Source organism: Nelusetta ayraudi, unplaced genomic scaffold (genome assembly GCF_046127955.1).
Source record: "Nelusetta ayraudi isolate G7.1 ecotype Tasmania unplaced genomic scaffold, CSIRO-AGI_Nayr_v1 ptg000011l, whole genome shotgun sequence".
Classification (NCBI taxonomy): domain Eukaryota; kingdom Metazoa; phylum Chordata; class Actinopteri; order Tetraodontiformes; family Monacanthidae; genus Nelusetta; species Nelusetta ayraudi.
Window position 1 is genome coordinate 7,639,926 of NW_027466061.1, and position 111,536 is coordinate 7,751,461.

At 44.8% G+C, this 111,536-nt stretch overlaps 4 protein-coding genes across 9 annotated transcripts; 3 read left to right on the forward strand and 1 right to left on the reverse strand.

The window, feature by feature from the left end:
• The first annotated feature begins 3,507 nt into the window (after positions 1-3,507).
• epd (ependymin) lies at positions 3,508-5,089 on the forward strand. The gene is made up of 6 exons (XM_076020403.1): positions 3,508-3,650; positions 3,817-3,848; positions 3,960-4,097; positions 4,198-4,384; positions 4,467-4,548; positions 4,655-5,089. Exons 1-6 carry the CDS (start codon positions 3,515-3,517, stop codon positions 4,779-4,781), a joined length of 702 nt encoding a protein of 233 aa, XP_075876518.1. The 5' UTR covers positions 3,508-3,514; the 3' UTR covers positions 4,782-5,089.
• A 513-nt stretch (positions 5,090-5,602) lies between these two features.
• On the forward strand, positions 5,603-20,175 carry LOC142884631 (cohesin subunit SA-2-like). Of its 2 annotated transcripts, XM_076020411.1 has the most exons (34): positions 6,088-6,308; positions 7,665-7,786; positions 7,944-8,022; positions 8,272-8,430; positions 8,513-8,609; positions 8,706-8,782; positions 8,932-9,136; positions 9,250-9,401; positions 9,774-9,847; positions 10,106-10,229; positions 10,798-10,896; positions 11,474-11,553; positions 13,239-13,346; positions 13,491-13,599; positions 13,764-13,881; positions 13,972-14,075; positions 14,247-14,339; positions 14,442-14,531; positions 14,616-14,819; positions 14,920-14,990; positions 15,185-15,272; positions 15,500-15,580; positions 15,832-15,924; positions 16,023-16,197; positions 16,279-16,418; positions 16,510-16,611; positions 16,723-16,871; positions 16,976-17,104; positions 17,205-17,413; positions 17,520-17,790; positions 17,887-17,997; positions 18,133-18,250; positions 18,402-18,479; positions 18,745-20,175. In XM_076020411.1, the coding sequence occupies exons 1-34, from the start codon at positions 6,171-6,173 to the stop codon at positions 18,766-18,768; spliced, it is 4,071 nt and encodes a 1,356-aa protein (XP_075876526.1). In that variant the 5' UTR covers positions 6,088-6,170; the 3' UTR covers positions 18,769-20,175. The 2 variants fall into 2 exon arrangements, with proteins under 2 accessions (XP_075876525.1, XP_075876526.1); XM_076020410.1 differs by lacking the exons at positions 6,088-6,308; positions 18,133-18,250; positions 18,402-18,479; positions 18,745-20,175 and adding an exon at positions 5,603-5,800 and having other exon boundaries at positions 17,887-18,083.
• A 1,123-nt stretch (positions 20,176-21,298) lies between these two features.
• thoc2 (THO complex 2) lies at positions 21,299-40,397 on the forward strand. Of its 2 annotated transcripts, none has more exons than XM_076020404.1 (38): positions 21,299-21,444; positions 23,109-23,164; positions 24,239-24,330; positions 24,438-24,489; positions 24,616-24,686; positions 24,773-24,894; positions 24,982-25,115; positions 25,639-25,799; positions 25,988-26,080; positions 26,374-26,529; positions 26,657-26,829; positions 27,024-27,219; positions 27,357-27,395; positions 27,502-27,632; positions 28,169-28,270; positions 28,411-28,495; positions 28,741-28,834; positions 28,955-29,035; positions 29,147-29,243; positions 29,346-29,463; positions 29,584-29,763; positions 29,857-30,021; positions 30,143-30,418; positions 30,500-30,641; positions 30,782-30,939; positions 31,279-31,407; positions 31,495-31,626; positions 31,731-31,915; positions 32,321-32,496; positions 32,590-32,692; positions 32,803-33,188; positions 33,684-33,739; positions 35,363-35,398; positions 37,675-37,806; positions 37,905-37,971; positions 38,049-38,194; positions 38,570-38,637; positions 39,379-40,397. In XM_076020404.1, the coding sequence occupies exons 1-38, from the start codon at positions 21,380-21,382 to the stop codon at positions 39,404-39,406; spliced, it is 4,683 nt and encodes a 1,560-aa protein (XP_075876519.1). In that variant the 5' UTR covers positions 21,299-21,379; the 3' UTR covers positions 39,407-40,397. The 2 variants fall into 2 exon arrangements, with proteins under 2 accessions (XP_075876519.1, XP_075876521.1); XM_076020406.1 differs by having other exon boundaries at positions 27,360-27,395.
• A 1,616-nt stretch (positions 40,398-42,013) lies between these two features.
• LOC142884630 (glutamate receptor 3-like) lies at positions 42,014-110,904 on the reverse strand. 4 transcript variants are annotated; one of them, XM_076020407.1, is made up of 16 exons: positions 110,445-110,899; positions 109,952-110,110; positions 95,984-96,223; positions 78,548-78,735; positions 69,325-69,378; positions 68,884-69,045; positions 68,311-68,478; positions 67,201-67,305; positions 65,159-65,266; positions 62,961-63,167; positions 60,475-60,848; positions 58,143-58,341; positions 50,703-50,950; positions 49,829-49,943; positions 43,364-43,612; positions 42,014-42,410 (listed from the first exon to the last, which is right to left on the reverse strand). In XM_076020407.1, exons 1-15 carry the CDS (start codon positions 110,533-110,535, stop codon positions 43,367-43,369), a joined length of 2,664 nt encoding a protein of 887 aa, XP_075876522.1. In that variant the 5' UTR covers positions 110,536-110,899; the 3' UTR covers positions 42,014-42,410; positions 43,364-43,366. The 4 variants fall into 4 exon arrangements, 3 of the variants coding, with proteins under 3 accessions (XP_075876522.1, XP_075876523.1, XP_075876524.1); XM_076020408.1 differs by lacking the exon at positions 49,829-49,943 and adding an exon at positions 44,748-44,862 and having other exon boundaries at positions 110,445-110,897; XR_012926188.1 differs by lacking the exon at positions 42,014-42,410 and adding an exon at positions 44,748-44,862 and having other exon boundaries at positions 43,474-43,612; positions 110,445-110,903.
• Positions 110,905-111,536: the final 632 nt, after the last annotated feature.

The window sequence follows — 111,536 nt, forward strand, 5'->3', positions numbered from 1 at the left end:
TAGTTGGAACCTTTAGTTGTCTTCACCCAAAACATAATTGTGACATAAAATATGGTGCTGAGCTTTTACTGAGAGACATTTTTACATGCGTTTCCAAAAAATCAATTTTCAGAGTTTTTTCATTGTGCAACATTAAGTAAGCTTTAGTCTTACCGCACCAGGACAGTGATTAGCTCCTCACTGCCCTGGTGCACATAAATAAAATCAGCAAGAAGCCTCAGACTATTAATTTTCAAAAGACCAAAACCTGAATTACATTCCCTTGAGAAACACTTGGGTTTGGACCCACCTTTTTTGGCAGCGGCACATTCTAGGGTTTTTTCTTTTGTCTGGAAGCAGGAATTCCTTGGTTTTTAAAGTGTGCTGATTCACTGGTGAGACCATAGGTCGACGGTGTTGCAAGTGTTCTGCGGAGTTCAAAGCTCACAGGTCCGCAGTATAATATATTCTGCATAGGCTCATGTTTGCACTTACTTTTATGACTAGCCAAGGGTCTGCTAGTTAGTGTTTACATCTTGATAAACAATGTCATTGAACCTGTGTGCCTCAAATTATTAATATTTCTGTAACTGAATTTTCATTTTTATTTATTTTCATCTTTTTACCTGGATGATGTCATTGGAACTAATGTGAATGTAGTGTAATATTATATCCTGAAAAGGAGCAAAAGGCCAGACCAATTCATACATAATTCAAATTGTGCAAAAATATGCGAAACATTAGGAACACAGAAAAAAAAATCTAATGATGGGATTTAAAAAAGTAAAAAAAAAAAAAAACATCAACACTAAAGATAAAAGGTAAGGCAAGTTTTTAAAAAAAAAATGGAAATAGTGCCTAAGAGGAAGGGCTTCCGTCGGTTGCGCAGAAATGAGGGAAGCCCTTCTAGTTTTCAGTAAATATAATTTCCCCTTCTGACGTGAACCCCTTTACTTTCAGTACTTTGCTCTCAATTTTGTTCTGCATTTCCTCCCTGCTGTGTTTTCCTTGAATAACGTCGTTTAAACTAACTTTACACACACCAACTTAGATTACAGTAAATGGTCATGGTCCCTGTGACACTGAAAGAGAAATGTGCTTAGGCTATACTACTGTATCCTAACACAGTGGTGCTGTGTTGAGTCATTAGTGAGGATTTGTCTCTCTATGTCAGCCTGTGATAAACTGGCAACTTGTTCAAGACAAAACCCAACTTGAAGAGTGAATGGATGGATAATACATGGAGCAAATTGTATCATTAAATTATCATTTAACACAATTCATTTACTGTTAATGAACACAAAACGAATACTAAAAACACTGAATGAACTTCTGACACTAGTGTTTCTGAGCAAACTAGTTGTTCACATGCCAATCCATATGCCATTCTTATGAGCTTTTCAATGACCATATTTAATTTGTTTCTATGCAATTAATTCTTCTGTAAAAAAAACAAGAAAACAACATCTTTTGTTTTTTTTAGAAAAACGGAAATGTAGTTGCAGTGTAAAAGGAACAAAATGGCAAATAAAGCAAAATTATTAAATGTATACAGCTTTAAATCTAGTTATTATTCTAGATTAGTTGCCCTTTGTCACGTCAACGAGCAGTAAAACTAGAACTAAGTTGGTCCCAAGAAAGAAAAAGGCAAGTCTGACTTATTCAGAAATTGTTGTTGCATGTTATTTCAGCATCTCTTGTGTAAGAGAGATAGAATAGATAGATAGATAGAAAAGTCCACTTACAGTGAAACCATTTCTTCTCAGGTACTGACACATTTCCAGTTTCTGGCTGGTAGCAGCACGGCAGCAGATATTCCAAGGGACACGTCAAAAATTTTTTTGGCGGGGAAATAAGCCTTGTTGGCAGTGTCACTGGAAATTTGTGCTCAAAAGAATCTGCACCTGTACCTCTGTAAAAGTATCCAGAAAGTTTTTATTCTCATGTAATTATCTCCTCTCTCCTCTGTGTTCATGTGGGCACAACTTATTTCTACGCTCTATCAAAATGTTTGAGACTGTACAGATAATGTCAATAGAAAAGAATAACAACATATTCAAATATTTCATAAATACTGCTCTGATGGTGTGAATCTCAAAATTGGCCTGGGCTTACATCAATCAAAATATATGTTTGATATATAATTATTTTCAGTTAATCAGACCACAGACCTTACTCTTTGTTTCTCTGTGTCGCTTTTTTTGGTTTTTGTTTCCATCAGATTTTTATACATAGAAGAACCGTCTTATCCCGCCAGGCAAATAGAAAAAGCCTTTAACTCAGACTTCAGTCTTGGCAATACCCTTGAAATGCAGCACACCCAAGGTCAACACCTGACGGAGTGCAACTCTGTGTTAGCTCACCAGAACGGAGACAACAGGGACAACTCGGCGGGAAGAAGAACAAAAGACAGCAGGACAAAGTGTGGTCATTTAGTGTTCAACAAACAAACAGGCTTGCTGTTTAGTTTGGAACACATCGACAGAGGAGAGGCTGAACTCCGGCAGCTTACGCTCCATTTAATACTTTGTAATACTTAGGTTGAAGCCTGTTGAGGGTCACTGTATCACACATATCAAAAAATATATTTGAACTTTATAATACTATAAATATGCACAGTATGTTTACACACATACACAGGGTTTAGTGTGTGTGTGTGTGTGTGTGTGTGTGTGTGTGTTTAATAAACAACAGATTCAATCAATACAGTCTGTATTTGCTCTGCCTGCCAATCGTCCTGACAAGATGCACAACAAAAGTTGACAAAAGTTGACAAAAGATGCCTGCGGACTCACAGCCATCCAGTTTACCACACAGGAAAAACACACAATTGATGATTGTTGCACAGTGCAGTCATGGTTAGCACTGTGTGGTTTAATGAACTGCTTTTTTGTGATGAGTCTGCATATGAAACCATCCATAAGTGTGAGTGTGTGGATGTATGTTTGTCTCTCTATTTTGGCCCTGCAATGAACTGGTGACTTGTCCAGGGTGTAACCCCGCCTCCCCCCACCTACCAAATTTGGGACAAGCTCCAGCAGCGCTGCAGCCCTGAGGGCGAGCGCTGATGGAAATGAGTGAACATGGACGGCTAGACAGATAATCATTGTCATGCACCAAATAATAAAATGACTGCTGTTATGCAATTGCCAAAATCAAAAGCGACTGTATCGTCAAGTGCTGGCCACACTCAGTGGTGGCCAAGCTATATTTTAGAACATTTCTGCAAGAACTAATGTAAATCACCGATTTTTATCACTCTTTATTGCCTTAAGAGGAGGCTTAATTTTGCTTGTACTCTCAATGTATTTTGTGAAAAATACCAGAGAAGGCAGGGATAAATACTAAATACAAAAACATCTGAGGACAGCTGCATCTTCCCTGGATTGAACTCACCCCCAATTGCGAAAGAGGCAAATTTGTTTTGACAGCTTGGTCTTTGAAGTCTGAAATTTTGGGGCTCTTTATGTAACAGTTATTGACCGGAGTTGATGTACACGCCTATAAAAGCAGCAGCATCTTCGGGGAGGGCCAGATGCACAATAGGTTGCTTCCACCATCCGGATCTTTATTGTGTGACTCTCTGGAAGGAAAAATGTTTGCAGCTGTCGTGCTCTTCGTCTTCCTGTGCCTGACTGCCACCACCAATGCGGATCACCATCATCCTTGTCGTAAGAACGTGCCGTTGCAGTATTGAGCATCTCGAGGCTATTCCATTTCTAATTCCCTGGCTGTTAAGATGATTTAAGATTTTGTTGCTCAATAGCAAATGTCTCTGCGCTGATGTTCTTAGTATGGGCATGTGTTGACCTGACTCCCACTGCTGTTTTCTTCCAGATTCACCAAATATGACAGGATACTTGTCAGTGGTAAGGACTTTTAAAATCCCTACTTTGATCCAGTCTTCAACCACTTTTTGAATGTCAGATGTTAAAACTATTTTCCTTTCCTTCCAAAAACATTTGTCTGACTGAAACCAGATAAACCATAAGGGTGAAGTGAAGGCAGGTGGTGGATTTACTTACGATTCAATCGGCAACAAACTACGGTTCAGATCCAATGAGAGCTACCCAGTGAACACATCATTAACTCTGGACCTGCTGGTGTTTTTCGATGAGGTGCTGCACACTTTGAACTCAACAAATGGCACGGTTCACTTGTTGCTTTTTTGGACTGTATCATCTATATTCATGAATTTGATGTTGTCTTCCCTGGTAGGGGGTATTCTATGAAATTGACAGTAAAAACCACAGCTGTGCGAAGAAAACACTGCACTGCACTATGAATCCTCTTGATGTACCTGATGATGCCACCCTGGGGGGCACGATGCATATTGGGAGTGCATCAGTTAAAGGCGAGGGATTAAAAGTCAAGTACTGGACAGGATCGATGTCTGGCAAAAAAGGTAGGGGATGTGCAATGGCATTTTCTTTGCCACTCAGTTGGAAAAGAGTATGTTTTTGAATTAATGGTGTTGCATTTTTCAGACTCGTACATCATGGGTACAACCATGGGCTGTCTGCCGCTCAGCACCGTTTACTACAGTGATTCCTCATCACTCATATTCAGGTTAGTAGATTTGCTCAAGGTGGTTAATATTCTATAGATACTAGAGCAGAGTGAGTGCTTTCTGTCATGGGCCAACATGAATGCCGTGCAATCTTTCCTATCCCAGCGCCATGGAGGTTCACAGGGAGATCAAGGACCCAGAGCTGCTCATCGTGCCTCCTCTCTGTGTGGGGCAGCCTCTTGAGGACACACCTGAAGGGACAGTAAATAGTTTCCTCCACGAGTTCATGTAAATGAAACCTCCACTGCTGAGAACCCAACGCCTATTGCCTGGCCTGCCAGAAAACAATGTTTTTCTCCCCCCCTCATGTCTTTACTGAGTTCCCTCACTTTACATCTGTATTGATCACGTCTTCCACTCTTCTGTTAAAACATAGCTTTTTGGTGGATCATAATCTGAACACACATTTTGGTATGAAGTAAAGAGGCACAGCATGGATCACAGAGTTAATCAGTACTACTAACCATTGGTGGCTTTTTTTTTGAGGCGGCACAGCTTACAGAACCTTTATGGATGAATAAAAATGTCAAATCTACCAAAGGAGCAATGACCTGTTCTTGCTGTTGTTGTTTTAAAATTAATGTCATGCTGTTCAACATGTGGGCTGCAGGTTTTTCGGTTCTGAAAAATAGTTTAATTAGAATGCCCAAATTTTAAAAACAACAAATAAAGGAAAAATAGCTTGCATGAACATATCCCCAAGATTCATTTAGAATAAGGTGCACAGTACTTTGTATCAAATGTGTGCAGTATGTAAAATACTGCACACAGTTGATACAACTGTTGATACACATACAGTGTGTAGATCCAGCAATACAATATGTAAATAAAACAGTGATTACTAGGGTCCATTATTTTCATACGAATGAAAAATGCCTCTTTTTTTTTAATCTACTGGCCAGTAAGCCTTCTGCAAATATCGGGGCTTTTACTGACGCAAAAAAACAACAACAAAGAAATCCATGGCCGTTGCAGGAGAGCACAGGCAGTAATGACATGAACCCTCTCACAAGCAGTTCACCTATCGACCGAGAGATGGCGCCTGTGCTGCATACATAACAACCTCAAAATACTAACTGTACTTGCTATCTTAGCAACCGAGGCGCTTCCGCGTTAGCAAACAAATTAAGCAATTATAGCCCCAAATTAAGCGGTGACAGTTCGTGCAGCAGATAGGCAGAAATTGACACGTGCCAGAGAACCCAACAACTGGATTACTTTTATTTCAGCCTGTGTTTGATTTAAAACGAGGTAAGTTGTAAAATGGCGGATCGCTCTCACTAATAAACCAGGGAGTTTGTCATTGATGCTGTCCAGCTGGTTGACGAGTAAGGCACTTGACAGCGGCACCAATAAGTTTTGTGTGTAAAGAATCATGATTTTACCCCACACGAGCCACATTCAACTTTATTAACGGTGGCAACAAAACACCAACCCTTCAGCTGGAGCGGTGCAGCTTACGGTGACGTTAGCCAACCACTGCTGACGGTGACGTTAGCCACGCTAGCGTTAGCAAGTTACGTTTTTAGGGGGATAAACATATAAAGTTTTTTGTCTTTGTATTAATTGCATCCCAAACCTTCGTTTTTCGAAACGAAATGAATACAAAAAGGGTGCTAGAATGTCAACAAAAATTGCTGCCTTTGCGAACGTATTTTCAAACGGGTGTAGAGTACTTCCGATTAGCCGAGGAGCTGTTTCGCCACCGTCGCAAAGACTGTACGTCAGGGGAGAGGAGATGAGGGTGAAATTGAATGAGGTTCGTAAACATCCAAAGTTGTGTTTGCAGTTCGAAAAGTCTGGAACTGCGCGTGTCCTAATTGTCGTGGGAAAGATCTAATTCTGGGGCGGGGGGAATCAATGTTGACCAGAAGTTACAGAGAGCACGATTTAAATGGCCTTACGAGTAATAATAATAATAATAATAATAATAATAATAATAATAATAATAATAATAATAATAATAATAATAATAATAATAATAATAATAATAATGATGATGATGATGATGATGATAATAATAATGAAGGTGACTGGAGGATGTCCTTGATGCCGTCACCACTTTTGCTGAGGTGCTCGGAGTCCCAAATGACAAACCTGTGTTTACATTGCTGTTTGGATTTTCCCGATACGGCGCGCGGGTGTTTGCTTTGGTACGCCCCCACAAGTTTCCCTTCCTTCTCAGGCGGTATCTGCCTCATGACTGCCGATAAAGATGAGAAAATAAGTGACACCCCGCTGCTGCCGAGTCCACGTAGCGCTTAATGAATTTGCATATACATTGAAAGCTGGAAAGTGCCAGTGTGCGCTGCAGCGACTCCAGCTTCAGAGCTTTCAGTGGGCAAGAAGCTCTTTGCGTGGAGCTTGTTGGAGGCTGTTCCGTGCCGTTCCGTGTCCCTCACTGGAGTTAAGTTTCTTTGCTCAGCACTTCCGCTGTTTGTCAGAAAACCACTTGCAAAACTGGGCAGGGCTCTCCCGCACCCAGAAAGTCAGCAACTTTCCTGACGACGCATAAATCTGTGCTTAGTTTCACTTGGCCTGCCAGTTTCAGCAGGATGACACACTGCCCTCTTGACGACACTTTTATTCATCACCGTCCTAAAATCCCCATATCTCTTGTGAATTGCACAGATTTGAAGAGTGTTTTTTTTTTTTTTTTGTCTTGTATTGAACTCAGCCAAGTGTATTTTTACTATGAAGGTATCATTTTGGCAATTTTAATGTAATTACAATGCTTGAAAAGACATATTTACTTACTTTATTTTTTTTTAGACAGATATATGGAAAACTATTTTAAAGCATGAGGACATAATGTAATAATGTAGTTTTAATTATTACATTGATGTTATATAATTGTCTAGTTTTACCTTTCTATTTAATTATTTAGCTCTTTTTTGGGGGGTGGGGCTCTCATATAATTTTGTTGCGTACATATGATCCGAGCCACTTAGGTTTTTTGCCTCATCAGTGCATGATCTGACCTGGTGCTTGTCATCTTTGTGTAACCACAACCTGTTGCAGTGATGTTAATGATTGAAAATATTTTATGTGTGTTATTTAAAAAATAAACTTTTTTTTAAAAAAAAATGTATGTGTGATGTGCCTCCTTTTACAGGTGAGAACACACATCCAGTGTGTGGCGCAGAGTTGTAGAGGTTTTCCCACTCCAGCAGATCCAAAAAATGTTACAGAAATGATAGCAGCGCAAGATCTGCAGTCCCAGCTTCAACACCCTCAGTAAGTGGCAAATAGGAAATGATGCTTATGCATATGTTGTTCATGTATTATTATTATTTTTAAACATGATTGGCCACCACAGTGTAATTTTGATTAACTTGAATGCCACGTCTCAAGCTTTTTTTTCTGATTCTCATGATTTCTCTTTGATGCGTAGAGAGGCAGAATGTCAGTTATCTTCAGATGCTGACTTTGATTTTCCAGATGGAAAACATGCAGATTCAGGGAAAGGCCTGGTAGGTTTAAACTGCAAAGCATTATTTTTTTTCTCCATACCTGACAGGCTTAGAAATCAGCTTGCATTTGACTTGAATTCCCAAAAGAAAGACATTCATTGTTTTACTATACAGCTTGTGTGATTGTATGTAGCAGTTACTAAAATCTTACTTTGTCTGCATCAGGTCCAAAAATAGTTTGTTTTTTTTTAACATTTGATCATCTGATCCAACACTCTCTCACCTTTCATTTTACTCCCTACTAAATAGGCAGCCAAGAACGGCAGGATGGCGTTTGGAGACAAAGGCAAAAGTCCGAGTGCAGGGAGGGCCGGCGATGTCGGCCGGGTGAACGGCCACAGTCAGGAGAACGGGGTAGAAAATGTGACCCTGTTCGAGGTGGTGAAACAGGGGAGAAGTGCCACACAGGTGAGTAGACTTCAACTGTATGGAGAGATTTGGACAAATCACTCCTTTCTTCACGTCAGCGTAACATTATTTCCCCTCGCAGTCAGTTGTCGATGACTGGATTGAGGCTTACAAACAGGACCGGGACGTTGCACTCTTGGAATTGATCAACTTCTTTATCCAGTGCTCAGGTTGCAAAGGTACATGAGAGGACAATTAAACGCTGAGTTACAGTTTGACACTTTGAATGCGCAAGCAAACTTTGCCTCTACTGAATTATTTTGTTTTTAACACAGGTGCTGTGAGTGGAGAGATGTTTGGACAGATGCAAAACTCTGAAATCATTAGAAAAATGACGGAGGAATTTGATGAGGTGATTTGCTTTAATTGTATTTATTTATTTACACAACATTTAAAACTTGCATGACAGCTGCTCTTAGATGGTGCTAATGATGGAGGAGAATCATCAAATGAGTGGAAGCCTTATCCCACACAATTGTTTTCACCTTTGATGTCACTCAGGACAGCGGCGACTATCCGTTAACTCAGTCAGGACCCCAGTGGAAGAAATTCCGGATAAGCTTTTGCGATTTCATCGGCATTCTGGTGCGTCAGTGTCAGTACAGCATCATTTACGACGAGTTTATGATGGACTCGGTCATCTCGCTGCTCACCGGCCTGTCGGACTCCCAGGTCAGAGCGTTCAGACACACAAGCACACTCGCAGGTCAGTTTACTGGTATGATGGCGCCTTCTAAATCTATGCCATGTACAGACTTAACCGATTGCTTTCTGTGAGCTGTTGTTGCTGAAGTGGCTTGTCTGAACTGCCTCCACCAGCCATGAAGTTAATGACTGCTTTGGTGAATGTGGCTCTGAACCTGAGTATCAACATGGACAACACCCAGAGGCAGTATGAGGCTGAGAGGAACAAAGTGGCAGCAAAACGGGCCAATGACAGGTTGGAACTCCTGCTACATAAGCGCAAAGAGGTGCGGAGAAAAATAAATCATCCAACTCTTAAATAGACTTTTGTGATGAGCTTTTTAATTATAACACATTTAGAATTCAGTAGTTTTCATTTCAAACCCCTTCTTTATTCTTTTGATTCTGTATCAGAGTTGAGCCTTGCCCAATTAAAGTACCAGATTAAAGAGTACCAAAAACAGGCCCCCATCACATGAGAATGTACTGCATATACACATATCTTTTTCATATGAAAAGTACTCATAATGTAGTTAGTAATGTAATAATATTTTCTCTCCATTATTGCTAATTACTGTAAATGCAAATTGCAAACTTGTTGCCCCGGGTGTTTACATGTAAACACTGTAATACTGTGAACACTTTCTGTCTCTTTCTAGCTTCAAGAGAATCAAGATGAGATTGAAAACATGATGAATGCGATCTTCAAAGCGGTGTTTGTTCACAGATATCGGTACGTGAGTCCGTGGATGACAACAACCGACTGTGTGCGCTGTTGGATTTCTTTCCACCGTCTTTTCTCTATAGTCAGCCGTATCAGCTTCTCTGGCCTTTCGCCGTCTGTTTTTGTAGCTCGTTGGCGCCCTCTTGTGACAAATTCATATCAGAGTCTAGAGCTTTGTAACGGGAAGCCGATTGTTTTTAAGCGTTCACTTGCGAGGTGGGTAAAAACGTAATATTATGACTCCGTTAATTCTTCTTGTGTTGCCAGCGATGCCATTGCTGAAATCCGAGCTGTTTGTATCGAGGAGATTGGAATGTGGATGAAGCTGTACAGTGATGCCTTCCTTAATGACAGTTACCTCAAGTATGTTGGCTGGACGATGCACGACAAGGTGAGCGGAGAGCCTCTGTGTTGTGCGTAAAGCAAACACACCAACCGCTCCCCTGATTTAAGACAACATGTAATATCAGATTGAATGAAACCAAATCATTCTGGTGGTGAATGGTATTTTCTAGGCACTTTACACTTATGTGGTACTGTTGTGCCCTCATGCTATAGCTTCTGCTTTCTTTTCTGTGACAAGCAGTGTGTGAGGGGCTTTTCCTCTCTGTAACGTTCTCATCAGTCATTCAAAGTATTTTTCTTTTAAATAATTATTACTTGTGAATCAGCAGGTACGTATTAAGAAGCAAATTTTCTTATTACTGACGGAAATTCACTTGGAGAATGTTGTTGACGGCACGAAAAGCCGAAAGACAAAACAAAAAACATTTTCCTGTCTGAAAACATTAGAAATTGATTTCATGTTATACCTCCCATGTAAGGTGAGTGTAATGAAAAAAACGTTTTAAAAGATAATTATTAAAAGAAATATGTATTTACAAATTAATGATAAAAGAATGGATTGAGTTTTGTTTAATTCAATTAATTCTTTCTCTTTATTTCTTTTTTGACTCAAGCAAGGTGAGGTACGGCTAAAGTGCCTTGCTGCGCTGCAAGGCCTGTTCTATAACAGAGAGCTCGGCGCTCGACTGGAGCTCTTCACGAGTCGCTTCAAGGTGAACCAGCAGCTGCTTCAGTAAAGAGGCTCATTACTCACCACTGTTGTAAACTGCCTTGTTGCTTCATTCTATTCCAATAACCGAGAGTCAAAACATAATGTCGACTTCATTGTGGCAATTCTCCAGCAGAGATAGTGGCCCTTATCTAACAAACAAGCGCAGATACTACTGCAGATTTAGGTGTAAAAATCAACGACAAGCTGCTCGTCTGATTTATGAACCGTGTCTCTGGTCAATTCCACTGTACAAATGAGCCACTGATGATGAATGTGACGGCTGAAAGCAATCAGCATTTAAATATCACACGCTGCTGTGTATTCACGCTCCAGTTAGTCCCACCTCTCGGCTTGAGAGTGATGTAACGTGACCAAGAGGAGAAACCAAGCTGAACTGGAAATTGGCACAAAAGCAAGTAGCAGAATTAAACAGTAACCTGGAAATTGGAATGAATGGCTCAGAAACAGGCAGTGTCTGTGTGCTTGATATATGAGGGCCACTATAGCTATATAGCTAACCATCTATATGCAATGTGCATGTGTGTGCATATGAAATCAAAAGCTTCTCCCATTGACAGGACCGCATCGTGTCGATGACATTGGACAAGGAATGTGATGTTGCTGTGCAAGCCATTAAACTACTGACACTCGTCCTTCAGTGAGTATCCTCCTCAATCAATCTATCAATCTATATATATATATATATATACATATATATATACATATACAGCGCCTTGCAAAAGTATTCACCCCCCCTTTGCTTTTATCTATTTTGTTAGATTTCAGCCTGTAATTTAAATGTTTTTCATCTGAATATTTCGTGAGATGGATCTGCACAAAGTAGTCTAAGTTGGTGAAGTGAAATGAGAAAAAAATATATAAAAGAATAATTTAAAGAAATAAAAAAGTGGAAATTGGCATGTGCATATGTATTCACCCCCTTTGCTATGAAGCCCCTTAATAAGTGCTGGTGCAATCCATTACCTTCAGTCACAGAATTAGTTCAATGAAGTCCACTTGTGTTCAATCTAAGTGTCACATGATGTGTCAGTATAAACACACCTTCTCTGAGAGGCCCCAATGGGCTGCAACTCTACTTAGCAAGAAGAATCACATCATGAAGACCAAGGAGCTCTCCAAACAAGTCAGGGACAAAGTTATAGAGAGATACAAGTCAGGACTGGGTTATAAAAAAAATATCTACATCTTTGATGATCCCCCGGAGCACCATCAAATCTATAATTGCCAAATGGAAACAACACGGAACCACAACAAACCTGCCAAGACAGGACCGACCACCAAAACTCACAGACCGGGCAAAGAGGGCATTGATCAGAGAGGCAACACAGAGATCAAAGGTAACCCTGAAGGAGCTGCAGAGTTCTACAGCAAACACTGGTGTGTCTGTCCATAGAACAACAATAAGCCGTACACTCCATAGAGCTGGGCTTTATGGAAGAGTGGCCAGTGAATACCTGTCAGTGTTAAAAATAAGAAGGCACGTTTTGAATTTGCTAAAAAGCATGTGGACAACCCCCTAAATGTATGGCGGAAGGTGACCTGGTCAGATGAGACTAAAATTGAACTTTTTGGCCACAAAGGGAAATGCTATGTCTGGCAGCAACCCAACACTTCCCATCACCCCAAGAACACTGTCCCCACAGTGAAACATGGTGGTGGCCGCATCATGCTATGGGGATGTTTTGCAGCAGCAGGGGCGGGGAAATTGGTCCCCATAGAGAGGAAGATGGATTGTGCTAAATACAGGGACATTCTGGAGAAAAACCTGTTTCAGTCCACCTGTGATTTGCGACTGGGACGGAGGTTCACTTTCCAGCAGGACAATGACCCGAAGCATACTGCTAAGCTACGCATGAATGGTTTAAGGAGAAGAAGTTAAATGTGCTAGAATGGCCTAGTCAAAGCCCGGACCTCAATCTGATTGAAAATCTCTGGTTTGACTTGAAGACTGCCGTTCACAAGCGGAAACCATCCAACTTGGAGGAGCTGGAGAGGTTTTGCCATGAGGAATGGGCAAAAATCCCAGTTGAAAGATGTGGCAAGCTCATACAGACCTATCAGAAGAGACTTACAGCAGTAATTGCTGCAAAAGGTGGCTCTACGGGGTGAATACATATGCACATGCCAATTTCCACTTTTTTATTTCTTTAAATTATTCTTTTGTATATTTTTTTCTCATTTCACTTCACCAACTTAGATTACTTTGTGCAGATCCATCTCACGAAATATTCAGATGAAAAACATATGCTGAAATCTAACAAAATATGTATATATATACATATATATATATCTCCATCACTGATAATGTGGTGCTTCTGACAGGTGCAGTGATGAGATCCTGACAGCAGAGGACTGTGAGAGCGTCTATCACCTGGTTTACTCGGCACACCGGCCCATCGCCGTGTCGGCAGGAGAGTTTCTGTTTAAGAAGTAAGCTGTTTCCAAAAAAACTATGATGATGTAAATTTATGCTTAGCTCAATTGAATGTATATGTTGCAGAAGTTAAGCAATTGTCTTTTGTTGCACTTTCTATCAACCTTTAAAAAACCTATGTATTGTCATCTGGATTGAAGGCTCTTCAGCCATCGGGGACCTGAGGAGGAGGGGTTACCGAGGAGAGGCAGGCAGAGTCTCAACGGCAGCCTTATAAAGACCACTGTCTTCTTCTACTTGGAGAGTGAGGTAAAAAGGGCCAGTCTGTCTCTTTCCACTTGATACATTAATCTGCTTATTGGTGCACATTTGCAAGTCATTCATACATTATCTCAGCTTTAGCTTAAATTTGAGGAAGTTACATCATCCTCATTTTTTCCCCAAAACATGCTTGGCTCTTTGGTGTGTTATAGCTTCACGAACATGGATCCTACTTAGTGGATAGTTTGTGGGACTGTGCATCCGAACTGCTGAAGGACTGGGAAACGATGATCAGTCTGCTGTTGGATGAGCCCATACAAGGAGAGGAAGGTGAGGGAGCCCTCATTTATATTCCTGATTGGTGATATTGCTGGTGACCTTCAGCGTCTGTGATTTTTATTTTATTTAATTTTTTTTTAGCCCTGACAGACCGGCAGGAGACAGCCCTGGTTGAGATCATGCTGTGTGCCATTCGGCAGGCTTGCGAATGCCACCCTCCAGTGGGCAGAGGCAGTGGGAAAAGGGTGTGTAATGGGCTGTTCCTAACTCCTTACACACTAGACTGTGGTAGCCAGTGTTTTTAAGACCGGTTAAGACTTGACAATACTCCAGTGTGTGGTCAGCACAGAGGGAGAGTTCCTCTGGAATGATTTCACAACATGGCCGCGGCTTTTCTGTGTGCTGTACTCAAAAAGGTCCTGACTGCAAAGGAGAAGAAAGTGCAGCTGGACGATCGGACGAGGATCACAGAGATGTTTGCCTTGGCTTTGCCACTGTTACTAGCAAAGGTGACCCTGAAAGAGAACCAGCACGTCAGACAAGAGCTACTAAACTGCCAGCTTTTTGTTTTTCGCCATTTAACCTTGTCGCCCTCCCTCACATTTCCATAGTACTGCGTCGATATTGACAAGGTGATCAATCTGCTCCAGATCCCAAAGTACTTTGACCTTGACATCTACACGACCGGTCGGTTGGAAAAGGTTTGTGGTCGCAGTGCTCAGTTGTGACTTGCCAAATGAGGCGTGTCGTCACTTGGACCGCATTATGTATGTCTTCTCATGAAGCACATGGATGCACTGTTACGGCAAGTGTGGGAAGTCCAGGACAAGCACACAGACTGCGAGGTTCTGGCAGCCTGCTCCACCACCTACCACTGTCTTTGCAACGATGAGTTCACCGTTTTCAACCGCGTGGACATCGCTCGCTCGCAGCTTCTGGACGAGCTTGTGGACAAGTTCAACAGACTCCTGGAGGACTTCTTGCAAGAGGTGGGCGCTGTCAAATCTTCTGTCCACACTGAACGACTTTTAAAGCACGTGCAGATATGCAGGATTATATGGGTACATAGAGGTCTGATGTGTTCATTAGGGCGAAGAGATGGACGAGGACAACGTCTACCAGGTTCTGTCAACTTTGAAGAAGATCAGCGCGTTCCACAAGTAAAAACATGTTTTTTTTGGATGTTAATTGTTCTTGTGGGTTGTTGTTTTTTGAAAGGATTCCGGCTCTTCCGCACCAATACAGTTTGTGTACCTCTATAAAATAAGAAAACCTGTTTAAAAACCTAGTGTTATGTAACTGATCTTGAATTAAGGAAAAGTTCCTGAATGAACACTTTTGTGTTTTTATTTAGTGCACATGACCTGTCAAAGTGGGACCTGTTCACCAGCAGCTACAGGCTACTCAACACTGGTCTGCAGAACGGTGATATGCCTGAGCAGGTAGCCCCCAAATCTTCCTTTGACTGAACAGTGTCCTCAACCAGTGTTTAATGCTGACATTTTAAAGCTGCCAATCACCCAAATAATTATTTTCAATCACGCACAGTGTTTTTTAAATACATATTCTTGAGTTCTATATGCTGGTACTTGTCTCGTCCCAACTCTCTGAATAATCGGCTTAAACAAACATAGTGCTATATCTGATGCGCTTCCCTCCTCTCCTCCAGATTGTGATTCATGCCCTGCAGTGCACACATTACGTCATCCTATGGCACCTTGCTAAGGTTTCTGACAGCAGTTCACCCAAGGTATTTGCATATCAGACAGAATACAGGTTTAGCTTAAATTACAATGTTTGATGCAATGTGAATGTCATCAGAAAATGCCTGTCTATGCTTTCGGTGTATGCACACAGTTCATTGTTCCCTGTGTGCTATTATAGAAATGTCGTCAGGTCTATATTCCCAGTGCTATCTTAAATTGACCGTACAGGAAGGAGTTTTGAATACAGCTTGAGTTCACTTGTAGGACTGTTTAATGAAACATTTACTCTCTTTAGGGTGACATGGTAACCTTGAGAAAGCAAATGAGAGCTTTCTGCCTCATGTGCCAGCACTACCTAACAAGCGTCAGCACTGCAGTTAAAGAACAGGTGATTTAATGCTGATCACTTATTGCCAACATTTCAGCACTTTCTCTCTTTGGCACTACAGTTTTCTTGAAATAGATGAAATGTCCTGTTCCTTCTAGGCCTTCATCGTATTGTGTGATCTGCTGTTGATGTTCAGTCATCAAATAATGTCTTCTGGTCGGGAACAACTGGAGCCTCTTGTCTTAAGTCCAGACTCTTCACTGCAGGCGGAACTGCTCAACTTCATTGTGGATCATGTCTTCATTGATCAGGATGATGACAGTAACAGCACAGGTCAGAGGAGGCACATTTTGGGCAACTTCAAAGTGTCTGGAACAATCTCACCGATAGTTTTCTTTTTTTCTTGTTTTCCAGATGGACAGCAGGAAGATGAATCCAGAAAAATTGAGGCCCTGCACAAGCGAAGAAACCTTCTAGCTGCCTATTGCAAATTAATCATTTACAGCGTTGTGGAGATGAACACTGGAGCTGATATATTTAAGCAGTATATGAGGGTAGGCAGAGCCATCATTATTTTAAGTAGGAACTGGAAAATGCATCGGTCTCATTCTTCTTATTCTGTGTGCGTCTTTGCTTCCTTCATAGTACTACAATGACTACGGAGACATCATTAAGGAGACACTGAGTAAAACGAGACAAATCGACAAAGTGCAATGTGCTAAAACACTCCTATTGAGTCTGCAAATGGTAATTTCATGAACAATGATTTTCATTATTTAGTGATAGATCTTTACAAATGCATTCTTGAAGTTCAATAAATGAAGCTGAGAGTTTTAATTTTGCTAATTGGTTTTGTAGTTATTCAACGAGATGCTGTTTGAGCACGGCATGGGTGTTGACCGCTCGTCGTCGAGCTTCTGTGGCATAAAGGAGCTGGCCCGACGCTTCTCATTAACCTTCGGCTTGGATCAGTTGAAGACCAGAGAGGCTGTTGCTATGTTACATAAGTGTGTTTCCAAGACTCACGTGCCTTTGGATTTATGTTGAACCATTTTTTTTATTGTGCTTCATGTACTGAGCAAACTTTTTACATTTTCTCATTGTGTGCCAGGGATGGAATTGAATTTGCTTTTAAGGAACTTAGCCCTCAGGGAGAGGGGGGTCCACCTCTCAAGCTGGCCTTTTTGGACATCCTGAGTGAGTTTTCCAGCAAACTCATCCGACAGGACAAGAGAACTGTGTAAGTGTGAGCCGGTAGACCTGCCTTTATGTTTTGCGGTCATGACCCATCTCAAAGACAGCCTCTAACTGCAAACTCCGTCTTTCTCAAACTCAAACAGTCACATGTATCTGGAGCGGTTCATGACGTTCCAGATGGCCCTGCAGCGGGAGGACCGCTGGCTTCCCCTCATCTCCTACAGAAACTCCCTGCAGGTTGGAGGCGACGATGACACCATGTCTGTCACCAGCAGCATCAGCAGGCGAGGGTCTTCCATCAGGAGTAAGAAGTCCAAGCCAGCTGCAGCCAGCAAGAGGAAACTGACTGACAGTGAGCACTTTTTATTGGTTGCAGTGGGGACGGTGTCGCTCTCCATAGATTCTAAAGAGTTTTGTTTGTTTTTTTGTTAAATCACTATGGTAAATGTTTTGTGTAGCGGATGAGAACAGCTGCAGCAGCACTGATGCTGTTTGGGCAAACTGCAAGCAGAATGTGCAAACGCCAGTTCTGATGCATTCGCCTCACCTCACGTCCACTGCGCTGAGGGGTCAGAAGAAGATGACACCAGAGGACGGCTACATGGCTGCGTACAGCATGCCAGCAGAGCAGCTCCCCCATCACCCCGTGCTTGCCCCGCAGCAGCAGCAACCGCAGCAGCAACCGCAGCAGCAGCGAGAGCATCATCCCCCGGCTGCCATGGATTACAAGTGTGTCCCTCGTACATCCTGTCTGATGGGGTTTAATGCAAGTGGGTTTTTTTTTTTCAGTGCTTATTGAGATCAAAATGAAATATTTTCTCGCAGCACCCAGGTCACATGGACGTTAACACAGAGGCAGCAAGCAGAGGTGCATCAGCAGCAAGAGCGGGTTAGCATGCACTACTCCAAGATGAGGAACCACATGCAGCAAGCAACGTGAGAGGGCACCGCTCTGCTTGTACAACCTGAAGAGTGTGTGTGTGTGTGTGTGTGTGTGTGTGTGTGTGTGTGTGTGTGTGTGTGTGTGTGTGTGTGTGTTATTTACTTAACGTCTTTTGGTATGCCCCACAGCCCTGGACTGATGGAGGACGACGAGGAGCCAATAGTGGAGGATGTGATGATGTCATCAGAAGACTGCTTGGAAGACATCAATGAGGGAATGGACTTTGGCACAATGGACATTGACTTGGTAAGTCAGAACATAGTGAGGCAGAGGCAATGTTCGAGTGGGAGAAACAGCTTCTACCACATGTTCAAAGCAAACTTTGTCAATATTCCACCTGCGCTCATGCTCAGGCTGTTCACATTTCATGATGCCATCCTCTCATCTTCTTTTTCAGCCTGCATCCAAGAACCGCAGGGAGAGAACTGAACTCAAGCCAGACTACTTTGATCCATCTTCTATCATGGATGATTCAGTAAGGATATTCAGTTTATTTTATTAATGGCTTTTATTTATTTAATGGCCAATGTTCTGGAATTAAGCTTTTAACTTTTTATGAATCAAGGTCTTTTTTATTAATTGTTTTGTTTTCCATAATGCTAAGCGCTACATTTTACCAGAATTATTCCTCAAAATTGTTTAATGTTGTTGGAAACTGCCATTAAGTCAACATTAAAATGCAAATTTGATTACTTACATGCATGTGTCTGGCTTCTAAAACGTCTCTTCTATCTCCTCAGGTTCTCAATGTGTCAATGTTCTAAAAAAAAAAAACCAGTGGCATAAATAATGCATCACCAGCATTTGAGGAAGATGAGTTGGAGGAGCCGCTGAAATGTTTGTTTTTTGACACCAATGTTTGCTTCTTCAACACTTGATTCAAATGTGAAGGGGAGGCTCATGTAGGATTTCACTTTTATACACTGCAGTTTTTACTTCTTTGATGTGACGATAAATGCTTTGATGAAATACTTTTTCAACTTTATGGTACAATATTTATTCATGTGTTAATTATTTTTTCCCATCATGTCTGTGTCAGTGTGGCCAAACAACCTGACTTTCCCTGGGAAGTGGTCTTGTTTGAAACGATCACGTATCTGCGACAATATTAAGACACTTGGTCGCTAGAAGGTGAACTCGCTGCTGCAGTTACATCTCTACTGCTGTGTTTATCACAAGGCGAGATGACGCAGGGAAAAATGCTGCATGCATGGCAAGGAGACAAGAGTACACGGTAATTAATACATATTGTATGCCTTGCCTTCAACTCAAACACTCAGCGGTGTTTTTTAGAGACGTATCTGTTCCGCTTTTTATACCGAAGAGACTGTTTTCATTTGTAGATATTTTGTAACGACAATCAAATGCAAATGAACGCTTTGTAATTGTGTTATTTCACATAGATCCCAGAATCCTTTATAATGAAAAACCAATGGTTGTGTTACAATACATACGGCCAACTGTTTGTATTTGCTTCTCCAGGCAAATGACAGCAGGAGAAATGTGTTGAGTCAAATGTGTGAGAACTGATTGCTACATATTAAATTATTTTACAGTTAGTTTACATTAGTTTACAGTTTTACAGTTGAAGGGTTCTTTAGACAACAGTTATTGTACTAAAGAAAAGTCTATTATACCGTTACAGATGTGTAATATATTGTGAGTCGGTGCTCATTTGAGTTTCTCTCTGCCCAACAACGTGTAACCGGTACAGAAATAGAATGCAGCTTTCTGCATTGCAAGTCTCCAGTCCACTGATTATTGTCCAATCACTGCTTTAGCTCAGCGCAGTGGCCTGCTTGGCAAACCCAGACTCTGCTGAAGGCATGCACTCCTGGTAGCTCCTATCAATGCCTCTGCCTTCCTCAGCGTTGCACTATGAACTGGATCAAAAGCACTCGGTCTTCAACACGTTGGGCAGATTAAAGACAGAAAGGCCTGTCAAGCTGTTTAATCATTCCCTTCTTCATTCTTTTGGAGGGCTCTTTGTTTTGCGTTGAGCTGCTGAAAATGTGCGGATGTTTACATAGACGTTAAGATTTATGTCTATTACATTTGTGTTATTATTTGACCTTCAAAGTGGGCATTTGCATCCTTTATGCATTGTAGTGTAATGTGTGGAGATGACATGAGCAGAATAAACCCAATGCAAGCTTGTTGTTTCAAAGTCATGCCAGTACACAGTAGAAATTCAATGTAAGCAACAATATCAATTCTGTCTTCAGTGTCAATGTTGTGTCTTACCTGATATCTACACACGTCTCCCTGTGCCGTGCCAGTGCCTCGGTGCAGAAGCTTCTGGGTTCCCATGAACATCCACCCATTCACTTCCTGACACCACCTTCACTGGCACGCAGGGTTGCAGGGGTCGCAGGGCTCGGGTCTGTCCTGTTCATTCCAGGGTGAAACAAACATTCACTCCTGCCAGTAGATCACCCTAACGTGCACGTCTGGCTTATGGGAAAATATACTGTAGTACCTGGGAGGAGCCTGTGCACGCACACACAAAGGGCCGGGGTCAGAGTGCACGCCACCGCACCGCTGTGCTGCACCGTCTCAAAGATGAAAGGATGTAAAGATAAAGGAAGGTGTGTCTGTGACAGATGGAAGCAGGGAGCTGTCAGCTCCAGCGCTGCAGTGCAGCTCGGTTTTGTTTAATTGAGGGAATTGAGCTTTGAAGAACGATGTGAAATATTGGCACCGCCGCGAGTTCTTTCAACAACGCTCTCAAAGAACAGAGCTGCTGCACCCTGAGCCGAGCACGAGGACGTGTTGACACCAGAGGTCCTGTATACACGATGCAACAACATCCTAGTACAACTCATCCTAACCATGTCCATTCCTCTTAATTCCACTGCAGTGGTGGCTGGAGCGGCTGTGGTATGGCAGCTTTACACACACACACACACACACACACACACACACACACACACACACACACACACACACACTCATTCAAGGAGACGGTGTTTGCATGCATTCTTATGTGAAAATGCCCCAACCTTCTAAACATGGTGCACCACACCACCCCAGGTGTCTAATTAACAGAGGGGAAGTGTGTGCTTTTGCTTTGAAATAAATGCATTTCAGTGGCATGTTTGCAATTTGAGTGTGATGTCAAACAACAGATTTATTTAATGAAACCTTTAGATTCATTTAGCTAAGTTACATTTTTTTACACACTAAAGTTTTCACCTCCGTGAAATGAGAAGTAGGACTCCAGTGACACACTGCCAGCTTTTGCACGCCACAAAGGAGACACAACACTCCGTGTCCCACAATGCACTAGTGAGTCGCTAGCTAGCATGCTAGCTACCACATTTGACCCTGTGTGTGCCATGATGAATTAGACATCCGGGCTGTGTGTATTGGAAGATGGCGACACTTATCATCCCTGGTGAATGGATCAAAAACTGGGAAAAATCAGGAAAGCACGAGTTGTGAGTACATTTTTGTGTATACACTAAGCAGAGGGGTTTGCGGATATCTATTTATAAAAGATAATAAGATGCGTTGCTTGTAGTGGCAGCTGAGGCAAGTACTTAAATGTGCTCGCGAATAGCTAACACAAGCGGCCCCATTAGCTAGCTCGAAAACAACCCAAATGGCCTATCATCTGTACCCTACGCCATAGTTTTAAATCCAGTAAATCATGTCAGCACATATATTCCGTGTTGTGGAGTGGATTCCTTATTAGGATGTAATGCTAAATATCTGACGATAACTGCAGGCTAGCATTTATTTATTTTTTGCTAGCTTACCCTCGAAGTACTCGGATCAAATTTGTAAACACGGCTGCTGGCTTAGCCTAGCCTTAGCTAGTTAGCATCAACACAGCTAGCTGTTCTAAGCTACGATACATCTTTTATCCAAACGCAGATGAAACGGAAATTGGCGTCAAAGTTGAGAGCTTTGGTGTCTGGTATGTTTCAACGTGCAATGTAACACCTAGCACTACAGAAGCGATGCTTAACTAGCCTTTGTACCATTAGTAATAGCGGTATCTGTCAACTGGAGGGAAACGACGGATCTGAACAGTGTAATAGCCAGTTAGCAAATAACGTCATCCTGAAATGTATCAACCAAGTCCTTAGAAGTTCGTGTTTGATCCGTGCCAGGTGGATTAAAAAAGGCACTTCACCAAAACTAACCGTTTTCGTTTGGTAAACATTTTGTTGCGAACAATTTTGGAACATAAAGTAGTACAATTTATAATATCAAGGCCATATCAAGTCATCTGCTGTATTTTGGCGTTTATACAGATTTTTAAATTATGATTATTTCATTTTATTATGTGCTGTGATAGATAAAATAGCATCAAACTTTTTTAAGCCATCATAAGATGTTATCATTGATAAAGAAATCAATATGTGAATTAGTAACATGTTTCTTGTCTAGATTATGAAACGTCGAACTAGGAGGATTTTCTTTCTTCTCTTGAGCTCAGCTTTCTTGTCCTAGTAGAGAGACAATAGGCTCACCCACAGAGCACTGAGCAAGGCTCACCCACCGAGCAAGGCTCAGCCACCGAGCACTGAGCACTGAGCAAGGCTCACCCACAGAGCAAGGCCTTCCAGTTCCCTATTTTAAGAAAGGGCCTGCAGCCAAACCAGCCAACAACACAAAGTGCTGAGTTTGCTGTTACTGCAAGTTTGTCTGGACAACAAAGACTTCCATAGTTGACACCTGGTGCATGGGGGATGTGGACCCCATCCTCTGCCTCAGCACAAGCTCTTCCTGGTTGGTGGAGGTGCTGCCAGGGTCCGCTCCAAATTCACCTTCCGAAAAGGAAGAGCGTGTGACTGTCTTTGCACCAGTGCTGTCTTTTCAGGGGAACCGGGTTCTTCCTTCCCCATAGAGCCCATAGAGCTCTAATGTGGATAGTTGCAGTGTTGCAGCGTGTTTATAGCACATTGAACTCAAAGATATGCTGTAACGACTGTCCAATTACCATTGTTGTCAGAAAGAGTGGAATTCCTCTATGATAATTCTGATCTTATGAACTGACATATTGAAACTAGGTTGTTTTGCTCTGTGAAATGTCAATATCTTTGCATAAAGATGATGCACGGCAACACTGATGCTTCCTCTCTGTGCTTGGCAGCGTGCAGCTCTGCAAAGACCTGACAGAGAAAACACGTCATGGCAAAGAGATTCAAGGTAAGGCGTGGGGGCGGGGGGGGGGGGCTGTCAACCAGTTTTGTTGTGTACCTTTATTGAAAGGTCCCGTGCTGCGCCTACAATCTGTGATCAATGCTTACATTCCGAACCTGCGAGTGTGTTTTGATTTGAAGAGAACTTCTATCAGTCACACACACTCATCACAGCAGTGTGAAGCTGTCACTAACAGCTGCGCACTCACGTTCTCGTCTGACCATGTCACAAAAAGCAGAGTTGCAGTTGGGTGTTGAGGCGTTGCACAGTGTGAGCAGCAGCGCAGCAGTCTCCACTCTGCCTGGGACTGCTTCACTGCACAGTAACACCGACTTGTTCTGTCACATAGTTTAATAAAGACAGAAATATGTCCATGATAGTTTTCAGTCCAGATGTGAGCCAGTTTGTCGCGTGTGCTCTGTCCAAGCGCAGACCTGCATCAAAGGTGCACCGTTGTTTTGAATTCATCCTGAGGTCTCCAGCTGTTGTTAATCCTGATGTTTCCAGCTGTTGCCTCGCTGACGCCTCTTAAAAAAAAAAACAACTTCCACACTGCAGCTCAGAATTTGTGGCTCAGTCGAAGAGTAATTGAGAAGAATTGCAGAGCCAACACACACACACACACACACACACAGCCAGATGGCAGCTGGGAGAGACTTGCAGTGGTGGTGAGCAGACTCTGCTGAACTCATTCTTCAACACTTACAGTGCAGGTTGACAGTGTGGAGATTTCACTGTGACGGAGAGTCAAAGACATGAAGAAGAGTTTTTGTCAAGTTTCACCTTTGCTGCAGAGTCAAATACACTCTTTCTTTTTCTTTCTTCTTTCTTTTGACGTTGTGTGGTATGGCAAGTTAAATGATGTCAATCTTAAATCCAACGTTGCAATCTGCTGTCTTAAAATCCTCATGAGATGAAATGTTGCCATAACAAAACTTTAAAAGATCAAAATTCCTGAAATATTTGTGAGATCGTTGTGTTTATTGCTGTGTGAGATGTCATGTACTGGAGGAAGTTGTCAAGCTGAAACTGGCGCTGCTTGTGTGCTGATTGTAAGGCTGTGCTTGTTTCCCCTGGCAGACATCCAGACGGCCCTGTACGAGCTGTGTTGGCAGGTCGTCCTGGGGAACCTGAAGCTGGACCTGGCCGCCGGGGTTCTGGGAGACACCATGGTAGGAGAACATCCTGCCCTGCCTCTGTTCTTGCAGCTGCGTTCTGTCCGTGTCCACAGTGGAACTCTTGCCACTGCCACTCAGTCAAACTTCTGCTTTGCTTCCAGGAACTTCGAGAGGACATGCCGTCAATCTTAGCAGATGTGTTCAGCATACTCGGTACGTTTTTGATATCTTGTCGGCTCCTTTTTTTAACTTGCCAAGTACAACTGTAATGGATGCAACACTTGACACGCTTGCTGAGTCGGTAGTCTGAAGGTTTTCTGTGGACTCTGCTTTCGACAGATAATGAGACCGGGGCACTCGAAGAAAAACACAAACGTGACAATTTCACACAGCTGGTTGGAGCCTGTCTGGTGAGAGTCACAGTCCAGGAAGAACAGTTCTGTGCAGCAGCTCTTTGATACACTTGACCAAAGCTTTCTTGTTGTGTTTCCTGCAGTTCTTTGTCCCGGAGGCCATCCTCAAAGAGAGGCTGGACCCAGAAACCTTGGAGTCCCTGGGATTAATAAAACAAGCCCATCAATTCAATCAGAAGATAGTGAAAATCAAAACTAAGCTATTGTAAGTGTGGTGATGCTCGTAGAAAAGCCACACGTTGTTATATCAATTCTATGTATCTTTAAGTGTTGTGTGTGTGTTATTTTTCAGTTACAAGCAACAGAAGTTTAACCTGCTGAGGGAGGAGAACGAGGGCTACGCCAAACTCATAACGGAGCTCGGCCAGGACCTCTCAGGCAGCGTCACCAGCCACCTCATCCTGGAGAGCATCAAGTCTCTCATAGGTAGCTCAAGTCTCGCCACCTCCCACAGATCCTTTCAAGACACATTCTGTCCAATATCTTTGTCAAGCGTATATTTGTGTTTTCAGCAGAACAAAAGTGATGATGTGTGATATCATTTAGCTTGAGATCCGCTACCAAACAGATTTGTGACTGCGTTTATGAAAGTCATTTTCTTTCCAGGAAGGGAAGCAACTTTGGCTTTGAAACGGAAACATGATGAGCAGAAATGCTGCTATTGGCTTTGATTGCGAGGACCTCTTCTTACGTCTTTGTTTACATGTCATTCCAACATATTTAACCAAAAAGCAACTCTGCACTCACATAGAGGACACACCTCTTTGAATTCTCTCATTTGAAGTGGCTGAGAAAACATCAAATTATTAATTTCCTCTTTATTTCCTCGATATGCCCTCCATTCCTGAGCTGTTAACGGGACCTGCGTCATGTTTCATGATTCAATGACGTCTTTTTTTTCTGTTTGTTTGTTTCCCAAGTTGTTGATTCCTCCTCCTTCTGCCCGCAGGATGTTTCAACTTGGATCCAAACCGGGTTCTGGACATCATCCTGGAGGTGTATGAGAGTCGGTCTGACCAGGATGACTTCTTCCTGTCTCTCATCAAGTCCTACATGTGCGAGCCACTCACCCTCTGCCACATCCTCGGTTTTAAGTTCAAATTCTACCAGGTGAGAGAGAGACAGACGGACTGAAAGCTTGAATGTATTTGACTTTACGCTGACCAACAGCAACCCCAGTGTTTCCAGCTAATAGCCTGTGTATAGTTAGTTATAGTATAGTTGTGTCAAAGTGGTTTTGTTGTTCTGACTAGTCCTGACATCCAATGTATTTTTTCTTTTGTTTTGTTTTTCTGTAGGAACCCAATGAGGAAACTCCCAAGTCACTTTACCACATTGCTGCTGCTTTGCTTCACCATAACCTGATACAGCTGGAAGATCTCTACGTACATGTAAGAATTAGCCACACGTTTTACAAACCATAATGTATGTGAGATCAGTTGTGTGACAGTGTCGTGGTTGTCACGCAGTCTTGGGGACCAGGCCACAGTAACCACGGTCTGTTAGTGACTCCAGTCTGAAATTGAGACTGATTCCACATTAGCTGCAGCGATGGGACAAACATAAACACACTTTGCTTTCTACCTTGATGTGAAAGCAAGCAGTTTTGCTTTACTGCCGTCTTTGTACATTTTGTCCTGGAATGAAATTGAAATTCAGCCCTTTGTCCTCCCTGTCGTTCCAGCTCATGCCACTAGATGCCGCCATCATCGAGGAACACAAGAGAGAAATCTCCGAGGCCAAGCAGATTGCCCGCAAGCTGGTCATGGTTGTGTTGCCCTCAGAGAAAAGTGAGGACAAAGACAAGGACAAGGACAAGGAGGAGGAGAAGAGTGACAAGGTTGCCACCTCCTTTTATTTTTACACCCTATTTTAAGCCCCGAACTATTGGGACAGACGTTCTCAGGTTGTCAGTTTCCTCCTCTGCACTGCATTCAAACAGTCTGACCCTTGTTGTGTCCTCGCAGCCCCCAGACAACCAGAAGCTCGGTCTGCTGGAAGCTTTGCTCAGAATCGGAGACTGGCACCACGCCCAAAGCATTATGGACCAGATGCCACCTTTCTATGCTTCTTCTCACAAGGCCATTGCATTGGCACTTTGCCAGCTGGTGCACCTGACTGTGGAGCCTCTTTACAGAAGGTGCTGATTTTTTGCCTTTTTACCCGCCCCCCTTTTTTTCCCTTGTTGTACTTGTGTTGCTGAAGCACGTGTTGATGTCACAGTTATGGCTCCATAATATCCCTGTTTCGTTAAAAGTAAATACACACGAAACATGCAAAAAATGAAAGCAGGCAGCCTCTAAAATGTTGACCTGTTTTGTTTTGTTTTTCCAGGGCCGGTCTCCCCAAAGGAGCAAGAGGATGTGTTCTGCACCCACTGAGGAACAAAGGGGCCCCTCGGCCTGCAGAGACCTTCGAGGACCTCCGCAGGGACACGTTCAGCATGTTGGGCTACCTGGGCCCCCACCTGTCCAACGACCCCATCCTCTTTGCCAAGGTCGTGCGTCTGGGCAAAGCTTTCATGAAGGAGGTAAGAAGAAGCGAGAACATAGTGGAGCAGCTGCACTCACTGGTTGGAAAAGAAAAAGATCAAGAGCCGAGTTTTTACCAGACGTCATCGTCCCTCGTTTTGCCTGAACTCGTGTTTGTTTTTTCCTGTCTTCTTAGCAGCAAAACGACAACAGCGCTGATGTCAGAGACAAAATGGTGAGGATAAATCTATCAGAGGCTATCAGAGACGATGCTCAGCTTTGAAACATTGGCCACGTTACTGTCGGGACCTTTGTTCCATGGCTGATGCCTTGTTTTGCAGGACACGCTACTAAGCTGTTTCCTGAGCGTTGCGGACCAGGTGCTACTGCCCTCCCTGTCCTTAATGGAGTGCAATGCTTGTATGTCTGAGGAACTGTGGGGCCTCTTCAAACTCTTTCCCTATCAGCACAGGTAACACACACACACACACTGAATGGCATTGTTTAATCTCTGTGTCACTGTTAAACCTTTAGGCTCAGCTCCAGGATTTTTGACAGCTTGTGATATTGCTAGAAGAGAATTTGCCACTTGAACACCATCTTTACTGCCTCTCAGATGTTTCCTCACTCTTTTCTTTCTTTGTGCACTTTGCTAATGAGCAGTGACACCACAGTCCCAAAGGTTCCTGTTTTCCCCCCAGTAGCCTATTTCCAGTTGTCGCAGCTGATAACGGAGCTCCTTTTGTCACTGAACACATTAGTTCTGTGTCTTAGCAGGCACTCTCAGTGTTTGATTTATCATCCCAGTTCTGCTATGGTGGCGTTTGCACTCAGGGAAAATCTGATGTGTTTGTTGAATTTTCTTTGGCTCCATCCTTGCGCGGAATTTGACGCGCAGCAGTTTAGACGTAATGGTGATTTTTTTTTTCTTGCAGATTACAGTGGTGTCTAAGGTGCTGCATAACTAAACCCTCCTTTTATGGTCCTTTATCCGTCCTCTCTCCTCAGGTATCGGTTATATGGACAGTGGAAGAACGAGACCTATTCCAGCCATCCGCTACTAGTTAAAGTGAAAGCTCACACTGTGGAAAGGGCCAAATATATCATGAAGTAAGTCTGGAAGTTCACCTTAACTGCTGGTCAACCCATAAAATATTCCAGACTTGTGATCATCAGCGGCCTGTTTGTGCCACAGTCTTTACGTTGTTACTAATCCGCCTCCTCCTGTCGTTTGCTCCTCCGCAACCCAGGCGTTTGACCAAAGAGAATGTGAAACAATCTGGAAGGCAGATTGGCAAGCTGAGCCATAGCAATCCTACCATCCTCTTTGATTATGTAAGTGGTCCAATGGTTTCTGTCTTATGTCCACTTGATTGAAAAGCACAAAACATTTATTTGAGCATTGTCACACATTTCTTTCACTTTATATCACTAATTGTATTTTTAATGAATGCCTTTTTCACATTTATCTCATTCATCCTTCTTATCAGTTTTATGTCAAGTCTCAGTTTGAATTCCATGTCTTTCCTGTGATTGGTGATGTTAAACCTACCTCTGTCTCTCTTGTTGTTGTTGATCAGATGCTGTCTCAGATCCAGTGGTACGACAACCTCATTGTTCCTGTTGTGGATTCTTTGAAATACCTCACATCTCTCAACTATGATGTCTTGGCCTGTATCCTCAACCTTTTTCACCCTTCTTAACTATTCAGATATGAACAGTGTACGTGAGTTCTTGAATAGAACCGGGTGTAAGGGCAGGAGCTTGCATACTTGTCCTTAACTCTGTCATCAGATTGCATCATTGAGGCACTCGCCAACCCCGAGAAGGAGAAGATGAAGCATGACGACACGACCATCTCATCGTGGCTCCAGAGTACGCGGCCTGACAGTTTTTACGATAAGCTCTGCCATGAATTTGCATGCCAAGGAGAGAAACTGTTGCATTCATTAATGAAATACGTCCTTCTCCCTCCCGCTAACCAAGGCTTAGCTAGTCTCTGTGGAGCCGTGTTCAGGAAGTACCCGATAGAGCTGGCCGGCCTTCTTCAGTACGTGACCAATCAGCTCAAAGCAGGAAAAAGGTGAGATGTTTTAAAGAGTGCGGGCCTGGCCTCTTTCTGAACTGTTTCTTCTTGTTTAAAATATTGGTGTGTCTGCTTAAAAAATTGTTCCTGTTCTGTCAGTTTCGACCTGTTGATCCTGAAGGAGGTGGTGCAGAAAATGGCCGGCATTGAGATCACCGATGAGATGACGTCGGAGCAGCTGGAGGCCATGACTGGGGGAGAGCAACTCAAAGCAGAGGTCTGTGGACCTCAGTATTGTTCCCATTCTCCCAAATACACCACTTGTGTTTGTCAGAATGTGTGTGATGAGCTGTCCGGGTGCACAGCTCACTGATGTCGCTGTGACTCCTCCAAACAGGGAGGCTACTTCGGCCAGATCAGGAACACCAAGAAGTCGTCCCAGCGGCTGAAGGACGTGCTGCTGGACCACGAGCTGGCGTTGCCTCTGTGTCTCCTCATGGCCCAACAGCGCAATGGTGTGGTGTTCCTGGAGGGCGGAGAGAACCATCTGAAACTCGTCGGACACCTTTACGACCAGGTAGGTCGACGAGATCCTGATCCAGCCTGGACAGGAAGCGGCTCGACGCCCGTAAACTTTTCCCCTCTCACATTTTGATCCCTGCGCCTGCAGTGCCACGACACCTTGGTTCAGTTTGGCGGCTTTCTGGCCTCCAACCTGAGCACAGAGGACTACATAAAGCGGGTTCCCCCCATCGACATCCTTTGCAACCAGTTCCACACGCCACACGATGCTGCCTTCTTCCTGTCTCGGCCAATGTATGCCCATCAGATTTTGGTGAGTGGATTGTCACGTCAAGTCCAATCTAGGTTGCTGGAAAAAGGCAAGTTTGTGTGTGTGTCGATCTGGAGAAAATGACGCCTGCATGTTTTTTTTTTGTTTTTTTTTACACACGCAGTCAAAATACGACGAGCTGAAGAAAGCGGAGAAAGGCAACAAGCAGCAGCAGAAGGTGCACAAGTACGTGGCGGCGTGCGAACAGGTGATGGCTCCAGTGCACGAGGCTGTGGTGTCCCTCCACCCGCCGCGCGTCTGGGACGACCTGCGGCCTCAGTTCTACGCCACCTTTTGGTCCCTCACCATGTACGACCTGGCAGTTCCACACCCGGCTTACGAGCGAGAGGTCAACAAGCTCAAGGTTCAGATCAGAGCCATCGAGGAGAACTCTGAGATCGTAAGTGGACGCGCGGAGCGTTGCAACAGTCTGGACGTAATAATCGGGCAAAGATTCTAATGCGGTCCTCTTGCAATGCAGCCTATGAATAAGAAGAAGAAGGAGAAGGAACGCTGCACGGCCCTGCAGGAGAAGCTGCAGGAGGAGGAGAAGAAGCAGCTGGAGCACGTCCAGAGGGTTCTGCACCGCCTCAAACTGGAGAAAGATAACTGGTTGTTGGCCAGTAAGTAACGTAATACTAATGACTGCGCAGTGCTGCAAATCTACACACTGCAATTTATCTGCAAAAAAGTCAACTAATATAACTTTCCCTGTGTCTGTGTCTCTTATACTGACGTATTTTTTAATCATCCTCACTGACAGAATCCACAAAGAACGAGACCATCACAAAGTTCCTGCAGCTCTGTCTCTTCCCCCGCTGCATCTTCTCATCCATCGATGCCGTGTACTGCGCCCGCTTCGTGGAGCTGGTCCATCAGCAGAAGACGCCCAACTTCTGCACCCTGCTGTGTTACGACAGGGTGAGACAATTAGTCACACAGATCCTGACAAGTTTGTGCAAATAATGGTTAATTTAGGATAAAATTGAAAATAAGATTTTCTTAAAAGTCAGTGAAAAAAATAGGCATTCCTAGAAGGAATGAGTAGCCCACTTTTCTAAAACGGTAGTGTAAATAGTAATGTAGTTTACTTTAGTGTTCACGGAAAGGTTTGTTCAGTCGCAGCTGCACTGGGACTTAAAGATCTGTTCCAACTCTTTTGCCTTCCGAAATTACTGCAGCTGTGAGTCATCGAGCGTCAGAGCGTCAGTGCAGGTTTTTCTATAGTTCAGCAAACACTGTGTTTGTGCGGCTCTGCAGGTTTTCTCTGCCATCATATACACCGTCGCCAGCTGTACGGAGAACGAGTCCCACCGCTACGGACGCTTCCTGTGCTGCATGCTGGAGACGGTGACCCGCTGGCACAGCGACCGTTCCATCTACGAGAAGGTCGGCAGTCGTCCCCCTCATCGCTGGTAAAGCTGCTGGAGAGGCGGTGGGAGCGCAGCTGACCCGCTCTCGCCCTGTGGTTTGCAGGAGTGCGTCAACTACCCCGGCTTCCTGACCATCTTCCGGGCCACGGGCTTCGACGGCGGCAACAAAGCAGATCAGCTGGACTACGAGAACTTCCGACACGTCGTGCACAAGTGGCACTACATGCTGACTAAAGTAAGATCTCCCACTACTGAGGGTTTTTTTTTTAATCCGTGCATTCAAGCTGTAGTGCGTGTGCACTTACGAACAACCGTGTCTGCTTTCTCTTCCCCGTCAAGGCTTCGGTCCACTGCCTGGAGACGGGAGACTACACGCACATCCGCAACATTCTCATCGTGCTTACCAAGATCCTGCCCTGCTACCCCAAAGTCCTCAACCTGGGACAAGCGCTGGAGTGTCGCGTCCACAAGATCTGTCTTGAGGAGAAGGACAAGAGGCCAGACCTCTATGCCTTAGCAATGGGGTAACGCGGCATTGTGTGCTGATCGGCTCTCTGCGGAGCAAGCAGTTGACGAGTATTATGTGAATATAAAAGGCATCTTAGATTGATCGTGGCTGGCCATGCTGCCTGAAGTCATGTAGCAGAATCATTTGTCAGGGCACTTTTCCAGCTCGCCTTGCGTTTTTTCTCTGAAAACCAGTCTGTCAGCCTTTTAATTTGTGATTTCACATTTTTAACGAAACATCCACCTTGTGGCCTTTTAGTCTTCATAGCGCTTTGGGTCGTCACCGTTTCAGGGGATTTCTAAATGCGGGGAGTTCCGCTTATGAGCTAAAACACAAGAAACTTCCCGTGAATGTCTGAAGAGACCCTTGCAAAGTATTTTCTTTCTTCCTGTCTCTTGCAAACCCTTTCTGCATCTGACAGTTATTCAGGTCGATTGAAAAGCCAGAAGGTGCACATGGTCCCAGAGAATGAGTTTCACCACAAGGAGCAGCCAGCGCGCAGCATCACCCCGGCCAGCCAGCAGAACGGCCCCGGCAGCACAGGGAAGCCTGCCGCCAACGCCAGCAAGACGGATGAAGGGGCAGCAGAGGACAGCGGTGGGTGCATTTTTAATATTGCTGTTTTCAATGTAGTAGTCTATTTCTAATGAACCCTGTTCTGATGCACTGCTGCCTTTTGTTTCTCTGCAGATCGAGTTAAAGATAAATCTCTGGTGATGACAAAGCCACTAAACAAAGCCAACAGTGCAGCGGCCAAAGTGACCACCAGCAACGGAAACGGTGCCCTCAACAGGTTGGCATGCCGCGATCCACTCTTTATGATACCAAAGTTAAATGTGTGCCACAGGCCGAGATGACATCCTTCAGAAGTCACAGCAGCTAATGAACACGCCTTTCGTGCAGCACCAAACCCATCAAAGAACGGGACGACAAAGAGAGGAGCATGAAGGAGAAAAAAGAGAAAAAGGAGAAGACACCAGGCAGCACACCCGAGAACAAGGCCGAAACCCGCAGAGAGAAACTAAGAGACGAGAGACCAGGGAAGGAGGAGCGGGCGGCACGCGAGGGTAAGGAGAAGACCCCCAAAGCAGACCGAGAGAAAGCGAAGGCGGAAGAGAAGGGCAGCAAAGACGACAAGGCCAAAGCCGGCAACGGGGAGCCAGCTGAGCCGTCCCGGGAGCGCGACGTCATCAAGGAGTCCAAGAGCAAGGAGAAAGGAGACCGGAGTGCCGTAGCCGGAGTCCTCAAGTCGCCAGTTCCCAGAGCAGAGGCTGCAGAATCTGAGCGGGGTGAGCTGCTGCTTACCGCAAGCCATTTATTTATCTGGTAGCTTTTGTTTGTCATAAAGAGTCAAGTGTTACTACTGTAAGTGAAGGTATTATTATTATTATTATTATTATCATTATTATTATTATTATTATTATTATCATTAGATTATGATACAATAATATTATTTTTATATTTTTGCCTCATTATGCAGTTGTATATCCAGCCTATTAAACCCCATTTCCCATCTTTTATTTTTAGTCCTGGGCTTCAGCCGAGCTGTCACATGATTAATTATCCAAAAAAGCTCATTCAGCTCTCTGATTACAGCTGCCCTTTGAAAAGGAGACAGCAGTATTACTTGTCATGTCTCCGCGTTTCAGTTAGCACGAGCCAAATTAAGTAGTCATCATGTACCATATAACATCAGTCGATGCGTCTCATATCATGTTGCAATAATAATAATAATATCCAGGATAAATAAGTCACCTCTCCCCCGTCCTGCCGTGTCTCCGCAGACCACAAAAGACGAAAGATTGAGCACTCCTCTCCGTCCCACTCGTCGTCTGTTAAGGTTAGTATGGCTTGAGGAAGGCTGTACCCGTTTCTTCTCTCTCTGCCGGAGCGTTCCCTGCCGTTGCACATTCCAGCAGCACCGAAGACCACCGAGGAGAGTTGTCACACATCCATAGGCGAGGCTTCTGGATAGCCCAACTCATCCAACCCATGGGAGATGGATCAAATTCCATGGACATCAGCATCATATTTTGGAGAAATGGGAGGGGAAAGAAACCCTCAAGGACAATAAGATATTGTATATATTCAGTATTTTTCATATTGAAAAAAAAAATCTATTTTTATATTAATGAAAGCAGTCGGTGTGCCTTGGCAAAACAAGAATTTTTTTAAAAGTATTTCTATATTCCTTGTGGATTTTTTTCTCTTTTTCTTTGGGAGAATGATAACAAGCTAAACTAAAGAAAAGATGGCACGTCAAGAGCTTTTGCATTTTTCAAGAGCAAAGATTTTTGTCACAGAGCGCTGCGTTCACTACACTAAACGGCAGCATCCTGAGATGGTTTCCCCCCCGTTTTTGCCAAGAGGAGAAGATTCCCAGGTTGAAGTGATGTATTTCACTCTCCCTCTGCTGCTCCCCGGGGGTCCTGCACCGTTTCCGACGGGTGTCCAGCGAACGCCTCTGCTGCGGCCGAGTCATCGCCCCCCCCACCCCCGCCTCACCCCGCCCCCATCCGCAAGCCGTGCGTCCAGCCAGTCCCCCCTGCAACGCCGGCCCCACCCCCTCGCCTTGGCACAGCCGCCTCGAGCCAGTCGGCGTCTCCAGTCGCACTACCTCCCGGCGAGGAGACGGAACCACCAGCAACCTGGAGAGAGCGCCCAGAGGGAAACACCTTTTGTTTTTTATTTTTGTTTTTCTGAATGGGCCCCCCCCCCCCCCCCCCGAAATCAGGCCGCAGAGAGCCGTCATCAGCCGTCACAGAGAGAGGGAGGGTAACGAGCAGGCGGCGGTGGAATCGTCTGGAAGCTTGTGATAGGTCTTTATGTTCCCCTCCTTCCCTCCCTCCCTGCAGAGACACAGGCCCACTGTGTCCCCTGTGTCCTGTCCTCAACTGTAAGTCACTGCAACAGTTTCCTATTCTAGGGACGCAGCCAAGCACACTTTTAGCATTGAGTGATTTTGTCTCACACAGATTTGTTCGACACACACACACGCACGCGCACACACGCACACACGCACACACACACACTTTTAGCACTTGCACTTTAGCCACACTGAGCTAGCAGCTACACTCTAGGACTCTGATGCTGCCTGATATTGCAGACACGTCTAGTTGAATGACTGGCAGTTCTCTTGCACATGTGCACATGCTCAGGGTCTCTCTCTCACCTTATATACATTCCAGATGTTGAGTCTCTGAGCTTTCCTCCTCCTCCTCTTCCTCCTCCTCTCTGTGATAACCATGTCAAAGCCTTAGCGCCCCCTGAGGTCGAGGGAGAACAGGAGCACGCCGTATCGTCCGTCCGTCCGACCGACCGTCAGACCGTCCGTCCGTCCAGCTGGCCGGCCTCGACCCCCCTCTCCCTCCTCACCCTCGACTCTCTACTGCTGTCTGACAACCTCCTCCCAACAACCCCCACCCCCTCCCAGCTCATCTGTCATCTCCATTCATCCCTACAGGACAATAGCATCGAACCCAAGGAGCCCGTGCCCAAGGTTTGGAACCCCTCTGTCCTCTTCTCACCTTGTCTGTGTTGACGCCTGCTGCGGCAGGGAGCAACTTAAAGGATGTTGGCTTTTTGAGGGCTTTTGAGGGTGGGGGGGGGGGGGGGGGGAGTTTCTCTGAACAGTTTGTAAGGAATTCAGAAGTAGTTTTTTAGTCGTTTTTTTTCCAGTTAATTGTAATGCTGCAGTCCTGATTAGCTTTTAAAAAAGTATTTCGTTTTTTACGCATCTGCTGAACTTTTAAGTTGCGATTTTAAAACAAAAAATATGTCCAAACATATAACATAATATGTACTTAATGTATAGAAACCAAATTAATAGAATGAGTGATTATAGTGAGTATAATGACAATAATTGTGAATAGATACAACAGGAAGAAAGAGAAAGAAAAAAAAATATATATATATATATATATACACACACACACACACACACACACACACACACACACATAAAAAACACAGCTTCATTGGTCAGCTTCATCAAATGACGAGTCTCCCTGCAAGACTTGTTTGCGCATTTGATTTGCCTTTTTTCCTGCAGCCTGAAACTAAAATACTCCCAGTGGATATTTTCCTGCACACATTGTGTATAGTGTGAATGCAGTCTTGGAGACAAAAGAACTGGCTGACCACTCCTCCCAGTACATCTTTAAAAGAGGCTGCCATTGTGCTATAATCTTGCTCGTCGACACCTTGACAGAAAACAGTCATTTGAGGCAGCAGCAGCAGCAATGAACACGCCGTACTGCTGCTTTATATTCTAAAGTTTCAATGAATTGCTGTACTTACTGATCACAGGACTGGCAAAACCACTTCTGACCAGTTAGAGTTTTTTCTTCAGTGTTTCAGTACATTGATTCTTATTATAACATCAGTGAGAACAAACTAGCAGGACTAATTTTAGTAAGACATGAAGGTGACTTTGTATGTAATAGTCAGTAGTAGTCTTCTCCCCTTGGGTTTAGTGTGGTTATGTTTCTTATTTTCTTCTTGCACTGTTTGAAGGTGCATCACCTGCATCATCAACCCTGCACAAACTGTCGAGCACCGCCTTTGTGGTTTTGGTCTTTGTGAACTCTTGTTACCAAAACATACACCATTGTTGAAAAGTTTGGGGTCTTTGACTCATTTCTGCACTGAAGTCCATCACAACCAGCTTCATGAAAGGATCCACTGGAATGCTCTAAGGACATTACTAGTGGACAAAAATCAGTCAGGATGTGCTGAACACATATGGGATGTCTTTGAGAGTTGTTAGCTTGAATGTCTAATTGAATGGGATTTAGAGAATGGATATCAAGTGTGCAATATGCGGCCCTCGTTACCAAAGTTGAATGCTTTAAAATGGCTAAAAAGTGTAACAGTTCTAAAAGTTGTGTGTGCTGAATCAAAAGAATCAACAGTCATGGTTTATATTTTAGGCTCTTTAAAACAGCCCACGTGTAGTGTGTACACACAGAACTTTGCACACTTTGAATTCTCCCAATCACTTTTAATTAGACATTGGAAATTGTTAAGCACATCTCCACTGATTCTCATGCATTTATATGATTGCAGCACATTCAGGATCATTATTTCAGAAATGGAGAAAGTTAGAATGGAGTTCAGTGCATTTATTAATGAGTCAGTGAGCCCTTTTACTGTACATCACTGGGTGGAATGTTTAAACTCAAATACTATTGTTGTTAAACAGATGCTACAGACATGATTGTAATCAATTTATGTATCAATACATGCAGTCAGTTTAGAGATGGATTATCATGTACTCGTCAAGTTCCTCAGGGTTCTTCCTGTCATGGTGAAGGTTATTGAGACTGTAGCGATATCTTGATTATCATTGTCAATTCTTTCTGTTACTCGTCCTCAAGAAGTCATGATATTAAGTGAAATAGTGATGACTGTAAAAGCTTGGAGATGCGGGCCAGGTGTGTTGAGGGTTGATTATTTTGAGAGTGGGATGCAGCTGGACACTGAGCCAGGTATTCTGACCTTAAAGCAGCTGGCTCAGTCATTTTTCACATTGAGGTACTTGTGTTACACCTCTAAGTACCAACTTTGAAAATGTATCATAAGCTATTGTCAAATCTTGATTATATACATACATTTATTTTTTAACATTTATGGCAAAAATACAATGATCGGTCCTTTTTTTTCCCAACCCCAACTTTAATTTGTGACAAACTCAAATCTGAGGGAACTCGTTTTAAAATGGACCTCCTTTTTTTTTTTTTTTTTGTCCCGGTCATGTTTAAATTGTGCTCGCAGCACCACATCACCTACAATTCAGTTTCCCGGTCCATGAGCCGAGAGAGGGAGCTGGAGAAGAAAGACATGGACACACCGCCGGGTCGGTCCAAAGAGAAGAAGGAAGAGAAGGATCGCAAAGACCGGAAGAGAGTCAGTACATCACACACTGGCTTTCCACTGCCGTCCTCCTCCCGCTGCCTTCTGTCAGCAAGGCTCAAATATCTGCTCTCGCTCCGCTTCTCTTCCAGGACCACACCGTCAACGAGCGCGAGATGAGCGTGGAAGCCAAGCGAAAGAAGGACGAGAACGGAACCAGTACGTCTGCTCCCAACAGCGCTGTCAGCCTGGTGCCGCCCCGCACGCTGCTAAACCTGCTCCTCCTGTCTCTCCAGACTCTTTCAAAAACAGCAAGAGCTCGAGTCCCTCGTGCGACTCGCCGCTCTCGGTGGAAAAGGAGAAGAGCAAGAGGTCCAAATCTTCCAGCAAGGAGAAGGCCGAGTCGCTGAAACCCGAGCGAGCGTCCTCAGCAGCCAAAAAGGTGAATCTCTGACCCTGCAGGGAGTCTGTGGCTCAGTTCCAATGTCCACTGAGGTCCTCTGAGATCCTCTGAGATCCATTGAGATCCACTGAGATCCTTTGAGGTCCTCTAAGAACCACTGAGGTCTACTGAGGTCCATTGAGGTCCACTGAGGTCCATTGAGATCCACTGAGGTCCTCTGAGGTCCTCTGAGGTCCTCTGAGGTCCACTGAGATCCACTGAGGTCCACTGAGGTCCACTGAGATCCATTGAGGTCCTCTAAGAACCACTGAGGTCCACTGAGATCCATTGAGGTCCTCTGAGATCCACTGAGGTCCACCGATCCCCTATCATGAGCATCAAAAGCTTCACTCACTTGCTTTTCTGTGTTGGCAGGAGTCCAGACACGACAAGGAGAAGAAAGAGAAGAGGGACAGCAGTGGAGGAAAGGAAGAGAAAAAGCAATATCCTTGACACAGCTTCTCATGTTTTCGATTCTAATTGTTTGGGGTCATTCGATTCCGCTCTCCTTCCTAGTGTCTCGGCAGACACTCACCTGTTGGCGGACGCAGTAGGGGCCTTATTGCATTTGGAGCCCAGCCTGCACGGCCTGCCTGTAAACACGATTAGTATGCCGATCGTCACGGAACTCGTTTTGTCCTCCGGTTGCTGCAGGCGCTTGATGTTGAAGATTTTGTGTGATGAGAGGCGAGACCAATTGTTTTATTGGGTTGCAGATCACGGTCTACCAAGTTGGCTCGCAACTTTATCAACCGGATCTTTTCAAATCATTCAAATCAGTACATTTAGGTGCACGCTAATGTTTTACTATTACTCCAAATTAGGTAGTAGATGTAGTAATTATTAGGTAAGTAGGTATGATGATATCAGTGACGTGTGTTGCATGAACGGGAAATTTGGGAAATGTGGCTTTTACAGCGTTTTAGCAACACACGACGGGCGCTAACTGCAAGCTGTTTTGCAGATGAAAAAGAGAGGAGTGAAATGTGTCCTCAATGGCAGTAATCTTACTTTTCTGTCTGGGCCGCGTAAACTCAATTAAGTGGAATATTTGTTTTCAGCTTTGGGAATCAATGCATTTGTTCTTGGAATAAGGGCAATAACTGCTATGTTGGTGCAGTGATAGCGGAGAAGGCGTCAACAGTCTGGTCTACTTCCTGTCGCATTTTCTTTAACTGTCCCACTCATAAATCCTCTGACAAGCACAGATAATGTGCCCCGATGGCTGAAGGCAAGACTCGGCTTCCTCACCAGCTGCTGATTGGACGTCCGCAGGGTTACTATTTATTTCGCCTGACTTCTCTCCCCTCTGGTCCACCTGCAGAACCGGACAAGTTCTGTTTTTATTCCGCAAAGACGTCTGCAGCCGTGTCTCTGTTATGTCGTTGACTCTCACGTCTGTAAAGCCCCCCCTCCCCGCCCACAACCTGCCTAAAGTGTAACCCGACCTGCACATCACCTCAGTTTATTCCCACTTCACTTTGCAGTCAACCAGCTGAAACATTGTTCCTGATTATTTTTCTTTCTTTTTTTCATTTTTATTCCTTATGGGTGCACAATGTGCTACTCTAATAGTAGGTGGTTACTGTACGGAATGGCCTGTTTGTGAGACCTGGTCAGGATTCAGTCGTGTCATACTGAAATGTTTGTATTTTTGTACGTTGTCACAGACTTTGCTTTTTGCCCATTTTATTCGAGTTAACATGCTTTCCATGCTCACTTACCTCGGATTCTGTTGGTTTTTGTTTTTTTTTCCATTTTTTGAGATACTTAGATATTTTTATTTATTTATCTCCACCTTTTAACCCCCGTAGTCAGTTGGAGAAAATAAGGAAATCATTCAAAAGACCAGTTTGTATATTGTGTACAATAATAAAGAGAGTAACATGAACTTCACATCATGTTATTTCTTTTCTTTCTTTGGATGTCCCCTTCAGGTTTTGTGATTTTGTGTTAAATCTGGTTTTTACATAATTTATAAAAAAAGAAAAAAAAAGAAATACCAGTTCAACTCTAATTCACCTCTGGAATTGTAAGAAAACCCTACAGCGACATTCTCAAACTCTGTATTCCAAATACAACTTTCAAAAATGACTTTTGGAGATTTTATCTGCTGTACTCAATGAGTGTAAGCGTTTGTTTTTTTTTCTTTGTTTTTTTAAAAAGGCAAAAAACAATAAATCATAGTTTTCCTAGTGTGTCACTTTCCTGTTGTCGATCATCTTTTCTACCTCTGCAGTCTGGAATTGAATCCAGGGATGCAAGTTTTATTTTAATGTTTGTATTTGACTTGAATTTAATATTCAGACTCAGATTTTTTTTAATTATACATCATATAATTACGTAAATGTTCTTATTGAAATCATTTTAGTTTAGTATGCTCTCTGCCCCCCCCCCCCCCCCCCCCCACTCCCCTTAGTGGAAGCACACACTATAACAGCCTGTCACAGAAAATAAAGTGTTTAGAAGCATTACAGTGAGCTTCAGGTGCCATAAGTCCTTCTAGCGTTGTGTTGCCACGTACATAATACTTTCCTTAAAACCAATTAATGGTAAAAGCAACAAGGAGTCTGAAACGTTATCATGATAGAATTAAGCTCATGGCTGAAAATTGAAACCAGGGAAAACAGTTGAAGGAACGTATTGGAAAGCAGGAACTGATAACTACGTATTTATGAAACGTGAAACACAGAAACCTGGCATTGGACACTGAAAAGAGAAGGAGGTCCAAAAGATGAATATAAACCTGCTTTTATTAAGGAAATGTAATAAAATCTTTTGTACATCACCTCTCGGTGGAGGTTCTTTGTGTCCATACATGCAACTCTCGTGGGAGGGGGGATGGGAGAGGTTGTTGCAAATGAACAGGGGAAATTAAAAGACAAAGTGGTTCAGATGTTCTGAGAATCTAAACTAAATCAGGGTCCATGTCGAGTTGCAGCGGTAAAACCATTACCGGATGCACATGCATTTCACCAGAGCAGTGGGAGAGAAGACAACAAGAAGGTCTTGTGTACCAATCGAACGGAGGCCTTACACGGTCTTTCCACAGTTCCCTCCTCTGTCTGTTTACAAAATAAAACCAAAAAAAAATTCATGTATACAAACAGATGAACGTTTCACTTGTTACTCTTCCCTCAATGTACAGCCCGACCGCCCACCTTCTTCTGCCTTATGCATAGACACAGAAAGCTCATTGCAGCAAAAGAAACTATGGTGTGTGTGAGTGTGTGTAACTGTTTTCACCAAAATAAAGTTGAATATTCACAGCCGCTGATACCGACAACAGCTCCTACATGTGTACAAAGTGGAAACCATAAGCTCAGTTAAACCACTTGAATATGCTGTCAGATATAAAATGGGTTCGCTCTACTAGTATGAAAGGATTTCCAATGATTTTAATAATATGGCACTGTGTGATAAAAGCTCACCCTTATTTCATTTTTTTTTTTTCAAACTACCTGCTTAACAGTAGTGGCGACTGAATTGGTTGCGTATGGTTGATTGAAAAGAAGCGTCCTAATAAATACAGTTAGCTGGGTAAGAGCAGCAGGATTTTAAAGTAAGGTGTAAGCAGTTTTTGCGCTTTTTCATATTCGTGGTACTTTCAAAAAAATAAAAAATCGGGGTACCATGTTCAGTTGATGCTTAACCCTATGGAATGTTGCCGGTCCTAAATATTAAGAACCTGAAAATAGTCTCATAGTAAAACAAGAAAATGACTTTACTCCACTAAATATAACATTTATCCAACTTAAGGTTTCACCACAAAAGGATTCAAATGACTCTATAAGTACTCCATTGATAGTAAATCATGGCTTCTTTTTTTAACTTCATCAAAATAGAAAACAAGTGAATTTATTACAACAGATCTTAAAATGGACCCATGTGGTTAAAGTGTTGCCCTAGTTTCACAGATTGATTTTTTTCATCTCTTCAAGAGAGTTGTGTTTTTTTTTTTCTTTATTTGCATTGCCATGACGCCAAAATGCTCCTTAAGGCACTACAAGAGGCAAATCTCGTTTCCAGAAGCAAAAGTTCTGTTGCGTCATACAGCACTCCATCCAAGTGTGACGAGCCTCGCAACCCAAAATGAGCGCGTGTGGACGAGCTTTGAGTCCGAGCTTGTTGAAGGCCGTGGCCTCGGGGTGCCGGGGTCACACAGAGCGGCTGTTTCCATCCAGACGCTTCAGTGGGAACGGAACCTTCTTCGCCTCTGTGAAGCCAAAGATGCGTTAGAAGGTGCAGGTCACACACGGCTTCCTCTCTCGTCCAAACAGTGCAAGACACAACAGTCCCTCCTGTCTTTTTCCAGTGATAACAGTGGATTCAATTCTATAACTGAGTGTATGAAACTGAACTTTACTGTCATGATAACTACTGTACTTATCTGTACTACAGCAATAAATACTGAGAAAATGCTAGAAGTTTATTGAGACAGTTGAGGAGGAGGAGTGGCAGAAGTTAGGTAACTACTAATATTACTACAAACATAATAACCATCATTATGGTTCCATTGTGTTCATTGTGTCGTCAGTTTTCCTTGGTTTGTGTCTTTCTTTTGTTCGGACAAGGGTTCTGTTTGTTCTGCGCCTCCATAACGTCAGCTGATGAAGACGAGTCACACACGCCACCAGGTGACGCTGCTGAGGATGGTGGAAGGTCCGCAGAAACATGTCAAGGTAGGACAAACAGAACCCTTGTCTGAACAAAAGAAAGACACAAACCAACCATCTTTTTTTTTTTTTTATATATATATAAATAAATAAATAAATAAATTAAATCAAATAAGAGAGATGTTTAAGCAGCAAATGTATGTCTTAGTCACTGAAAACTGAACAATGTCAAATGTAATGTATGTATGTAGCGTAATCTAAGTAGATGTATCTGACCAAACCCAGTATTTTGTTCCGTTTACAATGGGTTATATATAATTTCACCGCTAGATGTCGTAGTTTTGCGCTACATCTCCACCCCAACTAAATCAGCCACCTGCAAGTCCACTGCTGCAAAGTCGCAAATAGCTGGTTTGGCGGTGGTGAGTAGCAGCGGCAACAGCTGTGACTTCACTTCCTACCCTAGAGGTCCTGAAGCCACTGTTATCACGTTGCACGCTGCTCCTTCAACAATCAAAAAGCGACATTGTGGAAACGGCGAGGAAGCGCATACCCTCTAGATTTTCACACTCTCTGTCCCGTACACGTTGTAGCCTTCACGGTACGTGGCGTAATTGTGAGTGTTTGCTGGGGGGGCAGGCTTAAAGTTTTGGGCATTCTTTGCCAGCTTGAGTTTTTTGGTCTCTTGCCGTGACTTGTAGCAGAACTCTATCAAAGCCACGGTCATAGCCAGGCCAAGCCCTCCAACCAGAATATAGAAGACTCCTGCCACGTTGCTCAGGCTTAGTGCACTTGTCTTGTCCTGGGGGAGGTAGAGACCGCTGTTAAGACATTTTGAACTTTGCACTCGGAGAATGTCTACAAACAAGGCCCACATCAACATCCCTGGTCTGCCTACATTCTGCCTCACTGCGACTAAACAGGCTACTGACTGTCTAATAAGATGAGAATGGGGACAATAGCCAGTTAGTGGCGTGTCCTGAAGGTCAAACATGTCTTGGTAATCAAACACTGATTCTTCTGTGTGGTCTACAGAGCTGAGAAGGTGAATGCTGCTCCTCACTGTCCTGTCCTGTCCTTTCCTGTCCTGCTTTGTGGATCTTGTCTAGCGGAAGGTGGTCGTGGTCGTACAGGTCTACAGATTAAACCCTCAGTTTGCTATAATGGCTGCTTAGCTTTGACACACTGCATTGGTACAGTCAATGTGGCGAACTGAACCATTTTGCTGCTATTGAAAGCCAAACTGAAATATTGAAATTAATTTATGTGATTTTACCATTTGCATTCCAAACTTGTGAAGTATTTTGGACGAGGAAATTTGCTAATTTTTCTTATTCTGTCCAAAAGAAAGATGTCTTAACATACATTTGAGGCCTTAAAAAGTTCCATCCTCGGACAATACGTTGTTATAAGACAACCGTTAAATACCATCAGACCCGAAACAGGTCAAATGGTATTTAAGAGTCAGTTTGGACTCTTAAGAATCAAGATGTCTTTGTTAAAGTACAAATGATCAAGACCACTGATAAAATAATTTTCAATATAGGTTTGGATAACCTAATAGCAGTACAAAGGTTTCAGTTCAGCTTTTTCCAAAACAATTATGATATGGATTCAAAAAGATAGTGTGATGTCATGCTTGAATTTAAAAAAGACAATCTCCAACTTGTCTGCATTACAGTAACAATCATGCCATGTTGATGTAATGGATCATGATCAGAGTATAAATTAGACTATGTGTGAAGCAGTTCTTCTTTTTTCTTTTTAACAGATGATTGTTGAGACAGTCAAGCAAGTACTCATATATATATATATATATATATACATAATGTCCTGACTGACGTGTGAAAAATGTGAGCTTTTGATGTTGGTGTGTATGAACATTCGGGTCAAAATGCATTTTTGCAATCAGTATGAAAAGACCTGCAGCGACTGACCTTACTTCCAGAGTCCTTGGTTCCACATTCACCCTTATCGTACCACCATTTGTTTTTCAGCTTGTCTAAGATGCCTTGTTCACTGAGTTTCAATACTGCAAGGTTTACAGGAGTTCTTCACGTGGGAAATAACATAAATAACATCATATTATGTTATTTTATGTTATTCAACTGTTTTTTATAACTACTTTGTACTGTGCAAAGCGATACAGTGGGGTCCTGGCCAACACAAATCACAGATAGCAGGCAACACTACTGCATAGATATATACTACATATATCAATATATGGCCTGTGATAATCCATGGCTACCCTAGCATGCCGGACCCCACCTCTATCGCTTTGAGTAATCGGCACACACTGATCACAAGAAGAGAAGAAAACATTTGATCTTGCAGAATAAAGCAGCCGCTGCGTAGCTCGTACACAATGAGAAGGAACAGAGGCAGTCATGGCTGAGGGCGCATTTTCGCCACCAAACAGCTTGTTTGTTTGTTTGTTTGTTTGTTTGTGTTTTTTGTTTCCATGTTTAGCAAGGTGGATCAAACAGGAACCCTTTCTTGACTGACGGATAAAACGCAGCAGTTGAGTTTCATTAGCAGATGTCTGTGTGTGTGTGTGTGTGTGTGTGTGTGTGTAGTGTGTGTGTGTGTGGGGGGGTCTAATCTCTTATAGAATGCCCTGCGTGGAGGAAATGTCTGAGCTGCTGCTGCTGCTGCACTAATCGATGGAATCTAAAGTCATCATGGTCGTCTCTTTATCTCAGGGTAGATTCTTGCAAGCCACATTTTCTTTCATCTCAATTCTCCGAACGGGACTCTTACATCCCGGAGACTTCTTTGCAAGAAGATTATGCTCATTTCCACGACTGATAGATTTCTGGACTTGTTTCCTTTCAGAAAAATGATCCGTGTTTGTGATTTGACGACATCAAATATATTGTATTCACCACTGTGTTCCTTCTGCATATATTGCACCACAAACAATGTTTCCTGACGTGTCTAACGTAAAAACAAACATCCTGCATAATTCAGAAAAATAATATGTATTCCCGTTCTCCAGTTAGAGCTCCGAATCCAGGTCCAGCTCAGGAAACGTGATGATGATGAGGACAAGCTAAGGATGACGTGAGTGCCTCACACAAAGTGAAGACTGGAACTTTTCCCCCGCAATCGCTGCGGAAGTCTTGAATAAATCTGGAGTTCTGGGCATGGAGATGGACGAGTTGCAAACTAAAATGTGAATTTATGAAGGAGTAAGGAGGAAGATACCTGCTTTACCTACTGGTCTTATCATGATTCATGTTTTACATTTTATACTTATAATTTTTTTTTTTTTTTTTTTTAGAAAATGTGGAATCAGTTACTGAATGTGTTACTGTTTTTTTTGTCAATAATTTTCTATTAGTGCTACTGACATGACATTTGAAATGAATATCAACCCATAACTCAAGTTATGTGCAATGGCACAGGGGGAAAAGTCTTGACAACAAGGCACAGAGACCCAGGACAGCAGCTGAAATCCAGCAGTGATTAGAAAGCACTCCTGCAAAGTAACATCAGCTGGTTCAGGCCCCACAGATGGCCAATAACAAGGTGCCTCATTACCAACGTGTCACACAAGAGAGAACGTCTTATGGCGGGCAAAAAGCAAAAAGCAAAAAGCGAGCTCAATACCTCTGCAGAGTTTACTGCTGGGAAACGCACTCATTACAGACGTAGGTTAGAAAACATGTGAATGTTGACTGAATGAGCGCTGCTGTGGCCACCATCTCAAGACTCCTGGTAGAGGACAGTCTGAGGACGGGACCAAAATTGAGTTAAGTCTTTGGACCACCAACATGAGGTCACTTGGGCACTTCACATCACCTTGGAAACACCGCAACCGTAACGGGGGAGTTTGGAGGCGGGACCATCCCAGCGTGGCCCTGTTTTTCCTGATCATGGTCGCGTCTGAATTCAGAATGGAAACACACATTCTTGACTTCAAAAAAACTGCAACCATCTACTATGATGATGATGATGATGATGATGATGATGATGCTTCAAGGGTGGACACTTGGACTTCATTCAGGAACAGAACAACCGGCCACAATGCAAGTTAAAAGTTTTGGCAAGAGAAGTAAGCGAGTTTAATGCTTTTTCTCCCTGTCGTTCCATCTTATTACACATCTCTTTCATTCCTTCATTCTATAGAGTTTAGTATGGAAAATGCCGAAATGGTCAGTTTGAACCCCGGTCAAATAAGAAAAGAAATATATAAATAAGTGAAGGCCAGCAACTCACCACAAGGTGGAGGACATGAACTTCTACTAAACTAATCAAACCACATAGACCACTCACAGATGGACTGAACAAATCCCCCAGAGCCTGGTGGTGATAAAAAACAACACCTGCTTTATGCGTTTCCATCATCTGGTGTGAAAAGTTATTGCAGCTCGAGTTAGAGTCCCATTTGGTTGTTCACAAAAATTAGGTTCAGACAAGTGTAATTGCACTTAATTATGTACAAACAAAGTGCAAAGTGCTTCACCGCTGTGCATTACGGGGAAGTTGAAGCCATTAGGGAACAAAACAACCATTTGTTCAAAACACCAGACGGTTTTCCTGAGAACAATGAAGGCTGCTTGACTTTCCTGCAGCTTCCCAGCAGTTCTCTATGGCTGTTATAGACAGACACAAAAACATACACGAGTATAATTCTATATGAATGTGTGTGGGATATATCATGTATGTACCATTGATCATAAAGATCACGTCAGGCTTCTCTCTTAAGATGACCTCTGCTTTCTCTTAATGGCAAGGCCTCATTAATGATGCATGTAGTCCAGTTGGATGACCAGTTGGATTTCATTCTCCTTCGTCACTCTATGATATGATTACGGCATGAGATGTTGTGGTACTTGCTGCACCTGAGAGGTCGGTACTTTTGCATTTTAAAAAAACAACTCTTCCTGGCTCTGCCTTCACCATGTGAAGAGGTCGAGGCAAACACGTGTTGTGCCCCCTCTGATTTTTGCTCCTGCAGGAACTTAACCTTGCAGTCTGTCTGCAGAACGAGAACGACAACAGTCTCCATTAAAACATTCATGAACACGTATCATAACTAGCACTAATCTGGACTTGATGCACACAAGTGACTCTCAAGGCCAAATCAAACGCAGTAATGTCACCGTGCATGATGTCAAATGAAATTAACATCATGCGGTTGAATCTCTGTATTACCGAGAGGGATGTTACGCTTTTAATGTCAGCTCGGATTGATAAACACAAGCTCCACCAGGAGCTACTCTTCTATTATTTGGTGATGTGCCAGGAGTTCTGTGTAATTAAACTCAGCATGTCTTGGAGTAGAATCAGAAAAATATTGGTGCTGCACAAATCTAAATTTAAACATCTGGTTATTTAAATAACTTTGGCTTGTATTCTAGATTCTCAGTGGTTGTTACATACAATATATTTCCATTCAACTGTCAAATTACCCCCACGTACTTTTCTGAAAGTGAAACAGAGACAAAGAAATGTGTCAGTCAGCGTGAGCGAGTGCCGCACTGATGATTTACTCTCTTTCTGGCAGAGGATTGGAGTCAAATTGCCGGCAGGAGGAGACGGCGCCTTTGTGTTATCCCCCCGGTGGTATCAATGTCCTGCTTACTCAGGAATCGATGACCCCCGTCGATAACAGCAAAGTTTGCCCTGTCTCTTCTCTCTCGCGATATGCCCGAGTTGTGCTGTGGCCACGATGCAAGCTTGAAGAGCACAGGCAGAGACGGCTCCGCGGTCGGGCTCTTGGGGCGTCTGAAACAAAAACAGATCAGGGGCCTCATTTTATGACGAGCTTGCACAGCAGATTTGACTGAAAACTGCTCAGCGTGGTGTGGCACACCTCTCTTCAAACAGAGCTGAGCCTGATGGGCACTGCACTCGTATCTTAGGAGGAGCAGAGATCTGCATTTGAATTGACTCTCTGTGACATGGTGTTCAAAGTGAGACTTGTTGTTGTTAGAAGCAGAAAACTCTTCTTATGGAATTGACATCAGTTCCGCTTCTGCTTCACCACAGCTTCACATGGCCCATTATGGAAAGCTGCTATTGGACTTTAATGCCTTACTAGCTTACTAGTGGGTACCTTAAAATACCTCTCAATCATCAATGACTGCTTCTTATGCAAAAACAGACATTTGTATTTAAAAAAAAACAAAAATAACATTAACAAAATCTTGTCAAAATTTGTCCAGAATGTGCCACTAGTGGGTGCTGTACAGCAAAAAATAACAAGCGGGATAGTCTCACTGGACGTTCTGAAGGCATCTTTCCTGACTCACACTTGTTTGACATTCAGGCCAAGTCTCACTCTGAAAACAATGATTCTTATTGCAGATTCAGATCAAATCTTTGTGTTCAAATGAGGCCCCTGGTCGCATCTTACACTCTACTCCCATCAGGGTTTGATTACCAGGTCGGGGTTGCCATGGGTGGACTTTGACCGGCCTTGGATCAAGGCCAACCAAAGGTTTCTGTCAGTCTGTCGCTGGATTTTGGTGAGAGGGTGTTCGACAGAGATGCTCGGACCATTAGTGGACTCTGTGCCATTAGAATTCTCACGTTTGCCTGCAATGCTTAGTCCCCTCAAGACAACGCTGTTCCCTGTGTCTGCCCTAGCGTCCTGGCGGCAGCTCGGAGAGTGCATTACACTTTTAAACTCAGGCTGTTTGTAAAGTGATACCGGAGCTTCCTTTCAATCATCAGCAAATTCACCTGTGAAACCTTACATTTTGGCCTGTAGATATAAAAAACCGAGAGGAAACAGACTCGGTCTTTGGTAACCACAGGTCAAAACTACAGAAAAAGCTACTCTGTCCTCAGTACACCCCCGACTGTTCTCGGCTGCAGGCTAAAGTTTCTCCTCCATTCGTCAAGTACAGGGTTCCCAGTTGATCGCATCTGCACAATAATGTGGAAAACAAACACGTGGCTGAATCTTTTTTAGAGGCTCTTTGGGCCTGAGCTCTACAGGCAGTGACGCCAGCCTTGCCGATTACTCTGTTCTAGGATACCCGACTTTGGTGACATTGAGGCTGACCTTAGAGTCACCTCCCCCGCTGCCGCACTCTCCCTTGTCGTACCACCATTTGTTTTTCAATTTGTCCAAGAGGCCTTGCTCATTCAGTTTTAACACTGCCAGGTTAACAGCATTTCTTGAAACGATAAAACATAACTTGTAAGAAAATGCACAGGTCCGTGAGAAATCTAATATAGAATTATTAGTGAGAAATAATCAATGTTCATCAGGGGGTAGCACGGAAGGGACAAATTGGTAAAGAATTTCACTGGTGTGGGAGGGTAAGAAGCATTTTCACAGCAAAAGGAAATGTTAAATATTAGAGAGGTGGCATGGAGGGTCACATCGCTCGTAACTGAAGTGTGCGGGATGGGGACATTTTTGTCATCGTTGAATTGGAAAATCAGAACATCCAGCATGCAGCTTAACATTCATCACAACCGACATTGCACTGACTAGCATCGTTTGAACTAGCAACAGAAACAAAAAAAAACAAAAACAGAACATGTTTCAGTGTTGAATTAGAAGCAATGCAAAAGGGGCAACACAGGGAGGAGGAGAGGTCACAGGAAGGAGAGCAAAACAAACAGGGTCAGGGGACGGGGATGACGGTGCACATGGACATTCAAATGGCTCTACTGAAAGTGAGCATAATACTGATAACCTTAAGAGAAAGGGAGAGTGACACAAACCAGAGAGGACAGAACAAAAAATGGCTGAATGCGTTAAAAAAATGTAACTCTTCACTTATTGATGCATTTGAGTGGAGGAGGGGGGGGGGAGAAGAATTAAGGAGTGAAGAAGAAGTAGAAGAAGTAGAGAATGCAAAAGGAGGCATCAGGGTAGGTGGAATACTATAACAACATGTGGAACATTGTTATATTATCCCACCCACCTTAATGCAGAGCCTTTCGGCGTGGCCACACCGTAGCCCTTAGAGTCGAGGTTGCCGCCCACTTTCATGGTGTCGCAGGGCTTCCGCTGCTCTATGTACTCGTTCATAGTAGACTCGAGAAGGAAGGCAAACTTCCCTTTTGACTTCCGCACCCGGGAGACCCCGTCTGGTGTTGTCTTGGCAAACACTGAGGGCTCAGCTGATTTCATGTATGACCACATTTTCTCATACACAGCTATTTTGGAGCGCTGCATTGATGGAGACACAAAGAGAGGGAGAGAGGGAGAGGGAGAGGGAGAGAGAGAGAGAGAGAGAGAGAGAGAGAGAGTTCCCGTTATGCAGTGAATAAAACATCATGGACTGAAAAAGCATTCTTCATGAGTCTGGTGGGTCTGGTTTAATAGTTTTGTATACAGAAAACTTCAGTTATTATTCGTTCCTCACTATTACTGGGCCCATTTTCAGATCTATATTTTTCATTGCAGGCTCCCATCGATCGGTCTTTCAGAGATACATTCTAAAGATCTGCAGGTGACTCATTTAGCCCTCTGTTTACAGCCTCCAGCATCATGCCTCTTGCTTTGCTGTGCCTTCCGCATGCTTAACGGGATGGAAATAATGGATGCCGTGAGGTGGAACACAGATGGTGGAACAAATACCTGGCCGGGAGTCTTTGTGACATCACAGAGCGCTGATTTGTAGCCGTGCGTTTTCGTGTGCATTTTCTAAAAAGGGAAGCTAGCAAAATAAGTAAAGATCCTCTTGAAGAACATTTATTTAAGTGGGTTTATTGAATCATTTGATGGAGCAGGTGTTCAGTGGGGAACTGATTGAGTGAAGTAGTTAGAAAATCATTGAGCTGGCAACACTGTGCTTCCAACACTAAAAATACAGCAAAGACTTTAGCCATCAGGTTCATTTGATGACAATCCTGTTTAACAGGCCAACGTGATGTAAGAGGTGGAATTAAATCCAGCAAGCGTCTCTGCTGTGTCTCCCGCATCCAATAAAGTAGCTGTTCTAATTAGCTGCTTATTTAATGAACAATAAAATGCATCACCCAAATCATGAATAAAGCATCACAATGATTATGGGTCGTGACAGACACACATGCGCGCACACCCTCGCACAATTCAATTGTATAATCAATCAACAAACTATAACGTTGTCTATGTGAAAAACCCTTGAACTCTTTGTTTCACATCCGTCGTGGTCAACCGCATGTTCAAGAAAAGACTTTTTCAATTAGTAACAGCAACCCATGGCCGTTCCCCAGACGTGGACGTGGCTGGAAACACACCATGAATATTTCAGCATGCAGAGGGAGGTGGACAGTGGTGGATTGTCCCTTTACGCACAGCACAAGTAGTGGGCTTGTTGCCAGCAGCCTGAAGTCTGACAATCTGGCTTCTCAGCAGACGCACAACACAGAGCATGTTTGGCATAAATATTAACAGAGCCGAGTGGCCTCCTCCTCCCGCTCCTCAGCTGGCAGGTCACGGCTGGAGTCACACGCCTCACCATCCCACTTTCACCGCGCAGCCACGTGAAGTCAGAGAGCAGCCTGCCGCCGAGCTGCAGCAGCAGCTGGGGCTCCTTTCTGCTCGTCCACGCTGACGGCTCGCTCATTAAGGTCGCGCCAGAGATCATCTGTCCATCCTGCCCTCCTTCTGTACATCCATCCATCTATTTGTCTATTTTTCTGTCTATCCATCCATCATCCATTCACCCACCCACCGATCTGTCAATCCATCCATCCATCCATCCATCCACCCTTTGATCTATCCATCCATCCATCCATCCATTCACCCACCCACCAATCTGTCAATCCATCCATCCATCCATCCATCCATCTATCCATCCATCCATCCATCCATCCATCCATCCATCCATCCACCCTTTGATCTATCCATCCATCCATCCATCCATTCACCCACCCACCAATCTGTCAATCCATCCATCCATCCATCCATCTATCCATCCATCCATCCATCCATCCATCCATCCATCCACCCTTTGATCTATCCATCCATCCATCCATCCATTCACCCACCCACCAATCTGTCAATCCATCCATCCATCCATCCATCCATCCATCTATCCATCCATCCATCCATCCATCCATCCATCCATCCATCCACCCTTTGATCTATCCATCCATCCATCCATCCATCCATTCACCCACCCACCAATCTGTCAATCCATCCATCCACCCTTTGATCTATCCATCCATCCATCCATCCATCCATTCACCCACCCACCAATCTGTCAATCCATCCATTCATCATTCATCTATTGTCCATGCATCTGCCTATCCATCCATCCATCCATCCATCCATCCATCCATCCATCAGTCCATCGTCCATCCATCCGTCTGTCTATTCATTTGTCCGTCCATATGTCAATCCATCTGTCCAATCTTCCATCTATCCATCAATGCATCCATCCATCCATTCATTCACCCACCGATCTGTCCATCATCCATCTGTTCATGCATCCGCCCATCCATCCATCCATCCATCCATCCACCCATCTCTTCCTCGATCCATCATCTATTGTCCATGCCTTTGCCTATTCAAGAAAAAACATCGACCATCCATCAATTCTTCCGTCCATCCATCCATCCGTTGATCTGTCCATGCATCCATCCATCCGTCCACTCTAGAAGTAGTGGTTTCATTGACAAACTGATTATTCTAAATAAACTAAATAAATGACTCAACAATGTTAATGTGTGGATGGAAGTTTATAGCCCACTCTGAATAAAAAATGCAGCCAGTGTCCCAGTTGGGGATGTGTCTCTGTTCTCTCTGTTCTGGAAATGACACCCGCAAACTTAAGAAATCTGGACACGTTTCCCTTTTCATCTTCAAAGTCGCCTTTTTTCCCCCTCTGCCCACACTGACTGACTGACTGACTGACTGTGGTGAACTCACAAGCCAACTTCAGCTCGTCTTTGTCTTGGGCTGTTTGCTGCACAGCGGCACGTCTTTATCTGCAGCGGAGGTGAGTGCAGCGCCATCGGGCCGCCCGCCGCCACGCTGACGGCTTCACCTCTGTGGCCCAGTCAGCTGCCAGCTGGAGCCGCCACAGACGTGCGTCGCCCCGGCCGCCTCTGACACTCAGCACGCTGCTAAAAATGGCCAGCGAGAGGCTGATCGCCGGTCACCGGGGAGCTGGAGTACACAGCTGTCTACGATGCATGGGAGAAACAGAGACTCCGCATTTAAACTGGGCTAACGTGACCTCCCGCAGCACGCGGCGAGGGGCGGGGCGGGCTGCCTCCCCGGGAACTTTGGGTTCACGCTTGAGGGCGAACGTTCAAGGGGCGGCTTATAAAACTTGAAATCTTAAAATTTATTTATTTATTTTTCTTGGTATGGTATGACTTTATTTATTTAACAAAATATTAAGAGGAAATTGACACAAAGCATAATAATACTGAGAAATAAAAAAAAAGGGAAAAAAAGTATTTGAATTTTCAAATTCACAGATGAACTTTAACAGTTTATGAGTATGTAAACATTTGCAGGATGGATGAATCACAGTGTGGGAGTTGCAGAACATTTTAAGTCTGTGTCATGTTTAAATAGAACAAAGAACGCAGTGAGACGGCGGCGGCTTCAGTTAATCTCCAAATTTCCTTCAGTTTATTTGGATCTACTGGAACACTTTGTCTTTGGCAAATCGCTGCTTTTGTAAATCAGTGCAAACAGGCTGCAGCTAACGAGTGCACCCGTTACATTTCACATTTAGAAAGCAGGTCTGTGTGACTGGTGAGGTTCATTCAGTCCAGGGGGAAACCTCAGCTGTGGCAGCCCTGTGTAAATAATTTACCGGACATGTAATGGATTGCACGCTTAGGCTAGTGTGTGAATCATTCTTGACATATGCACAATTTCAGTTCAGCTGAGCGTTTGCGTAAACACTCCTAACGCGACAATAATAGCTGATGACAGGCCTGACCTCAGTGTGAAAACAGATTTTTTTTTCTTCTTTCTTTCTGGGTTAGATGATGACGTGGGCTTGTCAGGTTAGAAGCTGCTCGCCTGCATTGATATACAAATTCCTTTTTCTCTCAGCCACTTCAATCAATTCCACTCAATTAAAAGTTAGAATTTGTTCAGCTGTTTCTTCTTACAAACAGGTCATCGAGGAATCTGCCCTCACTAATAACCTGGTCGGAGGATATATTTGTTTGCGAGTCTGTTGGATGAAGGTCTGAAAAGGATTCAAGGTCGTTTTTGTGAGTCTGTCACGGCATCAAACACTGGAGACGGGACAAAACCAAGCGCGTGTAATCTATTGCTGATTGCTTCGCAAGAAATTAGGAGCCACACGCCCCGTGAAATACACCATTAAACATCTCCTGCATGTCCACAGTCAGTGGAGGCGGGTGAAGGTTAATGATCAACGGCAGCCAGGTTCACTAGCACCATCATAGTTTATGGGTAAAACCTTGTATATTTACAAGCCACAATGTTATAACCTTTTTCAGAGTTTTATTTCTCACCCATGGGATTTCCAAAGTGCAGCTAATGATTGGAAAATAAACTCTGTGGACTGCGTGTTAAGCCCTCTGTTAACAGCCTCCAGTAAAAACAGTTCTAATTTTTAGCTTCCATTTGAGGCGAGTTTGCCAGTAGCTCAAGAGAGGAGTCAATGAGCTGTGACTGCCCTTTGTGACATCATATTACATCAGAGACATCATCATTAAGACCTGAACTTCGGCTGTGACGCTAGTTAACAGTTACATTTACTTCCGCCTTAGAGGTCCTGGCATTTGGTGACACGCGTTTTGGAAGGCAAACACGTTTCAGACAAAGCACATTTTCATTGCTCTCTTTTATAAACAGACAAAAAAGGAACTTGTCACGTTGACACGTTAGTAATCGCGACGATGATGCATATCAAGGCGACCGCGTCAAGAAGATTACCCGTCGCTCCCCTCTTTGAAGTTTGCTGAAGAAGGTATTTACAGCCCGCATTAATCATTGGCCCTCGCGTCGCCACGTTTCAATAACTGTTGCTCGAGTGGCTCCCCTGCACTGACATTTCCAGCGAGGAGGAAGAAAGGCGGAATGTTTGCCAGTCAGGATGAAGTCACTGCACGCCTGTCAATTAGCTCGCGATGAGCACCTTTCCACAAAGCTGCGGCTGCCAAACACATCACGGATTAGCACATCCGCCGCCATGCACGAAGCTGCTTTTAATGTGATGATTCACCGGGAAGCAACAAAAATAACCCAGTTGCTGAGTTTGGTGAATTAGGTTATTTTTTTCTTTTTTCTACAAACATCAAACTGATTGGCGCTTCAGTTTATAGCTGCCTTGTTCAGACGCTGTCGTCTCTTTTACAACTGCAACAGTTCAGTCAGTAAGGGAATTGAGACGGCATTCTCACAAAATTCTTGCGCTTGAATTTTGTTATGTACTTTGTCATATGTTTTTTTTTTGTTACTGCCTCAATACAGGAGATTCTCCCCCCAACAAACTTATTCCAAAATAAAACTTTATAGGTTTTTTTTTCAGATGCTTCACTGAAATCATTGGATGGATGGATAGACATAGAGGACCACAGTGCTTTGTTTCCTCTAATACTCTTGGCTCATCCACACAATCAAATTTATCATCTGTCTCGGTAATAATCCCAGGCACAGCAATGCAGAAAACGAAGGGCAGCACAGTTTTCTCCACGTTGATCATGTTGATTTCTACAAAGTCTATTTTTTTTCTTTCTTTGGATTTTTTTCTTTGGGCTGCGGTTCATCTTGGCACAGTGCACCCAGTAATAAATGAGCTGGTTCACGAAAAATATTATACTTTCGGTCACATCATTTATGAACAATTCGCCCCCACACGCCAACCAGAATGAAAATATGTATCCTGCAAAACAGAGACAGTGCAGAGATGCTGCTGCTTTTTGTCGCTAAACATGCTTCCAGCTGGTCATGGCTGTTTTCATTTCAGTCTGACTCTGAGTGCAAAGTGGAGCGGATACCCAAGCTATGCTGCTGTATTTTGACATATTTACACAAACTGAGATTGTGATATTGTGACACCACGCGGGCCAGGTCTGAAACCGGGACACTGTACCTTCCTGTTCCCTCCCAAATCTGATTGAGCCCAAGGTTTGTATTTATTAAACGCCTCATACGTACTCAGAGCAATCACACCCCGAGTCAGACTGGGGCTAAAAATAGAGCCAGCTCACAGACAGACACTGGGTGTGAATGACATTTCCATTTCCGAGGAACAGGACGCTGCCTTTGAGACTGTGGCTTTGTGACGGAAGCCTCACATATTGGAATTCTAATGATATCTTGTAATTCGTTTAAAAAGTTGAACAAAAGTTTTCAAAAAAGAAAAGGGCAAAGCTGAGCTGATAATCAGACATTTGACTGCATTCTCTGTGAGTGAGGGGACTCACAACCTGCTATCTTTTTTTCCTGTGTGACCAACTTTTAATCAAAGCCGAATTATCATTCTTTTTTTATGATGAGACATTTGTGCAATGTTGATGCTGGATGAGAGTGTTTATGCGCTGGCTCTGGGCACTCTTGGGTGACGGAGACGGAAATGGTGGAAATTTGAATATAAGTGGAGGCCCAATGATGCCATTCAAGGTTTAAAAAGGGTTTATGATCTGCCTGATAGGTACAGGAAGTAATATAAAGAACCCAGTTATAGCTCAGAATTACTAAATGTGCCTAGCAAGGGTCCAATTAAAACTAACAACACATTTTTTACATTTTAATGGATGGAAGTAATTCTGCAGACACATCGTATTGCAATTTTTTTACGACTTTGGCCGCTTTGGATAAACATAAAAGTCCTGGCCACAGGCCGTACACAGCTAAGGGACGGAACTTTGCAAAGGAAGTGTATGCAGGGGTTTCTGTTTGCTCATTGATTAACTGCCTAGAGGTCAAAAGTTTACTTTTACTGGGATGCACCAGCAGGAAATGAAACAACCCATTGCATATGCAGGCATTTAGTTATGAAAAATAATTAAATATAAAGAAACAACCATTTGATTGGTTACGAATAATGTTGGTAACCAATCAAATGTGTGTTTGCTTGTAAGTCCACTAATGGGCCCAGTATGTGAGCGAGCGCTGCATTTTTACACTGCTGGCGTAAAAAAGATATCAAACTATTTGGGGGGGGAAAAAAATCAAAAACGGCAACAATAGAAACCTAAACACCAATGAGAGAACATGATAGATGATGTATGTAGGTGTGTATCTGTTGCTATATGTTCTTACCAGTGGATGCAACTAACACTACATCGTACATACTGGACTTCTAAAACACAGCAATGTTTAAAACGCACTGAATTAATTATGAGTAATGGACTTTCTTATATCTGTGTGGTATTAATGACACCTTCATTTCACCTGAGTGGCCGTGAATCAAAGCCTCCATCAACACACTCACCCTAAAGAACTCTTTGGTGGAGCCTGAGTCTAACGTCCCGTAGGCGATCTCCGTCTGCTTGGCCAGGTCCTCGGCGCTCTCGATGGGGGACACCATCCTCTCCACGGTGAGGAAGGCAGCCAGGTTGGCCGTGTAGGACGAGATGATGATGAGGGTGAAAAACCACCACACGCCTCCGACGATGCGCCCCGACAGAGACCTACAGGGAGGTGGATGGAGCGCAGGTCAAGGCAAAAAAAAAGAAAAAAAGAAGCTGAGTCTGACCAAGAGGAATTGCTTGAGTTACTTGGAGAAATTGTTTTGTCTAACTTAAAAGAGAAAGAAATCAGCATGGCTGCTCTGAGTTGGCAAAGGGGGTTAAAAAACAACATCACAAGATCAACAATAGAAACATTTTTAATTAAAAGATTTCTCTTTGACTTGGATTGTTGTGATGGAAGCCCCCCTCGATCCCTCTTCCACACACACACACACACACACACACACACACACACACACACACACACACACACACACAAACACATCCTGCCCGTTGGTCCAACTTTTCATTGTTCACGTCAGCATGACGGCTCTGATTCTGAATACGTGCCGGGCAGAGCAACTGCTCTATTTAAAGTTTGCTCTTCTCTGCAGTGCCATCCCAAATCCTAAACAGACACTCACATATCCTGCTGGATGCGCTGCACTCACGTGAACTGAGCATCGCTCATTTTAAGTGATCCATTCGCGCTGCTTCACTGGGCAGCTCCAGATTGCGCCTCATTTACTCCTACCACAGCTTAACAATGTATCCGATGCTCGGCGGTGCGCACGGAAACTCCAGCACGCTCCAACTCCACTCTGGAAGTTTTCACAGTTTGTCAGTGTTGTTGTTCTTTAAGGCCTGTTGTGTAAAATTCAGTCTCAACTCCTGGTTTGATTGTATCTGTTTCAAACTCTGTCAACATGAATCGATATTTCCTGACCTTGAGCCAGCTCCAGTGACCTGGAAACTGATGCTTACTGTCAGGTTTATGTTCATGAAACAAGTGAATCATTTGTTTTCATTTGAATATGTTTCTGTAAGTCAAACTCTTTTATAATCGACTCACTTTGTAAATCACTGATTCTGCATGTTCACCATGGAGCCAATGAAGCAGTGGCTTCACTCCCACAGCTGCAGGTTATAAAGCAACGCTCATTGTTGCTATTGTATTTATTTATAGGCCAAACCATGAAAAGTGTAAAAAAAAATAAATGAATGGAATGAAACTGTCATCTGTCTCACTTGCAATTATGACAACTTACCATTCCAGCATCCGCTGCGCAGAATCCACAGTCGACACAGTGAAAAGCAACTAAGATGCAGATCCTTGGCCGACCTGCTTGATTTCACTTATATGCTTTTGTAAAGTGTGTTGGGGTTTTTAGCACAGTTTTTTCAAAAACTGTGCACATTTTTTTCAAAAACTGTGCACATTTTTACAGAAACTATTTAATGCACACTTGTCTTGCAGATGCAATGTTGATACTGATTTTGAATATTTGGATCAATATTGACCATACCGTAGTACCATATTCCTACATGTAAAGCTGTCCTATGGTAAGAATATTTCATATCTTTTTTATCTCGTGGCCCATCAATGACAATCAAGTTATTCCCTTTCAAATTGTAACCTTCCCACATTTTCTGTGACATTTTTCTGAAATCCAGGGAAATGAGGATGAGGTCGAGTCCTTGGCGAGAATGTCAGGAACCCCTCAGTAGTGTGAAGCGAAGAGATGATTGGATGGATGAACAAAAAAGTGGTGGTGGTGGTGGTAGTGGGGGTGGTGGCTGGATGTCCGTTTTAGCTGCGGTGCTAAATGGCTTGTTTCTTCGTGCGAAATGCGTTATATGCACCAGGTTGATGACCGTAAAATGGGACATGCAGCAAAAACACGGTAGCCCTCCAAGAGTCGCGAGGAAGTCAGACTGCCACACTGGGTGAAATGTAATGACCCCTGTGCATTTTACAGCCCTCAGCATGGTGGATATAAGTTATTCTGCAGTTGCAAAGCGCGCCACTGCCGGCATGCAGCTTCACAAATAAACGAAAGCACAGTGGGGTTCCGGAGCGGGGAGAGGAGGTGTTAGAGACGGAGATGAGAGGGAAGTGCGGCGGAGTGGAGCGTGAGGTTAGGAGGACAGCAGCAGCGACGGCCAAGCTCAAAATAACCTATATGCACCATGGCGGGATGGAAGATGTGCCGGACGTGTTGTGGGACCATAAAATGCAGAGAGATGGCGCTGGGGGTGGTGGTGGTGGTGGTGGTGGTGGTGTGGGGGCGGGGGGCGAACACAATGACCAACCTTGGCGAGATATCGCATCCTTGCTGCATGAAGGCGCCCAGGGAGAACCACAGGCTATTAAAAATCCCAAAGTCGTTCGGAGGGTCTGGGGGGCTCTGGGGGTCTTTGAGCTCATCGTTCTCGTCCAGATGCCACTCATAAGGGCTGAAGCGGCTCACCAGGAAGAGCACCACGCTCACGCCAATATAGGCAAAGACTATACACATCCAGATCTCGTAGGCCAGCGGGTCCAGGAAGGAGAACACGCCCGGCTTGGACTTCTGGGGCTTCTTTATCATGATGGAGATGCCCAAGCTCATGAAGGGCTTGGAGAAGTCAATCACCTCCTCCCGGACCAGTGTGATAGTGAGAGGAGCCACAGCGATGTCGGCTCTCTGCGGAGACGGGAAAGAGGCGACACATGGAGTTAGGAGAAGCACACACGACCAACAGGTACCAGCAGGTACTGTTTCAGTCCCTTCTTGTCTGGGGTTCTTAGCGAGCCAAGAAGGGACCAAGTAGACCAGACCTGGTACCGAGACCCGAGGCGAGTAGGGCCAGATTGTTACGGACGCGGCCAGGGGCGCGTCCGTCCCCCTTTGCAAAGTGAATTGCACCAAAACGCGGCAGTGGAGGGATACGCCGGAACAGCCAGACGAGCACAAAAGCCGGCGAGAGCGAGGCTGCCGTTTGAGAATGAGTCACTCTGCGTTTTTTTTCTCCCTTTTTTTTTTGCGTTGGCTGACGTCTTTGTCTCCATCCAAATCTCCTCCGTGAATCGAGCAAGGGCGTTCGGAAGACAGAGGTGGAGGAGTTTACGTAAGCGCTCTGCCGGAATGTGAATCAGCCCTGTTCAGTTCAGCTCCAGGTGATCCCCCGCGAGGCCCGCCAACCTTACCAGGCACTGAGACTCTCGGCAGGGAGGGAGCCTGAGACTGAACTCGAAGATGGGGAACTAGTCAACGCAGAGGGGATCCGATGAAGTTCGGTGGGATTTTGTGTTTCAAGAAATATATATTCTGTGATACAGCAGAGGCTTTATGGCTGCTGTTTCAATTACGGGGTTGGCGGGAGGGTTGGGGGGTTGGATCCCTTTCTATTAATACTGCAAGGGGCCGCAAGAGAGCAGCCCCATATAAAATAGTCATAAGCGCAGGAACTACAGGTGTTAAATTGAGAGCGGCGCGCTCAAGTGCGGTTTGCATGCAGATTCTCCTGCGTTTGAGGCTGCTGCCGTGTGTGAGATTTTCATTCAGCAGCTGTAGTCTCATAAAAGATGCAAATCAACCTGTTAAAGCCAGGCACGAGTGCGGGCTGCGAGACGCATGATAAAAACTCCTACGTGTGGCTCCGCAGTTGATGGAGCCTCACTGTGACCAGCTGTATGGAATGCTTAATAAAAAACATCCCCACAAATCAGCATTATTAATCAATTATTAATAATCTAGTGTAATATCATGGCAATCTCTGTATGTTTGTATCGACGATTGAGTTCATTCACTTTACTGCTGGGATAGGAATGGGAAGTGAATGTGATGGCATTTGATTTTTGTCACTTGTAAAAATAAGACTCACAGGTGCTTCGGGCTTAAGAAACTGAATTGCATCTTTTACAAAATGTCTCATCATTTTAAATGTACATTCAAAATAAAAGAAAAAGAGTCACACTTCATCATTATCTTATCAAATGTGAGGATTATCTTCACGGAAGCCGAGAGCAGCCACGGTCCCAAACCTTGTAATGGAACAACTCTTATCTGCATATAATGGAATAATAATTTCATGAGCCTCAGATACCTGCTTGTAATCGAGTGATGACGAGACTAATTAATACATTATAGGGATGGGATAGGACAACAGAGACCTTCCTGTCCTTGTGTTTAACTATCAATGCACTGCACTTGCTGTTGAGTGAAAACTCATTTAGCAGATTTAACTACAGCAGTCACACACATGTGCCATTTCAGAGTCAAGAGCTGTATCATTTTTTCTCTCTGTTTGAGTTTCTCTTCTAAGGAGTTGTGTATTTAGTTAAGAACTGTGACTGTGGGAAAAGATAGTCCACACAGACATGGGAAGAACATGCAATCACCTTTCCAACTTGAACTGACCCAAGGACCTTCTTGTTGTGAGACAACTGTGCTAAATCACTCTGTATTTATACTTTCCAGCTGTTATCCAGCGATAATCAAATTATTGCTTTTTAAACTGTTATTATTATTATCATTATTATTATAATTATTATTAGTAATTTATTTTATTATTATTATTATTATTATTATTATTATTATTAGTAGTAGTAGTAGTAGTAGTAGTAGTAGTAGTAGCAGTAGTAGTAGTAGTATTAGTAGTAGTAGTAGCAGTAGTAGTAGTAGTAGTAGTAGTAGCAGTAGTAGTAGTAGTAGTAGTAGTATTAGTAATATTATTATTATTACTGCCTGCTCTCTGCTTCTGTGTTTTTTCAAACATGAGTGACAACATGCATATGAGCAGTTATGAGCACTTACCCCATACACCAGTTCACCCACCATCCCGTTCCATGTCTTGGTCTCTGGATCTCGGGCGCCGTACTTCCCATCCGGAACAACCGACAGCTTATATTTTATCCCCACATGTTTCGCAATTTCAGAAGCTAAATCGACACAGTAGCCTTCATATCTGTCATTCCCCTCCGACTGCATATAGTTTTTCTTGTACATCACATACGGAGCTTCCTGTTAATTAGACAGAGTTTTGAGTTCATTTGACACAGCAGAAAAACAAAAATTACATCCACAGTGGTCAGACCTCGTGGGTCACACAAGGCATCATGCAGGCATGCGGGGGGGCAAACGGACGGCGGGCAAACACGGGGAGACAAGACGGAGCAAAAGGCTGATAGGATTGAAGCGGCGTCAATCACAGACGCGGGCAGGGCATTGAGGGGGGGGGGGGCAGACTTAGACAGCGGGCCACTGCAGGAGTAGTACAGCACACTGGGCCAGCGAGGGGATGGGCGGGTGGTTCAGCATCTCACAAATGTTTAAAGAAACGGGAGCTAAGCAGGACGTTTGAGGGCAGCCTGGCGCTAAACTCAACCACGATATCATAGAGTGGGACTTGGGGGCGGAGGGTGGGGGTTGCAGGGGCTCTGCAGTTGCATGGCACAGGGAGGGGGGTGGGGACAAAGCTGAATGGAGCACTTTTCCAGTTCATAAAGTAAACGTCAGCGACAGCAGAGTGGTAAAAGACGCCAAGGGACAAATGACAAGAGTAAAATCAGAGGAGGGTTTCGTGTGATTAAGCGCTAAGATGGGGTTGCGTTTTCCTTCTCATTTCCTTCCATCCTGCCTAGAAAATAACCTGCTCGCTCCTTTCGTTGACTTGTTTGTTTGGTCGGTTGGGTTTTTTTTTCTGGGCCTACAGTGAATCTCTTCACTTTGGCTTTCAGTAAACGTAACTCCTCTAAAAGATAAAACATGTTTGCCAACAAAACACTTTAGAAGAACTATCACCACCTTACGGGCGTCAAAATGGCAGTTATTAACATTTCATAAGGCATTAACATGTTTTTCAGAGGGCGTTTCGCTTGGAATTGAAGTTTGTCTTCAGAGGAAACTTTCATGTGCCGCTCTGGCGGTATCCTCTATGGTCCCAGCTTGCCCTTCTTTAACTTCTGCTCTAGTCTGCAGTCACATACAATGTTGGTTACACAAAAGGAAAAGAAAAAGACAATGAAAGACTGACATCCCTGCAATACCAGGATGAGCTTTCATTTCAAATAATATTAAACATGATAGTTAAAAGTGATGAGATGTAAGAAAAGCAACATGACTTCAATGGCCGTGACTCATCTCAAATAATAGTTGGACTGAAGTCGAACCAAAGGCATGTCGATGGCCCTGCTCTTTCTTCCTCCTCCTCCTCCTCCTCTTCCTGCCTGGCCCTGAACACTCTCACACTCTCACACTCACACGCTACCTGGCCATGAGGGTGTTGGTGTCGGGTGTTTCTTGACACTGAAATGGCAATGTGTGACTCGTCCATTCTGAATTTGCTCAGCATGGGCACATGTTGGGCAGAGTCAGAAGGAACGAAGAGTGCCGTGGTTTTAAATGTAAGATAAGGCAGCACCTTATCGTACATTTAAAAGTGGCTGATGATGGCTGACCTGCGTTTCCGCTCCCTACAACTAGCCTGACTAGTCTAAAGCCCTGGAGCTCCGGGGACAGACCGGCGCCGAGGTCTATATTGTCTTTCATTTTTTTTAGCACAGAGATAAACAGCGGAAGCTTGCAGGCTTCCACCGTTTATGTCGGCCTTGCATTCTGCTCTCCTCCTTTGCCGCTGACACTTTACTTGATGAGGGGGAAACTTACGTTCTACTTACGTATATGCACTCAATGTGAATACAATGGTGTGTCTATGGTAGTTATCTCTTTCTTTCTCTTTTTAAATTTTTTTTTTTTTTACCAAAGCCGTTATTGTGACGTCACTACTACAACAGCCCACCGTAGTGTAACAAAACAAAATGCTTTGACACCCACACGGATACAGTTGAAACACTCTTTGTGTAGTCGACTGTTTCAACATGTAGTGAGTGGATGGAAAGCAACTCAAAATGAAATAATTCTACCCTCCCAGGACAGATTGCAACAATGGACACCTTGACCTTGAGTGGCAGAAATCTTGAGGTGAAACAATTAAAACCTGCTTGAGTGTGTACCATAATAGTAGTGACCACAATTGTTCGGTTTTCCACAGAAGAGGACTCGTTGGTGACCTGCTGATCCATAATATATACAAATTTTTCGAACTCATTCCAGTAGCCGATCTGCGGATGACACAAAGGGTTGAGAGTTAACACACGAGGCCGGGGGCAGCGTTTCCCACAGCAGAGCCTCCAAGTGCATGTGAGTTGGTCGGCTCTATCTGCAGCATCTTTTCTCTCTCTCTCTCTCTCTCTCTCTCTCACTCTCTCGCTCTCTCTCTCTCTTTCTCTCTCTCTGTTTCTCTGTCCATGTTGTAGGATTTTATTAAAAGCTTGTAGTGGTGCTTCTCACTTCACCCGGGCTACACTTCAGCGGAGTAGGCGTAAGCTATTCCGAGCTCTGCAAATGTTCTCTTACATAAGATTCTCCTTAGCAGCACCAATAGTGCACTCGAAGGCCGAGAAAATGAATACAGTCTCTAAACCGTAACCGCATCACTTCTTCATTTTCTATTAATACGAAAGATAGCATGCACGGTACATAGTGAAGCAAAAAACAACAACAACAAGAAACGCTGGATGGCCTGCGTCTACTGAACCTGAGGCCGAGATGATTCCAGCGGCTGCATTATGTCTGTTTCTTCCTCACTGTCATGCTTTCTGCCAAGACAGAGTCCTTGTCTGCCACGTTTTGTGGCTCGGATGCACCGTCCTCACTCGGACTGGCTCACACGCCCAGTTGGGAGATCGACGGAGAGGAAGCGGCAGCGGCGCTTTGTGAGCTGAAATGTGTGGGCAGTTTGGGGCTACTTACTTGTGAGGGGAGACCTTGTTAGACCCTGTTTGCACTTGGTCACTTGGAACTGTTTTGGGGGATCGTATCACAAGTATGCATCTTGAAGCATCTGTTCGCACATGGCATTAACATGCGTCTCGAGCGTGCCACTTGTGATCGCATTTTTAACCACTAGGGGCAGTAAAGCGCAAAACTACGGCTAGTTTCACCTGAAAATGAATAAGAATCAACTTCCTGCTTGCAGACTATATCAAGTTACTCGTTCTACTGCAGCTCGTATGGATTAGAGTGACTGGCCAAAGATCTGCCCGACCTGTAGTGCTGTGTGTGCATGTGTGTGTGTGTGTGTGTGTGTGTGTGTGTGTGTGTGTGTGTGTGTGTGCATTACAACTGCAACAAGTCAGCCTCTAAGTTTTAAATGTTGTGGTCACAATGTAGCTTCCCTGCTAATTCCATCAACTGATTCCATCACTTTGAAAAGTCTCCTCTGGGCGCGGGGATCATTTTTCACCCCAGGTTACGATGCAGGTTGCTCAGAATCTGGCAGGTGTGAGCAGGGGTCTTTCCAGGCAAACACAATATATGCGGTTGCGTAGGGTGCCCCCTGGTGGAAGGGGACATCAGGCCCCCTCCTCCGTCCCCATTTAAAAATTCTCTGATGTGAAGTCTGTTTTTTATGTTACTTTGGGAGAGGGTCGGTGCAATTCAGTCTTTTTAGTTGTTTTTTTTAACTAAGCTCGTGTGACAGAGGTCGGAGGCCAATGGGTGCACGCAGCAGTACAGTGCACAGAACTGTGCGTTGATTACTTGCTTTATGCAATAAAATATACTGTAATGCTGTAGTAGCATAAAGAACGTGAATGTGAGGACATTTTACTTTATGCTTTTCTATGCACATTTTGTTTTATATATGGGGGAGGAGGGTGTTGCGATCTGGCATACGGTGCCTGGATGGCTCGAGTGAGTTCCACTGCCAGAATTAAAGCGCCGCAACCTGCGTCAGAGCAGCTTCGTTAATAGGCGGAGGTTTTTACTGCGGTGACAGTTTAATCGCTGTCTCGGAGGGATTTCCTCGAGAGTGTGAAGGCTGAAAATGGAACTGAGCTTTAAAAGGTCACACGTGTAAAAAAGTCAAAAGTACACAATGACGTTAATTTTCAAAGGTTCCAATGCAAGACTATCAATCATGTGATTATCATTATTTCAAACAGTCCTCCAAATCACTGGTACAATTAAATGAGGAGGTTTCACTGTCACTTACCTTCCTGGGGCCTCCGGACTTCATCTCGTATACGTCTATTGTGTAATTGGAGCGTCTGCCGAACGTGTCGAACTGGATGTTTCCTGTCATACCTTGTACTTGGACCTGCGGCCAACGGTGACAGAATGGTGACAATTGTTCAACTGGGCAGGACAAAATCAGGCAATAAAGGGGTTTTGTATTTAGGTTCCACGTTTTTTATATTAATCAGAGTAACTGAGTCCTGGCAATGACATAAAGGTGCCATAGATTTCTTAAAAAAACAGAAAATATATTTTCTTCAATACAGTATATATTCTTCAAGACCATGACCGAATCCTTGATAGAAAGAAAAAAAAACAAAAATCGAGCGTAGCGTTAGTTCTGGCAGGTCACATCGTCAAGCCCTAATTAGGTCACGCTGCGACAGCTGCTCCAATCCGCTGAAGGCCACCTGACTCCCTCACAGCTTCTCATTGGACAGCTTCTTTCAGAGCGCCCTTTTAAAAGCCGCCCTAACTCAGCCTCTTCCCCTGCTCCCTTTGTCATCTAACACGCAACCCACCTCCTCCCCAGCTCCTCCATTATGCTACATTTATCCTATACCATGTTATTCTTATGCTGTTGAGGTTCTGCAGTGTTGGTTTGTTGTTGCTGCTGCTGGACTCCCTGTGTCGCCTTTCACGATGGCTCGTGAAAGGCAGGAAGCTGCCCCTCCTGCCCAGGCCTCTCATGCAAACGTGTGGGAGAGGGAGCCCCCAAACCGAACCCTAGCTGCCCTCCCTGCCTTATGCCTTTCACGATGGCTCGTGAAGGGCGGCAAGCTGCCCTTCCTGCCTCGGGCTTTCCATGCAAGCGTGTGGAAGAACAGGGAGTCCCTTAACAGAACAATGCAGCCAAATGTAACTTGTGCCAAAAAAACAACAACAAAAAAACAAAGTGATCCTGACTGAACCAACCCTATAAATAATTAATAGCGTCAATATAATAAAAATAGTAGATGGTGAAATTTCCTCACAGTAGCAAATAAAATGTAACATTTGTCATGTGATCCCATGAGGGCAACTCTTTGAAGTGCAACGTGAAGAATGGGGTGGACAGAAGTGGAAGGAGTAGAGCCGTACTACCAACCATTTTCAGCGCTCTCTCTATGTCGATGCCCTGGCTCCAGGGCACGGCCGGGTTAGCCAAGCAGTCTCCCGCGCTGCCCCTGCGAGACACGTCCACGCGCTGCCGCCGGAGGTACCGGAAAGCTTCTGCGATGACGAGGATGGCGTCGTGGGTCAGCGCTGACGTGTACTGGAAGGAAGGCCACGAGAAGTGAGGCAGCAGGGACGGCCAACGGCACGCGGCCAGTCAACTAGCCTAGCCTAGCCTAGCCTAGGCTACCTCTGATCGAGGCCAAGCTAGTGAATTCTGATCTTGCTCCAAATTGCACACAGCCACCACACTAAAGAAGTCTTGTTTTGTACTTTTTCTGAAACATTTTTAAAACAGTGTATTGCAAACACACAGTTAAAATAACTTTTAGGACTGTAATTTTTTGGGTGTATTTCTCAGTGAGAATACACCCGAAGAAACTATGCATTTGAAATATTAGGCTTGCAGCACACAAGCATGTGATTAACAACAGACCAAGTGATAAAAAACATTGCTAACTAAAATGTAAGTGCAGCAACGTGAAGCCACGATGCCTTTGCTGACCTTCAGCGGTGTGTTTTTGGCTTCTGGAAATTCTCTTTCATCCAGCCGCTCCCAGCGCTGCAGGAACTGCTGGACGATGGTGCTTTCCCGGTTGATGATCTGGAAGCCTGTGATGTTGGCTCCTCCAGAAAACACCCTGTCCAGGCTCATGTTGGAGAAACCCTGGTCACAAAGAGTCTTTGGTCATTAGTACATAGCGAGAGATCGGAAGAAGACTCCAAACCTGCTCCATCTCCCCGTTCTTAGCTTCGTCTTTCAGCATAATTACGCCACTCTGTTGTTACTGAGTTGCAGTTGGACAAACAAGCGGAGAGCATTGCGTCTCCTTTGCACCCTGTTTCATCACGGCAAACCGTTCGGTCGCCGCCTCATTACATCGTTGATGTGTCTTGTTTGTTTTTTTTTTGTTTTTTTGACTGAGTTGTGCTGAGCAGCTCTCACCAGGTTGGCCAGGATGTAGTGGTATCCTCTGCTGTTCTTTCCCGAGGTCACCACCTACGAGGGAGAAGACGCACAGTGAGTCACATCGTGCAGAGCTCAGAGCGTTTATTTGGAGACCCAGCGGCGGCGAGGACCTTCGCTCTCCATCGGCAGAGGAGTTTGCCGGGGAGAACGGGGAGTCACTTTGGAGAGGGCAAGAGCGCACACTGTGTGTGTGTGTGTGTGTGTGTGTGCACGCGTGCGTGCCGAGGATGTAGAGACACTCTGATGACAGCCCTTGTTCCTTTCCATTAACTTCAACATGTAAAAGAAGGTCAAAGCTCCATTGAGCCTCTCTCTGCCCCCCTCCCTCTCTCCTCCTCCTTCCCCAAGCCTCCCCCTCCATCCCTTCCCGCTCCTCCCATCACTGGCGCACACGAGACTTAATTAAATCCAAACCTTGTGCGCCAACCTGTCTGCCACACACAGCAGCGAGTCTTTACAATCCGCGAGTCTTTAAAACTTGAACTTGCCCTCCCAGCCTCTCTCTCTCTCTCTCTCTCTCTTCCCTCTCCCTCTCTCTCTCTCTCTCTTTCCTCTCTCTCTTTCTCCCCACCTCGGTTCTGATTCTCCCTGGCAGAGTACGAACGAGGCTTCAAAAGACTCTGTGTGGGCGGGTGATTTTTTATTTTTTTTACCCTGTCTTTTCACTTTGTGCTCTCCTACACGCTTTTGATAAGTGCAACACATGCAGGGCTACGGAATCGTGTGAATGTTCAGCGTCCAGGCTGATTTCATGTTGAGGAGGCTGAACAAGATGAGACGTCCACCACCCAAAGTCAGTTTTGTCTTTTTTTGCATCTGGCAACCCCTTGGTAATGACTGAAACTCCAAGTTTCACTTAAGTGTACAGTACATGGAATTTTTATAATTGTTTCATTCTTCTTCTTCTTCTTCTTCTTCTTCTTCTTCTTCTTCTTCTTCTTCTTCTTCTTCTTCTTCTTCTTCTTCTGCCGCATTATTCGCAGTCGGGTCGCGGGGGCAGCAGCCTTAGCAGAGATGCCCAGACCTCCCTGGCCCCAGTCACCTCCTCCAGCTCATCCGGTGGGACCCCAAGGCGTTCCCAGGCCAGCTGGGAGACATAGTCCCTCCAGCGTGTCCTGGGTCTTCCCCGAGGCCTCCTCCCGGTGGGACATGCCCGGAATACCTGCCCAGGGAGGCGTCCAGGAGGCATCCAGAACAGATGCCCGAGCCACCTCAGCTGGCCCCTCTCGATGCGGAGGAGCAGCGGCTCTACTCCGAGCTCCTCCCGGGTGGCCGAGCTTCTCACCCTATCCCTCAGGGTACGCCCAGCCACCCTGTGGAGGAAATTCATTTTGGCCGCTTGTATTCACGATCTAGTTCTTTCGGTCACTACCCAAAGCTCGTGACCATAGGTGAGGGTGGGAACGTAGACCGGTATATTGACCGGTAAATCGAGAGCTTCGCCTTTCGGCTTAGCTCCTTCTTCACCACGACGGACCGGTACAGCGACCGCATCACTGCAGCCGCTGCACCGATCCACCTGTCGATCACACGCTCCATCCTCCCCTCACTCGTGAACAAGACCCCGAGATACTTGAACTCCTCCACCTGAGGCAGGATCTCCCCACCGACCCGGAGAGGACAAACCACCTTTTTCCAGTCGAGAACCATGGCCTCGGGCTTGGAGGTGCTGATTGCGTTGAAGGTGTTTCATTTGTCATCCTGAAGCATTGCTCAAAAATGTGCCAAAATGATAATAAACTGTACTGTGCCCACTCTAGGAAAGAGTACACTTCGCCCTCTGTTAATTTCCTTCTGTTAAAACCGATGTTTTGTTGGACCTTCCATATGTTTGTTACACAAAGCAGTCCCGGAGTGCAGAGCCAACACCTGGCTGGGGTGTTGTGATGAACCTGGTGGAAGATTGAAGGCCATTTGTAACAAAAGCCTCATTTTCAGAGCTGCGAATTTCAGAGCCCACATTCTGGAAAGTGGATTAAGCAAGAGAAGTTTTTCTCACTTCTGACAGGCTATTAAATGTTGTAAATGTTGCATAATATGGGACTTTTAAACCTTTGTAGCTCAAAAACCCTGGGCTAACACGGGGCTAATTGCCTCCAGAGAGAACGTCCTTGATTCTCCAAGGTTGGCCCTTCCACTCTAAGAAAATTCAACAATATCCACCTAATTACCTCCCCTCAAAAAAAAATCATTTCGGCGCAAAAATGATTTCATTGTGCTGACACAGTGGGACATTTTCCACCTCATTCCACTGTAAAAGCCCCATGACGTTCCTGGAAGCTGTACGTGAGCTTATTGTCCCTCCAAATTGTCTTAAAAAGCTTTCATTGGCTTCTTCTTCAGTGAGAGCGAGCGAACTGAGCGGAGAGGAGTGGGAGAACGTAGCGGGCTCCTAATGAAACGGCGGTGCCTGCAGTGACTGCGACAACGCGTGACTTCACACTGCTATATAAACATCGAGAAGTGACACATCGACTGCTGTTTCTAACTGATACCTCCTTGATAGAAGAAAAAGTGACTACTGCTAATTGCTGCTTTGAGACACTTGAACGGATAAAATGGGCATATTTTGTTTTCTGTTGGAAACACTGATACCTGCTAACACTGCTAAGAGTGTTCGGATTTTGTTAATTTGCATATGTATCGAAAGCTTTGTGGTGCACCTAGTAATTTTGCATCCAAAGTTTCAAAAACAAACAGTTTCTTTCTACAGAAAACACATCGGAAATCCTTTTGTGCAGCATCTAAAATGCAAGAATTTACTGTGCCAGGGTTTATTCACTGGGTGTCAAAGCCTTTGTTTTGATGACAACCTGAAAAATATTTGGATGTGCATGAATAATAATGAATAAAAAACCGAAAAGGAATTGAAAAACTCCTGGCAGCTGCATTGGTAGTCATGGGTTGGCTGCGAGCTCGGAGACTGACAACTATTCTAAATTGGGAAAAATCTGGCTGCAAATTCAGCAGGGGAGATGGTGGGAGGCGACTCGGGTTCGATGCTGTTTGCACGCCAACAAAGGATCAACGTGGCGGAGAGCAAGACAAATGAATGAATGCCAATAAACTCTTTGCAGTTTCCAATCATCATGTAATTATATTAGATCATGTGATCATTCAATTTAAGTTTAAATCATTGTAAAATTAAAAATTTTACAATCAGACAAACTGTTTTGTTTAAAGGCCCTCCCAAAAAAATGACATTTCTTCAGTTATCTATTGTGAAAGGAGGCGCTTTAGGAGGAACGGATGCATGAGCAGCACGGCACGTTCTAGAAAAGGACAAATTCACTTTGGTTTACTGCCATCCGTTCCAGCCCCCTTTTGGCAGTGCTGCTCTGAAACGTGGCAGCTGGGCATAACAAATATTTTTAGGATCCTGATGCTCCAGTTTCATGCTCCCCTGGGATGATCGCATTTTGAGAGAAGCCACCAGGAACCTGGACAAGGTCAGGCGGCGCTGTCACTGAGGCGCTGTTGTCGTCACGGGACTCGCCGACACCAAGCAGCTTCTTCTAACAGCTGTGGGACAAATGGGACCTGTGGGCTGCAGCGACACTAAAGCTGCAGCACCGCCCGCAGCAGTCGGATGCTGTATTGTGAAGCTCACTGGAAGGCGAGGAAGGTCCCGGCTGCCCTGTCAACTTTACAATGTAACCTCCTCAAAGCTGTGGCCATGTTGAGCATTAAAATAAAAAGATCTGTTCAAACCGCTGCTACTAATGAAGGCTGGCTTTTGCAATCACTTCCCTTATTTTGCTCTTCACCTTCCGCTATAAGGCTGCTAAGGGTGGCTTGCAGCACTGGCTTGCTGGTTTTGTCGCAAGTAAGAGGAAGCTGACTGATTGAGGGCGGAGTTATATTGGCCGGTGGCAAGATCAATGAGTGATGCCAGAGTTATAATCTGATCCCGTCCAACAGAGACACAAAGTCAACGATAAAAACCAAGGTCCCAAAGATTCTAATTGTGTCCATGTTACTATTATTGCCTTTTACATGCATGGTTCCACCTCCAAGACTAGTATTGCTATAGGCCAAAAAAAAAACCCACTACATGCAAGCTTAAGTTTCCATATAATCTTTTTGAAAAAAAAAAAAAATCTCTATATTTAGATCTCATTGTTGCCAAATTCTTGGGAGGCAGAGCTCCAAAAGGATGGCGCCCAGCTGAGGGACTCGGCTCACGGCTTATCTAAAAACACCGGTTGCAGCCTCTTTGTTGAGTATTTCTTCTTCTTCTTCTGAAAAAAAAAATAATAATGGGGTCATCTCCTCACGCTGCGGCTTCGGAACACAAGAAAAAGGTCAGAGGAAGCGAGAACGGGAGCAGCGCTCCCCACTCTCGATTTCACTTCAGCTGTCCACCTTCCAGGCCCGTCCCTCCCGCCTCGGAGCATGTCTATGCTTTGCAGCGCGGGGCGGGGCTGCCTGGGCTGCAGAAGACGATCAGCCCAAACGCTCCAGCGGGAATCCACTCTAATTAAGCAGACTGGAGCGGCGGTCCTGTGCAGCGCTGGATGGCTGCCCAAGTGCCTTCAAGAGGATTTGATTCTCTTCCCGCTGATGGAGGCTCCTCTTTGTTGCAGCCATTTGTCATCTGCCTCGCTCAGAACTGGAACGGGCGTCTCTGCTTCATTACTGTCCCTTTGCACCAGGCCACTAATTATTGGGGGGCTTCTCGGGTGGTAAAAAAAAATAAATAAATAAAAAACTCAAAGAGAAAAAACAAAACAAACTGAGGCAAAGTGCAGTCGAGGACTTCACTGACCAAGTGCGGTAGAGACATGAAACAACTCGTCACTGCGGAGAAATCAATGAATGGGAAGAGCTTGTAGATAAGAAAAATGAGTTTGTCTCTTTGCCTCTGCACTGAACTTACAAAGAGCTCCATCTCTCTGCCCCTGTAACTGAAATGGTTGAACGTTCCATATCATCAGCATATCTAAATCTTTATTTATCATCTTGGGCTCCAGGGGAGCGGTCTCACCCCACCTGGTGAAGCTGGCAACAGCCTTAGCCCTGTGTTTGGGTCCGAAAGTTTTGTTGGACATGTTTGGAAGGTATAGAACCAAATCAAGGTGTTTTAGACCCAACGGCTGTTTGAATGTGTTGGCAATAACGTGGAAGAGCCCTGTAAGAGGACCCTTGGTGACATCACAGGCCCGTTTACTGAATTTACTGCTTGGGGATAAACTCACTAAAAAGTGAAGCGAGCAAAAAAAAATTATGATGGCCTTTTGTCATTCCCAGTGTGCTCACTGAGCAGCTAATGATGCAGATGGCCAGAAAACACAGCATGATTTCCTGCATATAGAGATTTAAATTCAAATTAGCCATCATTTGGCTCAAAAATTATTTATTTTTTCCCACTACAAACACCAGAATTTTTTTCTGCCAGTCGTACTCCCTGCCTCTCATCTTGTCCACGCCGGGCTTTACACAGCCCTCTTACTGATGCCAATTTTAACCAACAACAACAAAAAACCTGCGTGCGGAGTTCCAATGCCTTCACCATCCTTTTTTGCTGCCGCTGTTCGTCAGCCAGCTCTTCTGCAAGCGTTTGTTTGTTTGATGTTTTTCATTCTGGGCTGCTTTTAAGTCCGACTCCTCTCGGGTCCCGTTAGAAGTCCGCACTACAAAGACACACTGCACCTCGTTCACACTCGATGCTCGTCATTTGTGTCTAGCGATGTCTTCTTCTTTACAACCACAGTAAAGACAAAGGAAAACAGAGGTGTTTGCACTGGCAGTTGCTAGCCTTGTTGTTGTTGTTGCTGCTCCTTTTGCTGGCCTTTATTTATTTATTTGTTTTTAAGCTTTGTGCGTACTGTTTTGTATTTCTCTTTAGGTTCCATTCAGGCCCTCCCCTGCATGTAACAACCTGGCAAAATAAAGCATGATATAAAGCTTGCACAGCGCCTCCTGTGGATGTAATGAGTTGCTGACATTTATGGAAATTTAGCCTGAAAACATGGTAGAGAGCCGAGTCCAGACCTCCGCTAGATTCACTTGGGGATTTCAAAATAAAACAATCCTTTATATTTATAATTACTACATTATGTTTCTGGTGCACTCCACAGCTCAACTCCTTATAAACCAGTCGCATCCAATGTCATGTTATGGTATGTTGTATGTTGAAAGCTACGCCACTTGCATCATTTCCTGTTTTATTTTGAAATGTAACTCTCCTCTCGAGTCAGATCACTTGTTCTTCCCCCTTGCATGTTTCCCACCTGCCTGATTGTAAATCCCCGCCCTGATTGTTTCCACCTGTTCCCCACTACAGTGGATCTAGCAGTGTTTGTGCCAGTTCATCTTGTCCTCCGTGACAGAGAAGCAGCTGTTACTACATCTCAAGTCCTTCGTCAGGTCAGATGTTGTATTTGCTTTGATTCCTCCATTACCTTGTGTTACGCCACTCATGATGTTCCTTAACTGTAGTGGAGGAAGATTGTGGCACCTGTTCTAAGGCATTTGGCATTTATTTTTTTTGGCTGTTTTATGTAACCAGCTGTAATTTTACTGTTTATTCTGAATTTGCCTCGTTAGAGGGCACTAACTGCACACCCACTTTTTTAATCCCTGTGCCTCTGATGACTGACTGCTCAGCAACAGACTTCAGCCTTCTGAAATAAAAACTATTATTTATGGGCTTTTGAATACTTGTAGAACAATGAGCCTTGGACATTTTCTTTTTATGTTGATCCAAAAGCAACGCACCCGTCCAACCACTCCCTTTAGTTCGAATCTGCACTATACGCAGAAGCATAGAAGCACTGAACTTACAGTTCACTTACTCACAGGCAGCAGTTCACACACACACACACACACACTCACACACACACACACACAGTATCAGATCACGCCTGCACAGATGTAATTTCATCCCAGCACGGCTTTTACTTTCCTTCCTTTATGAAGCGGGATTCCAGTGCACCTCCGGGTGTTCGCCGCTTCTCCTATTTCCCTGCAGAGACGGTAGACGGGGAGACTCGACTGCACGGCTCGATTCCCACAAGCTCTCTGTCGTTCCAATCCTCCGTCTGTCTCCTCCCGCTCCGTCCAGGAGGCCGGAGGTGACTGCTCCTCTGGCGGCGATTATAAATCCACTGTGCTTTTATTATTGATGAAGAGCCCTTAAGATGTTTATCGCTCTGGCTGAACTTGGCTGGAGGGAAGCGGGGAGCCAGTGGGGGGGCAATGCTTTTAAAAGACGGGAAGAGAGCCAGCGGAGGCAGCAAGCAAACAAACAGGCCGTTGCACTCGTCAACAAATAAATAAAAGGCCCTGCTACAAGACAAACGACCGTCACGAGGAGAATAATTAACGCAAAGTGAACGATGGATGCCTCCGATTAAATTGATTTAGGCCGTGGTGGGGGAGCACAATGGGCTTAAATGTGCGGGACCATCAGTGAGATGACTGAGGTGGTTATGAGGTCCGACCCTTAAACGCTGCACACCAAATAAATAAGTGATCGCCGGCGTGTTTGCTCACTCCTGCCTTTGTGAGAGACGTTCCCTCAGGCTAGGAGGGTAGGCTATTTATAGTAGGCTCATTGTTGTTGCTGTTATGGGACAGTGTGTCCTACTTACACTGGAAGCTGATATTACATTAAAGGAAGTGTTGATGTCACAGCTCGCATGCCGCTGCCGTCGCAGGAGTCACAGCGGCGTCTTGCCACTCGGCTGCATCTCTTCACTGGCGGCAGACGCTACCTGCCGCCAGTAAAGAGATCAGATTCGGGCCGCCGCCACGCCAGACGCTGGCTGACCGCCATTAAACTGATTGGATGCCCTGAATCTAATAAGCAGGCAAGTTTTTCAGATGCGCTTGAAGAATACTTGAGTCAATGTTAAGGCCGGAGAAAGACACGTTTTAATGAAATTAACTAAATGATAATAATAAGAATACTAAAATAATAAGATAATAATATTAACAATCAGTCTTTACAGTCACTGAAATATTTGCCAGCTTCAGAGGACATGAGACAAACTGTGAGAGCAAAGTAAAGATACAAAGATATGTCGGTCCAGCACCACGGACCCCGACGAGTAAAATTAGCAGAGTCAACAAGAATCTAACAGGTTCTTTGGTGTGTTTTTTTATTCCTCCGGTGTGAACCAACACCGGAGCCATCTAATAACCATCTGCTGATGGGATGTTGGAGCTGATGGAGACGCTGATTGGAGCTGACTGAGAACCAGGGGACACACTGCTGACAAATCACACAGGCTGGTGCCCGAGAGCAAACCTTGATTTATATTCCATCTTATCGTGGGACTGTAATTCACCCGAGTAGCAAAATGAAAATGCTCTTTTTTTTAATCTGCAACATCTTTACCATTGAAATAAGAAATTAAAACCACTGGCCGACTTGGACTATAATCACTGTTATCTATTAAATGTTGATTGGTGTAGCTCTTAACGAGTGCCAATTTATGTCTACATGAGCTCAGGAGATAATGTGGTGAAAATAAGACAGAAAAGCACATTTTTACAATCCTAAATAGTGTCAAATGCCTTTTTTAAGCTGATAATTTAAATATTTACATTTTTAATGGCCCCCCTTTGACATCCGTGGCCATAATGATTATGTTGCGCTGCTGTTTCACAGCAGAACAATTACAGAGAATTTTAAACCCTCCAAAAAAGCAAAAACACACTAATGATCTTCTGAGTAAACAACAAATTCTCTGTTAACCCTCAACTAATAGCCTTTTTTTGGTTCACCATTAGACATATTCTCCGCTGTGCACTCAGCACGCGGTGCGCATTAGCAAACACTGTGCCCGAATCAAGATTCATGTGGGAAAACTGTGGATGAAGATCACCTAGGAAACAGGGACGTGGAGGCTGTTTAATAGCGGCGTGGGAATTGGGCCCAGGTGACCTCAGACACTGCGCCCAACCGTGTAGAAAAACAAGGGAGAACGAGCTTGAATTGCATCACTGTCATCACCAAACGAGGGGGCTGAGATCCGAGGTAATCGCTCCAGATGTTTGCGGTGACGGTGGAAAAAAAGAAATGAAAAGTGAGGATCGGTGGAGACCAGTAGGGGGCCTGAATGGCTCGGCGCCGAGAACCGAGGTCGTGTGTTCAGCCTCTTGGAGACAAATACAGAGTCGCGGCAGGAGGTGTTCCCAGTATGCCCTAGTGCCTGTGTGTGTGCGTGCGTGTGTGCGTGTGCACAGTTACCTGCTCCAGTATGGAGTTGATCCTGTCCACCTCGCAGTCGATGAGGAAGCGCTTCTCCTGCCGGCGGTCCATCTCCTCGATGATGCGCCGGTACTCCACGGGGTCCACGATGCTCCCCACTGAGCGGGCCGTCACCTGCCAGTTATTGGCAACAGCCGACTCCATGATGGCCTGCAGGATGGTGAAGCCTGCGAGGAGCAGAAGGGGAAAGAGCTCCATCAGACACGCAATGGTTTTTTAAATTTTTTTTTGTCTTTTTTTTTTGGATGTGTTTTCAGAGCACAGCAGAGGGTAAATTACGTGTATATAGCTGTGAAAGAGAGAACCGCAAAGAAATAAAATGGTGTGTTCCAAAAGGCATGCAAGCACATGCACATGTTCTCCAAATTCACATAACGCATTTTTTTAACTTTGGGAGGAACACCAGCGGCTGCATTTCATACAGATATTTTCCTGAATCCGACCTCACGTCTAAAACCTCACAGTACACTTAAATCAAGCGCACAGGACAACATCAATACCAAAACTAAATGTGCTGCCAGGATGCACATTTGCTGGTCTCACATGCTAAAGTTAGCCAGCAGGCTAACGTGTCTAAATCATTACTGATGCGGCTATCTCGACTACAGCAAAAAACAAAAAAAATCCAACATCTCCTGCCATCATTTCCAAATGTTGAAGTTTGTGATACAACTACCGCTGTGTCACTAACTGAAAGACCTACTGAGTAATCATCCTTCCACATTCAATCTTTGGACTATCTTGCAAATGGTACACAAGCGCACATAACATTAGAGTGAACACACTCCTGTGCACTCAAAACACAAAGGCAAAAAACCTTCTGCCTGAGATCTGACAATACAACAAAATTGGAACCATTTAATCTGATTTAAGAGATCCACAAAAAACAACCTTGGAGAACCACACCTGCTTCTTTATGATGAATGCTAACCTGATTTTCAAGCATGAGAAAAACCCAATGTCTTGTAGAGGGTGCAGTTGCAGCAGGCAGACCTATGCGTATTCATTGTTACTATTAACAAAGCCTAATCACAGCGAGTATGGGAATATAGGACGATTATAAACCAGATTCTCACCTCAACAGGATGGAAATAAACTGATAGTCTCTGGCAGCATCAGCAATCCCACCCCAGAGTTCCAGCTCCTGCTTCACCAGCAACTGGAAAATGTATACGGCAAAACGTGGCCCGCAGCAGCTACTCGTGAATAATCAGTTGAGCGTGCACGAGTGAAGCAACGCAGTGGAGCATTTTTTCTTCGCAGAGCTCGGTGTGCCACATGATCATTAATTAGTCCCGCTACAGTTAAAAAAAAAAAGAAGCTGTGCTTTAGGTGAAAAAGACTGAGTCATAACACCCAGAAGATGGCTTAAACCTGCAGAAATCTGGATATTTCCATTCACAGTGGAGTGAAGCACATAAGGACACGCAGTCAGCAGCCACGAAAGCAGTGTCTGAATCAGTCCGAAAGAAACACAAGGCCTCTGGTTAAAAGCCAAAGAAACCAGAAGGCTTTTTGTTACGTTCGTTTGAGGTGAGAGAAGTTGTTTTCGTCCTGTTTTTTTTTTTTTTTAACCTTCCCCTTTGGGAAAACAAACAAGAGGTCTGGCTAGAAAGTAAACAGAGAGACAATTTTCTGCTTGGAAACGATGTCATGCGCCGCTTGTTCAGAGAGTTTTGCCTCCGCTGCGCTAAATTGTTTCAAGGAATCCATTAATCTGATTTCAGAGCTGAGATTAGGGGCGATATGATCGGCTGCTGGGTGGCCTCGGCCAATTGAGACCCGGAGTCGGTTATAAGAGCGAAGGTGGACTGTCTGAGTGCTGGGGATGCTTCCAGGTCGCCACCTGCCGAACTGTTTGAAAGTTACGTGGGGTAGAATGAACAAAACATATTTTCCTTGAGAACACACACACACACGCACACACACACACACACACACACACACACACACACCGTACATACACACACACACACACACGCACACCGTACATACACACACACACACACACACACACACACGCACACCGTACATACACACACACACACACACACACACACACACACACAAATACAGGGACCACGACAGCAGAACTTTTTGTGATTGCAATGGCTGCATGTTGATAAAGTCATAGTAATTTTGAACAAATTGTGTCCATCCATCCATTTTCAATATCCGCTTCCTCCTGCTCTCAGGGTTGCGGGGGTCTGCTGCAGCCTATCCCAGCTGTCATAGGGTGAAGGCAGGCTGACCCCCTAGACAAGTCACCAGTTCATCGCAGGGCCACATGGAGACAAAGACAAACAGCCATTCACACTCACACTACTACTGCGGCAACTTGTGTTCATCCGAGTCCGGCAAATAGGCAGCACTGCGGCGAATCAACAGCGGGTCGTTTTTCAAATTAGGGGCAGTTTAACTGCACGGACTGTGTTTCTTCTGTTTATTATTATTATACTGGCGCGTGTTTATTATTAAGGGGGCATTTGGAGTAATATTAGGAAACAAGAGTGGTCGGCCGATAAGTTCGCTGTAAGTGAAAGTAAATGGGTCAGCGCCACTGGCATGGGGCCGCTGGCGCTGACCCACTGCAGAGAGGCGGCGCAGTGGCATTGGCTTTTAAAAAGTGATCAATCTCTCCTCCAGCATCAATCTGTCTCCACGCTGGAGCAGTTACACCGGATACATGAATGATTTGAGCTGACCTTTCAGCACAGAAATAATTCTGCAGTCGATGTTGTGATTCCAATCTTTGACAATGTATATATGGAAGAACTGAGTTTCTACTTACTGACTGACTCACTTATGGTTCACTAACAAACAGAGATGAGCAGCTGTAAACAAACAGTGCCGTCAAAGGTGGTTACATGAAGTGGAAAACAAATTGCTAATGCTGAATGTGTCAAATAAACAGCCGTGACCCAGACAGATAATAACAGGCTGCTTAAAAAAAAATGCAACGTTTTCCTTATTAGGAGGACATGGCAGTGAAAAGGCAGTGAGGCAGTGAGAACACGCAGCAGAAGGAGGCGTTCCGGGTCGTAACTAATAAACAAAAGGCGAGCTTTGGGGAATTTGGGGGGGGGGATACATTTTAAAAAGTGGTGAGACCATGAAAAATATGTGTTGCTATGAAAAGTGAATGCAAATGGTGCCAGGGCAACAAAAAAAAGAAAAAAAAGAGCCTCACACACCAAAGTCAGAGTGGATCTCACTCTGCATCACGCTCGAGTGACGCTGCACCCCTGCAGCCAAGAACAGACTTTACTTTCAATTCACGGCCACTGACACTGTTACATCACGCCCCAAATCCAGGTTCCACTCAGTTTGACAGAGCGCTCATTAATACTACAGGACCAGATTCGGCAGGTTACATGCATTATTTGTGATGGTTCAGGCATCGTGAAGCCTCATCAATCCTCTTCCTGGCTGTTCAACACGGCTCTTTGAAGTTCAACTTCTCCTCTCTCTCTCTTTTTTTTGGTGGTCTATTAAATTTTTTATCAGTGTCAGACCTGAATTTCAAAGTCCTCCTCACCCTAAAAAATATGTCTGCACCAATGTTTGAATTTTTTATTTATTTATTTATCTATTTATTTATTTTATTGTGCGGAACAACGTGTGTGTCTGTTCTCAAGTTCACCTGCTGGAGCTGGAATTTGAAGCTAAAGGTGTAAAACAGGAAAACTCTTCCTGGAGAAAGAGAGAGAAAGGAGAGTTCTGGACTTGAGATCAGTTATCCATAGGACACATAGGACAAACATGGACGCAGGTTTTCTAGTCTTGACTGGTCTTCAAATTTTATTCTTCTCTGGTGTAACAGTAAAAAAACAAAAATTCAAAAATATCCACTCACACCCAAACACACACACACATATGTATATATATATATATATATATATATATATATATATATATATATATATATATGTATATATACGAACACACACACATATATATATATATACATATATATGTGTATATATATACATATATACATATATATGTGTATATATATATATACACATATATATGTATATATGTATATATATACATATATATGTGTATATATATATACACACACATATATATATATATATATACACATATATATGTATATATACACATATATACATATATATGTGTATATATACATATACATGATGAGGCTCAACCTGAAAAATGAAATTCACTTCATCTGTTAATTAATAAGAGAGAAACCTGTTTCATCGTTTTAAAAGGGTCGACTTTTAGAATAATGGCTAAGATTCCACTAGATGACATACTTTTGGACCTCTTACGCGCTCATAAATTAACGCTGCTCTACCTAGAATATATATATTTTTTTAAAAAAACCTCCACTAATGATGTTGCCAAATGAGTACTTTTTTGGATGATTCAGTCAGACATTGTAAATTAATTTGAATTTAAAATGAAAGATGCTCGTGGCAACATTCTGTTGTCTGGCTTTGAGATTTCCCCTTTGATCCGAACAGCAAATCAGCAGTCCAGTCCACCAAGCTGCTGCGGTTGCTGTGGTAAATTATTGCTCCACTTCTCTCTTCCTCCTTGTCAGAGCGCCTCAACCTACATCACCCTCAGTCTAACGCAGCCATTAAATATTTTATGCAAGGTTTGCCACGAAGGTTCCTCCTGCGTGGCAAACACCACAGAGCCGCACAGCCTTGATCCAGCGCAGCCTTCCTAAATCTTAATGCTGCTTGCTTTACTGCAACATGTTTAAAAGCAGCAGCAACGCAGTGAAACGAGCGTCGGTCATCAGCGTTTCAAGGTTTGTGACGCAGTTATTATTGAAATCACCATCAAAGCTGCAGCTGAAGAGTCCTTCACCATCCATTTCCCTTTTTTCCCCACATCAGGCACATCCTGCTTTGCTCACTGTTGTTATCCGTCTGGTCCTGACATCTAACAGGAGACGACAATGGCAACGTTTACCGACTCCTACACAACCGCTGTAGCTGTCATCGCCCTCATTTAGCCACTTAGCACGCAGGCAGCGGCTGCTCACGTGTCCAATAAGCACGGTGTTATAACAACAAGAAGAAGCTGGTTACAAGTATGGTCCATTTAACTGCAACAACAGAAAATTTCCCAGCTTTGCACATTTTCAAATGAAACCAATTAAAGCGTGTGGCGATCACACTCTGTCTGTGTGGCCCCACTTGCAGCGCTCTTAGCCACCTTCTCTTTCCAGCGGCATCCACGCAGGAATAACCATGAATAAACATGCCACTTGCAGGCAGACCTGACCTGCATCACTAACAAATGTGCATCGTCGGGGAGAGGAAAAAAAACATATTTTCTTCCTCTTTTTTAAATTAAACAGTGGTGACGGCTGTACACCGGTTCACACACACGAGAGCCGACGTCTCCCGACGGACTTCCCTATAAGTATTCCGAGCACAGTGACTCAGCCGGCACGTCCGTCCTCCGTTTCCCCCGACGCCGACCTTCACGGTGAAGTGCCGAGCAGACGGCGCTCAGCTTAGGTGTGGCCTTTAAAGACAAGTGGCTCTTGCTGGGCGTCCTCACCACATCGACCGCCCAGCCCCAACCCCCCACTCAGGAGTTCAGAGTGGTGGATGTGACGATGTGTGTCCACATGGCTGCTGCCCAGGGAGGGTTAAAGGAATCAAAGGGATTTGGAGGAGCGTAAACAGTGCGACAGGTGAGATGCTAAAGAAGCGTGTGCGGCAGCCGGATCGCTCAGGTTTCAAGACTGAAATCCAGCTCAACCAACCTGCTCACTGGCACCAACAGAAGGTCGGACTGAGTGTTCAGGCAGCATCTTCTCCAGTCAATCAACTTTGTTTACCTATAAGAATTTGGAGGACCAGGAGGAGGGACAGTACTCTGAGCTGTAGACAATGGCTACCGCTAAACAGATTAGCATTGATCAGGTGGTAGCTGCAGTTTCATCGGGGTATCAGATGGTATTTTCATATTAGAAGGATAACATAAAAACCCAAAGTTGACCCTGGAAACAAGAGAAAGACTCAGGTTTTCATGTTTTGGAACTGTAAGCAGTCCTCGTTATTGCATTCATCCAATTAACCTACAATTTTTGTCCTTCTGTCTAAATGCTGCCTGTTGACTGATCGACACATGAGATAAATCCAGATAATTTAGGGGAAAATTCCCATCCGGCGTGCCAGGTGAGACAAAACAAAGAAGCTGACCCGATCACGAAGATCTTGCATGTGATGTTTTTTTTTTCTGCTATATTTATTTTTTTATCTTGAGCATATCAGAAGCAGAATGGGGCGTGCTGAATGTCTGCAAGCTGTGAGGGGAAATGAAAAGGCAAGGAGCTGAGTGTCAGCTCTCCTCCCCATATTCTCCTCTAGACGTGTTAGCGAACACCCTAAGCTGGGGTACAACATGACATTCTGGGAGATGTCAGTGGCTGCTTAAGGAAAAGGATTTGGGAGGATTTACAAGCCATTCCCTTGAGAGTTTTTATTTTGGTTTCTTTTCTGTCTGCAAACTAAGCAGGATTTTTTTTCTGGGGGGGAGGGGATGGGGTTCAAACATTTGTGCGAGCCTGTCGATGATAGGCTATTCAGCGCGCTCATGGCTAAATATACAACTGGAAGAGGAAATTCAAGAGGAATTCGAAAGATGAATCTTTGCCAGCGTGACATTTAGCGCGTCACAACTTCAATAACCACGATGCAAATGTGAAAATTTGAACGATTAAGGACAAGCCGAGTCTCTGGGTAAATATCAATGCTGGTGTGATTTATCAGTGGGCGCGCAAATGACAACGGCACTAAGTCCCCGAGTTTTGGTTGACTTTGTAAACAGATGGTATGTTTCAGAACAGCCAGCAGGCAGGACGAGCGACAAGGACGTTTTAAAAAGCCAATTATTCAGCAGCGTCCTGAGGAATAATACATATTCAGACGAGAGGAGCAAACTGTCACCGGGCTATATCGGGACAAAATAAATCACTCAGGAGCAAATGAACAAAAGGCAGCTTTGACGTCAGGCAAAACAGTCGGGGAAGTTGAGTGAATTTGTGACACAGACGGAAATGTAACCAACAACCTACAAGGTTGCAGCAAACGTCAGGAGTCAAACCAAAAAGAACTCTTAGTGCAGTCCCTGTGTTTTACCCTGCAGCCCAAACAGCGTTGTCAGGTGTATGATAATTATCATATTTGTACAATAGTTCTAAAGAATCGTTCAAAAAGATAATTTTGAGTCTCTGGATCGGTGATGCTACATTTCCCACCTGGCAAAGCTGAGCCTAAAACACATTGTCACACAAAACAGAAATTGTTAGCAACCAACCTGCTATCAGTGTAACCTGACTGCACAGCAAACTGAACATAGTTGTTCTTCAATCACTTATAAATGCATATTTATATCTTTATTGTGTCTACAATTGTGTAGCAAGTGTTTTGTCAGCTCACTCGGTCAGCTTTCTTTGTCTTACTCTAAGTTCCACCTGCTGCTGTGCACCACTGTAGTCTCCCTATTTCCTGTCACATTTTTTTGTTTAAGTGAGTAGCTAACAACCAATCCACAGACAAGCACTTAGACCTTTTAAACAAGCTCATATTCCTCCAAAGAGTTCGTGAGCACCAGTAAGGCAAACAGAAAGGCAGAGTTCGTTTTTGGGCTTAGAAAATAATAAACGAAAAACGACATGCTTTTCTATAAATATATAATAGGTGGGTGTTGTACAAAAAGGCAACATCTCAACATAAATGCGGTGCATCCTTAAATATAGCACAAAGTCACATCTCACACCTTGCAAGGCCACCTTATTCTTGGCCCATCAACATGTGGACAGGAAAGCAGTGTGAAGCATTAAAACAGAGGGTAAATATGGGGTTTGGTAGAAAAATACCGATGTTTGGTGGCTCGCCAGGAGTCGGAAGGTAAAAATTGTGGGAAAACTGCTCTAAAACAAGTTCGTAAAGAGCTTTGAATTACTGCAACTTCAGATTGTGCTGCAGCCTTCTCTGCGCCGGTAGCCATCGAGACAGCTTGGCCTTTCATCCACTAACAACCCAGAACTGTTTCTGTGGCTGCTTCTCAAAGCCAAAGAACAAATGACAACTTTCCTCCTGAAGAGAGAAGAGCAGGAGCGGACCAGCTCTTCAGCCTGCTGACCAAGCTCCTGGAGCTCTTATATCACGCAAAAGTTGCACTGAATGTATCAGGATACAATCTGGAGGGAGAAAACAAAAACAATAGAAATCCACCAACGGCAACACAACTTTGCAAAAGCGGTTTACGCTCAGCACAGCATGCGAACCTGGCAATGATAAAAATTAACAACACAAAACACCACTCACTCAACACTTCCTTCAGGTTTGTCGCAGTAAACAAAAGTGAAACGAAGACCGCGAGCGTTGGTGCGGAGCACAAAGCAGGAGCGCAGCTCCACGTGGGATTCCACGGAATAAGTTAGCTTAGATGCCCACACAGCACCGCCCGGGAGACGAGTACACACTCCTCTCATTTGTCGCTCTCATTGTTTGTTTTTGCAGCTAGCACTGTGCTGGCTTTTTATGGAGTTTATCACTGTTTGGCTGCTGCTTTTATCTGCGAGAAGAATAAAAACGCAACCAGCTCACAAAAAAAAAACACACGGTGGACTGAATTTTCCCTTAATGCCACCATTATTTCTTTGACAGCAACTTATTTTGGCTGCGCTATCTGTTTGCTCAGGCCTTTTTCTCTTCTTTTCTTTTCTTTTGAAATCCCAGAGGGAAAATATTGATCAGACGCGCATTTGTTTTCTCCGTGTCAGGCAGCGCTGGGAGGGAGGACGAGGCTGCTGGCACCTGGCCGGCCTTGTTTTTCTCCGCTCCTCGTCCGTCTCGAGCAGCGGTTCACTCGAGGTGCCGAGCGTGTTGCTGCGCTGTCTCAACTGTGACTCAGTCGTCCCTCCCCAACCTCCACAGCCCACTCCCCACCTCCCCCACCCAACCCTCTCTGGAGAAGGTGACCTCTTTTAAATTCTCTCGCAGGCATCTGAACCACGGCGTCGTCGCGGGACGCCCAAAGCCGTGTGCGACGACACCAAAGGGAGCGCAGACGAAGGAGCCACTTCAGAGAGATCTCTTTTGAACAAAGAAGGAATCTCAGCGCACGTATGTGCCTCCACAGCGTAGTGCTTTCAGCGCCGAGCAGAGCCCGTGAAATAACCAGGATCAAAACAGCGCCATGGCAGTAAAGGGACACTTTGGAGCACAATTAGCCAGACAACGCCCACTCACAACAGCGTCCAAAGCAGATAACAGCCCCCTCCTTCCCCCGATCCCCCCTCCCTCATCTGCTGGGCTGCAGAGAGCCCCTCCCCCCCACAGCTCACTCCTGCCTGCCAAAATTCCTGATTAGCGCTAATCGAAGCCATCATTTCTCGTTTAATAACAGCGGCAAAGTTGCTAACACTGAGACTTGTTTGAAAAAAAAAAAACATGAAGTAATTTATTGCACCCCCGACCCCCTTGGCAAGATAAATGACCTTGTTAAAAAAAAATGTGCGTGAAATGTGCAACAATGTTGTGATGGATAAATGAAGCAGAGCTGTTGGTTTTCGGCAGGTTTCTTTAAAAAAAAAAAAAAGAGCAATGGCCTGCATCCTGAAACGATGAATAAAAAAACTGGTTTTGTCTTGGGCAAACTGGGAAGCACACGCCACATCAGTCCCCTTCATAATGCAGGATGAGCGACATTGTAACAGCCCTGTGTTATGACAGCAAGAGCCTGAAATAGACGTTTGAGCCACGCAGAGATGAGAGCAGCGCAGTGCGTGTGTGTGTGTGTGAGATGTGGGTGGGGGGGTACTCTATTAGTCACCTGGTTTATTATTCGGTCATGTAAAGTGGTAAGGTTAGAGGGGATTAGAGATGACAAGCTGGATCTTACAGTGGGGGAAGAAGGGGGAGGGGCTGGGTTAACACATTCATGAAGCAAAGGCGGGGGGGTGAGAAAAAAAATTCTGACAGCACGTCTGACCGTGCTTGGCCCCTCTGTGCCATTTGCTGTTTTATGACGCAAGAGATGCACAAAGGCTTTGCTGACTCCTCTGTTCGCTCCCTCGCTGCTCCGCCTCCCTCATACGGCTTCATTTTCCTCCTCATTCACTGGTAGATTTGGCTGCTTCTTTATCTGCAAGCAGCTGAGAGCATGATGCTGAGCTGATGGGAGAGGGTTTTTTTTCTTTTTTTTGTACTTTGGCCAGAATAATCCCTGAGGCCTTTGAGCAGTCAGTCAGAGTGGACAGACACTGAGAGTGGGAGCAGGACGGGCCGAGTGGTCCACAGCAGCCGGGCCGTTTTGGGAGTGAAATCACCGTCAGACTCATGTCTCCATTTTTCTTTGTGCTGGTATGACGGATGGAAGGACATGTTGACTATTGATTATACATGTGCTGCGAAAAGATATGACAGAAATGACTGATAAAGCAGGGATGTCTCAGGTGTCACTATTTGAAAGCCCCTCACAAACACACTGTGACTGTCATCATTGCTCATTTTCAGATTTTCGGCCTCGCGTGATTGATTATCAAACATGTAGCTTTTCAAAACCAACTAACCAGACGCCAATCTTTAGCTTCCAGGTTAAATTTGATGCCTTTTGGACTGGACAGATGTTTCATATGTGCTTTCTACTACAGGCTTTCACAAGTTACAAGTTCCTCAAAGTAAAGGATTTTAATATTTCATTGTATTTGCTGTTAACTCGGCTGTGGTAGCTGTAGCTCTTCTACGAGTCCACACACAAGAAAACGTTTGCTCCTAATCCTATAATCCAAAAGACTTGATTCAATCAATTGCGATCTGTCAGAATTGATAAGAATACGCAAGGCAAATAGCAACAAACACAGAACAACTATTTAAACACTGGACAGAGCACTGGGTAGTTTGACCACACAGTTTTCTAAAGCAGTTATTTGTTTGTTTTAAGACTTTTACAGAGGACAAGCCGCAGTCCCTGGAGCTGCTACACGCTGGAGAAGCAGCACCGTCCTGCTCTCTGTTGCCGTCCCACTGATATGGTGGTGTGTGAAAAACTGTCTGACACCAGGCTGGACGGCTCGCCCCGGATCTTTAGCTGCGTTGACATCTGGCAGGCTTCTGAGGCAACAGTGACTCACGTCATTATCAAAGTCATTGACCCGTCTGCTCGCCGACTCTCCCCGTCCTCCCAGCCAGTACCTGCCTGTGTGATGCTCCTCCACTCATTAAATCAGGCCACTCCTTTGACTTTGCATTGGACTGCACGCATGCTATAGAGCAGTGTTAATGTGGAGCGTAATGTGAGAATAACTGGGGGAGCTTTTAATAATAAGCTCTGAGATGCAGCTGAGAGTGGCAGCTGTGTGAACTGTCCGTGGTCCTGAAGTCTTCACGTGGGCCGCGAGGCCCGTGAACGCAAACGTCAAGAAGCATGAGACTTGGCCTTAAAATGATCCTAACACACACTCCTGTCGTCATTTAGCCCCTTTCCTTTCCTCCCCACACACACACACACACACACACACACACACACGCACACAGGGACAGTTACACTACAGACGCTGGGAGTACACACTATCTGTAATGAGGCCAAGCATCGCAGCTCCCTCTTTCAAGCACAGAACAAAGATTTACAAAGTGATGCAACTGTTTAAAGTTATGTAATGCCTTTCCGAAGGGTTGCTGTAGCTACAGTAGAGTGTGTTACGCTCTCTGCAACGCATGCAAGCCTACTGGCCAAATCTGTACCAAGGGGTCTTTGGCGTTAGAAAGCAAGGATGTCCTTTAACGAGACACTGCAAGGAAACGAGCGCAGGCTTCTCAAATTAAAAAAATCCTGGAGAGTAAAAGTGCAGGAAATGTTTGCTGCTCTGCATTAATTATTCACAAGGCACGTCTTGATATAATACAACTCAATGTTTAAGCGCGGACCGAAAAGCCTGCAGCTTAAAGTTCTTTGATGTTTTTTGTTTTTTGTTTCCAAAGCTGCACCACCTCTGCGTGCTCGGTGCACGGTTGAGTTGGCACCGTTTGGGGGAGATCTGGCGGGGCGAGAGAGCACTGTGGAACGAGGGCAGTTCAGTTCACACTGAAAGAGTCAGAGATAGCAAGTAACTCAGCTGTATCGTCTCACTGGATGCAAATGCGGCCTCTGAGGTTTGTTTTTCTTCCCTGTCACTGCACAGCATAACCCATATACACGGTGAGTCTAGCACACACACACACACACACACACACACACACTGGCGCTCCAAACACACTCCGAGCCCGTCCCAAAAAGTGAAATAAATGTGAGCCTTGTTGATGGTTTACATTTATTTAGCTCTAAATCAGTGAGGATTCTTTAAGACCCCTTATAAAATCTTAAATTAGACACTGACCTAAAAAGATTTTCATTACACACAGAGTTCATTACAACTATATTGAACTGCTGTTTTCGACCCCGTCAAAAAAAACAAAAAAAAAAACGCTTATCTTCCTCCAAAAATCAAATTCTTTTGTACCTTCCACATTTGGAAGAGAAATTATGTTTTGCTTGAAGGTGTTTAACCTTTAAGTTGTCACCAGGTGGGGATCAAGCAAAGTAGGGTACTAAAGAGACATACAGAGTGAGATAGGATGTTTGGGTGTGAGGTCTTGTGATATTAGGCTGCTTCAATAAATTGTTGGGATGAATTTAACACGCATGGTTGCCTCACTAGGAGAGGTGCAGGGCAGGAACATCTTACACCAGTTCCTCCCAGCAGGCTTGAAGTGATGCTGACGTACAGTACAAGTCAACTAATACAGTATTGCTTCTATATTATAATGTGGCATGGTCTTATTTATTATGTTGTTAAAGTTAAAGTTGTAATAATCATCAAAGTTCCATTTTGGCATCCACACTCAGGCTCTTCCTCCTCCCCTGCTGTGCTGGCAGGATTAGAAGTAGACACAAGATCACTGACAGCTGAAGGTCATGAGGAACCCACACCTCGCCACCGAGGTCTTTGCTCTTGGTGTATTTATCATTAGCTTTAGGCTGATGGGCCAATGCTCAGAGAATGTACCAATGCTCACAAGAGTAGAAACCCTAAGCACAAGACTGGACAGATCGATACCAACTAACCAAAACTGTTTGTCCCGAGAGATTCAGGTGTTTTTTCTGAGTCTCTTCTCTATCTTCTCTTCTCTGTCAAATATCTTGGTTAGTCATGCTCCAGCACTAAAACCCTATTTACTGGGGCATGGGTCCTTTCTATGTGGAGTTTGCATGTTCTCCCTGCGTCTGTGTGGGTTCTCTCCGGGTTCTCCGGCTTCTTCCCACAGCCCAAAAACTTGCATGGGAGGCAAATTCAGAACTTTAAATTGACCGTTGGTTTGAGTGTGAACGGTTGTTTGTCTTTAAATGTGGCCCTGCGATGAACTGGCAACTTGTCCAGGGTGTCACCCTGCCTTCACCCTATGACAGCTGGGAGCTCCAGCAGACCGCCCTTGCTTCCTTATGGAGGAAGGCAGGAGGAAGCGGGTATGGACGATGGATGGATGGATGGATGCATGGATGGATGGATGGACGGACGGATGGACGGACGGACGGACGGATGGATGGAAAACCCTAGTCACACTTAATTATCATTTCTCACATAATCCCCACCAGATGTCATCAAAACAAACCTTTGAGCGATTGAGCCAACTTTAATTGGAATTGGTGACGTTTTTCATTCCTGGTTCAGTGCTTTATTGTTCATCACTAACTTGCTTTTCCCTAATCACTCAACCAACATATCCAAGAAAAAAACCCCACGGAAACATCTGTCTGTCCTTTCACTCACTGCATGTGGATGGCTCTCATAATGCTGCAGACATCGTGTCATTCGCGCTTTTTTTTCTTTACACACACTTGCTTAAGTAAAAAAAGACCCAAAATATTGCCGCTCCCATTGTTCATAAAAAAAGTCTGCTCTTTGAACCGACATGGAGGTATGTTACGTGACTATCCTTTTTACTTGTGTTCTGAGCCAAGTCTTTGCACAGACAGGAAAACAGCTGTCATTAAATGGAAGAAGTTTGATTGACAAATCCATGCGTCAGTCCATAAATGAAAGCCTGGGAGGACAGCGGTGTTTACCCGCTGAGGGCTGAGGGTCACGGCTTATTGGCATGTGTCCATCGGGGAGCGAAGGTGCAGCGAGGTGTTCACAAAGCAGAACAGCTGCTTTGTGCCACACGCTTGTTCCTTTTCCCACTCTGCGTTAATGAGCCTGCCTGCCTGCCTGCCTGACTGCTGAGTGCGGCTATTTAGCAGCGTGCAATTAATCAGACGTTCCTTCGCCGAGATGAAACCAACTAGACACTCAGCAGCGGGGCGTTTTGATTGCAGGCTGAATGCAAATTCTCCGCCGGGTCCACAGTCCCCATTTGTCGGATGGGCGGGAGAAAGCGAGGGGGGAAAAGCCACAGTTGAGGCTGTTAGACTGCAGTCCTTCATTTTGATGGCGCCAAAAGTATAGTAAAGATCTCATTTACATTATGGAGAGTTCATGAGTGAAGAGAGCTTCGTTAGGAAGTCAGGATGGACGTACACTGTTAGGACTGTAGTTGGTTTTACTGTTAATTCATCTGGCAGGTGTAAAGTGGGCCAACATGATAATAAAGTTTACATGCATTCGATGACTACAACGCATATGCTGGTTAATCTGTATGTGTGTTTTAATTATGATAAATAAATAAACATTCATATATCACATGAATGTTATAGAAAAAATGTGCATTCCTTTATCATTTTTTTCAACTTGTCAACCTATTGATGATTTAATCATCAACAAAGCTTAAGAGACACTATGCCACACTGTACACGTTTGCAGACAAATTCCGCCGACTCATTTGAGTCAGCCACAATCGGCCTTTATGACCTATTTTCTTCTCTAACCATTTTGCATTAAATACGTTACATTAAATAGCGCCACCTTAGTTAAGCAGGCAGTCATTATGTGGCCACCTTGCAGCAACTTTGGTGAATATAAAATCAAATCTGCTGCGTTCGTGCTCTCAGTGGCCAGCTGGTAATGCCCAGATGTTGCTCGCCTCGCGGGGTCTCTGCTGCCAGCGGCCATTAGTGTGGTTTAATGAGGACATTTCAGTGACTGTCCGTTCAGGATGAATAGGTGCACGTTAGGCTGCAGCAGATTAACACTTCTTCAACTGTCTGTACTTGCAAAGGACTTTTTTTAATTGCATGTATTTGACTTTTAACAATTTAATGGTCCCATATTACACCAATTTGCAGACACATTCTGTAGTTCTCTAGAACTGTACTCTTGATTGAACTCTTATTTGTCTAAATTTAGCCCAGTGTTTACAGTCTCCAACAAAAAAACGTGAGCTCCCTGTCAAAACTGGTGCTTTGTTGTATTTGTGGAGCCACGTGATGGGATGTTTAAATCACCTGCATGTTCATCCAACAAACATAATCTCTTCCAAGAAGTCACAACTCACACTTGCCCTGTTTTGTAAAAGAAAGCAGTCGTGTGGAAACTCAACTCCAAGGTTTGCTCGGCACTCATTAGGAATATGTCACTTCTGGAGGTGAATCAGTGAGAATCAAACATGAAAGAACAACTGTCCTATTTTAGGTCCGTTCAGCTTAAAGCTTAAAGCTTAAAGCTGAACACTGAAAACTGAAAGTGCGCTTGAAGTGTATGTAAATGGCGTCTTCAGGCATTTTATCCTGTTATCGCCAAAGTCATGCAGGTACAGTTTGAAGTTAGTCATCCCTCGGGCGGGTGATCCTCCTATAGTGAGTGATGAAAAGGAAGAAGGAGTTCTCCACCCCGAGATGTACAGCAGGGGATCGGATTGCTGCGTCCTAATGATTTTTTCCGATTTCAAGCCGAGTGTGAGGAGCCTTTGTTCTGATTAGAGAAACGTTCCACTCGGACGTGGCATGTGTCTGCGTCGGGGACAGCAATTACGCGTGTCTTTGTGAAACGTTTCGGCAGCACAGCGCTGCCATATTTCCTAGCAAACAGCCCCCGGCGAGTCCCCACGCGGACATAAATAGAGGCCTCTCCTCTTATAATGAAGATTGAAGTGACGTTTGGATGAGCGCTGGCTATATAGCTTCCCAGTCTTGACAAGGGAGGAGCGGGCCGGCACTGGCAGCCAAATTAGGACGGCTGACTCTCCTCTCAGCAAACACAAGCTGTGCAGCATGTGGGACTCCGTCCGAAACTACAGTGTTTACACTTTGTCAGGCCATGGGAAACGGGGGGAGAATTACAGATGGTGGGCTGTCAGCCTCCGAGCAGCAGGTGAAAGAGGCCGGCGAGGTGAAGGGGAATGGCTGTGGGGTGATGGGGGGCAAGGGGGCGGCTTTGGGAAGGGGCCGATTGTGCCAAGGACCAGGACCACGTCGTTATTTTTCCTGAGAGGAGCGGCGAGCTTCACTTTACCTGTCAGTGAGATCAATAGGGCCAAACCTGGAGAGCCTCCCGGAAGACGTGCAAGATGGCTGCGCATCACAGCTGCCAGTCTGCTTTTATTGTAAATGGCTTGAAGCACCTCTTTGCACCTCCTCAGCCCCCAGAAAAATAAAAAATAAACCTGCACTTGTGTCGGAGCAAAGCGGCCGCATAAAAAGTCGATGATTTTGAGAGCTCCACCAAATGGCTCTGCGAGACTTTGTTACGTGAGTGAGCGGCAGCTTCTCCACCCACCTGAGCTGCAGATACATAAAGTGAGGCGGGGAAAGAGAAAAAGGACTGCACTTGTCCTAGAAATGCTCCATGTCGGTTTAAAAATACTTGGAATGCGCGGCTCTGAATGGTTTGGCACATTTAGTAGCAGAGGCGGCGCCCTGGACCGGCTCGACAGCGTTCTATACATCACCTGAAGGAGGAAAATAAGAAAATCACATTTTTTTTAAAAGTACATTACTGCTGCCAGGCCTGTGGTGCGACGTGCAGGGGTTAGATTGTTGTTCAGCCTCTGCAAAAGCTACACGCCCCTCGGAGGACGACCAAGACCCAAATCTGTAAATAGTTGGCCTACATGGGGGACGGTAGGGGGGCGGGAGGGGTGAGGCCTGGAAACACACACGCAGAACTTACAGTATGTTGTGCTCCCACCTTTACATAATCCAATTAGAGCCAAAGGATAATCATAGATAATCAGAGAGCGGCGGGGATTCGGAGGCTCAGGTGGCTGGAGTCGCACCTGCCAGTGAATCATTCCCCCGGAAGCACGGAGCCACATTCAGACGCAGCAGGATCGTTGGGGGGGCCCCATTCAAGTGCAAATGATGACGGAGGGTGAGGACCAATCTATTGACTGAGCATCATGTGCAACTTACTTTATACACCTTCTCTGACAGTCAGATGTTCCCCACTGTGTGTGTGTGTGTGTGTGTGTGTGTTTCTCAGAGGGTCACTCCTACCTCTGTCGGTGTCGTACAGGTAGACAAACTTCTCCCACTTGTAATGGGCCAGCAGGCTGAGCACGGCTCCCCGCAAACTGGGCCTCATCTGGATGACGAACTGCACGTCAGCGTCGATGGGGAAGCTGGGCGTGATGAAGGAGGTGTGCAGCGCCCCGCAGAAGGAGGTCAGCGTGTTCATGGACTTCCTGTCGTAGAAGCCGAAAATGGCGTAAACTCCCCTGGAGAACTGCGAGCAGACTGGCGAGAGAGAGTGAGTGAGAGACAGAGGGAGGGAGGGAGAGAGAGAGGAGTCGGGGTCAGGCACGGTGCACAAAGTCGCCCGCTATCAGCTGCTCTGTTCGGCTGGAGCCGCGCCAGCTCGGAGCACAGAGGCGGCCATTTAAAACGCGGTTACGGTCCAGATTTTGCTCGTATATCAGGGGCAGAAAAGTGCTCAGCGCGCTCACCAGCGATCGGGGGATAAAAACGGTGAGGTGGGCTTAAGTTGGCAGCGTCTCCACGGCAGCATTAATCTTTGCAAGCACGGCGGCAGGGCCCGTTGGAGTGAGATCGTGGCCACATGGGACGGCTGCTCCCCGTGGCCACGCTCCGCTGCCCCGTGCCCTTCACTTCTCCTTGGTTCAAACGCAACTGCTCAGGTAATCAACTATAAATAATGGGCGGAATCGGAGCACCGGCCGCAGCACTTAACGGACAAATACCATGAAACATGAGCCTGGAAATGTGGGAGCACCAGGCCGCATTAAAGATTCATAATAAGCCTGAACTGCCGCTGCGGTGGCGGCGCATGACACACTTGTACTTGATATATTCGGTAAATCTATTTGCGTAGCATCTGGACGGCTGAGATTTCTGGAAACCAACTTGTCCATCTTGCCAAACTCCAACAGACAGCAGTTTCGATTGATCATAATTGAACAGAGTCCGCCAGCTTCCTTTATGGACCGAGCAAACGCTCCGGGCTGCTGAAGGAATTAGCGCGTTAGTGCAATGCTGCCATAACGGCGGACGCGTGGCATTTTCATGTTGAAAGAACAAGACGAAACGGCGCTGAAAGCTTCTCTCAGTGAACAACGCGTCTCTGCTTTACTCCTGGCTGAGCGGCTTCGGTTACGTTAAACGTCCTCGACACATGGTGGTTAGCCACGGGGCAGTGACATGTGGCTAATGTCACCCCGTGCACCAATAGGCGGCCTCAAGCTGGCTAAACTGCCACTAACAAAGCTGCTGCTCTGCTTGAATGTGATGGTTTGCCTGATTACCTTCAAAGTTTCTGCTTATTCCTTTCCAAATGTTTTCCAAACATTTGTTTGGGAAGCCGTACCAAACAGACAGAGCACATATATCACAAATGACATTTTTAAAAATGTTTTTCAAGAGGTACATTAGAAAAGAAAACACATTTGAGCAAAATAACAAAATGATGTTTGAACAAAATAAGTGCACAAATGTTATTCAAGTTTAAAAAAAACTATTAAAAAAAATGAAATCAAGCACATTTGAAGAAGAGACAGCTGGAGACCTGTTTTATTTACGTAATAAAAAAATCACACTGATGCATTTGAACAGTTGTGCACTGTAGCTGCCAAGTGCATAGTTAAAATGTGAAAGCCCTGTTTTGGTATAAATTGCTTGCGAATGAATTGAAAGTGAGAATCCCAGCTGTGATTTCTCCATTTGCAATATGAGGTTCAGTTTCTCTTTCACTTTCCTGAAGAAATCAACTCAGACTTTCATACATCATTGATATTTTGGTTCTCTCGTCGCTTTGTTTTCCTCAAAAACCTCGTCCCCACCTTTGAACTTGACTCAGCGAGCCCGTTAGAACCACTGCTGCTGCTGCTGCTGCTTCTACTGTGTTAAAAGGCTGATGTGACAACAGCTTTAAATATTCAGCAGCCACAGAAATGAAAGCTGCACCTGTTAAGCGTTACTGGTTAAACAGGATGCTGTGATCCTGAGGAGGAGAAGCAAAACAAAAAAAGAACTTTCCACTTCAGCAGCCCTTCGCACTTGAAGGGCGACTCCTCTGTAAACACCAGAATTAATCCCCCCACTTTTGCAAAACAACGGCAGACAATCTCCTATTCGCCCTTCGGATTGGGCGCTCTTCAAAGAGGCCTCTTTCAGTGGGTCACATCATCCGGCACAACGCGCGTCCTCCTCGAATTACAGACTCGCGGCGGCATCATCCGCAATGCTTAGCATTCCGCCGGTGCCAGCCAAGAAGAAGCACTAAATTAACACTTGTCAGCTCATCCAGTGTCGTCCAATTGCACGCTCAAAATGGCAGCGCTGTCTTTTGTTTGTCAAGGTTAAACAGGCGGCCTGTTCTCCAGAGGGACGAATGAAATCATGCACTTGTACTCATGAAGCAGGAAACACTTTGTCCACACTTCATTCCACTGACGCCAAGAAGCGCATTTTCTGCATTATCTCAAGTGAAAATCTGTAAATATATTTTTATATATATTTTTTTTTTCATCCTGCAGGCTCAGGATTGAAATATATATTATCTAACATGGGCAGGGGGAAAAAAAGAATCCACCTCTCTCCTTGCTTTCTGTCCACTTCTATATATTTTCCTCTGTTGCCTAACAAACACCCACATCCGTGTCTGCCGTCATCGCTATTGCTCAGCACTGCCGCTTCACCTCGTCTAAAATGCAGGAGGAGCCCTGCTGGATCCAGCGCACGTACACTTCGCCTCCAAACTCAGTGCTTTGCACCTTTGAGTGTCAAGAATTGTATATTTATTTATTTATTTATTTATTTATTTATTTATTTTCAGCTGATGTACAAATGCACCTGCAGTGTGTGTGCATTGCAGGTGAACCTTCTGGAAGGTTTGTGAGAAGTGTGGAAGAGAGGGCTGATGGATAGAGAGAGGGAGAGAGAGAGGGAGAGAGAGACAGAGAGAGACAGAGAGAGAGAAGAAATGTGCTTTGATAGAAAAATAATAAAAAATAAATAAAACTGGCGTCACACTGAGACGAGGAGCTGGACTGTGTCATCAGTGGGAGCCCTGAGGTTTGAAGAAGTGGATTCTGCGCTCGCACCAAGTGTCTTTATTCTTACGTGACGATAGCAAACAGCTTGTTTTCTTGGTTTTCTCACGGTGCCAAGATGTTTTCCACGGCTGGCCGAGCGAAGGGCCTGCAGCATCTCTGGAGGAAGGAGAAGAAGGCCGCGAGGCCTCCAGGGACAGAAATACCTGACAGGGGGGCGAGGGGAGTCACATGTTACAGAGCAAAGAGCTGCTGTCACAAACCTAAAAAAATAAAAAAGAGAAAAATCATTGGGTGGATCCTCGGCAGCGTGAGAGACGGAGGAAAGAAGCCTCTCTGGCCAGCGGAGGGTTAACCCATCCGCAGTGACGCCTGCTTCTGCGAGGGCAACTTGACTTTAATGACTAATAAAAAGAAAAAGCCTTTGAGTGAATTCAAAGTCAGCACAGTAAACATCCCACTATAGACGCACTATACTGCCAACATGTGGGCTTATGTAACCTCTGCATCACTGTGGGATGAGCCGTGAAGCAGGAGTCGAGGTGACGCTCAATACCATTTTTATTGTTATTTTATTTTATTTTCAACATTTGGACAGAGAAAAGGCGTTGTGTTATTAGATAACATTTGAGTGCTGTTAACCTTGTAAATGAGAGGCGCCACAGACGTCTCTGCACGTTCACTTCAGCCACAGCCCCTCAGATCAGAACCCCCTATCCACTCCCCCACCTGCCACCTCCACACTGGACGCTAAATCTTTAAATGTGCTGAACGTCGGACACTCAGCAAAATCACTGCCGCCTGGTAGAAGCGAGCTTGGCCACTTACACCGTCTCATCTTTTTTGCATGACGACTTACAGCCGTGATCCGTCTCTTGTTGTTCCTGGGTGACGGGTTTCATTTGCACCTCTGCAGTTTTCTTTTTTCCCCCGCGACGGCTGCTCGAACGTGTGTCAGCTGGACGGGTGCGTACGGAGACGTTGCGCTGGGAATAGCTTAGAACCAGATTTTTAGTTTCGCACCTGAGCAGGGACACGTTCTAGTTGTGTTGTGTTGCGTTGCGTTGTTGACGGCAGCAGGCTCATTTGAATTTTCACTGGGAATGACCCCGCTGCTTTCATCCAGCCAAGGACGATCTCAAGAGCAGACGCTGGAGTAACTGGCACTTATTTATTCATGGTCAGTGGGATCTAAGTGACAGCCGTCACATTTCCAATGAATACCATGTGGGTGTCGCTAACTCATAACACGTCACCAAGCTCAATCATTGGAAAACGGAAATTGAATTCCGGTCAATCTCCCACCAATACTTGGATCTTTTTCTGAGTCATAGAATGGCTCACATTAATGTATCTGCAACGTGGAAACTATGGCAGGGGAAAAAAATAACAGAGTATCCAAAATGTTGCAATGCACTCTTGATGGCTCCTAAAGTCATGTGGCGACTGCTTTTAATGGGCTGACAGGCTGGAGCAGTTGCAGCAGAAAACGGCGCGAAAAGTGACTGAGGCAAAGTCGGCGCAATTTGAACGATTCCTTCTGTTGTGACATTTAAGCGTTCCGCGTCTGTATTCGCATTACGGCCCGCATTGTTGTGCAATTCTTCTCCAGTTGACCAACCCCCGGGAAAGCAGAGGGCACATCAGGACCGAAGCCTGAGTAGGTGTTTCTCCTCAGGCGCTGTGGTTGCGTGTTGGCTGGGATCCCCCGCTTCTTTACAGCTTTGTTAAATCTTGCATTCACTTCCAGCAGGATCCCCTGGGCGTATTGTCATTAAATGGTTAAAAAGAAAAAAAGGCAAGGCAACATTGGTTTGGATTAGCCCTAATCTGAGAAACACAACTGGATTCAGCCCACAAACTGAAACAACATGGTGGAAGGAAATCTACAGCAGCGAAGGCAGCAGTACGGAGACGCAGCCGGAGGCGACCAGAGTCTCATAACCGAGAACGCACTTTAATATTTCACTGCGGCGCAGGCAAAGTCTCTGCTAACACTACACCTACACACACTTTGCATATACTGCACAAACATCACCCAAGGACTACTTTTATAAGAGGCTGAGGAGAAGAACGCACTCACTTTAAAAAGGTCACAAGGCTGCAGAAGACTCAGGAATCAGACAACAAAGCGCGCTGTGTATCCCTCCGTGTATAAAGCCAAGTGAACTAACTAAATGCAATATAAAACGCCATGGTCGATGAAATGGATTTAACTGGTGACTAAAAATAGATAAATGCAAAGATCTCAAATAATGAAAAAAGAGTTCTGAGTAGGTGTCTCTACCATGTCACTGAGTGAACCCCCCAGAAATGGGAAAAATCCACCATGGACTTCTTTTGCAGCCTCAGCTTTTCAGAAAGTGTGTGTTAATATATTTAGTCTTAGAAATGAAGTGGTTACCTTGTCAGAAAGGCCATTGATATGTCAGTGATTCAATACCCCCCACCCCAACCCTAGCCAGGTCTTCGTTCTTTACCACGGTGCAAAACGTCCAACAAACTATCAGTTGCAGGTGGCTGTAAACAGAGGGCTAAATCTGCTTTTCCTTTTTTGAATTAATCTTGAAAGTCTCTCTAGTGGAGACCAAGAGGAAAAAACATATGAAAATGGGTATAATACAGTACGTAAAAATATGTATGACTCTAAAATAACACCCCCGCCCCCACCCGCTGCAAAATTCTCCATCACAGTCGGCAACTCAGACCTTCCCAACCCATGAAAGCAGCTTCTGTAAATAATTCACTGGCCTGGTGGCTCCTGTGCTTTCTTGCCCGCTCCCTCCGATGCCGCTCGCAGCTCGCTGCCCTTCCTATCTCAGGTGCGACCCCCCACCCCCAACCCCGTATTTTCAGTAGAGAAGAAGGAGAAGAGGAGCTACTGCAGAAGCCGCCTCGCAGTTAAAGAATGCCGCGTGAAGAAACTGCGTCAAAGTGCCGCAGCGTGGCTGCAGCTTGTCACTAGTGATCACCGTCGCGCCGACATGCAGGCACATTCTGATGCACCAGATGAAAGACTAACTGTGCGTCTCCAGTGGGCTGCCCCTCAACCCATCCGCCGCTGTGCCGCCATCTTACAGCGTCGGGAGGCGGCGTTGGCCCCGAGAACGGCGCCACGCGAGATCATCGTGGCCGTGGGCTTCTTTAGCCGGCAAACACTTTGCACTTGTCAGTTAATTTTAAAGCCTTTGTTTCAGCCAGAGACATTCATTTGACATCGCCGCACCCGCTGATGCCCCGGCGTTGCTTCATGGTCCGTGTTGTTGTTTTGTTTTTTTTGTTTTGTATGTTTTTTCACGCGCCTCTCGGCTGCCCGCCCTCAGCCTCAAACTCAAAAGGGAGGAGGCTGGGCGTGAGCTTCGGTTAGAAGGCGGCCATGTCTGCCAGTGCAACAACTATCCATCCATCCATTTTCAATACCCCGCTTCCTCCTGCACTCTGAGTTGTTGGGGTCTGCTGGAGCCTATCTGTGCTGTCATAGGACCAAGGCAGGGTGACACCCAGGACAAGTCGCCAGTTCATCGCAGGGCCACATAGACAGATGACAAACCAAGTTCCCAATTCACAAGCATGTTTTTGGACTGTGGACCCTGGAGAGAACCCAGGCACACACAGGGAGACAGGTCCCAGGCCCGGAACCCAACCCGCAGTCTTCTTGCTGTGAGACGACGGCACTAACCACTCTGTCGCTGGTGAAACGATGACTTTGTTGAAAAAAGCAAGATTGAAAAGGCATTCTGAGAGTGTTTCCGTTTTCATTGCGCTTCCCTGTGAGAACGGCGTAACAAATCTGAGGGTGAGAGCTCGTCGACTTGGGGCAGGTCATCCAATCTGACAGGACTACAGCTGCAGTAGCAGTAACGCAGTTATTTTTATCGGTTCATTGCGATTTAAAATACAAAAGACAGACTATTGGTTAAGCGCCTCTATCTGTTCAAGGACTCCCACACCGAGAGGTCCAATTTCTAAGCTTTCAAATGAAACGCGCACAGATATATAGGAGCGAGTGCAACCGACGTGTTTATCATGCCGGCCGAGTATCGACTAGTGAATCCAGGCACGCAGCAGAGCGCAGACTCCTCCTCCCAGCGACCTCGCTGACACCGGCGCTTGCATCTAAAAATCATGCGCCTTCAGTTTCTGTGGGGGAAAATGTTGCCCGTGCTTCGGCCGAAGTGCGCGGATTAAGACAGAAGCCCTCGTGCACAAGGCGCTCCCTCAGGCCAAACACTTTGACAACCTTGTCTGTTGTGCTCATGCATCATTCATGACTTGTCGGTTTAAATGACTTCTCAGAGCCGTGACGGTTGCAGAGATGTTATGTTTTTGTTTGCTTACGTTCCCACATGTTTGCTTTTGCTACCGTAAGTAGAGCAAAGATGACGCCGAGCGGTGCCCTCTTAACATTAATCTTTGATTAGCATCCGATGTTTCACCATCCAAAATTGTAGCATTTGTTGAAATGTTCTATTTTCTTGCAGCTTCTGAAATTAATGTTTTGTTATGTTTTGTTTTTTTGTTTGGGTTTTTTTTTTTAACAGAAATTGGAGAAGTTACATGTTTTGTAAAGTGCTTATCGCCTTTCTTCTTGCTGAGAATTAGAAAAGACGGTTGGCACAACAGTGTCAAGTGTTTACCAAGAGCCAGCCGACTGCTAGCCCTGCTGATGACAGATGACAGAGAAACAATAAGAACCAGGGGATTACCGTGAAAACAGCACGAGGTCTGGAAAAAACATAAGCTAACTTTAGCCTTGCGTTTCTTGTTGGAACTCTAATGTTTGCAAGGTCGAATAAATGAAGAGCCAAGTGGAATAATCCCAACTTCTCCAAAAGGACTCAGTGCTCAATGGTATGACCTTTGATGCAAAAGTTGAGTGGAGACTGGAGTAGATCATCCCTAATCCTGTTTACGTTCAGTTTTTAAGGCTTAGATCGCCTCACCTCACAGTGCTCTGGTGACCTTTGTTGTTATTTGTATATGCAGCATGGTGTGCCAAACACTTGTATGTTTATATGTTTTTCTTGGCAACGCTCTTAAAACACATCAAATCACTTGGCCCTTTGAACATGAATGATCATTAGAAGTGATCAATATGACATTTTCCTTTTTGAATTTTGCAAATATTGCATATCGAAATGGGCCTTCGAACTGCAAGAGTGTCCCGAAAAGCAACAGTACCCTTAAAGAATTAACACACCACTAGCTGCTTTAACATTATTATTGCTTTTCTAATACTTCTACCTGCATAAACCTATTGTTTCTGTCCCAATCATTTCTGCGTCTTCAATATTATTTTGTCTCCCTGCCAACAAAAGTCTTGAAACATGACAAGAAGTTGTAGTCCAGAATTCCTTGCAGCAGTTTTTTGTACCTTTTCAATAACAGTAAGAATTAGTCATTCATTATATAGAGTTACAGGGAAGGTAAAATATTTTTCCCAGAAAGAATTGTTTAGGAGACAGTGCTTCATAATCCCACAGCTACACTGCTGATACCTTGGCTGCAACATGTACACACACTTATTTGACACTACGGCACTAGAGAACAAAATGCAGTACACACATTCTAATATAAAAGGCAGATTTTTTTTCAGTGCTGGAGCTGATTTTCTCCTTCACAGCACACTCTTCTTGCTTGAACTTTGGTTAGCTGCGTATAACGGCATTTCATATCGCACGAGGTGCAGTACGGAGCTGGATGCTGTTCATGAGTTGCTGCAGTGAGCCTTGTCTTAATGATGCAGTAGAAGTATAGGAAGAAGAAGAGAGGCAGAGGAGGAAGAGGAGGAGGAGGAGAACTGGCTATATAAACAGGTCCATGCAGCTTTAGCAGGGATGGTCTGTGCCTACACAGTGAAGTGCTCTAACATTAGCCTCTGTCTGAGCGCTATCACACTGGTTGAGTCATAGCAGAGGGAGGATAGGTAACTATAAACACTGTAATAAGAAGCAAACTGTCCTTGTTTGGACGTCGGTTCAGATCACTGATGTAATCAAAGGTTTTCTCTGGGCACATTCTCAAGCCGTTTCTACTTTCTTTTCCTTCGTTTGTTTGCAAATAATATTTGCACAACTGAACAGAAGTTAAAAAACACAATGTTGGGGTACACAGTTAACATCTTATCAGGTTAGAATATTCTTAGAAGATGACAGTCTTTTTCAATTTACAGTCAGCGTACCAATACCGTGATACGGACACACCACACTAACCGGGCCAAGCAGAGGGAATAACTTCTAAAATAACTGGGTTTATTTTAATTAGTCATCTGGTAAAGGAACACAGAGAGCATTTAAAAAAAAAAGGAGGCAAACAAAAGCTACTGGTTTGAGCATCCGTCATTCAAATCAGCAGACCAACACCAATTTTCTTGGGTGGTTATGAGCTGTGACACCAGCTGTGGGCCACCTCATGACTCAAAAGTAAAAATACATTTTATACCAAGAAAAGCCTTCAGTGGTACTTTATATTATTTTTTCCACACGTTAATCTCATTCTGTTTTGGCAAATCTGCCCTGTGGCAGTTTACAAATTCATATGGGCGTCTTCTTGCATGGGGAGAGGAGGATTAGTGCTAAGTGGTATTTAGGTGAAAATCCTTCAAAAGGTGTCTGCCATGTAACACCATCCTAAAACTACAATCCCACAAGCTGGTATAGTTCAATTCCTCTCCTCGACGTCCTGTCGGAAGAACCTCTCCCCCTCCCTCTGCCCTGACCTCCATGTTATTGGACATAACCCCCCTATTTCTGGGTTTATGCTCACAATCTGTCCTGACCCGGGGCAAAGTGTTGCATCAATACATCCTGCAACACCGCCATAAAAAAAAACCTGATGAGACAATAAACGCAACAGTACAGTCAAGCGCTCCATGTCGGAATCAATTCAGTCAAGGGGCTGTTGGCTGTTTGTTGTGATATATGATCAGCTGCTCACAAGCTTCCCAAACTCTCGCAGGTATCAGACGGAGAGTTCAGCCACTCTGGCCGGCCAGAAGTTGCCCAGCCATATATTAGCAAAGAGGGGCTGAGATGGGGGGTGGGTGAGGACAATAAAAAGCTCGGTGAGAATTGATTTTTCCATAGTGAAGAGCACACACACTGACGCAGAAACACACACTACTAGACTAGAGCCCTGCACCTATTGATCCCCTACCGCCAATAACAGATTCATTTGCCGTCAGGGATTCGCAACAATCATTATATACTGACCCGGCCAGAGGACAGCGGTGCTGTCCCACTTTGTCCCATTCATTTTTTTTTTTTTTTACCTATCTTTCATTTTGCTGAAACAAGCAGGTTTTAAAACTGCTGTTTGCACTTGCTGAGGTTTTCCACAGTGTCCGCAGTGTAAGCTTTGGCTCTCTACGGCCTTACGGAGGAGAAATTTATCACAATGAAATCATAAAAATCACATTTGCGACTTCAACACCTGCCAGCCAGGCAGGGCTTTATGTAATCCAGAACACTTAAAATAAGAATTATGGCTCGGGTGCTCTGCATAATGAGAAGCTGTCTCCCTCTCTCTCTCTTTTTTAATTGATTAGCACAGACCTTAATAAGCTGGAGCTGATCTTAGAGAAGAAGAAAAAAACACCCAGCACCATCCAAGGCCCCCAAACTGAGTTCCAGGTTATATTGGTGTTGATTCTGGCTGAGGTCAGAACCTGAAGATTCTGTTACGATGCTTTAAAAAAAGACTGCTTCTTTTCAAGGGCTGAAAATGTAGTAGCAGCAGCAGCGTATCTGCATGTGTACTTTGTTGGATGAGATGACGGCAACTCCAGGAACAAAGTCTTGGAAGCATCACATGGAAAATGAATGCACATGCACTGAAACATGCGATGCGCTGGTAAACCTTCAGCTGAAGTGACTATTTTTGGCACAATGAGGCCCAAAGTTTATTTCTCTCACCGTTCTGCCAGTCCCAGCCCACACACGCTCACTGATTGTTTGCTGCTGTGACTGTCTCAGTCGAAATACTCACTATTTTTCCTCTACTGCTTTTACCCCCAGAAAAACCCATGCTGTATTTTCAGATCTGTATTCAAACCGTCGTTTAAATAAAGTCCTAGTTCAAGCCACTGGCACTGCTCTCCCAAAACAATCCATAGATCTCCAGAAAAACAGCACAATTAGACCTCTGTCTGCAGCCAGTTTTAGCTTCCTGCTGACATTGACGCATCCACGTATGTTCCACACGTTAGATGGTAGATAAACACAAAGCAGCAATGGTGAGTTTGGTTTTGTGACCCACAAAACGGTTCTTTTTATGTATACACATATAGCAGGAGTCATGCTTACAGGTTGTCGCCATCCCACAACAACATGTTTGTAAGGCAGCCAATACGAACAATCCTGAGACCGCGTTTAGTATCGACGGTTGGAGGTTTGCATTGCCATCAAATAAAGGGAAAGCCAAGAAGAAATTGTTATTTATTGTCACTGAAATGTGTAATTTGTGTATGTTGGGTAAAAATACTGTGCTCATCTAGGCCTGCTAGCATAGGCGCTAGCACAGACCTGCTAGTGCCTGCAGTAGGTGAGTTTTTGTCAGTGTTTGTCATTCATTAACAAGTTAGAGACACACTGCTGTACAATATTGTCAGAAATAATTGGGTGAATTAATTTTTTGGCATAAGGGACATTTTAAGGACCCTCCTATGTCGTTAGCCTGTCATTCTTCATTCAGTGCCCGCAAATTCTTCACCTCATGTGTTAAAACGCATCCTAAAGTTCATGGACATGTAATAAAATATATTTGGGTCGCATAAGTAACTTTACATAATGTCTTGCTTTTGACCTCACAGCGGAAAATAGAAAAAAACAGGAGAGCTTGTGCTGTATTTCTGATGTGGACAAGCCAACCATGTAATGTTCCTCTCTTCCTCTGTAACAACTGCTGAAGTGCCCTTGAGCTAAACACTGACCCCATAACCCTCAACACAGCATCATCACTGGGCATTCAGTGGTGCAGCGCTGCGGTCAATCTGGGCAGGGCTGGGAGCGAGGTGGGGTTGGGTTTGGGGGGGTCTGTGCGGACCTGAACGTGCTTCCATTCCGGTGATGCGCGACAATAAGCGCATCACCGGCGCTCTCGTCAGAGCGGAAGCCGAGGCGGACGGGGTTGCAGTTTGCTTCTCTTTTTCGGCCCCTTTTTTTCTCACTTCATTAGGTTACTGCGAGGCAGCTGACAGAGTTTGAGAGCTGCGGCTGATCCTTAACTCTGAAGTGTGAAGTGCGGGCCGTGGGAGGAAGGATAACAAAATTAATTCTCCAGACGGATGGCGGCGCCTTACATGGCAGACGTGTGACTGGTAGACCAATTATGAGGCCATCTCGCACTCCACAGGCACCTCTTATCAAATCCATCATGTTTGCAGCGACGACTACATGAATTACAGCATGTTGCCGTCCGTATGCTGCAGGTTTCCTCCTCCGTCAGCGGCGCGGGTGGGCAGATGTGCACAGTGATTCGAGCATTTCCTCATTTGATCAGTAAAAGCTGAAAGGTGGGGCCTGGCACACGTTGTTTTCTTCAAAGATGTGATGATGTGTTTTGAAAAAGAATTATGTTTGTTTTAATAGAGTAACTATTTCTTAGTTTTATATTAGACCTTCAAGCTTTGTTTGTCAGTCAGCCACAGATCTGGACAAACGATGAAATCTACAGGCTGCACAGAGTGGCCTTGGCTCACCCAGGACAAGCGGAACCACATCACGAAGGAATAGACTGGATATATTGTATCCCTCAGGCCTGAAACTTCTAACCTAAAATGACAGTTTCAAGATTAATTTTCATGGTTGATGTGACTTATAACACGAGAATGGAACCTGTCCAATGGATGCTACCACTCTATAAATTTGGTGGGCTGCCTGATGAGACTTTCCATTCCTTTGCTCAGCTACTCTCTCTTCTCCTTCTATTCTCCTTTGACGTCTGCTTTGATGCCTTTTGTAAATTCTGCCATTTTCAAACACAAAGAGACTTGCAAACTACTTCTAATAGATATAACAAGAACTGTGTGTGCATGAAGTGTTGCCATAAATCCAGGCGAGTTCTATTGTAGACCAGCCCGGCTGCTCTGCGTCTCCAGCAGTAGAGTGCAATTCTTTCCGTTACAAACCAGTGAATCATAAAAGTAATTTTGAAACTAGAAAGTTTAAAGAAGGAAAAAAACCATTTGTATTGTTCCAACTTGACACTAAACAGGCTGTTGCAAAAAGTTGAAATACCAGCAGGCAGAAAATGAGACAGAAGCAACACTTTGATCAAAAGTCACATCTACAACACTCTACAAAACACTTTTAAAACATGTTATGTCAACGGCAGATACCAAGAGTAGCGCACTGTTTCATGTTACTCATCAACGGTCGATAAAGAGCTGCTTATTAGTCCTGTTAGTGAATTCATCATTTTGCAAAATCACAATGTTTGACCAATTACAACTCGTCACACTGCACCAGCATCCACGGCAAGACACTTGGCAGGTGTGTTTTTCCAACTCAGAAAGCAATGAGCAACTAAAAAAAAACAAAAACAAAAAAACCAAACTCATCTGTGTGTGAATTCGACAGCAAATATCTCACACAGCTTTCTCAGGCCAGGGTGTGTGACAGTTCGGGGCCCTCAAAAGGAGTGCCAAGCATGACAACTGCTATCTATCTATCTATCTATCTATCTATCTATCTATCCATCTATCCATCTATCCATCCATCTATCTATCTATCTCCATCTATTTTCAATACCAGCTCATTCCTGAGCTCAGGGTCACGGGGGTCTGCTGGAGCCTATCCCAGCTATCATGGGGCGAAGGCAGGGTGACACCCTGGACAGGTACCCAGTTCATCTATCTATTTATCTATCTATCTATCTGTCTGTCTGTCTGTCTGTCTGTCTGTCTGCAGTGAGGGCGCCTGACAAAGTGCACACACTGAAGGGATGACTTTTTACTCACAGGCGTGCGTGACGGAGAAACTGTTGGAGGACTCCAGGTTGTCGACGTTGTAGTTGAGGTGAAAGGGTTTCTCCGTCGCATTCTGGTTGGTGTTGTACAGCTGGACGGCGAACCTGAAGGCGCTGTGCTCCTGCACCGTGGAGCGCATGAATAGTCCTCCTGCGGGGACAGAGGAATTACACATGCACTCGCATTAGTTGACACACGACAAACTGGCAAGCAAAAATATGTATTTTTTTCTGATAATCTCCCGATGCGCTTCATTCGTTTCCCGCACTGTGTGGGCGCAGTTGCCATCGCATTTATAGGTGCGCTGATGCGAGTTCGCTTCAAGTGATGAAGCCCAATGAATTGCATTTTGGAAAGTCTCCCCTTCCGAACTTGCTGATGAATTATGCAAAAACGGGGCCTCGTCAACAATCAGCAAGACGCGTCCTATTTAGACTGTCTGTGTGAATGTATGGGCAGCGGCAGATTGACCAGCAGCACTTACCTATGTTGATCTGATTCGGAAAGCCTGCCAGCGACTCCCCGAGATAGTAACACAAGAGAACCAGCAGCGCCGCTCCGGTGCGATGCCACATTTTTCCCCGGGAAGTGGAACCAACTCCTGCTGCGGATGCGACTGAGGACGCGCAGGGAGAAGCATGTACACGGGCGCGGACGCAAAAAAAAAAGAAATCCACAAGATGCGGCGGCTCCCTGTTTCTCCTCCTCCTCCTCCTCCTCCTCCTCTTCTTCTTCTTCTTCTTCTCTCCCACTCTTTCTCTCGCTCTCTCTCACTCTCTCACTCACTCACTCACTCTGTGCGCGCACCCACGTTGAATGTGTGCCAGCGCAGCCGCAGCGCCAGTCCTCTGCTGCTGCTGCTGCTGCTGCTGGAAACCTAAAGCCAGTGTTTTATCTCAAAGATGGTGGTGGCGGCGGAGGAGGAGAAGAAGAATGAGGAGGAGGGGAAGAGGAGGAGGAGGAGGAGGAGAGAGCGGATCTCCTCAATGAGGATCAGGACCGCTGAAATGGGCCAGCGAGGGAGGCAGGGAGGGGGGGAGGAGGGCGTTTATCAAAGTTGGTCTGACGTTGAATTATAATGGGAGCAGCAGCAGCCTCCCCGTCTTCCTCCTCACGTCACTGCAGAGTTGGTGCGCGAGGCAGCGTAGCCTCCAGTGTGTGTGTGTGTGTGTGTGTGTGTGTGTGTGTGTGTGTGTGTGTGTGTGTGTGTGTGTTGCAGAGCAGCACAACCCACCAGCATCCACTCAGTATGGACCAATTGCATCCTGCTGACAGTTGTGTGCCTGTTTGCATGCCATGCTATCTCTCTAGTATCCGGTCTAGTTCTCTTTTTAGAACAACTGCAGGCGATTTGCTCAAAGGCTGTGGGGTAGCACGGGATATGTAAGAGTGAAATACTTCAGAGGATTGTGAAGCATATCTTTGTATGAATCCACACTCCAGGGAGAATAATTTCTCTTGGGACAATAAAGTTCATTTCTTAATTCAGATGTCAAAAACTGAAATATTTTTCAGGTCGGACTCAAAATGACACTATGTCAAAATGAACGTTTCAAAGTAATGTTAATATTTCCTT

What these genes read in the sequence shown, in the direction of transcription:
- epd (XM_076020403.1), top strand. Translation starts at nt 3,515, where the DNA reads ATGCACAATAGGTTGCTTCCACCATCCGGATCTTTATTGTGTGACTCT. An exon ending in GGATCACCATCATCCTTGTC is followed by an intron (nt 3,651 to 3,816) that starts GTAAGAACGTGC and finishes GTTTTCTTCCAG; the next exon opens with ATTCACCAAATATGACAGGA. An exon ending in TGCTGGTGTTTTTCGATGAG is followed by an intron (nt 4,098 to 4,197) that starts GTGCTGCACACT and finishes CTTCCCTGGTAG; the next exon opens with GGGGTATTCTATGAAATTGA.
- LOC142884631 (XM_076020411.1), top strand. Translation starts at nt 6,171, where the DNA reads ATGTCAACAAAAATTGCTGCCTTTGCGAACGTATTTTCAAACGGGTGT. An exon ending in TGACGGAGGAATTTGATGAG is followed by an intron (nt 8,783 to 8,931) that starts GTGATTTGCTTT and finishes GATGTCACTCAG; the next exon opens with GACAGCGGCGACTATCCGTT. An exon ending in CTTCTATCATGGATGATTCA is followed by an intron (nt 18,480 to 18,744) that starts GTAAGGATATTC and finishes CTATCTCCTCAG; the next exon opens with GTTCTCAATGTGTCAATGTT.
- thoc2 (XM_076020404.1), top strand. Translation starts at nt 21,380, where the DNA reads ATGGCGACACTTATCATCCCTGGTGAATGGATCAAAAACTGGGAAAAA. An exon ending in TTAAGTTCAAATTCTACCAG is followed by an intron (nt 25,800 to 25,987) that starts GTGAGAGAGAGA and finishes GTTTTTCTGTAG; the next exon opens with GAACCCAATGAGGAAACTCC. An exon ending in TGGAAGATCTCTACGTACAT is followed by an intron (nt 26,081 to 26,373) that starts GTAAGAATTAGC and finishes CTGTCGTTCCAG; the next exon opens with CTCATGCCACTAGATGCCGC.
- LOC142884630 (XM_076020407.1), bottom strand. Translation starts at nt 110,535, where the DNA reads ATGTGGCATCGCACCGGAGCGGCGCTGCTGGTTCTCTTGTGTTACTAT. An exon ending in CCTGTACGACACCGACAGAG is followed by an intron (nt 78,736 to 95,983) that starts GTAGGAGTGACC and finishes TGCTCCTCGCAG; the next exon opens with GCTTCACCATCCTGCAGGCC. An exon ending in TAGAGAGAGCGCTGAAAATG is followed by an intron (nt 67,306 to 68,310) that starts GTTGGTAGTACG and finishes CGTTGGCCGCAG; the next exon opens with GTCCAAGTACAAGGTATGAC.